Genomic DNA, 144,179 nt, shown 5'->3' with positions numbered 1-144,179 from the left:
CAGCAACGAAGACCCAATGCAGCCAAAAATAAATAAATTTATATATATATTTTTTAAAATACATGTACAGGAGAAATTAGAAAATTACCTGAGAAGACCTTAAGTTTACACCTCAGCCTGATTCTCCATATAGAGGTAGCTATAGCAATCAAAAAAAAAAAAAAAAAAACAAAACAGAAAGTGTCAAACCATTGTGGAGGAGGAGAATCTGATTTCCAGAATTGCTACACTATTAGATTTGAATGTTCAGTTTTCAGCTAAAAAATTGTAAGACCTACACTGAAACAGGAAAAATGGCCCATTCAATGGAAAAGAATAAAAATCAACAGAAACTGCCCCTGAAAAAGACCTGATAGAATATCTACTAGGCAAGGAATTTAAAACAACTGTCTTAAATGCTTAAAGAAATAAAAATGTTGATAAAGTCAGGAAAACAACATATGAACAAAATGGATATATCAATAAAGAGATAAAAAGCCTAAAAAAGAAACCCAAAGGAAATCATTGAGTTGAAAAATAAAGTAACTGCAATCAAAAACACACTAAAGGGACTCAAAGGGAGATTTGAGCTGGTAGAAGAAAGAATCAGTAAACTTGAAGATAGGACAATGAAAATTAGTGAATCTGAAAAAAAAAAAAAAAGAGGGCAAGACCTCAGGGGTGGGCAGAAAACATCAAAAGCACAATTAATAGAAGGAAAGAATGGTAAATTTGACCTTATCAAAATTAAAAGCTTTTGCTCTGCAAAAGACCTCATTAATAGGAAGATCAGACAAGATACAGACTGGAAATAAATATTTCAAATTGCATATCTGACAGAGAATTGTATCTCGAGTATATGAAGAACTCTGAAAACTCAAGAGTAATAAAAACAAATAACCCAATTAGAAAATGGAAAAAAAATCATGAAGAAATATTTCACTGAAGAAGAGATTCAGACGGCAAGTAAACACATAGAAAGATATTCAATATCATTAGCCACTAGGAGAAATGGGATTTAAAAACACAGTGAAGTATCACTACACACCTATCAGCCTGACTAAAATAAAAAAGAATAACGATATCAAATGTTGGAGAAGGTTCAGAGAAACCAGATCATTCACACGTTGCTAGAAAGAATGTAAACATTTTTAGTCACTCTAGAAAACAGTGTAGCAATTTCTCTAAAAAAATTAGAAAAACTAAATATGCAGTTACCACATGACCCAACATTTGTACTCCTGGGCATTTATTGCAGAGAAATGAAAACTTACATTTACACGAAAATCTAAATCTGAACGTTCATAGCTGCTTTATTCACAATAGACCAATAATGGAAAAAACACAGGTATCCTTCAGTGAGTGAATGGTTAAATAAACTCTGGCACATTCATATAACTCAGCAATAAAACAGAAACAGTCAAGACAAAAAAGAACTCTTGATGCATACCACAATCTGAATGAAATGCTGAGTGAAGAAATCCAGTCATCAAAGATTGCATACTGTATAACTGCATTTGTATAACATCCTTGAAGTGTCACAGTTACAAAATAGAGAACAGGTTAATGGTTTCCAGGGATTAACGAGGAGGTGGCAGTGGATGGGAGGTAGGTGTAGCCATAAAAGGGTAATGAGGGATCCTTGTGCTGATGGAAATTTTCTATATCTTGAACATTAATATGCATATCCTGTGTGTAATATTGTACTATAGTTTTGCAAGTTGTTACCACTAGAGAAAGATAGAGAAAGGGTACACAGATCTTTTTGCATTGTTTCTTGCATGTGAATTTACAATTATCTCCAAATAAAATATTAATGCTCTCAGTTTTCATTTTGAATACAGTATTATTTGCGGCAATAACTCACATATAAAGCTCTTTTGTGTGTTCCATAATTTTTAAGAGTGGAAAGGGACTCAAGAACAAAACTCTGGAAAAGTAATATCTGTTAAATGAATGTCTAATTTTAAAATGGCTATATGTAAAATATTCTAAAAATGGAATACACTGACTAACTAAGATAATAATTAAAGAGGAGAAACTGATGTAAAGTCTGAGTCTTGCTACTCAGACTTCTGTAAATTGCAAGAATTTTAACTAATTTCACAGTCTAGTTCTTAGCTTGGAAGTTCAGGAAACTGATTTATCATTTCACCTAATGGATAAGTGAATAATACAATCTTAGGACAATAAACATTTTAGCCACTTTTAAGAACATTTTTTTTCCCAGTATCAAAATGTATCAGTCAGGTTATGCTCGGTTATGCTGTAATAAAAAGTAAGCTAAAAATTTCAGTGACGTAAACATTTCAGGTCTATTTGTCCTTCACATTCAGGGAAACAGACCTGCAGAGCCTGCACTATCTTTAAGGTTGCTCGTCTATGGCAGGAGGAAGGGACATGGCATTCTATGTATTATTTCTTGAAGTTTTGGTCCAGATTCACACATAACTTCTGCTCACATATCATTTGCCAAGATAAGTCATATGACCATTCCTAACTTCAAGAAGGCAGGAAAATACATTCCAATCAAGTGTCCTCTAAAAGAGGATCAAAAGTTTGATAAACTGAACCAGTATTCACAGCATAGCATTCCAGATAAATTAAATTGGCAGCCATCAGATTACTGTTAAATGAGGATCAGCAGAAAATGATTTGAACTACCTTCAGGTATTTTCATGAGGGTGACAGGGTGACAAGATTCTCTCTGTTTCACAGAAGGTTTAATACTGAAATACTGTGGCCAATAAATATTGAAAAGTCATATTCTCCAAACCGACACTGTCTAAATGCTATTTGACCGCCCAATTTACACTATAACAGTTAAAGTTTGGAATCTCCACAGATGACTGAAATCCAGACAGGAGACCTAAGCAAACTGTGTTCTTCCTTCACCTTAAGTTTATTATTTTAGTTTTTATTTCACAGAGCAGTGTTTTCTGGACTACCTGGAGCAGGTAGCATCTATGCAAGACAGAAGATTCATGTGGGGCCTTTTCCAGAGTATTTCTCCAAATAGGTAAGAAAAATTCTTCAATCTGCTCAGAATTATTTAGGAAATGATGCATACCCTGTACCCCACTTAGTCACAATGCACATTAGCATATTAAAAATCTCTGAGAATTTCTTCAGTGGAGAACCTGTTTAATACATAAAATGTGACCATGTCTAGATGCTAAGTTTACATTAATTCATTTTAGCCCCTAAAATGTCATGAGGTAGGTGAATAATTGCCCTCATTTTATAAACCCGATTGTCTTATAAAGCCTATTAAATTCTATAAATTCCTACCGAGGAATTCCTATTTTATTTTGAGGGTGGTTCTTTAAAACTAAGACAGAGTCTGGGTTGTCTGAAATAAGATTGAGCTAAAATAGGGAGAATAAATATTGACTTGTGTTGTAGAGCTTGAAATGGAGTGTTCTGTCCTGAGAGACCTGGAATGTATTATTTGATAGCTTAAAATAAAACATCTGTCCTATGCCTTCTAGTCTGAATTGCCCACCAGTTAATCACTGCATTGGATTATTCCATGGGCAGAAAATTATTCTTTTAAGACACTGGGAACCTAGTCAGAACTGGGAAGGTCCTCTAGTTTATGAGTTTAAAGAATTAGGTAATTGTTGATTGGAGGAAACTCATGATGTTGAATTTAAGGGATGAAGTACCAGGAGTAGATATCAATTGCACAGGAGGCAAAGTAATTGCATTCTAGAAGGCAGTGAGTGATCAGGGATCCTAGGGTGATCCCTGGATACCAAGTTTGGTAAAGGAAAAACAGTAAAGACCAGAGTGTCTAAACAATGGTGCTTAAACTGTGGGATGCTTCAGAGCTGCTTAGTTAAACGTAGTGAAGCTTGCTGCCTCTCCCTCTCCTGCTCCCCAACACACTATTGATTTCAATTCTGTGTGTTTGGGGTAGAGCCCAGACTTCAGGAATTGTAGCGAGCTGTCTGCTTGCTAAATTTTCAAATCATTGTTTTGTAACTGCCAAAATAGTGTCATGAAAGAAAAGTCATAATATAAAGACTACAGAAGACAAATTTTAAAATTTTGCTTTGCATTTGAGAATGGGTGAGGTGAAGTGCCTCCCTGTCCTTTGAGCGATAGAATCTTTGCTCCTAGTTTAAAAATGCTTTCTAGGTGATTTTCTCAGGCTATTCTAGTAGCCTGAAGCAGTTTTAAATTCAAAGTCTCATTTAAAATATCTTGCTTTCATCCACTTTTAGATAAAAGAGTATCTATCTACATATAGTAACTTCTTTAATATCAATAAACACTTTAGAACAATAATACATAGCTAAGAGATTTTGATTGACAGCATACAGCAAGTTGTATATCCTGTTCCACAAATGTCAATGAATATTCAGTAAACAAGGGAAACTATAATGTTCTTGAGAAAAAAAAAATGTATAAAAAAGGTAAAAACCCCACAACCTTTCAATATCACTTTAAGTTTTGAATGAGAGTTATATCCCACTACTGAAATCTACTGTTTAACTCATTATGACTTTCCATTTAATATAAATTTTGGGAAGTGTTTATAATTTACTACATGTGTTTTTATGTGGACAAGAGAGCTTGGACACTTCAAATATATATTCATTTGGAATATTACTTGAGGATGCATAAGAAAATTATTTATATTATTTAAAGTTATGAAGCAAGCACAAACATACTCATAAAAAAATCACCAGAATTGATTTAATCTTGATTAGTATCAATTTCTAAATTTGAATTGCGTGACTAAGATTTCAGAGCATATATATCACTTAAAAGTGTAATTAATGGCAAATGTGTGAAAAAGCTAAATCTAAGTCTTATTTTGCTTATGTAGGAGACATATATTTCATTTTTAGCACAAGGATTGATTTTTAATACTCAGTAAGGATTGCATTCTCATTTCATGTTTTCTCCAAGCTCCAGATTTTGTGAATTTGGCTTTCTTTCTTTATAGTGCCATTCTCCTGAGATCCTCCAAGAGAGGAAAGCATGTCACCAGTCAATAGTTAGACTTGGGCATTCTTCTGATTAATGGAAGGGCCAGAACTATGTCTCTAAAAACACCTTGTGCAAATTTCACAGGCTTATTCATAGCCAGACAATCAAAAATTTCATGAGTAATTGTAACTCTGAATTTTGGCAGCTTTCACTACATTTACTTGTCCATTGTGATACTCACACAAGCGTCTCACAGCCATTAGGTTCTTTAGTTCCTTTTAATAAGCCTTTCATTTTTTTCCTAACGTGAGGTAAGGGATTGCAGATGGTAGCAAATAAAAGGTGTGTGTTCTGTATTGTTAGTCCTTATTTTAGAAAAATAGAATAATACAATTACAGTTTAGACTGCATTGGCTAAGCATCATTTTAATGACCGGAAGGCTTATGGAGCTGATGCTGCTATAGAAATAGATTATGACCTACCACAGACATGGAACATTTGTTTTCCTGGGATAAACAACGATTGATTCATCAGTTGGAGAGAAGCCAAGACAGAAAAAATATTCTAACAAAAGTTAGGACTACAGTGGCATAGTATACTTAAGAAGATTCAATATGTTACCCCTTAACCCAAATCTATTTAGAGGGCCACCATTGCAAGCCTGATACAACCAGGGTTTTATAACATCAACGACTTAGGATTACTGATATTCTTCCATGCCCTTCTAAACTTTATAGTCTCTAGAAAATTCTCTTGTAGACTTGGTCTTGTTGGTTGTGGTAAATGTAAGCAGCTCTATAACAAATCCTCATGACAAAATCCAGTCCTCCTGGTCTAACCTTGTTCTTCAGTGCTGATAGTCATCATTGTTATAAATCTGTAAATGAGTCCTTTTGGGCATTCTCTATTCACATCTATTGGTAGTGTAATGCTATATTTTTGCTTATGATCCTTGGTTATTTGCACTCACATCTCTCTGGCTCTAATTTTTTGTTTTCAAGAATTTTTAGTGCTGTGCCTTAAACATGCATAAGATTGCTCATAAACAGCCTAGCCCCCTGGATCACATTTTTTCTGCAGCTCTGTCCAACCTGCAGGTACTGACCTTCCTATTCTCTTTTGTGTATTGGTACTGCTGCCAAAAGGCTTACACATCCTGGTAAAATTCTCTTGGCTTCAGTTTTTGGAACATCCTTAATTCTACCGTAGATGGTGTTATGGGCTGAATTTTGTTCCCCAAAATTCACAGATTGAAGTCCTGGCCCCCAATCCCTCAGAATGTGATTGTATTTGGAGATAGGATCTTTAAAGAGGAATTAAAGTGAAATGATGTCATTAGGGTTGGCCCTAATCCAATACAAGTTAAGAGAATATTAGGACACAGACATGCACAAAGGGAAGACCATGTAAAGACACAGGGAGGGGAAGACAGTCATCTGCAAGCCAAGGAGTGAGGCCTCAGAAGAAACCAACCCTGATGACACCTTAGTCTTGGACTTCTAGCCTTCAGAACTGTGAGAAAATACATTTATGTTTCTTATGCCACCCGCTCTGTGATGTTTTGTAATGGCAGCCCAGGAAAATGAATACAGATGGGTTCTCCTAGATGCATACGGTGAATTGAGAACACACATTAATCCTTGATCCACTTCCTCTCTCCTCCACTAAATTCCCTCTCAGACATCAGATTAGAGGGAGAAATGATGTACATTCAAGGAGAAGAAGAATAGGAAAGATGGTAACTGATAATGGAGGATAAAAATAAATGTTGCAAGGTAAATGAAGGAGTAGTAAATAACAATATGTAGAAAGCTGAAACTTTCTATGTTGCATAGCAGGAAGTTAATGAGAAGCAAGACATTTTAGGCTGAAGAACCCAGGGACATTCATAAATTACGTTAGAAGAAGGCAGGGGTGTGGAATGTGGTTGAAAAAGGATTGTTTGAAAATCTTCAAATATGCAGTTAAAGTGTACTAGATCCCCTTCCACCCTGGCAAAGTCAGACAAGATATGAGAGGATTAGTCTATGAAAAAAGTGACCAGAAGTTGCCCAAGAATTAGAGATATTAGGTACAAAGGAAATTTAGGAATAATGCTAAAAAGAGGAATATTACGTTAAAAATCTATATTCTTCAGTAAGTGAGATTCTCATCACTTTTTCTCATCTTGGCTCCCAGATAATTAAAGTCAGGCATATTCCATACTGGCCTTCTGGTAGAATTTTGGAGATGGATGATATTACGATTTGAATTTTCTCCAACAAAAAGCCCAGTCAACCTACAGGGAAAAACACTAAAGTATAAACTCCACCCAATGGATGGGATTTCTAAACACATTTTTAAGTGTCTCACTGTCAAATATGAGTGAACATCCAGTAGTCATCTGACAGTTGAGAAAAGCCTTTAACATGAAAAACAATACTCAGAACTAATAAACAAAAACAACAGTTTTTTTAGAAAACAGAAAATGCAGAGAACCAAAAAGTCAAAGAACTTAATATTCATAAAGAAAAACAATGTGAATCCGTTAAAAAAAAGAATTTTCAGAAAACAAGAAAGTATTTTGAAATTAAAAAAAACCATGAAAACAAACTTCTAAGCTTCAAAGATGGTAAGATATGTTTGAAGAAATAATCTAGAAATTGAAACAAAAAGACAGGAACATGTGGGGTGGAGATTGAAGGAAAGAGGCATGAGGGAAGTTTCTGAGGTGACTGAAGGAGTATGAGTTATACAGATGGATTTTTTTTTTTTGCATTTGTCAAAATTCAGCAAATGTACACTTAAGATTTGTGTATTTCATTGCATCTAAATTTGACATCAAAATAAACTCTAAACAAAGAAAATAGAAAAGAAAATTAAAGCATTGATCTTTAAGTCTTAACATTCAATTAGTAGTCTTTCCAAAAAGAAAAGCAAATGTAAGGGAGAAAATGATAAATACAATTTCATAATGAAATTTCCCAGAATCGACAGTAATGAAAAGAAATATTACACATACCAAGGAACTCGGCATTTAGTTTAAAAATATATAAATATAATATATATTTAAAATATATAATATATAAATAATATAATATAAAAAATATTTTAAAATATTATCACTAAGGTGATAAGTGTAAAAGCTTATAGGAAGAGAAATATAAAGAAAGGTAAATAAAAATAACAATTACACTGGCCCTGGAATGTGTGAAGAGCCTAATGGCAAGATTGGAAGTTTGATAAAAAGGAAAGAAACAGTCGCTTCAAATTTCTCAAGAATTATTAATTCTCAAGAATATACTGAAGGATATTAGTAATTCTCAAGGATTATTCTTTTAAATCTAGTAATTCTATACACAGCCAAACTGTTTTATTACAAATTACTATTGAAATTTCGTCAAACACAAAAGAGATGATGCTTATCAAAGTGTGACGTTCAACCAAATTACAGAATTTACGAAGGAAATGACAAAAATTAGTACCACAATTGGTGTGCCTCTCAGCCAGTTCAAATGTAAGGTGCAAGAGATACTGTGAAGAGGTATTTTTGGAGAAATCTCTGTTGCAATCCCCGTCAAGTCCTCTGTCCAGGGAGAGGGATTTGCAGCATCTGCTTCAACTCAAGTCTAGCAAATGAGGGATTCAACTTAACCACAACAGAGATTAATATATGTACTATGTAGTATGGAGGCGATGTAGCATAAACTCTGGCTCCTGCCCAGAAGGTAAAATGTAGACAGAGAACTCATCTGAAGGCTCACCCAGGGCATGATGGATCGTCTATAGCAAACTAGAATTTCTTGGGATCTTCTTCCAACTGCTTTTTACAGATCATGCTGTTGTGAGAAATAAACTAACTTCTGTAATCAACAGGGATGGTTACAGATATCCCACAGAAAAGAACAGGATATTTGTCCCTAAGATAGTCTGTTTCTCCCAGTATACATGACATGTCCTAAAATATGGACAAACCCTCCATAAACAAAATCTGAATATGAAGTTAATTAACAGTAAGTCTATGCTTGAATTACCACCTTCATTCCAATACATAGAATTCACTTATTTCCATTGCAGCATGAGAGATTTGGCTATCTGGTTTACCTTTCTACGAGTTGGTTGTGTGCATGGAGGATCCTTTGTATCACATTTGCAGCCATGTGCTTGGTTTCTTAGGTTATTCTGAAACTTCAGTTACACGCTACTGAGAAAAACCCCTATCCCCTAACCGCATGCAAAGAGTTTTTTTCTATTATGTGAATTATTGTCCATATTTGATTTCCTATTTTTATCTTTACCATCTATTTCAATGTTATTCCTTTTGCTTGCCAGAGAGCCGTTTTTTTCCCTCTGAAGCCTCTCTAAGCAGTCATTCCTCCATCTTCTCATGCTATGACACATTCCTTATTACAGGTGTATGAAACATGAAAACTTATCTATGACTCTAGTAAGGAATTATCGAAATTTGCATTTTACCATTCTAAGTGAAAAAATTCTCTTAGAGATAGTAAGGGATTAAACTAAGTAAATCAGTACTATTTTCTCCTGTCTACTAATTCCTTGGATACCTGGTTAGACGTAATATGTGCCTATTGTCATGGGATTGGTATTTTTGGATGCTCATGGGACTCTAATTATATACACCTTCCTCAACATCATGAAAGCCAGTCTCTGAAGCAGACTTCCTAATGTACAGCATACTGAATATCCTGTCACCCTAGACTACATTTTTTTCCCTTCTACTATTCTCATTGCCATTTCATGCTAAAACATTAGATGAGATGGAGAGAAAATACAGATCTTCTGAGAGCTTTTCTATACCAATGAATTATTTTCTTCTATTTTGGAGTCTTAACCAGTGACTGGTAACTTTTTTAGTCAGCTAATCATACCTATAGATGACAAGCACTTTTCTATCTGTGTGTTTTCTTAAGCATGTTGCTTTCAGGGATATGGAGAAAGTGAGTTGAAAACAAAAAGACCTGGGTAGAAAAGCAAAGTGAAATGTGGAATACTTGTTTTCAAATATTTCGAGACTATAAAAAAATCAAGGAAGATATATTATAAATATTTTACAAGTAGGAAAAATGTAAGTAGCATATTCCTTGAAACTAAACAGTAAAGGCTTTTTATATGGGTGTGTATATGTTCATATATATAAAACTTTGTAGCAAACAGAGGGAATCTATACCTTCATTTTATACTTGCACATTTATTGGCCGAAAGCAAATTCAGAGACACTGAAAGGGGGTTACTAGGATTAACATTTTTAATAAACTTTTAAAAAGTAAGCAACATTTAATTGACTTTCTTGGTATTTAAATAAGTTTATATTAGCGCATATCTGCTTTGTTGTTCTTACCTTAAAATTACTCAACAAATGAAGAGCCTGCACTGCCTTATTTTCTAATTTTCTTTTATATACTGTGATGATGTTCAAATAATTGTACTGCAAAATAGAAAACTATATCAATACCAGTTTTTTGGTTTTGACATTAAACATTTCAACTGAACCACGGCACTACACAAATTCTGGATTCTCCACTTCTTTGTGAATCTTTTCCATTGCCTTATCATATCCTTTTTCCATTCTAGGAAGATTCCTTTGTATTTTTAACCTTCCCACCCATCCTTCCTCTATTCAATAGTTCATAAAAAAATTCAAACAACTATTGAGAAATCCAAAAAGAAAATTGGGAAGATAATGAAGATGGTTCTCAAAACAATGTATAAGATTTTTTTAATGAAATGGATTAAACTGCGAAACAATGCATTTTGATCCTTTGCAAAAGGCTTGAACTATATTTATAAATTCTATACGGAGTCCAGTAGTCACTAAATAGTTCATGTCTATTAACTCAATCTACATCATCTTTTATTGTACCAGGTAGGAGAAAAGGTAGTTTGAAGATAGCTTCTTCTGGAAATATTTATGATGTTGTTTTATCTCTCATATCCCTTTCTGATTTCTCATCACTAACACTGAAGTTATTCATTCCTTTATTCATTTATCTCATACATATACTAATCAGCTACTATGTAATAGTCCCTGCATATATAATTAAGAACAAGTCATCGCATTTGTCCTCATGGAACTTAATTAATGTCCATAGAGGTATACGGACAATGAACAGATGTTTACAATATAGTTGACAAGGGAAAGTGAAGAACATATAAGAACATATAAGAGGTGTACATAACAATCTTGGTAGTTCAGGGAAAGCTTGTGAGGTGAAAGAGTAGGATGTGGCCCTTGAGGGAGAGGAGGTGGGCTGAAGAAAAGGAAGCAGGACTATTCTAAGTAAATTGTTTATGCAAAGACCCTGCCTTGAGGCAGTCAGGAAAGAGGCACCTAGAAGTCTACAGGGAGTGTTAAAACCCTGGTTCTGAGGAAATGCAAATATAGGGGCAGAAAATAGAACAAAGGTAAGGGGATATTGTTGAGAAATAAGCAGGGCCAAATGAGAATGATCCCAATAAAACATATGTAAATGTTGGAGGAGAATGGCATAGGCCAATGTGCTTTTTGCAAAGGTTATTCTTTCTGTAGTATGGAGAACAGATTAAAGAGGTATAAAATTGTCACTGGAGAGACCAGTTAGTGGGTAATTACAATAATCCAGGTGAGAAATTGTTTGAATTGGGGTTTGGCAGAGGGTGGAGTTGAGATGTATTTAAGAGCTCAGGACAGGACTTGGTGACTGGGGAGAATGAAGTGATAGGTAAAATAGAGGAAAAAGTTGAAGATGACACTAGATTTTTAGTTTGATAATCTATGTGGATCTAGTCATATTTATTGGGACTTAGTTGACTGTTGGGAATTCAAGTGAAGATTCCTAATATTTATTATAATAAATGAGTCCAGGCTAAGGTGAGTCAGTGCTGTAGGTGTGAAATTGGCTTAAAGATAGCACTTAAGATGTATTAGAATATGAACTGGGGCTTTTTTTATTGCTGTTTCAGAATTATAGACTAGACCTCAGGCTACATTCCAGGAAGGGACTCCCAAAAGAGTTGCTGGTTAAAACTGGAAGAAGCTGTAGAAGGAGATACTAACATTTCACTTTTGGTCTAGATTCTGGATGAGCTGGAGAAACCTGAAGATCCTCCCTGCTGTCACCATGGAACTGCATGGAGAGTGAGTGCTTGGAAGTACTTGACAGTTTTTTTGTCTGAATGTTTCTCAAACAGTAGTGTTAGTGGAGCAACTCATGTGAAGAAGAGAAGGGATTTAGAGTAACAGGTAAGAAGGTGTCTACTGCTCTTGTGGCGCAGTGGCCTCTTGAGGCCATGAAAGTGAGTCATTGATTCCTGTGGGGTTAGGAAATGAGGGAGGAGCCAAAGCAGCCACTGGCAATTCCAGATGACTTGCAGCTTTGAGAGGGTTGGGGCCATGCATTGCTAAACATTATCCAACAGAGAGAGCATGATTTATATCAGTGTTGCTGTATGTCTTCGAATTCATATATTCAAGACACTGCCCTGGAAGCCATATAAAACAAGGTGATCAGTGATGTCCAGGTCCTAAGGAAACATCCTAACACAGAAAGCTAAATGTTTCCACAACCCTTCTTAGAGAACTGAAAGATGAAGATGGGTAGACAAGGGCACTGTGGAAAGAAGAGACAGCCCAGTTAAATGCATATGGAAGTAAGAAAGCATACAGGAGTAATTTAAAAGACTTTTGGAGAGTTGCAGGAAGTCCAGGATATCTGGAAAGGAGACGAAATAAATGGACAGGGATAAGATCAGGGTGTTACCCCTTCTCTCTCTCTCTGAGTTGAGTTGGTATTTTATTCTCAAGGATAATCCATTCACTAATTCTAAGCATGGATTTACATAATGTTTACAATTTGCAAAACTATCACTGGCCATGTTAAAAAGTAAAAACCGAAGGGGGAGATACTGGACACTGAGAAGCCTCTGCAGAGAGATAAATGAATCAGGGAAATTATTGCAATAGTCAGGGTAGATAAAGTAAATGGTTGGGTTTAGGTGGCAGTGGAGAACAAGAGGAGAGGACAGGAAAAAACAATCAGGCTACAACTACTGAGTTGAGGAGGTGTGGCAACTATAGCCTGCAAAGGCTAAAATATTTACTCTACACTTGAAGAGAAAATTTGTTGGACCCTTGTTTAGACTACTTTTTGTAGAAGCGGAGGTGGTAAGTTATATAGAGAAGCCTAACCTAGGAACGATTTTATGTTTTAGGGTGGGGCGTGCCATGCTTATGAATGGAGGAGAAGGGATATTGAAGATTTTGAAAGGAATAGATAACTATGGGAGGAGGGTCTCAGAAAAAGACAGAGGAGAGAGAGATTAGCTTTGTTAGAAGGAGGGGTCTTTTTCCATAGGTAGAAGTGGAAAGGTTAAGGCTGGATTTGGGTGGAAATACATTTAAACGTAGAAGAAGAGATTAAAGCACTCATGTCCAGTGGCTTTTTTATCCTATGACGTAGGAAGTAAAGTCACTTGCTGAGATTCTGGTGAGGGTGGATGAGAAAGAAGTAGCTTGCAGGAAAAGGTGGGGTTTGAACAACCACTTTGAGGGATTGGCAGAAAGGCAAAAGTATATGAATAACCTCACCTTCCTTGTCAGGCCCTGGGAACAAAGGAGCCTATAGACCAGAGGTTAGCACTGGTACTTACCAGCTCAGCTATGTGATAGCTGTTATTTCTCTTTCCACATACCTAGAGGAATAACCATGAGAGAATCCTACTTTAAACGTGTTAACGTAAGTATTAACTCCAAGCACCTGACTTTGAGACAAATAGGTTTCAACTGGTTATTGAATTTAAGGTGTACTACACTCTTTTGAGAGTATAAAGAAGTGATTATGTCTCTCACAGAGCTCACAATTGATAGGTAAAAGCAAGATATGCATAAATAAGGAAGGTCAGAAAAGACTGAGTAGTGTTATACAGTCAATGTTAAAGTGTTTATAAAAAAAAAGAGAAATACATAATTCTTCACAGAGGTGGAGGTAAGCTACAACTAAGGAAAAAGGGATATGTAAATAATATAAATAGATACCTAAAAAACATAAAGTAACTTTGCTGTGTCTTTGATAAAGGAGTTATTTGTTTTGCTTTATTTTTTTTAACTAAACATGTTGTACCCAATAGAAAACAACCATGGATAGAAGGTGTGTGATCCTGTTTTAAGTTAAAGACAGGAAAATGAAACTGTGCTTAATTGTCATCTCTTTCATACAGATCTAAATAAAAGTTTGCTGTTAATGATTCTAACAAGGATATCACTGAAAGAGTAAGAAGTACATGGCCAAAGCATTTACTTATACTCCACAGATGACCTTATTTTTTGTACATCCAAGTATAAGTTATTATCTCAGATAGGTGAATCTAGTCAAGGGTTTACTGACAAAACGAAAGTCCATATCTAATCAACATGAGACTTTTACATAAAACTTTAAACCTTCAAATATTGCAAGTGTATGAATCCATATATTTCTGATATACTTAAAATCTTAGTGGGCATCCAAAGCTTTGAATGTTTATATTCTAGCTTATAAACTCTTAGAAGTCAATGACTCCTTTCCGCCTCTATAACTCCAAATATTACCTTACATAGTAGAGTTTCAAAAATAACAGTTGATATCATGATGCCTTCTTTTCTATTTTACTTTTTTGTTTTATTTAACTTGTAGTAGAAAATACACAAAATGAGATGTATTAATGTACTACTTTTAAATGCCCGATTTGATGAGCCACCCAGTTGTATAACTACAACCCACATCTAAATATAGGTTTCCTTATGCCCCTTGTCAGTCTGTGTCCCTCTGGGAAGTATTATTTTGATTTCTATCAAAACGGCCTTAGAAGTTTACTTTGAAAGAAAATATTTTCTTTACAATTAATTGGGTAAAATCAAGTATTTATATTCTTAGGCAGCCACAGTCACAAAAATAACAAAGGTTATTCGAATGTAAATTTCCCAGCTTGACTTTCTACAATGACTAAGTTCACTTGATAATTACCACTAGCATCAACTCATCTTGTGTTGTGCTGTGTGGACCAGAGATAAAAAGCCTCTTTAATGGCAACTCTTCAAAAGCATTACTCAAGAGTCATGATCATGTTCTAATGATTATTGGGTGTGTACTGAATCTCAAAGTCAGAGTCTTTGAAGACAAAGAAAGCCTACATTTCATGCCCCTAAGTTAATGAAGATAAAAATTCAATGTTTGTACATTGAGGACAACTACAAAAGCTGTGTTAGGATAATAGCCTTACTCTTCTTCTCACATCACAGTGATGCTTCTGTTAAAGAGCTTCACAGAAGTTCAGCAGATTGAATAAAATTGATGAATAATGGCTTTCAATCAGTGGTGCAAAATAGCAATGCCATTCACTTCTATTCTAGTGTAACTTGTCATATTTTCCAGATGTTTTAAAATCGGAACACAAGGTCTTTATGTGTACTGTGTGATATAGTATTATATCCTCATGGAGCCTTGTACATAAAGGTTATTCTTAATGGTAAATGGCAGATTTGCCATGACATCTACTTCTAGGTTGGGGAAGTTAAAAGAGAGAAGTGGAATGAACTTGATTGGGTATTAGTGAATTATACATAAGTGATGGGCAAGGGGTTAAGATGTTTGTACTAATGAAGTTGAATAGGAGATTCCTCAATTCAGGAAACATTTGTACAGTTTCTACTATGAAGGATTGGATTATACACATTCCTAAGGGAAACAGAAAGAATGAGAATTCCTGCCTTTATAATTATTTAGTTGAGCAGGGAAGGCAAGACACATAGATAACCATGAACAAAGAAGTTTTAACATATACAAAAGGACAGATGTTAAAATCATTGTCAAAAGCTTGAAAGTAGACGATTGAAATAGCAAAGAATGTCCGGATAGCACAGAACCATCCTCATTTTAGAATTCCCATTAACATTTACTGTAACCATCAATACCACCACTACCATCCTCTCCGCCATTCCTAATAACCACACTTCTGAACATATTTGTCACTATTATCACTAGACCCATCTCCTTTTTGAGTATCCTATGTACTCCAGCTTTAGCCGGAATGCTATTTCCCTCCTTGAAACGATTTGTTGTTCTTTTCATTGCTTCCTTGATGAATTCACTCCAAAGTTATCCTCTCCAACTTCCCTAATTATGTGCACCACATGTATATATTCTTCCTCCATTAACATTTCTTCAGTGCTTAGGTGTAAATCTCATATTATGTAGCTGTGACCTGTTTGAGATTGCTTTTGTCCATACGAGAAAGTGCCACAAAGAAGGATAATGCATTGGGCTTAGTATTTATTAGTACCTAATACATAAGCAATATTCAGATGCTTGCTGGATCAGCAAATTGTTGAACAGAGGGATAAATGTTGCTTCTGTGTAGAGGAAGCTTGGCATAGTAGACTGGAGTCAGAATCCAGAGTTTTAGGTGTGAGCCTCAGCTCTTTCACTAAGAAACTGTAATCCTGAGCAAACCAGATTATCTGAAGGCATGCAGATGGAAATGGATAAAGAGTAGTAATTGAGGGAAATGGGGTTTAATTTGCTACCAAGTGATTCTAATTAATAGAAAAGGAATCCTAATACTCTGCATCGTTGTTTAGTGAAGAATAATGAGACACACCAATGTTTCCTATTACTACAAAACAAAGGGAATTGCACCAAAAAGGAGTGTTGAGAAGACATTGGACAGTGGTCAGCAAGGCAAAAGAAGATGAAAATTGTTGTATTTGGCTTTGAGAAGGATATAGTGACTTTAAAACGAGTGATTTCCATGGCTCAGATTATAATCTGTGGAAAGGTTAAGGAAATAGAGACTTTAAATGTAGTTTATGTTTTCAAGAAGGTTGGAACAATGAAGACAGAAAAAGAGTTTCAGTGTGAAGGTTCAAAGGCATGTTTAGTCAAGGTTTTGCTTTGTTTTCATTGTTGATTTTGAGGGGTTGTACTTTGGATAGGACAGATAATATAAATCTCACAAAAACTAAAATATTTTAAAAGAGCTGCGCTGACATCTTTATTTTGCTTGTCCTAAATTTCAAAATAGCACAAATGTGATTTTTCTATGCAATGCTTTTCATATGCAATCTTCTATTCATGCCATGTTCAATAAAAGCAGTTTACACTGTCATTTTCAGTAAGTTTATAAATAACTGCATTCTTCAAGTGACTTTGAACTTTGTTTAGGAAAAATTTTGTCACATAGTGTGTGATGGCAATAGTTTGATTATGTGCGATTGCTTTTTACTTCCTGTGCATATTAAATGGGGCTTCCGTGTCACTAGAAAAAAGTCAAAAACTTCAAACCAGTGCTCAGAACCGTCCAAAAAAGAATGTAATATTCCCCTCTTGGTGTCCAAAAATTGAAATAAAATGTTGTCTGGCTTATTAACTGATTGATTCCAGTAGGTACTGAAAAACTATCTCCAGTTGGCCAAATTGGGTCTGCCACCTCTTTGTGTAAATACAATTTTATAAGAACACAGTCACATGGATTTGTTTATATATTGTCCATGGCTGCTTTCACACTGTATAAGTGCACACTTGAATAGTTGTGACAGAGATTATGTGGCTCGAAAAAACTGTATTTATTATCCCTTACAGAAACAGTTTGCCAACTCCTCTGTTAGAGTTTTATATATATATAATAAAGACGAGTCAATTTCTAAAGCAGATTTTAAAAACTTGCTTTCCCAGATCATATTTATTTATATTAACACTATTAGCTCAATAAGTAACTACAAATTCTTACTGAGCACTTTCTGTAAGACACACTCTTTACAAGGTTCTGGAAATACAACGGTCAAAAGGAACAAAAGTCCTTGTCCTCATAGAACTACAATTCTAGTTGTAATCAATTAGGCAATCAAAAACCAACAAAATAATCAGAATCAACAAATCAACAAAATCAATCGGAAAACACTAAAATAGTGTGCCAGATGATCGGATTATTATATGCTATGGATAATACAAAGAAGAAAAGAGAATAGGCTATATCAGGAATTGGAGAAGTTAATAAACATGTATTTACCACTATATGTTACTTATAGTGTCCTGAGATTGTCCTTGAATAAAATGAAGTTATCCATCAATACATCCAGTAAAGTGACAGCTCCTTGTCTCAAATGCCTGTGTCCTAAGTGTATTGATACTCAGTTCAGGCACTCATTAAAATACCCTCCTGGTCTTCACTTTTAATTTGTACATGTTTCCATGCCCACAATTTACAAAATGAAGCAAAACCAAAAAAAAAAAAAATCATATTATGCAAAGTAATCCCTACGAAACAGTCTATCACATGAAACCAGTCCCTATAATTCTACATAAAGTCAGTCCTTGAATCCAATGTATAATCCTTTAATAATACTGTGTTGGGAAAATTAATTTAGTATAGCAAATAATAATAGGTCAATAGTATCTTAAGACATTTAGAGAGCAGGAGGAAAAAATGTCTAGTAATATTAAAAACAGTACTCCCAAAAGTAGTACTGGAAAGTAGTCATAGTTTAATCATTAAATTAGCCTATGAAATATCATTATAAACAATATGTTACAGCAAGCTACAAACAACTGCAATCCAAAAATAGTTTTATTTTATTTTTATTACATATTGATAGAGAAAATGGTAATCTATACTTTCTGCTAGAACTTTTTTGAATGAACTACACAGGTGATGCACAATTGATTTAATCTCACTTTATGTGGGCCTGACAATATAAAACTGAAATGGGAATAGTGGTTTAGGCTGGAACACTTTGGATTTTCAAGGATTTCTATAGTTTGTCAATATAACCTTATTCTTCTGGGTTTTGATTAACTGTCTTATTCCTTGAATTAGATCTTAGTTTCTTGCGGTTTCTATTTTGGAGAAAATTACTCTTTAAATGTTCAAGACAGCTTTAGAGTTAAATATTAGGATGCAAGGAAAAATATTTTTTCAGTCATTGGCCTTAACTTATCTGAGATGTATGTTTCTTCTTTTTCATTTTTGCAGTAATCTTTCATGGAAAGAAAAATAATTACTCTCATAAAATGTTAATTCAATGGCAACCCTCATTGAAATACCTTACAATACTCATATTTTCTGAACTCACGTTCCAGCAGCTAATAAATAAGACCTGACCTAAAAGTGTTCCTAAATGAAGATGAAATTTTAATTAAAATATAAACTAATATATTTGTCATTATTTCAGTTTTAAGAATATATTTACCATTACTGTAAGTCTCTCACATTCATTCATATATGTGGTATATATATATATATATATATATATATATATATATATATATATAATTTTCTTCAAAGGCATTGCTGGAAGAATGATTCTGCTGGGAGAAATTTATTTTACAAAACACTGTACTAAGTTATACTCTTTATCTAATTCTAAGAAATGTAATTCTCGACCATTTGCTTATTTTCTGAGTTCTATATTAACAACTTTTTAAAGATGTTAACAGTTTTCAGATCCTTGAGAATACTATTTGTTAGTAATTGAAAAGCAAGTCAGACCTCTTAAAAACTTATAAAAATGGGAGTCAGTCCCTATGGTTGGTATAATTTGCATTGCTTGGATGAATAGTAATATTTGCCATGACTCAGTAATATAGAACTTTTCCCAAATACCTAACTGTCTATTCTTTAGTCAAAGCCATAAAAAATGAGTAGGTCCTTGGACTTAATAGTATAACATGAAGATATTCAACAAAAAAAAAAGAACTAAGATACTGCTTCAAGATGAATTACTAGAAGAATCCCAGAATTTCAAGGCTGCCATTGTCATTATTGGTGAGATATCTGTTTACAGTAACCCTAAACATGTCTACTGAAATGCAAACATATAAGCAGGAGGGCAAGTAATAGAAAAGAAAAAATGTAAGGCAGAAGAAATATAAATTCCTTCTATTAAAAAGGCTTTATGTGTTATTGATAATGAACATATTTGTTTCCCACAGCATGACCGACATATAAAAATAAGCTAAAAGATAATGAATTGTAAAGAAAAACAAGGAATTTGTTTCTACTTATGCTGACCATAGCCTTTATTGGGTGGAGAGTGACATTTATGCTTAAGATCCAAACATATTTAACACAAGCTATCAGAAAATACACATGCTCAGAAAATAAGTTTTGAAGAACTAAATTTCTGAAATTACCACTATCAAATGCCATCACATTCAGAGTTTAGACCTAGAAACAGGAATCACTCTTGGGATTCAAGCATAATTCTTATGCCAAAGAGGCACACCTTGGGGTGGCATATTCTGTTACCCTTCGGTAGCAATGAGATTTCTACAAGCGACTTCAAAATATTACGAAGTCTAATATGGTACTTTTCAAAGGGTGGATGATAGATTCATAAACTAACATGCTTTCTGAGCCATCTTCCAGTCTTACTAAGTCCAGCTACCTTAGCAGGAACTGGAAATCTGCATTTTTATTAAGCTCCATGGGTGATACTCATGCACAACATAATTTAAGGGCTATAAATCTGACGGAACCACATAAGTATAAAAATAAGGATGTACATATTTACCAAAATAGTAATTGTTTGTTTTAAATTGAATTATAGTAATTTTGTGTACTAACCTCAAATCATTTTATTTTTAACTGTCTTTTTATTGAGCAAATATGGCCAAATTTTCTAAGTGCTAAGGATATAGAAACTAGTAATACAGAGCTCCTTTGATCGAATAGCTTATAGAATTGTGTGGATAAACAGACAAGTAAATTGACAATTGTAAACTGTGTCATCAGGACTTTAGCAGAAATAGTCCTCAGGTGATATGGGAATTTAGAGGATGGACTCATAACCAGCTCTGTTTAGCAGTTCAGTGGGCCTTTGAATGATAATATAAAACTAATAAAATAAATTTCAAGATTATAGCTTTTTAATAAACCGAACAATCTGTCACTAACAGGAAAATGTAATTAAAAGAAGTGAAAAGAATTCTTAGTGTTAAAACATGTTTTGATATTTAATTGTCTATGTGATGATTGGAAGCGCTTATCAAGATCTAATAGTCAGGGCTTCCCCAGTGACGCAGTGGTTGAGAGTCTGCCTGCCGATGCAGGGGACACGGGTTCGTGCCCCGGTCCGGGAAGATCCCACATGCCGCGGAGCGGCTGGGCCCGTGAGCCATGGCTGCTGAGCCTGCACGTCCGGAGCCTGTACTCCGCAGCGGGAGAGACCACGACAGTGAGAGGTCCGCATACCGCAAAAAAAAAAAAAAAATCTAATAGTCAATAATTCCATGACTTTACATTTGTTCTTGTAGAAGCACATAATCATTCTGTCTCACAGGTAATTGATTTAATGTTTGGTAGATTGGTTAGTTGGTTGGCTGGTTTACAGTTAAGTGATCAGGGGGTACTGGTGACTCAACTAAATCTACCTTATTAAAGCACATAAAAGAGATACGATAGGAACAAATGAAGAGATCTTAAAACATTATCAACCTAATTTTATTTTGGGGGGTGAGAGACCATGTATCTTTTTAACCACCTCTTTTGGGATGTCTTACTTGTAGGTCTGGAGTGTGGAGTGGTTGCCTGACCTGTTCTGACCCCTGGCATTCTGTGAGTCCTAGGTGCAACTGGGCTGAGCAGTTTCAGCATCATAAACAAAGGAAATGACTAACCATTTGCTGTTTCCTCTAACTGCTGGGAGACTCTGCTGGGCTCTGGCATTCCTGCTAGTTTTGAAGCCTTAACACTAGAGTATTCTCCTGACAGATCCCTGAAAGTCTCTAATTTTAGAACTAGAAAGGGCAGTAAAGATCATTAACCTCTCCCTCTTATTACAGATAGGGAAACTGAGGTGCTTAAGATGAAGTGACCTTGCACAAACTTCAAGAGTTGGTTATTTGCAGCACCTGAACTAACACTAAAGTACCCACCCAGAGTCTTTGACTAGCCTTCCCTTCAGCCATGAGGCCTCATTGTAAGCACAGTATTTTCCAGCTGTTTCTAGGACAGTCTGGTTTATAGAGACTAACTTCCAACTGATGATCCCTCCTCCCCTGGCCCCAGAACTCTCAGTCTGATCAAACCAAGCATTGTTGTTAGGTCTTACAGCAATTAAAGAAAAGAAAGATTCTGGTAATTAAAAAAGATACCCAGAGGCCAGAGATATCTCTTTCTCCTGAAACACCTGGGAAACGTTACCTTAGAGACAACTGAGGTTATATAACTAACAAACTGGTTATATAATACCAAATGTGTGTGTGCATAAACTGGTTTTATGCAAAGTATATAAAACAATTTTTTAAAGAGGAAATGATAGATTATAGTTTGTGGTTCATGAAAATTATGATCTGTGGACCCAGAGCATTGCTATATTCTGTAAAGCCTGTTTCAAGGCTGTACCTGAGGGATCTGGACCTAGTTCATGGTTTAAAACAGCTTGTTACTTCCATTAAGGAGCATTTAAGAAATTTAAGGGGACATTTTTTTGTTGCTACAGTAATTAGAGGGATTTTAGTGGGAGGGATGAGGGATGCTCTAAGATCTGTTTTTTAGGAAACAGTCTCTCACAATGAAAACTCATTCTGTGTATTACACAGCTCTTCTTTATGGAGCTGAACTTTAAGTTGATTAAAAATGCGTTTATAATCTCTGCATCTAGAACACAGACACTGAATTTTCCTTTTCACAGCTTTGCGATAGACTGAATTTTCTAGGACTAAAACTACAGTGCAATCAAGGGAAGACTATTGTTTTGTCCAGAAAATGTTGAAGTGTTTATCATCATTTTAGAAAATTTAGCTACTTATGGCAAGCCTGCTTATATTATATGAGTGATCAGTACACAATACTTGTATCAGTTGAATAAACATGTGGATCTTCCTTATAGCTTGATATATGGAGATTAATTCTGTAACTTCCATCACCCAAGAGAAAGTTTCCCAAAAGAAAAATTAACTTTAACTGAAACATATATAATGTCTGGAGCATTAAGGTGAATGATAAGATTATGTGTTTCAAGCTAATAAGAATTTATGTCCAGGAAATAGAAATGATATACCATAAGAAAGATTACATATAAAAAAATAATATTTTAACGTCTCCTTGTTCTCCAAAAATACCACTGACCTACTAGTAAAGATGAAAGGCTCTTATCATGTCCTCAGTAGCTATTTTTTCTCTGCCTTCAACATATCACATATCCTTTATTATTTTTTTTAATATTTATTTATTTATTTTGTCTGTGCTGGGTGTTAGTTGCGGTCTGCAGGATCTTTTTTTTTTTTTTAGTTGCAGCATGCAGACTTCTTAGTTGTGGCATGCAGACTTTCTTGGTTCACATATCCATTATTTGATAAGTAGTATTAGCCTATCAATTACAAGTGGTTAATGTGATGTAAAATGTTCTTATTTCTCAGGAACACCATTTGTATTTTTTTATCCATGGTCTGACTTTGTGGAGTAAGGAGAAACATATTGTCATTCACATAAGTTTCCTGTCAGAATGACACTAATTGTTGATAATTCTTACAGAAATAAAATTTTATAGGCAATCATTGTCAGCCTATTCAATCACAGAGAGGTGGATTCAGGTAAAATTTTTTTTTTTTTTTTTGTCTAAGAATTCAAAATGGTAGGAGTAGATATCCAAATTATAATAATGCTTACTACCCTGGGAATTTTTAAAGAAGTATGATGTGAAAAATGGTACCAAAGTCTGACTAGTTTGGCTTGTCTAGTTTTGGCTTATGGTAACACTTACGACACTTGAAAATTTAGTCCTTCAATTCTGTGTCACTAATTAACTCACATGTACATTCTTTCCAACTATGACATTGGTAATTATATATAGATAGGTCCATCTGAACGTTTGTTTAGAAAAAGAGCCGTCTGGAAAAACATCAATCTTAAAACATCTAAAATTTTCCATAGAACAACTTTGCTTTCTGATACAGTTCCCTTTTTGCAAATTTGCCTAAACTTTGATAAATTTATAACTCATATACATTCTTTCTTACTCAGGAAAAAGAATGATATTAATTTAGCAGTGACATTTTCTCTAGTTATCACTTGAGTAATCAAGCATCACCTCACTATTATTAAGCACTTTCCTTTGTGTCTGTAATTTATAGTGATAACAAGCCTTTCTATGACTAACACAACCTGGCATGCCCTAACACGTTGTTTTCTTCACCCTAGCACACCATGTTAGCTGGAGGTCATTATTTCTATCTCCTTTATCAATTACAGACTTATCATAGGATGATCTGACCCCGTTCCCCTTGTGACCTAGGACAACATTATCTCAGTCATCTTTTTCTGGATTCCAAAATGCACACTTTATTTCAATGTCTTTCATACAATCTGGATAATACATTATGCCAGTTACAGCCACGGAAGGTTAATCTGACAATTTAGTCATGGTGTAGTTGGCCTTACCTGCAATATGATTGATTGAATGTTTGAGTTGATTCAATCAGACATTGAAATTGTGAAAAGGATAAGACTATTCACTTTCCATAAAATTGCACTGTTTTTAAGCCTTTAAAATTGACACACCTTGGAAAGTGCCCTTATGTTATGGATTTTCTTTTGTACCAGTGCCAATGGTAACTTTGTATGCTTAATTCTGAGGAAGAAATTAGAGTAGGTGGAAAAGGATAGCATGCATTTGGCAGTCATGTTGAGTGATTTTTCAGTTCATTAAGCCTCAAAATTTAAGCTGTTGTAAATAAGACAGATGCGTTCCCTTTCTTCCAATATATAAAGCATAATTATTTCAAATTACTTACTTGGCTATTTCATATATATTTTAAGATTATGAAAGGTGAATGAACTAACATTGAATTTAATTGTTAACTGTAATATTCCATCACTTTTGTGGTATAGGAGTGTGTATGTATGCGGTATGTGTGTTTTGGATGTAGGTATGTATGTGTGTATGTGCCCACATACAGGGAAAATATTTCTTGCCCATAACCTCTTAAAATATAACTAATTAGGAAAATACTGTTCATGGAGTTGCTTTTCTGATGTGTAAATTCTATTAAAAAACCTCTGAAAAATAATATCTCTTCAATAAAATAATTTTCACCTATAAAGGATTACCATTATATATATAAATCCATTGCAGGGCAAGTTTTAATGCAAATACTTGTGATATACTCTAAGTGATCAAAATAGTATTTTCATTTTAAAATGCACTGATATCTATAGTGACTCTATCTTTTCCTGCTCAATAGCTCAGTATTTGAGACCACCATAACCAGGTCAATTTCATTAAGTTAAAAAAATTTTAATCTAGTTTTTGCTGTTCCTTTGCCTGAAAATACTCTTCCTCAGATAACAACATGGCTTGATCCCTCGTCTCTCAGTTTTTTTGCTCAGGGAAGCCTTTATATCAACTCTATTTAGATAACAACCTTTCACTCCTTAACCTTCTCTGTTTCATTTTTCTCTACATCAGATACTGATATCTATTTCAAGTCTAATCAGAAAGAATTACCCCAGTTAACTACTTCTTTTGTACTTCTTTGTGTGTGTGTGTGTGTGTGTGTGTGTGTGTGTGTGTGTGTGTGTTTTAAAATCATGTTTTAGAGTTTTTTACCAATTTTCAGATTTGGAGATATATCTTTAGCCTCTATACACATCTGTGTGAGATGTCTGAGAGGAATAAAATAGCAAATAAATGAACATTGAAGCTTATTTTATGTTTTGTGTGAAAAGTCAAGGAAAATGGTGAGCAAATGAATGTCTGTCCATTGATCTTGGTACTTGAAAATAAAAGTCACAATGCACTTAATTCTTCTGTTGGCTAAGGGACCTCTGTATCCAGAGTACAAATATTTGAAACACAAAGCCTGCTATATGTTCTTTTTATTGACCAATTTTCAATTTGAAAACATATAGAAGCTCTGGGAGGGGGTCAAAAACTATGTCTTTATGAAAAACAAAACAGATCAGACTAATCTAATTCCCTCTGTGACAGAGTGACCGACCCTGTGGTTAAGAGGAAAGTAATAGATATAAGATCTTTATTTCAGTCAGGCTTTTAATTCAGTCTTGTGAGATATTAATTAGGGAGCAGGAAAGCAGAGTTGAGATCCTACTATTAGAGCATGGGTGTACAACTGTTTGGAAGGTCACACTGAAAGAGTAGTTATTAATCGCTCCATGCTGCCCCAAAGGATGGAAGTAGATATTGAGTGATGCTTTAGTATCTGTCCTGGGTCCATTACTGTATCTCTGTCAGTGACTGGGATGATTAAGTGGAGCTCTTATTCGTTAAGTTCATGGATAACATCAAGTTGGGAGGGGTAACTGTCCTTAGAATAAACTTGAAATTTTAAATGACCTTCTTAAGATGGAGAAGTGGCTTGTGGAAGCACAAGAAAGGAAAATTATGCCCTAGGAATAAATAGAAGGAAGGCACTCATACAAAAAATTCTCTGCAAACTAAATATGAGACATGTAGGACTATTTTTAGGTAGCTGCAGTGGGAGAGCACAATAAAAGTTGCCCACAAACAGGGTACTTTAAAAATATCTAGTCCTCCCAAATTACTGTACTGAAAATAAGAATGTGAAAATCCTATTTTTGTGTAGAATTTGACACTCTCCATTTCTGTCATTTTAACTACTGACCCACTCACCCTATTTTACAAACCCATTTTCATTGGATACCCTAGGCTAACCACACCCCTGGATTCATTATGCTTCACTAGGAGGCATAGAGAAGACTTTGTGGAAGATAAAGACTTCACCCCTTATTGATATCCCTGGTCTACTTGTTTGCTAAATGGAGTGCATATTTCTTTTCCTTGACCCTATTTTCCCAAACTGTTTATCTTAGTTTCTCTCATATTGCCCTCCCAATTTTTTGCCTGAATGTTGTAATCATTGATTTTCTTTGCCATTCTAGGTCCCATGGTTCATAATCAGTAGGTGAGTTGCTTCAACTTGATTTATGGGGTATGAGTGCTCTGGTTATTTACTAAATTTGACCACAACATTGCTCGCATTCGCATTTAGTAGCACTGTTCTTCCAGACTCCTGGATGTCTGTATGTTTTGACTTCTAACCTCATCTCAGGCAATTACTTGTCAGTTTTGACAGCTTGCCAAGACTTGACCCAGCACCTAGCCTTGATTTCTGGTGTTTATTTGTTTTCCATCTTCAAATTGATCTCCTGGCTGCAGCCCTCTGACATCCTATGGGCCACCACCTTGAGCCTACATATACATGGCTGGTTACTAGCCCCATGACTGCCCCCTTTGTGAACATTTTAAATGATATTTATTGGGGTTATTTTATTTTTTTTTTATTCCAAAAGTATTGCAACACAAAAGCAGAGTAAGATCGAAACTTTACAAAAATCATTTCAGATATAATGAAAATGTCTTACCTTCGCGCTGCCCACCCTGTTGCACGAAGATGTTTTCTGATAACAGTTTGTTATCTAATCTAACAGGTACATATAGCTATAAAATTTTATAAATGATAAGTTTAACAAAATGATATTATAATGTCCTACAACTTGCTTTTTTCGTTTTATATTTAACCATTTCCCTTTTGATGAATAATAGAATATTTCTAAGTTTCTCCTATTATAAAATACTGTATATCCATATCTTCATAAATTTATCTCAGGCATATATATATATATATATATATATATATATTTCTAGAATAAATTTATTGAAATTTAATCGATTTGAATTGAAAGAAATCATGAAGATATCCTGATTACAAAGTTGTTTGATTGCATTGTCTATCCTAAAATGCTCAGGCTTTAGGTTAAGAGCTAAAAAGTAAAATGTGAAGTGTTCAAGTTTTCAAATTTTTTAAATTAAACCAACTATTTAAAAAAGTTAAATATAAGAATATTTCACAGTAATAGTAATACATCTATAATTTATATTTGGAAAAAGTAATCAACAATGTCTGAAACCTTTCTAAAATGGAATTAACTTTTTAAACCAAGGAGAATAATTTTTCACACTAATGTTATTTTAAGAGAAAATTTACTCCAAAATAATCCAACTTTTAATTTTTTTTCAAATATGGTGTACATTTAAATTCAGTATTTTGGGTTACCCTCAAAAAATTTTTATATAGCCTGCCTCAACTAAAGATACATGCTTCTAACCATAGAAAACAACTTTTAAAACATTTCAAAATAAATTATGAACAAAAAAGCTTTAGAGCATAAATATAATTTCTTTTCATTATCGGAGAGCAAGCGTTTAGCAATGTCCTTGAGGTCCTGGTATTATCTATTAGAATGTGACATTTCAGATCACAGACCTAAAATTTCCACTTGGAGCTACTTCTGTTTTGAAATTCAGCTTCCAAAGTACCAGAAGATTTCATTCAAGGCTAAAATGTTAGGAACAACTTTTCTGTGAAAGTAGTGCTTCTGTTATAAAGCTTTGGCTTTTCTGGTTAAATAGAGTTGTTTACCTGAAGTAAACATGATATGTCTGCAAGCCTGGAATGGGCTTAGAATTTTATTAGGTTTCTCCCAAAAGAACCATTTTGAATAAGGTGGCTGCTGTAATCAATATTTTGGGGAGGGATTAGGAATAAAAGGTAAAATGTACTGAAGAATTTTACTTGTACCTCACAACAGTGACAGAAAGAAGAGTGAAATTGATTAGAGATTAAAAACACTGATATTCCAGCAGTCAGAAGAGGAACTGGAAAGAAACAGACAATCATAGGGAAAGGAACAAAAAACGTGTTCAAAGGTATAAAATTATTATTCAGCATTATAGAGCTCTCCATGTTTGTGAAGATATATGTGAACATTGTACTTCATTATTCTTCAGTGACAGGATAAGATAAAACCTCAAGACCAGTCCTATTATATAGACAGAAAAACAAAAGGAGCAAATACAGATGGCTTCCTTTGAATACCAGTGAGCTACTTAGTAGGTGAACAGATACAAAACAAGAACACTTAGAGGATTAAAATAGTTTAGGATCAATTTATTCTTATATCCTGCTGGATTTTGAATTTTCATTATTTAATTTGAAAACTTCTTTGTGGGTACAAATTAGAGCATATGTTCCAATTAGGGTCTATGGTACCTACTTTAGTTATTTGTTATCAGGAGGATAACACACTCTGTAGTGCATCCAAGACACAGGTAAATATCCCCAGAAAGCAGTCTTCTCTTTACTGCTAATAGTACAATGTATAAAAAACCTGGGATACATTTTTTAGGTAGAAGTTACAATATTACCGTGGCTAAGGAAGTAAACTTCATCAAGAAATATAACTGGAGTCAATAGATTCAAGAGTCTTTGCTTCTAGGAAGATTTTCTTGGTCCTCTCCAATTCCCCTGTCTAGTAGCAATCTTTTTTTTCTAAACCCCTAGTGTTTACTATAAATCAATATTTCTGGGTACATGTAACACATTATTGCACTGATTTTTTTACATATCTAACTCCTTGCATCCAGGGCAGGCATCATATTTGACTATCCATGGTACATATCACAGCACTGAACATCTCATAAGCACTAAATAAATACTGCTGGTTATTTGCTGAACCTTAAAAATCTTCAGAATTAACTCAAATCTATCTGTCATTATAATTATTGTCATTAAATTGTGTATCCACAAATGCAACTATTAAATGCCCATTATGTCTAAAGCTTTTAGGGTATGTGGAGGAATATTAGCTGTCATACAAAGCAAGTGAAACAGCTTTTATTTCTTTCCAGTCATTTATATTTGGAATCATAAAATTAATGTAGACATATATAAGCATATGATGTATACATATATGCACGTTATATATATATGTGCATACATACATATATACACAGATATCTATTATAGGACATTAAATATGCATATAAAATGCAGAAGCCTGTACAACGTACTATGCAAAGTTTGGCCCATGGACTGGCTGCCAGTTCTCAAACTGTTAGTTACGGGTCTGAAGTGAGATAAAGTACTTGAGCCAAAAAATAAATCAGATATAGAATGAAGCACAATATTTAGTTGAGCTGACTTTTTTTTTAATAGAAAGACATTCCTGATGAAGAAAGCAGTGACTTGATTTACATACTGGCACAAGTTACTGATCTTGTTGGGGACCGGCATTTTAAGTAGCACTGAAATATAATATTAATGCGTTTAATGTTCAAGCCAAAGGATCTATACTCTGAGAGAACTTTTTCACACCTTAACAATGTTGACTGCACAGCTAATTGCAAGGGAAGATGATTCATTGCACTTGCAATACCCTATGAGTACATCCACCATGAGAGACTACCCCAACTTTGTGAAAACATAAAAGTACTAAAATAAGTATTATATGATAAATGATAGAAAAATATAAAAAACCTCAAAATAAATTGAGGTTTTTATATGTGTCCATAAACAGAATGATGTGTTCAACCTCTTAATAATCAGATAAATGTGAATAGAAGCTATAATAGATGCCATTTTTTTACCTATTGAATTTTCTCCCAGTTTAAAAATTGGATACTATCAAGTGCTGATGAGGATGCGGAACACTAATTATTCTCCCTCATTTTCCCAAGTAGGTTGTAAAATTCTTGAAAGCAGGAAATATGTTTGAAACACATATTTTATACTTCATTGTCTTTAATCCCTCTCAGGATCCAGCCCATTGCTTTTTATATAGTATGTGTGTTAAATTCATATTTGTAAATGAGATTGAAGGATAAAGATTCATTATCAGAAACACAGTAGTGGAGGAAATTGGTTGAGAGCAAAAGAAGGTTTTTACTATCTTTGTGTGCAAAGGTATATATTGCTTGGCTACTCTGAGAATGAGGACCAGTGGTCTATTCACAGATTCAGTTTATTCCTAGAATAGAAAAAACTGAGAATGAAAATATTCTTGTATGTGCCATGGGTGGACAGAAGGGCAGGCAGAGAGTCAGATCACAGAACTAAAGAGATCACAGAACTTCTAGCTTCCTTTTGCCTCCTTTCAGGCAAAAGGAGGTTAGAAGTAAAATGGAGGATCATTTTATCAATGAGAAATCTAAGGCCCAGGTAAGTAAGTGTGAGGTTGCCTGGCTAGTTATTACCAAACTCCTTGTGTCTAACCACTTTACAGAGCAAAGGGGATATTTTTAAAGATAAATAAGAAAAGTAGAGTTTATTAATATATGGGCATAATTAAGATGTTAGCCTTAGAAACGTAAGGGAAAACATGTAGCTTAAATGGGGTGTTTGCGCGATGAGAAACAAAAACCTAGATATTTAAAAATTCTAAGTAAATGACACTGCTGGAAACAGTTGAATCACACCTTTCCTCCACAAGTAGGAGCTAGTTTCATTCTAGAATAGCCAGCCATGCTGGGCAGTATGCCCATTGTGTCACTGATACAGCCTGGTGATAAATTGGTAACTAAGTGCAGTTACTGGTGATACATCCCCACTGACACCATGATTCTGAAATACTCCTTGCTATCACTTTCACTCTTTGAATGGTTGTATTCTGCTGAGTGGCCAAAATGAGATTAAATTGGTGGCAAAGGGCTATCGTGACTTTTCCACAAACATTCTCAGTTGTCAAAGTCAAATGGAGTCAACTAACAGTCATAGTCTATTCTACTATTACACATTCTTTTGTATTGCTTGGTAACAATGAAGATCGGGTCAGTTGGGAAGCTCTTTTAGATCATGTCTTTAAGAGAAACTTGACTTATAATTTTTCTAAAAATAGTAGTTTTGAATGATTAACAACTCAAATTTCTGATAGGATGATTTTGCTAAATATTCATAGTACTTAAATATACCTCACACTTTTTCAAAAATAATATACATCAGATAAATGTAAGGGAAAAACAGAAACCATTTAAACGCAATTATTCTTTAACGTTTTTCTTTATATAAAATTATATGGTCACATTTTGAGAGGCAGATAAAGGGGCTGACTTCATGGCAACCTGTGAACTCAGTATTATTATATTGATATAATAAAGCAAAACTGCCATCTGGATTAAGACATAACCCGTATTGTGATTTAAACATTTGGAAAATTTATGTGTGAAACTCTTTTCGATGGCACTTTTTTTGTGTGTACATGTTGCAGGGTTATTTGCAGACGTGGACTGGGTGGTGCTCAGAGAGCTAACTGTAATGCAAGCCTGGATCTCCCATTTTCTTGTTGTAAGATTACTAGGCAATAGCTGCCCCTTTCTGTGCATTTTATTTTTCTAACTGTAAAATGCTTGTAATCAAAGCATTTGTGAAGCCAAGTTAGATAAGAGACAGCAAGTATTTTCAGATCTTCAGATGATAGATGCTATATAAATACAAGATACAGACATCAGTATGCATTTAATAGAAGATTGCAATGATGGCTATAAATACAGAAATGTTTATTTGGCTACTTGATCATTGGTTGAAACATTTATTTTAGAAATGAGCGATACTTCTGAGATATTATCTACACAGGGTGACAGACTTGACCTTAAACAGGCAACTTTCTGATTATTCCTGTGAAGAATGAGTTGTGTGCACTCTGTTTCTGGATTTGTGTTAAAAATAAGCTTCGGGGCTCGGCGGCCAGGAAGGCAAATGTAGTATGGTAGCATTCCGGGAGTACTCAAGGCTTTGTGTTGCAAATCCAATGCTACCAGTGTGAAGAATTCCAACTGAATAATGACTGCTCCAACCCCGAATTCATCATGAATTGCACGGTGAACGTTCAAGACATGTGTCAGAGAGAAGTGATGGAACACAGCACAGCCGTGTGGCTGACGGAGTCTTGGTGCTCTGGCCAGGTGTCAGGCCTGAGCCTCTGAGGTGGGAGAGCAGAGTTCAGGACATTGGACCACCAGAGACCTCCCAGCCCCACATAATATCAATAGGTGAGACCTCTCCCAGAGATCTCTGTCTCAACGCTAAGACCTAGCTCCACTCAACGACCAGCAAGCTCCAGTGCTGGACACCCCAGGCCAAACAACTAGCAAGACAGGAACACAACCCCATTCATTAGCAGAGAGGATGCCAAAAATCATACTAAGTTCACAGACACCCCAAAACACACCAACAGACACGGTCCTACCACGAGAAATACAAGATCCAGGCTCATCCACCAGAAGACAGGCACCAGTCCTCTCCACCAGGAAGCCTACACAAGCCACTGAACCAACCTTACCCACTGGGGGAAGACACCAAAAACAATGGGAAGTACGAACCTGCAGACTGCGAAAAGGAGACTCCAAACCCAGTAAGTTAAGGAAAATGAGAAGACAGAGAAATAGACAGCAGATGAAGGAGCAAAGTAAAAACCCACCATACCAAACAAATGAACAGGAAATAAGCAGTCCACCTGAAAAACAATTCAGAGTAGTGATAGTAAAGATGATCCAAAATCTTGGAAATAGAACGGAGAAAATACAAGAAACATTTAACAAGGACCAAGAAGAACTAAAGATCAAACAAACAATGATGAACAACACAATAAATGAAATTAAAAATTCTCTAGAAGGGATCAATAGCAGAATAACAGAGGCAAAAGAACACGTAAGTGACCTGGAAGATAAAATAGTGGAAATAACTACTGCAGAACAGAATAAAGAAAAAAAGAATGAAAAGAATTGAGGAGACCCCTGGGACAACATTAAACACAACAACACTCGAATAATAGTGGTCGCAGAAAAGAAGAGAAAAAGAAAGGGACTGAGAAAATATTTGAAGAGATTATAGTTGAAAACTTCCCTAGTATGTGAAAGGAAGTAGTCAATCAAGTCCAGGAAGCTAAGAGAGTCCCATACAGCATAAACCCAAGGAGAAACATGCCAAGACACATACTAATCAAAGTATCAAAAATTAAATACGAAGAAAAAATATTAAAAGCAGCAAGGGAAAAGCAACAAATAGCATACAAGGGAATCACCATAAGGTTAATAGCTGATCTTTCAGCAGAAACTCTGCAAGCCCTGCAAGCCAAATGGGAGTGGCAGGACATATTTAAAGTGATGAAAGGGAAAAACCTACAACAAAGATTACTCTACCCAGCAAGGATCTCATTCAGATTCGAGGGAGAAGTTAAAACCTTTACAGACAAGCAGAAGTTAAGAGAATTCAGCAGCACCAAACCAGCTTTACAAGAAATGCTAAAGGAACTTATCTAGGCAGGAAACACAAGAGTAGTAAGAGATCTACAATAACAAACCCAAAATAATTAAGAAAATGGTAATAGGAAAATACATATCAATAATTACCTTAAATGTAAATGGATTAAATGCTCCAACCAAAAGACATAGACTGGCTGAACAGATATAAAAACAAGACCCGTATATATGCTGTCTAGAGGACACCCACTTCAGACCTAGGGACACATACAGACTGAAAGTGAGGAGATGGAAAAAGATATTCCATGCAAATGGAAATCAAAAGGAGCTGGAGTAGCAATTCTCATATCAGACAAAATAGACTTTAAAGACTATTACAAGAGACAAAGAGGACATTACATAATGATCAAGGGATCAAGCCAGGAAGAAGATATAACATTTGTAAATATTTATACACCCAGCATAGGAGCAACTCAACACATAAGGCAAATGCTAACAGCCATAAAAGGGGAAATCGACAGTAGCACAATCATAGTAGGGGGTTTTAACACCCCACTTTCACCAATGGACAGAGCATCCAAAATGAAAATAAATAAGGAAACACAAGCTTTAAGTGATACATTAAAAAAGGTGGACTTGGGCTTCCCTGGTGGCGCAGTGGTTGAGAGTCTGCCTGCCGATGCAGGGGACGCGGGTTCGTGTCCCGGTCTGGGGGGATCCCACATGCCGCGAAGCGGCTGGGCCCGTGAGCCATGGCCGCTGAGCCTGCGCGTCCGGAGCCTGTGCTCCACAACGGGAGAGGCCACAGCAGTGAGAGGCCCGCGTATCGCAAAAAAAAAAAAAAAAAAAAAAAAGGTGGACTTAATTGACATTTATAGTACATTCCATCCAAAAACAACAGAATACACTTTCTTCTCAAGTGCTCATGGAACATTCTCCAGGATAGAGCACATCTTGGGTCACAAATCAAGCCTTGGTAAATATAAGAAAATTGAAATCATATCAAGTATCCTTTCCGACCACAATGCCATGAGACTAGATATCAATTACAGGAAAAAAGTTGTAAAAAATACAAACACATGGAGGCTAAACAATATGCTACTAAATAACCAAGAGATCACTGAAGAAATCAAAGAGGAAATCAAAACATATCTAGAAACAAATGACAAAACACGACAACCCAAAACCTATGGGATGCAGCAAAAGCAGTTCTAAGAAGGAAGTTTAGAGCAATACAATCCTACCTCAAGAAACAAGAAACATCTCAAATAAACAACTTTACCTTACACCTAAAGCAATTAGATAAAGAAGAAGAAAGAAACCCCAAAGTTAGCAGAAGGAAAGAAATCATAAAGATCAGATCAGAAATAATTGAAAAAGAAATGAAGGAAAAAATAGGAAATATCAATAAAACAAAAAGTGGTTCTTTGAGAAGATAAACAAAATTGATAAACCATTAGCCAGACTCATCAAGAAAAAAGGGAGAAGACTCAATAAAATTAGAAATGAAAAAGGAGAAGTAACAACTGACACTGCAGAAGTACAAAGGATCATGAGAGATTACTACAAGCAAATATATGCCAATAAAATGGACAACCTGGAAGAAATGGAGAAATTCTTAGAAAAGCACAACCTTCTGAGACTGAACCAGGAAGAAATAGCAAATATAAACAGACCAATCACAAGCACTGAAAATGAGACTGTGATTTAAAATATTGCAACAAAAAAAAGCCCAGGACCAGATGGCTTCACAGGCGAATTCTATCAAACATTTAGAAAAGAGCTAACAGCGATCCTTCTCGAACTCTTCCAAAACATAGCAGAAGGTAGAACACTCCCAAACTCATTCTACAAGGCCACCATCACCCTGATACCAAAACCAAAGATGTTACAAAAAAAGCAAACTACAGACCGATATCACCAACGAACATAGATGCAGAAATCCTCAAAAAATACTAGGAAACAGAATCCAGCAGCACATTAAAAGGATCATATACCATGGCCAAGTGGGGTTTATCCCAGGAATGGAAGGATTCTTCAATATATGCAAATCAATCAATGTGATACACCATATTAACAAACTGAAAGAGAAAAACCATATGATCATCTCAATAGATGCAGAAAAATCTTTCAACAAAATTCAACACCAATTTATGATAAAAACTCTCCAGAAAGTAGGCATAAAGGGAACTTACCTCAACATAATAAAGGCCATATGTGACAAACCCACAGCCAACATCATTCTCAATGGTGAAGAACTGAAACCATTTCCACTAAGATCAGGAATAAGACAAGGTTGCCCATTCTCACCACTATTATTCAACATAGTTTTTGAAGTCCTAGCCACAGCAATCAGAGAAGAATAAAAGATAAAAGGATCCAAATCGGAAAAGAAGAAGTAAAACTCCCTGTTTGCAGATGACATGATACTATACATAGAGAATCCTAAAGATACCTCAGAAAACTACTAGAGCTAATCAATGAATTTGGTAAAGTAGCAGAATACAAAATTAATGCACAGAAATCTCTTGCATTCCTATACACTAATGATGAAAAATCTGAAAGAGAAATTAAGGAAACACTCCCATTTACCATTGCAACAAAAAGAATAAAATACCAGGAATAATCCTACCTAATGTGGTAAAAGACCTGTTCTCAGAAAACTATAAGACACTGGTGAAAGAAATTAAAGATGATACAAACAGATGGAGAGATATACCATGTTCTTGTATTGAAAGAATCAACATTGTGAACATGACTGTACTACCCAAAGCAATCTACAGATTCAGTGAAATCCCTATCAAACTATCAATGGCATTTTTCACAGAACTAGAACAAAAATTTTCACAATTTGTATGGAAACACAAAATACTCCGAATAGCCAAAGCAATCTTGATAAAGAAAAACGGAGCTGGAGGTATCAGGCTCCCTGTTTTCAGACTTAACTACAAAGCTACAGTAATCAAGACAGTATGGTACTGGTACAAAAACAAAAATATAGATCAATGGAACAGGATAGAAAGCCAAGAGATAAACCCATGCACATATGGTCACCTTTTCTTTGATAAAGGAGACAAGAGTATACAATGGAGAAAAGACAGCCTCTTCAATAAGTGGTGCTGGGAAGACCCGACAGCTACATGTAGAAGAATGAAATTAGAGCACTCCCTAACACCATACACAAAAAGAAACTCAAAATGGATTAAATGTAAGGCCAGATGCTATAAAACTCTTAGAGGAAACCATAGGCAGAACACTCTATGACATAAATCACAGCAAGGTCCTTTTTGACCCACCTCCTAGAGAAATGGAAATAAAAACAAAAATAAACAAATGGGACCTAATGAAACTTCAAAGCTTTTACACAGCAAAGGAAACCATAAACAAGACCAAAAGACAACCCTCAGAATGGGAGAAAATATTTTCAAATGACGCAACTGACAAAGGATTAATCTCCAAAATTTATAAGCAGCTCATGCAGCTCAATAACAAAAAAACAACTCAATCCAAAAATGGGCAGAAGACCTAAATAGACATTTCTCCAAAGAAGATAAACAGATTGCCAACAAACACATGAGGGGATGCTCAACACCACTAACCATTAGAGAAATGCAAATCAAAACTGCAATGAGGTATCACCTCACACGGGTCAGAATGGCCATAATCAAAAAATCTACAAACAATAAATGTTGGAGAGGGTGAAGAGAAAAGGGAACCCTCTTGCACTGTTGGTGGGAATGTAAATTGATACAGCCACTATGGAGAACAGTATGGAGGTTCCTTAAAAAACTACCATACGACCCAGCACTCTCACTACTGGGCATATGCCCTGAGAAAAACATAATTCAAAAAGGATCACATACCGAAATGTTCATTGAAGCTCTATTTACAATAGCCAGGACATGGAAGCAACCTAAGTGTCCATTGACAGATCAATGGATAGAGAAGATGTGGCACATATATACAATGGAATATTAGCCATAAAAAGAAACAAAATTGAGTTATTTGTAGTGAGGTGGATGGACCTAGAGACTGTCATACAGAGTGAAGTAAGTCAGTAAGAGAAAAACAAATACCATATGCTAACACATATATATGGAGTCTAATAAAGAAAAAAAAAATGGTTCTGAGGAACCCAGAGGTAGGACAGGAGTAAAGACGCAGACGTAGAGAATGGACTTGAGGACACGGAGAGGGGGAAGGGTAAGCTGAGACCAAGTGAGAGAGTGGCATTGACATATATACACTACCAAATGTAAAACTGATAGCTAGTGGGAAGCAGCCACATAGATCAGCTCGGTGCTTTGTGACCCCCTAAAGGGGTGGGATAGGGAGGGTGGGAGGGAGATGCAAGAGGAAGGGGATATGGGGATATATGTATATGTATAGTTGATTAACTTTTTTATACAGCAGCAACTAACACAACAATGTAAAGCAATTATACTCCAATAAGGATGTTAAAAAAACATAAGCTTCTTATTTGCAAGATATTATCTAACCTCATTGGCTGAGGGAAAACAGATAATCAGCCCTATTATTTTCCATTTGAAAATCCCATAATATTGACTTAGACTTTGAGTCAGGGACGTGTTTGCTGTAGTCTTCCTTCCTTTTATTTATTTATTTATTTTTAAACCCCACATTTGTTTATTTATTTATTTTTGGCTGTGTTGAGTCTTCATTTCTGTGCGAGGGCTTTCTCTAGTTGTGGCAAGTGGGGGCCACTCTTTTTTTTATGGATTTTTTTTTTTTTTTTGGTACACGGGTCTCCCACTGTTGTGGCCTCTCCCATTGCAGACAACAAGATCCGGATGTGCAGGCTTAGCGGCCATGGCTCTCGGGCCTAGCTGTTCCACAGCATGTGGGATCTTCCCAGACCTGGGTATGAACCCATGTCCCCTGCATCGGCAGGCAGACTCTCAACCACTGGGCCACCAGGGAAGCCCCCTTCCTTTTATTTTTTAAATTAAAAATCATTTATGTTTTATCTCCAGATCACATATTAAGTTGGATGTAATTGAAGCTGTTTCCTACATTCAGTGGCATCTTCACTAATGGATCTTCTGTGGGAGTGACTGTTACTACTTGAACAAGTAAAGCTTTTTAAAATTATTCAAGAGTCTTACAAATTTTGATGGGCTTTCAAACCTTCTTAGAATTATTTCAAATTGTGTACTTCAAGTAAAACAGGAGACACACTGACCTTAAAGATAGTTCTAAAACAAATAGTTTTGTGATCTGAAAATGTAAGTACGTATATAGGTTTTTTTTAAAAAAATCTTCATAGTCCACATTTTATGGAAGCATGTGGGAAGATAAATCTACAATAAAATTATGGAATGCAAGAAGTAAGTGAATTGCCCAAGATAATTATCAGTATAACTCTATTTTCTATTAACATAGTTCTTTGAATAGAATAGATGCTATTAAATTGTCTTCTTAGTGTCTCTTTACTTCAGTTTTTTTTTTTTTTTTTTTTTTTTTTTTTGCAGTACGCGGGCCTCTCACTGTTGTGGCCTCTCCCGTTGCGGAGCACAGGCTCCGGACGTGCAGGTTCAGCGGCCATGGCTCACGGGCCCAGCTGCTCAGCGGCATGTGGGATCTTCCTGGACCGGGGCACGAACCTGTGTCCCCTGCATCGGCAGGCAGACTCTCAATCACTGTGCCACTCGGGAAGCCCTACTTCAGGTATTTTTTAAATTCTTATTTAGATAGCTTCAAGAGAGAAAGTATAGTATAAATAAATATCTTTTTAGATAACTAGGATTAATCTTGCATTTTGTATCCCACTTTGAACAAAATGAATTGTTTTCAAGTGTTTGCAGTTTATAATTGATCTTTAGTATCTTAAGAAACCTAACTTGTGCAATAATCTTGCAGGGTTTTAAAATCAACTGTATACACAAAGTCTTAGAATCACTGGTTCATACTCACTCGTTGATACATAAGATTCTTGAGTTGTCATTTCAGGCATTAGTAACAAATCAGAATGTGTTGCTGGGTATAGAAATGAAAAATATTATGTCTCTGGGAGTCAAAGATGAATCTAAAATTAGTTTTGCTTAGATAGCATTATAAAGTAGCACCTATCGTTTCTGGAGGTTCCATCATCATCTGGTATTAAAAAGGACAGCAGGGCTTCCCTGGTGGCACAGTGGTTGAGAGTCCGCCTGCTGATGCAGGAGACACGGGTTCGTGCCCCGGTCCAGGAGGATCCCACATGCCGCGGAGCGGCTGGGCCCGTGGGCCATGGCCTCTGGGCCTGCGCGTCCGGAGCCTGTGCTCTGCAACAGGAGAGGCCACAGTAGTGAGAGGCCCACGTACTGCAAAAAAAAAAAAAAGGACAGCAGATCTTTATCTCAAAAGAACATACTAGTGAAATTAAATAGCAATCAAAATACCTCTGATGGTGGAAAACTTACCTTATCTCTATAACTGAGCTTAGGTACACCAGTCAGACCTGCTGTCTCACTCCAGTGGGAAGAGGGCTTGCCAGTCCTCCATTAAAACAACCAGAATAAGCCTGAGGTGTGTGCCTTTGGCAATGTAGAGTTCCACCATTGAATACAATAAGACAATCTTGAACTGGGGATTTGGGCTGTTGTAGTTCAGTAATGCCTCTTTCTAGAGAGGTTGACTGATTTACAGCCTTTGAGTCTTTATATTACAGTTGTATATTTTTTCTTAAAGATTCATAAATGCAGTTCTTATTAACTATATCTTTTTTATTTCAGAAAAATGTCCTCATAGTTAAACCATTGGGAGATGCTCTACTAAGCTCCCACATTTTATTTATAGAAGGAAAAAAATGTATTCCAGGCACTGGGCCAAACTCTTTGTCACCCTTGCTATGCAACCCAGGCCCCAGGCACAGAAACTGGATTTTTCTGTTGTTTTTTTTTTTTTTTTTAATTTTTACTGGAGTATAGTTGCTTTACAATGTTGTGTTAGTTTCTACTATATAGCAAAATGAATCAGCTATACGTTATCATATACCCCCTCTTTTTTGGATTTCTTCCCCATTTAGGTCACCACAGAGCACTGAGTAGAGTTCCCTGTGCTGTACAGTAGGGTCTCATTAGTTATCTATTTTATACATAGTATCAGTAGTCTATACATGTCAATCCCAATCTCCCAATTCCTCCCCTCCCTCCCTGCTTTGTATCCATACATTTGTTCTCTACATCTGTGTCTCTATTTCTGCTTTTGTTTTTTTTTGTTTGTTTGTTTGTTTTTGCTTTTTGTTTTGGGGTTTTTTTGGTTTTATTTTTTTGACCATACAGGCTAGTTGTGTTTCATCAACGGGATGCCACAAAGTCCTGAGATAAAACCAGAATGAACCAGCTAGATCCAAGATGGTGGGCAAAGTAGAGTAAAGTGAACAAGTAGACTTTCCTTGTTCTGATTTATCTCTGTTTGTTTCAAACATACCTGATACTTGGCAGAGATGCTTTGCAGCTGGACTTTGAGAGATTATGTTTTGAGAGATATATAGTGGTCAACCACCCTGAACCGACTCTGACTTGACCACTTGACCTTGCCTACCCAGATGAAACCTGGTGGTATCCAAAAGTTACTTCTGCTTCTTTACCATGCTAAGAATGCTGCCCAAAGGGGGAATTTGTACTCTGCTAGGCACAATTTGTGCCCTGTGCAAAGCCTAGAGCCCTGATAACCTGTCTGCCTCCTAACCCTTAAAATTCCCTTACTCCCTCCCTTTTGGAGAGTAGGTGTCTATTGGCATGTGCTCCCCTTCTCCATTCTCTGGCCTTGAGTAAAAGCCTGGCTTGCTGGCATCAAACTTGTTTCTGTTATTGGCAATGTGAACCTGAGTGGGAAAGAGCTCCCTGACCAAGCCAGGGGTGCTTCAGTTCAGCTAGGGCCCCAAGACGGGGGCCTTGTATCTAATTCGATAACATGTTCAAGTTTGAAATGCGGACCTTCCATGTATCATATGTTTAATTTTGACCTAGAAGTGCTTCAATCTCATCATCTGTAAAATGAGAATGAAAAGAGTACCTACTTAAAAGGATTATTATGAGATTAATTGAGAAAAGACATGTAAAGAACTTGGAACAGTTCCTGGCACTTAATAAGTGCTCAATAAATTCTAGCTGTAATTTTTACTATTATTATTTAAAAACAAGCCATTTGCCCCTTATTGAGTTTCTTCTTTTTATGATTGAGACAATTAAAATAAATGTCTGATATATTTGATTTCACACCCCAAAGCAGACTAGAAAATTCAGACAACCTAATTAGATATACATACAGAGGAGGGGGAGAAAAAAAAGAAAGATGTAGTAGAGTCATGGTTCAAAGGAAGGAATAAGTGATAAGCACTGCCAGATAATAGAGAAAAAATGTTCAAAAATTACAAAGTCTCACATATCTGGATTATCTGAGACCATTTAGTATAAAGGACATGCCACTAGTACAGTATTTCCTATGAGAGTGAAAATATTAAAATAAAGTAAATATTATTTTATGATGAGGCTTCTTGGGTCATTAAAGCAGCTTAAATTACGTTCAGAGCATTATGTTAAGGAATACCAATATGTCTCTAAAATATTTCAGTGAGAGCTTTTTTTTGAAAAGCAGACTTAGCTTATTGAAGAAAATTTCCTATTCAGACATACAGTTTCATTATAAAATCACATATTGCATTTTATACTTAAATAACCTGTCTCTTCCACGCACTTGCATTGCCTGCCTATTCTGGTCTCACACTCAACTGCAAGTCCTCGCAGATATATCTGGGTGGGGTGTCTCCAGGAGCTGTTTCCTGTGCTCCTATGTATGTCCAATCCAGTATCATGGACCGTCTCTGCTCCTGTCTGCTCCAGCACCACTCAGGGAGGTCAGTGCTAAATATTCTCCTCTCTATGAAGCTCCAAGAAAGCACTTAAGCAGTTTCCTGTGACCCAACATTAGGTGAGTTTCCCCAGGGCACAAACATCCCCTCCTCCAACGTCATCACCATTGTTGTCCTAATGCGTCAGAGGCACTGCCCCCTAGAGGTAGCAGTGAACCCAAGCCACATGAAGCCCCATGCCCCTTCATGCTTCTCTCAATATATATTTCAAAATATTATACTTAATTTACTGAGAACTTATTATGTATTATGCATATGATAGATAGGCAGACATTTAGGCATATCTGCTTAAGATTTTATGTAGAATAGCTCATAGGACATAACTATAATTTACATAATTTTTATAAGGCAAACACATTATAATTAATTCTTGAGTCAAGATATCAAATATTTCCAGCATCCCACAGCCTCCTTCATGCTCCTATGCAATGAAAACCTGCTCTCTCTTGATCACCATGTGATACTGTCTCTCAAGGAGAAAGAATTATTAACACTAGCTGATTCTTTTCCCATGTGATTATTCTCCATCCAAAACTTTTACTCATGCAATTACTTTATGTCATAAAATGAGAAAGATTAGTCTCATCCCCTCCAGGTTCATGAATAAAGAGCTAATTTGGGTTTTGTTTGTCTGTTTGTTTTTCTTTTTTCTTCTTTTGTTTGTCTGGGATTTTTTTCTGTAATTTGTTGAGCTGTTGTTCCCCAAGTTTTTCTTTATCTTTAAACTTTCTTTCACTCGAATACTTTCCTAGAGTGCTGACAAACCAGTTCTGCTATCTAAAGATAGTCGAGGTGACGTTATTTATTCCAGTGCAATTCTGGTAATATTTAAACACCTCCACATCCATGAATCCTATAAGGATGCTAAGCACTTAGAAGGGTCTTTTCATTTTCACAGCAGTATTTGGCATGCACAGATGGGTCAGGTATTATATGAAGATAATAAAAATAAAGCAACTTACCATGAGGAAAGAAGCTATTAATTGTTTGAGAGAGGCTCTCCTTGTAATGAAAGAAATGTGAGGCTTCCTGTAGGATTTCAGAGAATCATATTGCTAGGAAGGACCTAAAAAAAAAATCATCTTATCTAATCCCTCAAGGTTTAGGGAGGTGAATTGATCTACTGTTAATCCCTGAATTCATATGTGACTTTACCTTTTCAGGAAAAATAGAAAAACAAAAAATGAGAGGTAGAAATTATGGACAGATAAGGTGTATGTAAGTAGGTTTTCAGTTTAAATTTTTTAATTTGAAAAAATAAACACAGGTGAACAGAAAATGGGGAAGACTGAAAATGAGGAGTTTATGATAAACACTCATGTAACCAACACTTTGATTTGACAGTATTAATTTGTCCTTTTGCATTAATTTTTTTATAATTAATATAATGCCTTTTCTTTCTTTCTCTGAAGTAATAATTAATATAGAGCCAATGTATACCCATCCAGTCCATTTAAAAATATTGTTGCATATAGTTTTTTGTTGTTGTTGTTTTACTTATTTTTGGCTGCATTGAGTCTTTGTTGCTGTGTGCGGGCTTTCTCTAGTTGCAGCGAGCAGGGGCTACTCTTGGTTGCGGCGTGCGGGCCTCTCATTGCGGTGGCTTCTCCTGTTGCGGAGCATGGGGTCCAGGTGCGTGGGCTCTAGGCACATGGGCTCTAGAGCACAGGCTCAGTAGTTGTGGTGCACGGGCCCAGTTGCTCCACGGCATGTGAGGTCTTCCTGGACCAGGGCTCGAACCCGTGTCCCCTGCGTTGGCAGGCAGATTCTTAACCACTGCACCACCAGGGAAGCCCTGCATATAGTTTTATTTTCCCATTTTTTTCAGTGTTTATATGTATGAACATAACCATTTTGTATATACTCTCTAGAGTTTACACTTTCCCCACTTCACAACTGATAGGATGGCTGTTATCAAAAAGACCAGAGATGATAAATTCTAGCAAAGATGAGGAAAAAAGGGAACCCTTGTACACTGTTGGCGGAAATGTAAAGTGGTACAACCATTATGGAAAACAGTATGGAGGTTCTTCAAGAAATTAAGAATATAGAGCTACCATTTGATCCAGCAATCCTACCTCTGGGTAGAGATACAGTCATTACCCCAAAGTGATATCTGTACTCCCATGTTCACTGCAGCATTGTTCACAATAGCCAGAGTATGGAAACAACAAAAGAGTCCATAACTGGATTAATGGATCAAGAAAATGTAGTGTATGTATACAATGGAATAGTATTCAGCCTTACAAAAGAAGGAAATCCTGTCATTTATGACAACATGGATGAAGGCATTCTGCCAAATAAATAAGTCAGACAGAGAAGGACAAATACTGCATGGTATCACTTACATGTGGTCTAAGGAAAAAAAAAGAAAGTTGAACTTCTAGAAACAGAGTGAGTAGAAAAGTGGTTGCCAAAGGCTTAGGGGTAGAGGAAGTAGAGGTTGGTAAAATTCAGTTATGAGATGAATAAGACTTGAGGATCTAATGTATTACATGGTCACTATAGTGTTAACACTGTATTGTGTAATTGAAACTTGCTAAGAGAATAGAACTTAAATGTTCTCACCAAAAAAAAATGTAAAAGGTGAATATGAGAGGTGATGGCTGTGGGGGAATCCTTTCACAATGTACGTGTATGTCAAATTATGTTGTCCAAGTTGATATCTTACAGTTTTATTTGTCAGTTATACCTCAATAAAACTGAAAAAGAAAGAGTTTTAGGATTTTGATATATTCTGGATAAGGATCCTTATTTTATGTATATTGCAAACATATCTTTTTTTTTAAGGTTCTAAACATGTGCTAGTAGGTGGAGTTAACTACTAATTTTGTTTCATTGAGGTAAAAGAACATGTACTTTATTATGAAATGCTTTATGTCCTATTCAGTTTTTATAAATTATCTATGCTTGTTTAAAACAAAATTTCTTCTATTTAAATGGATACAAGCTTTTATATGTACTTATTAGATCAAGCTTATTTTTAGTATTATTCACATCTTCTATCACCTTGATCATTTTTAATCTATTTCATCTATCAGTATCTAAATGGGTATATTTTAGATATGTTGATTTTTATATTTCTATTACATTTACTTTAAATATTATGAGGCTGTGTTGTAAGTGATATGAAATTATAATACTGCTTTACATTCTTAAGGGGTTATTACTTCTTTTATCCTCAGTTAATGTACTTTTGCTTTTCCTGTTAAATGTGTTTTGCCTTAGTTTCCATTTTATCTGATGTTAATATCACAACCCAGATGTTTTCTAATTAGTATCTTCTAGTATAACTTTTTTCCAGTATAACATTTCATTTCTAAATAGTATATGATAAAATTGTTATGCAGTCTCTAGCCTTTATTAGGTGAGCATAATAGATTAGAATTTGAGTGATTATTCAACAAATTCATTTCTACAATTTTACTTTGTGTTTACTACTAGCCAAGGTTTTACTTTGCTTCTTTTCCCTCCTCTTTTCATGCTTTCTATGGAAGTTCCATAATTTTTTCACAACAATAATAAAAATGTAATGGTTGACTTCCAAAGCAATGAAAGAGAAAAAATAGTTTGAACTGCAAGTCCACATGCAATATACCTGAACTGGCATAGGTTTCTTTCTTTTTAAAATGGATATATGCATAATAACTACCAAAAAGGCTATTTAATGTAAATGCGTGTAAGGCACTTAGCTCAGAGTCAGGCACATACTAAGTATTCAGTAAATATTATTTACGATGGTGATGACGACGATGATGATGGTGGTGGTGATGACGATGGTGAGGAGGAGCAGGAGGAATTTTAACGTCTTTTCTAACCTTCGTGATATTTGAAGTTTGATTTCCACTTTGAGTCTGTGAAGTCAAGCAGTATATTCCACCAGTTCTGGCTTAAAGTAGTACAGTAAGAAATGCATATGTACTGGGAGAAGAGAGCATAAAGAAACAGAACTACTCAAGAAGGCAGGGAAATTCAGTGAGAATTTCAAGTGAATTACTTATTGTATCTGCACTTTTCTTCAATCTATTCCCTCCTGGTGGGAGGTTTGGTTTGTTTGTAAATGCAATGAAGGTTGATTATCTCTAGCATATAACATACAATATACCCTGAACATGGTGTGTGGTCCAATGGCCTTGTTTGTTCTAGCCCTGGGAACATAGGGAGAAAGTGCATCTTACTCCAAACCAGCCAGTAGCAGGGTGATGCAGGTTCATGCATTCCTAGATCCTCTCCCTGCATGCCTCAGGCATGCTCCATTCCATTAGGCAGAAGTCATTGTCCAGTATTTGCTTTTACCCAGTACACTGGCCAAAAAAATATATATATATATGTATATATATATATGTATACATATATATATGTATACATATATATATACATATATATATATATATATATATATATATATAAAATTCTGGTGTCCATTGGGCCAAAACTAAACAACAGTGAGACTAAAGGTTGCTAGACTAAGATGTAGCTGTCAGCTTAGTGTGATTAATTCAAATAATTTTTTATTTTTTATTCAATAATTTTTAATACATATATTGTTCCACAATTAATACTTATAATGTTTTATCATGGGGTATTGAGAATATCCTCTTCAATACATTTTTAATAACATGATACATTGTATATGACACCATTTAAAGGTCTACCAGTACATTGAAATGACACTGGATGAAAGCCAGATCACCAATGCATTTCTTTTTTTATGTTAAATCATCATCCTATGACCTTGGGCAAACAAAAGGGTGTTTTACTCTTTCCTTATCTATAGATTTATAGGATAAATTATATGAACCCTAAATTTCTTCCTGGCTTTGGAAGTCAAGGAATATATTTATCAATAATTCCAGTAGATTCTATTATTCTCATTTGCAAACGAGACAAGTGAGGTCAAGAGGATGTAAGTGACTTCTTTAGATCACACCGTGACTAAATAATAAAAATGGGTATTGAACTTGGGCATCTCACTCAGATGAAATGAAAGATCAAACTGGCAGTAATACAGAAGACCAGTTTGAAAGGACTAGCCTGGAAAAAGAAATAGGTAAGATGCTATTTTAGGATTTACGTGAACAATGATGAGTACTTGAAATAAGGTAGAAACAGTAGGTGTAAGTGTAAAGGATGTATACAAAGTATATTTATGACAGAGAATTAACAAACCTTGATTATCCATTTAATCCATTCAACGTGAGTTAAAGGATAGAGAGAAATATAAGATGGTTTCTAGATCTCTGGCTTGGGGATTGCATAAATGGCATTCTCCTTGATAGGAAATATGGGAAACAAAGGATAGGAGATGAAGTGATTAGCTTAGAAAAAATTTCTGTCTTAAAGATGTTGATAGGAATATATATTACAGAGAGAGATAGAGATACTTAGACTATATTTAGACTATTACGGAAACCATCAGGGATATGCAAGCCCATAGATGTGTAAATATTAACAGTAAACTAGGGGACATAATTAGAGTAAAAAGGGAAAAAGGGAAAGAAAAAAAAAAGTCTGAGTATGACCTTCTGGGAAGCTGTAAATGCTGGAAGAAGGAAGGGAACTTAGGGAGAAAGAAGCCGTTACTGATGTAAGAAAATAATTAAGAAAGAGTTTTACAGATGTCAAGGAAGGAAAGAATTTCAAAGACTAAAGGATCAAAAATCTTAAATGTTACAGAGAGATTGAATATAACGTGCTATTTGGGTTTGAAAAATAGAAGGATATTGGTGACTTCAATGAGAGCAATTTCTGTGGTTTGGTAGGGATATAAGTCAGATGGACAAGAGTTGAGAACTGAATATAAGGTTGTAAAATCATGAACAATTTTGGAAATTCTGATAGATCCATTAGACTGACACTGTGGGAATAAATCCCTTTATGATATCAGAATTATATGACAGCTAAAGTCACACTGGTGTCACTGCTCTAATCTTTCCTTGAAGCCATATTGATTATTGCCGATATTTTTGGAGGCTTTTCTTCGCCAGAAAATTATATAGGGCAGACCACAGATTGGATAAGACTGATCTACTCTGTTGGTCCAGAGATTGACCCGTGAGGCCTAATCAAATTGGGATTTCACTGAAAAATCTATAGATGTGGTAAAATAGATATTTTACCAGCATAACCATGACAAGTACAGAATAGGTTTTATCAGATTTAGTGTGAACATATAGCTTTATCAGTGTTACTAAAGACTCCTAGAATTGATTTAGAATAGAGAATGCCTCATTAGCCACTGACACATCATAATTGCCATATACTCTATTTAAATCTAGTTCTTGTTAGGGATGTCTCAGTGCTGTAATAACCCTGTCAGTCAACCTGCCACACATTCTTATGTGTAGGAAGGTCTTTTGAAAACGTCAAGCTATTATTGAATACTGGTGTTTGGACAGTGCCCTCACTAATAGATATTTAATGCTTAATAAGAAGGACATTTTACTGGAACAACTTTCTTTCATTGTCTCTTACATGCATTTACCAGTGGGGAAGTAATGTGGTGTAACAGTAATGTGATGTTGGATTGGAGTATTGGCACAGCATCTAGATTCTTGTGTCAGTTCTGTTACTATCTAGCTATATAAACTTGGAAACTTCCTGTAAAGTCTTGGATATTTATATTTCTTCTTGATAAAATGAAGTGTTCCAAGAGAAAGTCCCTAGGGACCCTTCTAGTTCTAAAATGACTTGTGTCTCTAAATGCTTTTGCATCTTGCCTCATCTAAGTTGGAGACATAGATGTTGCGTTTCCCAGAAAAACCTTGGGCCCCACGCAGTCTGTTAGCACTGACATGGTACTCACCTCAATGTCATTCCCTTGGACTGGACATGTGCAGGAGAGAAGTGGTAGCTGAGCAACTTCCTTAACAGGTTTTGTGTGTGAAACTGAAGGGGATCAACTGTGAGCAAAAGGTACAAAACAGAACATGTCAAGGGAACTCTGAAGTATAATTTCAAATAAGGTGGCACAGCTGTGAGCATGGTGGAAAATAGCAGCAGTGAACACTCTAGCTCAGTACATTGAAAAAGAAAAGAAAACAAAAAAAAACCCAGGTTTTTAAAACAAAATTCTGGCTTACTAGGATTCCTACAGGCAGAGGCACCTGAACTTCAGGCTCTATAAACAGTAGCAACCTCCTCAAGCAAGAAGATAATCTCTACAAGAGCACAGTGAGGTAAACGCTGCCCATAATCATTCTCTGGTGCTGTTCTCAGAACCAGAAATCATTGTCAAGGGCATCCCTCAAACTCTATGGACTGACATGGTGATAGTCACCTAGGCTGTCCTACCAGACCTCAGTTATTAGAGACCATTAATGCGGGATGTGCTAAATAAAAACGCTTTGCATTTCCCTAGAACATATGATGGTGTAATTTAAATCAAGCAGACATAAGCTTACATTGAATCTCTTTGTGTACCATTTCTAGGAGCAATGACTTTCGTGAGGTAATTCACTTTATAAAGTAATTTGCTATCAGTTATTTTCTCTCCCACTTCCTTCTCCCGCCACTTATAGATGTTTTATTTAAAGAGAAATACCTGCAATTTTATTTCTGAATTCTCAGCAGTATCCAAATTTTATCATAATTCTTCCAGCTTCCTGTGTCTTCTTTCCCACCTGAAAATGTGTTCCCCCCCCCCACCTTTTTTCATTATATTTGAGCTTGTATCTTCCGACACTCATTCCATGTTCTCTACGAAGATAACATAGTAGAATCATCCAGACAGCAGCCCACCTTGGAACAGTTTTAGAAACTCTGGGGGCACTAGCAGCTATAGTTTTTTTAAAGTTCCCCAGTAATGTACAGTCATGTTTGAAAACCATCCACAGTCTAGACAGTTATTAATATCTTTTGTTTTTAATGTGGCAGAGCTATATTCTATTTTTTTTAACATCTTTATTGGAGTGTAGCTGCTTTACAATGGTGTCTTAGTTTCTGTAGTATAACAGAGTGAATCAGCTGTATGCATATGTATATCCCCAAATCCCCTCCCTCTTGAGTCTCCCTCCCACCCTCCCTATCCCACCCCTCTAGGTGACACACAGCACTGAGCTGATAATAGATTTTTATGAGGTCCAATGATCTTTTTACATGTGAGATTAATAGGACTCTCCTATTTTGGCATTTTTGGTTAAAGAGGTACCATATCTTGATGTGTCTAGTGATTTTAGATTCAAGAAATATTTCTGGCCCAGAATTCAGCCACATATCAAGTACCATACTATGGGCGTTTATTTTCATTATCTCCTGTAACTATACCAGTAACTCAATCAAATAGATATTATTCTCAGTTCACAGATAGGAACACTGAATATCAAAAGTTTAAATTATCTGTCTGTCATACTACTGGATCTATGGTAAGAAAACAAAACAAAACAAATTTTTGGCTCCTACTCCAGTGCTATCATTAGTGGTATTTCCCGGGTAAATTTCAGGGTCATGACTAAAATGTTAGAGCCCGTTATTCTGTAAATTTTGCTTTGTTTCTTCTGCTCAGTGACTTTGTTCTTCCCATAATCATGTAGATCTGTCCTTTATTGTTTACTTGCACAGTTCTAAAGACCCTGCTCTTATAGTTTCTTTTCACAGTGGGCATTCAACTACCTGAACACTCTTTTTAAAATTTATTTATTTTATTTATTTATTTTTGGTTGCGTTGGGTCTCTGTTGCTGTGCGCAGGCTTTCTCTACTTGTGGTGAGCCGGGTCTACTCTTCGTTGCAGTGCGCGGGCTTCTCGTTGCGGTGGTTTCTCTTGTTGCGGAGAACGGGCTCTAGGCGCCCGGACTTCAGGAGTAGTGGCTCGCGGGCTGTAGAGCGCAGGCTCAGTAGTTGTGGCGCACGGGCTTAATTGCTCCACGGCATGTGGGATCTTCGCGGACCAGGGCTCAAACCGGTGTCCCATGCATTGGCAGGCGGATTCTTAACCACTGTGCCACCGGGGAAGCCCTGAACACTCTTTATATCATCTGAAAATTTGATTCTGGAAGGCTCTGAGATCCAGAGAATGATATTGTTTATCAAATGTGTACTTTTACCATTTTGTCTGTTTCTCCCGGGAGATGGAGAGATAGGCCTTCTTAAAGCCTTGCCGTGACATTTTTAGTTGCCTCTGAATCAAAACACTTAAGGGCCTTTTGAAGGAAACGTTGAGAGAGGAATTACATTAATTTCCCTATTTTTCATGTGTATTTGTTCTTCCAAATATTGAAGCCCATTAATGGGTAGCCATTCCTCATATAAAAACCTACTTGCTTTGCCTCCAATTATTTACTGATTCTATTCAGTAAATTCCGAAATTGAAAATAAATTTATCAGTTCTGTACCCCAAGTTCTGGGACATTTCAGGTTGATAAAATGCCTGCAATCAGGCAATCTTTGGACTGAACTGATAATTGGAACAACAGGTTGCATATGTAGCCAACAGTTGGAATATTCTTAAGGTCTTCCCAATAATGACATAGGACAAAGACATTAATTTAGTTTTCCTACCAATTTCTTTACACCCCTTAATGCAGTTTTTGGACAGTGGCCACATATGATCCCAGTGATTGTCCAATTTGCTTTCTGCCTTTAATATATTTCAAAAACTCCTAAACCCAGCTTTGGAAGCTACAAAGTCCTTTCTATTGTGGTTAGTTTTTGTACCTGACTCTGGTGGGCAGTGCCAATTTTTTTTTTTTTTTTTTAACACAGGAAATTTTTTAAATCATGTGTCCACATAAAGTAGAGAATGCATTGGTATTTATGTGAAAAATCCTATCAATAATTAGAAAATTGTTTGAATAACTTGTACATTGTATTGAAGCTACCTGTATGCTATGCTATACTCTATTTAAAGCAGCTTCTGGAATTTCTATTTGGTTTAACTGGTCTTTCTGTTTATTTCTACATCATTGATACAGTCTTTAATTTGTATAGCTTTATTTTTTCTGTAGTGTTTTCTAGTGCAAATACCATCCTCTCCTTTACTCTTGTTAGTAAACATGCTCTTGGCTTTCTTGTGTATTTATCTTTCCAACTTAATATCAAAATCATTTGGCCAAGTTCCAAATGAAGAAATCGAAATTTAATTTTGGATTGTATTATATTTTGGGTAATTTGGGGAGAAATGACATATTTATTTATAGACATATGAGTTTCCATTCATCAAAATCAAAATGATTTGTACCACATTTCATAAATTTGGCCAAATAAATGTGACTTCAGTAATCTTTCAAAGCTACAAGTCTTTGTTTGACGTGTTTTAATATCTCCTATTTTGATTATTGTTTTACACGTTCTTGCATTTTAAACTATACTGAAAGATATATATGGGGTAATGATTAATTTTTTCTAACTGTTATCAGTATATTGCATCCTCTTTTTATAAATGTGTGCTCTTTCCTTAGAATTCAATTGTTTCTGACATCAGTTTTCTTTCCCTTGATATATTTAGGTTATATTTGCCTATAATTTTTTATCATGGGATATTTCTTTATTTTTCTTTGAAGGAAAGAACTATAAATATCTAGTTAACCCATGAATTCTCAGGTCCTTTTACACTATTTGCTAAATAGAGATGTTAAAACACTCTTTATGAACAAAATTATTTTAAATAAACAACATGTAGTTGGATTTAAAAATTCAATCTGCAAATCAATGAATTTTAATTGGAGTGTTTAATGCATTCACGTTTATTGTGGCAATAGGTACATTTGTTCTTATTTCAGTCATCATCCTTTTTAAAATATATTTCTTTGCCCTCTCCCCTTCATTTCTTTTCCATGTTGTTAGTAAGCAAGCTTTCTTTACTTCTGTCTTCCTAGAAATTTGGAAGTTTTATATACATATGTATATCTGCCAGTATGATTTTTTAAAAGAGTTTACATTTTTAAAACACCAAAAACAAGGCAGCATCTATCAGCTGCCTACCTTTGTGTAGAGTAAGATATTTGACAGACTTTTTTTTCTTTCCAAAATTCCATATCATCTTTTTGTTAAAAATTCCTGCTACACTATAACCAGATTATTTTCATTACCCTGAAAAAGTAGATCAAGTATGATTTTATATATTTATTACAGAAAGAATCTGCAGTCTCTCTATTGTTATAAATATAAGATATATTTTGAGGTTTAACTGAAATTTTAACTCTGACACTTTCCTTTATAACAGCAGCTGTTTTCCAAAGTCCATTGTATTTATCTTTCTACTTTGTACTTCTGATTTTGTAATTCTTATATGCTGCCTTTCATTCCTGGTTATCTTTTCTTAGTGTGTCTGTATCTTATCTCTCCAACTAGATTGATCATCTCCTTTGGGGACAGCAGTGAGTCTTGTAGAATGTGGCTTAATGGACAGTGGATTTGCCTAGAACATGAGCATCATTAAATAGATTGGCCATTAAACAGATCAGTCACATTGCTACAGGCTACCTGAAAAATTCCCATGTGTGGAATACAAGTGAAGGGCCTGGCAGAGTGACAGCAGATGTCAGCATAATCCAGTAATTGTTACCATTGGAGGTCCTGACATTATCTCTAGTCTTCTGAGGTGGACATTATGGTTTGACAAATTTAAGTAGTTGGCACAAATCATTTAGATTGTAAGTGGCAGAATGTAGAAATGAATCTATAAAGTGGGGTAGGCAGCCAGGGAGATTTGGTACTGAATCATTGGATTAACTAGTCTAGCACTCTTTAAATTATTCTTTAATAGATAAAGAATTATTTCTTACAACCTGGGATAGGCTTCTGGAATTTAGGCTGCCTCTGCTATGGGGAATGTAGAAACGCCAGATAAGATTCCAGCAGGTTTATATAGAAATGTGAATGTGATAGGTTCTCCTGTAGTACCATTACATGTTGGATGGATTTATATTTTCTCATTAGACATATAGCTCCGGAAAACAGGGGCCATGGCTTTCCGCTGAAGTAATCCCAGCACCAAGCAACGTGCCTTTCAAATAATAAGCACGCAATAAATACATGAGAGCAGAAGCATGAGAGGAAAGAAAGGAAATGAAGGCTTTCTTTTTACTGCCCACTTACATCATTGCTTCCTTACCACTGGCTGCATCTGCTTCTCATTCAGAAATAAACTAATCCAAAGCAAAATGGTTTTAGCCAAAAACTGTGTTTGTGTGTGTGTTTTTGTCCTAGACTGAAGACATTAATAACATTTTTTGGATCCAAGGACATTACATAGAATATAAATTCAATAGCCTATTTTTAAAAGGCTCTAATTACGGTCTTATCTCTTAAGCGGATTGCTCTGACTATAGCAAAGTCTCAGCCATGGTATTTTTTTCTTTTTTTTAATTAAAATTTTTTTTTGTTTTTTGGCTGCGTTGGGTCTCTGTTGCTGCATACGGGCTTTCTCTAGTTGCAGCGAGCGTGGGCTACTCTTTGTTGTGGTGCATGGGCTTCTCATTGTGGTGGCTTCTCTTTGTTGCAGAGCACGGGCTCTAGGCACACAGACTTCAGTCGTGGCATATGGGCTCAGTAGTTGTGGCACGTGGGCTCAGTAGTTGTGGCTCGCGGGCTCTAAAGCACAGGCTCAGTAGTTGGGGCGCACGGGCTTAGTTGCTCCGCGGCGTGTGAGATCTTCCCAGACCAGGGCTCAAACCCGTGTCCCCGTCATTGGCAGGCAGATTCTTAACCACTGTGCCACCAGGGAAGTCCCCATGGTATGTGTTGAATATATATTTTTAACTAGATAAATGCAGGGTGAATATGATATAGTTAACTGTGGTTAGAATTTTATTTCCCTTCTCGCTATCCACACCTTTCAACCCCAGGCTACAGTACAAATAGAAAAGGCTTATAAAACCCAAGAAATCTCAGGCACCACACACCTGACATCAATCTGACAGGAATAGGAAAGTATATGCTTCCTTTATTTCTATTACATTACTGTTAATAGACGTTAAGTTAATTTAAGGAGTTCTAAGATTCTATTCCCAGCTAGATCAACAATTGGACCTCCTCCCACACAAGGATTATCCTATTTTTATTTTCTAAAACTTACAGCTAATTATAGCTAATTTTATATTTTAAGCAAAATACTTATATCCAAAAAAAACACAAAAAAATTTTAGATGCATATTTTTAAACAAAGTAATTGGTACAATAAATGCAGACATACAATAGAAAAGCAGGTAAATCAGAACTTTAGAGTATGGGGAACTTTTAGCAAAAGCAGATAAACAATTAAGTGATTAAAATGATAATTTGCTTTGGCTTTTTAGATAGGAAGATACAGTGAAAGGAAAATATATCATGGACTGCTTATTTCAAATACATCTATTTTTATCATTTTATTTTTATTTTTTTTTTAAGAACTTTTTGACATGGACCACTTTTAAAGTCATTACTGAAGGTTACAATATTGCTTCTGTTTTATGTTTTGTTTTTTTGGCCGCGAGTTATGTGGGATCTTATCTCCCCAACCAGGGATCGAACCCGCACCCCTGCGTTGGAAGGCAAAGTCTTAACCACTGGACTGCCAGGGAAGTCCCTATTTTTATTTTAAATAAAATTCCATGCAGTAACAATTTTTAAATGCTTACCTAGTTACAGGAAGAAAAATATAAAGAGTATCCTATAGGGGGCACTCAAGTACTATGAATGGAAGAATCTGCTTTTTCTCAGATTTTGTTTAGATGGAAAGGGGTAAACCCTTGGGCACATTTTCCTCTTACTTTTTCTATAAAGAACAAAACTGAGGTGGCTTCCCTGGTGGCGCAGTGGTTGAGAGTCCGCCTGCCGATGCAGGGGACACGGGTTCGTGCCCCGGTCCGGGAAGATTCCACATGCCACGGAGCGGCTGGGTCCGTGAGCCATGGCCGCTGAGCCTGCGCGTCCGGAGCCTGTGCTCCGCAACGGGAGAGGCAACAACAGTGAGAGGCCCGCGTACCAAAGAAAAAAAAGCAAAAAAAAACTGAGTAAAACAAAAATAGTCTTTGTCATGCTTCTACTATTTCCCAGTAAAAGACAAAGGGATATTAAAAGGTGGGATTAAATGGCATTATGAGCCTTATTATTCTAAAAGCATAAAGATATGATAGTGTAGACAGCTGAGTTGGTCTATGCTTTCAAACTTCCAAACAAGGTTTCTTCTACATTATAGTTCAATGCCAGTGACAGTTCTTTTCTGGAGACATTTAGTTGCATAAAACAGTAAAAAACAGTCATTCACCTCATTCTCTCTGGGTTTTAAAGCTGATTAATGTGAGAAGCTATTTAAATTACTTTTGAAATAATATTCCTAAGGAGGAGTTAACCTACCATTTGCACAGAAAAGTCACAACAAATGGTGGTGATATTTATTTTCGGGGGGTTGGGAGTGGAGGAAGATGAGGGGACAACGAAAAGCTACTCCAGCAGCCTGTGTGCCAGATGCTACTTCAACTAAACTCCATTTTGGTACCTAAGACTTAATTTCAACCCAAACCTAAATGAAAATCTGTGGTGGCACCTAATTGAGATCAAAACGTGTTTTCTTTAAAGTGATGGGGAAAATGTTTCATTTAGGCTTTGAAACTGTAGATTAAAAGTTGCTTTTTATTTTAATATGGTCCAAATCATGGTAGCTTAAAAGTTAACATCTAGATGCCCTCAGGATAGTGATGTGAATCCCATCCAGCACAAATACTAATCCCCCATTGAATTTCTCACTGAAGCGCTTCCCAGTGCACTTCACTCAGAGCACGTGTTTTTCACTTCTATTATGTTCATATAAGCAAGCTTAATGTGTGCTTTGATCTTAAAACAGGCATGTATGAGTACTAAGCACCTCCCTTCCTTAGCTTGTTCACCACTATCACAGTTGCAAATAATGAAATCACATGTAGTACCATTTAAGTTGCTAACTTGAAACATCTGCCTGCAGGTATGGTTGTGTCCTACAGCCTGTTCGCATTATCAAACAAGATATTAACTCTCTTTCCCATATGATTACAGCGCCTAAATGTTTGCTTTCATAAAATTGGGATATATGTCAGTAATCCCTAACAATAATTTGAGAAGAATCTCAGGTTCTTGATGTACCTTGAAAGCTTTAAATAAAACTTTAAATAAAAGAAGACAAACAATTTGTAACTAAGATTTCTTGGATTTTTTATACATTTATTATGGCCAAAGAGGATTTCTGTGGAACACCTTGAGTAGAAATATTATGTCCTGTTGCCCAATGATTATATTTATTAGGCAATGTGTTCTGATTTTGGTTTGGAAACTGTGACTTCCATAAATCTAAAGTGTATGGAGGAATTGGGGGCAGAGAGGATCAATTTCAGAGCCTCAAAACCAGCCCGGCACTTGCCTCCATATCATCCTTGAAACTGTAGTTTGCTTTCACTTGCAACGCAAAGCTTGGAGCATGACTGGTTCTCTAAACTCCCCAGTCAAATTCAGACCTGGAGTAAATTGTCCTTTAACATATTTTCTTATATGTGAACAACAGAGTATGTTACTTTTTCTGAGCTGTTTTCATAGTGGTTAGATATACTTTTGTGTAAATGTCCAAATTGACTAATCTCCTTAGTTTTAGATAACAAGTAAAGACTAAAATCAACAATCCTTTTATTAATCTTATAAAATCTCTGAATGTAGGTCAATATGTGGCATATATTTGTATGTATGTATGTATTTTATATATATATATATATTCCTTTTTTCTCATATCATGGTAATATAGTTTTTAGGCAAAGTCCAGTAAAGGGAATAAAAACTATTTCTTTTAGTTTCCACTCATTTTCTTTTGGCAAGAAAATAACTAATTTAAATTGGAATAAATTAGGATTGATATACACCTAAAAGTACAAATTGGTACTTCTTTTAGAAGTAAATGCTTTTAATCACAATGTAAGACTGAATAACCAAAAATATTCTTGGTTATCCTGTATCTAAACATAGCTATTCATCCTCTTCTAACTTTTCTGTTGTGTGCTTGTGAATAACATTGTCTTAACACTCTTTTTGTTGTTGTTGTTATGTAGTATGGTTTAGCATGTGAATGATACCCTTGGTAAAATCTATTTACAATGCAGAATGTAGCAATGGAAAGTCATAAAAGCATTTAATGGTCTTTCAACTATAATTTAACTTTGCCAGTATTCATGCATAAAATCACACATTTTCACAAATCTTGATAAATATATCTAGGTCCAAATGTCACTATTTTTCTTCCCAGAAAAAGAGGCTTGACACAAAATTAGGGCATTCTGTTCTGGACTAGACAGCTCCTTTTTGCATCTGAGTTTTTATTGTATAATTTTCATAACAGAAAAGCACTTTCAGAGGGCAAGAGACATTTCCTATGTGAGAGAAATGAATTTTTCTACTTAGAAAAAATAAAGTTTTGGAAAAGTTAGTTCTGTAACTTTTCTTTAAAGCAAACTTTTTTAAAAATATAAAAACTCAACACAAATGTACTCCGCTTACCACACACCTATTTAGTACTTACCCTGTGACAGGGCACCGTGCCCAAATGGAGCTGCTGACAGCCTCTGAAGAGCCGTTCCCAGTGGGAATTAAGCAAAGCATACTTTGAAGAAAGGTTTGTTTTTCTCTTCTCTCTTCCTTATTTATTTATTTATTTTTGTGGTACGCGGGCCTCTCACTGTTGTGGCCTCTCCTGTTGCAGAGCACAGGCTCCGGACGCGCAGGCTCAGTGGCCATGGCTCACGGGCCCAGCCGCTCCGGGGCATGTGGGATCTTCCCGGACCGGGGCACGAACCCGTGTCCCCTGCATCGGCAGGCGAACTCTCAACCACTGTGCCACCAGGGAAGTCCTCTCTTCCTTTTTTAATTTTTTGTTTCTTTTTACTGTTTTGTGTTTTTTGAATTTATGAGATAAAGGAATAGAAAAAAGTAGATAATTACTCTTCATATTAAAGCCAACAAGACAAAACAAAATAATTACCTGTCTTAAAGTAAAAAACAAACCAAAACCAAAGTCCCCAAAAAACAAACAAAAAACTTGGCCAAAGATACTGTAGCTCCAAAGTACTTTTTACATTTTAACAGTGACTCATTTTATTAAAGTATATATAAAGTGTAATTAATATAATTCTGGTATCCCATCTTCTCAGTCCTCTGTGAATTGCCTACAGCTAACTTCTATCTTTGTCATTGTATTATCCTGTTTACTTCAGATACAGGGATGTATTTCATGGCAGAAAGACCAGGGAACAGCAGATATAAGAAAGATTAAACAAGTTTAAGGGAAAAGCAGATATAAGAAAGATTAAACAAGTTTAAGGGAAAAAGTGGAAAGTCATTATTCAACAGTAAGACAGTCTCTGAGTACCTAATGTAGGGAAAAGCCCATGTAAAAATATCATATGGGAGGTTATAGAAATTGTGCAATGTTAAAGACTCTATAAAAATTAAACAAGAAAAAAACCATTTGGATATTAAGTAGGAAATTACTAAATATAAAGTGAATAAAACACTTGAAAGGGTGCCAAAAGAATAGCTATAATAAAAATAAATAAGTGAATAGAAGTTGAAACAGACTTTTCCACGTTCTCTTTTTGTCCTCTGAGTCTATGTGAATCCACAACACAACAAAATCCACTGACTCTTGACTAATTTGTGTGTTATCACTGACAAAACTTCTGGATGTTCTGAATTCTAAACATTTCTGAATTTCCTCCCAAGTTCTAGATCAAAAGAACAATGTGCTGATTGAATAAATATCCGTATCAACACTCGAGATATTTGAACATAGATTTTATGATTTCTTATTCAGAGTCTAATTCTAATAAAAAGGCTCAGGTTTCTCTGTAAAGGTTTATCCGTAAAGATATTTTCCAAGAAAGACTCAGCCCTGATTTTATTGGGAGGTCTCAGCAGTGGACTTTATGTGTCAATACCTATGGTTCACAACAGCATCCCACAAGATCCTGGTAAAAGGGCAGTTGGGCTGCACCCTACGGGCCCAGCTTCAAGACTGAAGGGAGAGTCCGGAGTCCACGACAGAGACAGCAATTGTTTAATTGAAAGGGAGATCTTACATGTCTGAAGCAAGGTCCTGGAGAGACACCACATTGTGTGGTAGATGCAAGCAGGACAGGAGTCTGCTCTGAGAGGGAGGAGGAGGAGGTTGCCGTTAAAAGGGGAACTGACTTCAGGTTGGCTCATAGGTTACCAGGGAAACCAGCAGAGGGCACGCCCCTCACCCACCTTGGAAAAGCTATCATGGTGGGGATGTTTTGGTCTAAAGATTAGAACAATCACTAGCTGGGTTGCAACAAGTATGTAGGAAGGTCAGTCATGTGAGTAGGGTGTAGGTGAAGCAGGTCAAGCAGGGGAGGTACAGAGAGCAAGAGAACAGCCATCTGGTGGCCTGATCATACAACAGCTCATTAGCACTGAAATGACCTTTGATATAGATTGAAACTCTGCTAGTGCAAGAACCATGTGTGTTTTCTTCATAGCGCTTTGCACAGAGCTGAGTGCAGTGGCTGTTACGTAATATATAGCTATGAAGTGAATGAACGAATTCGAGTGCCCTGGGCTACCAGTCCTCAGAGCTAGAAAAAATCTAAAAGAATATCAACGAGGCTCCCTATATAAGAAAGTACCAGGAACTTCATTCAAGGGCTGTTTCTGACATTAATAAAATATGTGACCTCAGAGAGGCACTTTTCCTTTAAGTATTTTTCATCTGTAAAATGTGGTAGATTGGAAGAGATATTCCTTCCAGTTTCAACAACCTTAGAGTTTCTAACTAAAATTAAGGAGCAGAAAGATGATGACCAAAATGATAGAGATCAGAATCCTCAAAAGCTTGTTCAGACAAAGTGCATCCTGACTATGGACCACTGGCAACCAGCTCCCAGCATGAAACACTAACTTTGTTCTAGTAGACGGAGATGAAGATGCAGAGGTCATCTTGACCACAAGTATGTCAAGGTTAAAAAGCACTAATAGCAACAAGCCTTAACATCAGCAACTGACTTGAAATTCAAGGGCTATTTCTACAAGAGTAGAACGCGCGGAGGATCTGATGAGTTTTGGGTATATCTGTATTCCAACTCCCTCTCCCACTTAAAACACACATGGACTGCATTACTACCGATTGTGCCTTCTGAAGACATATCCAAAAAGCAAAATAAGATTTGTCTCTTGAGTCTATGTTATTATTATGGAAGTCAATTGTTGTCTGATGAGGTTGTCTAAATCCATAAAGAGTCCTTTCCTCCCTACTGTCAAAAGTTTGTCAAACAAGAGTCAGAGAAAATGTAAAACAATCAAATCCGTATTGACCTTTTATTATTTATCCTTTGAAAGTTATAATTGCCTATCATTTGTGGTTTTCACTGTAATATGTATATCTTGAAGCATTTACAGATCACGACAGTAGAGAGAGGTCGAGACATATACAAAGAGAAAAACCTAATTTGCCTGGAAATACTTTTACTTTCCAGGTTTAATTAGATAATTACATCACCCTTCATTTTCTTCACAGGTGTACATACTTCCTAATACTTCGCAAATGGTGGGAATTAAAGTTGTTAATCTCAGTTGTTAATTAAAGTTGTTAATCTCAGCTAAATCCCCATGTCCTCGTTGAAACTGCATGTTACCAAACTGCGTGTTACCAAACACAGCACACTGCTGAAGGAAAGCAGTTAAAAATGTGATATGCATTGAAATGCTGCAGTTGGAGAAATAAAGTGAATCTAAAGTTTTTTGTTTGTTTTTGTTTTTTCCTTAGTGGCTTTGTCCAGCGTAACTCTATTTTAAATCACTGATAATGTTTCTTTAACAATTCTCATTCTCCCCACACCATCCCCTTCCTTTTCCTTCTCATCCTGTGTCTGCTGCTGCCTGGCAACTTTCCTGTGTGGAAAGGCAGGGTAAGAACTCTAACAGCCCTTGGAATGATAGCTACAGAAATTCCTAGCAACCTGACTTTCAGGCCAACTCTCCTTCACACACATCACTTCCATGGGACAGACTGTCCTTCTCGGTTTGTTAGGAGACACAGGTTCTCCTCCAAGTATGGCTTTCAGGTGTGTAGTGCATGAACTGTTACTGTCTGTGGTAAAAGCCCCAACAGCACAAAGAAAATTAAGTTAGCAGAAATGAAATCTGCTGTTTGATCACATATATCCAAACCGTGGCTCTAATTGGGAAATATAAGATTACCACTGACTGATAATTAATATTCGTGTGTTGTTTTAGAGCAGAAAGTAAGAATGATTGGTTCTACTTTGTTTAATTTATCTCAATGGGAGATTTCATAACATTGTATAGTTTGATGAATTAATTTATTTAACTTGTCAGTGTTGATAACTCTGACTAGAAATGAAGAAATTACAATGGGCCATCGGAACACAGAATTTGAACAGTAACTAGCTATTCTCACTTCGCTAATAATATACTTTGTTAATTTCCTTTTTCATTAAAGTATATATGATGGGAAATAAAAGTGTTTCATAGGAAATTATGCTTTCTCTTTTATATGTAATTCATTATATCTGGATAGTCATTCAAAATCTAGAAGTAAATTATTTATTTTTAAAACTCAAATTTGGCCTGGACCTTTATCATTGATGCCCATAAAAACTCTCTCTTTTAATGAATTGGTCATTTTCAATGGATATTTGGAAGAAGAACCACCATATACAAGTGATCTGTGTATGGGGCAATTTTATTGTTTCCTTTTGACACTGGCCTTATTTCAGTTTTAGAGCAAATATGTATCTATTAATATTTACTCTGTTATATATTATTATGGCTTTGTGGTATGAACCAGTGTCCTTATTATAACTTTTGTCTTAAAAATCTGCTTATCATGCATTTAAATCTACATGTTGTGCCCACTTGACAACTGCTCATACTTAAATATCCATTCTGCCATCAAATTGCTATGGAGTGTTTTTATACCATTTAGGTCTTTGTTAATAACATCTATTTGCATTCTTAAAATAAGTCCCAATCTTTGTTTTAAAGATAAGATTGAGAATCATTCATAATTGATGTTAAATGTTATCATCTTCCATTGGCATACTAGCCTATATGATAGTTAACTTCCATGATTGCTACCACTATTTTACACCATAATTTTGAATCATGTGTCATTCACACATGGTGATTTGATTGTTGACTGCTAAAAAGGAATTCTATTTTGCTTTATTATACTGGTCACAATGTGTGGACAATGCATCCTTGATTTTCTTCCATTCAGGGCAGTTAAAAAGTCAACCAGATTATCTAAAAGAGATCAGCTGGTTTTTATTCTGCCTAATTCACTTAATACATTTATTATTAGGAGGCACTACATATTTAAAATGTAACATATTGAGAATATATATTAGAATAAAAATCTGCCAGGAATTTACTTCTCTGATTATCTTTCATAACTTTTCCCTTTAAATAGCTGTGAGTGGAATCCAGGGCTGCTACATATACTGCAGAAGTGAGTCATTGATTTTCAATCACAGCACTTTGGTACACGGTAAGAGTCTTTGGTTGGTTGTACTGTTCCTGGCTGCTTTCCTCTACCTTGCAATTTTTGAGGGGGGGGGGGTAATTGGTAGTAATAATATAGAAGAGGAAGCACCTGAATGTGCTTAGCATGGTTTGTGAGCTCTCCTCGTTTTACTGCCAAGACTTAAGTGGATATGGATTTCCTAATAGCTGACCTCCTAGTTGACTGAATGGGTTCATGTCAGAAAGACACCTACTTACTTTGTTCCAGTGAAAGACTGCATATTTCACAGAATGCAGAGGTCTGTGGACCCTTGAGAAAGAAATATTTATTACTTTGAGCATCATTCAAAATTTACCCTTCTCCCGCTCTTCACTTATTCTTTGAACTCTGCCACTCATTCCAAAGTTTCTGAATTTTTATATGAAGTAAAACAGGAAAACTCTTTGTTTCCTATATGAAATGATAAAATGACTAGGTGAAATTATAAGCATAACAACTTCAAAAGAAAAAAAACATAAACTTTTAAATGTGGAATGAGTCATCTTTTAGGCATGAAATGAGTCAATTTACAAGGGAAAGTAAACTTAATATATAAAATATGGCAAAACTGACCTAAAGAACATATTTTATAATCACAGACTAAGTGGCAATGTCCCTCATAGTCACCTGTGTTCTTTGACCCAGTCTAATTTTAATGGTTTCTAAAGAGCATCCAAAGATGTTTCTGGATGATTTTACTCTAGTAAGCAGCTAGCTCATCGTGCTGGCGTTCATCTAAAATAAGTTTCAACTGGTAAACTGAATAAAGTATTTAAAGCATCTTTCCTTTCCTTTTCAGTCATCCTGTTGCTTAGTTTGGTGCTTTCCTTATAGTTTTCCATTACACTCATCTCAGGTTTTTAAACATTAAATACAAAACATTTTTAACCTTTGCTGTTAGGCAAGAATTACTGATGTCACAAGGGAAAAAAGGTAAGCCTTCAACTATTAAGATTTCTGAGTTTTAACTCAACCATTTTCAAGTAACTAAAATTTTAGGTACTTGGATGATCATATTTAAAAAGTGGTCATACAAACAACTTTTTTTGTTTTTAATTGCACTGATTCATTTTAATGCCTCCGATGGTTTGGGAAAGTTCTTAAACTACCACTATACTATGTGCAAGAAGAAAAGAAAACAAGCAATTAGAAAAAGCATCAAAACATGTTCAAAATGGTTCAAGGTATCCTTTTAAAAAGAGAAATCCACTGTAAAAGTGCCAGTTGTTTGCTTTATGGTTCCCTGCTTAGGGGCCTCTTTCCAACCACCTTCCCTTCTCATGCAACGGGTGATGACTGGGGGTTTGTTTTGTTTTGTTTTTGTTTCTGCTGAGTCACTATATTTTTATCTTTGTCCCTAGGTGCTACTCAGCACAAAAGTTAAAAGTGCAGCTCGGAAAGCATTGCATTTGTGTGGCGAGCAGAGGGAACCATTTCCCTAAGAGAAGCTCAGTTACTTGGCTAGTCGTTCCTTCCCGGGAAGGAAGCTTCCAGGGAGCGAAGAGATCAAATCTGCTTTGCCTAGAGAAGCATCTATCTCAGCGCTGGTGGCTGATAATTCCGAACTGGCTGTTAAGTGCGGAGCTTCCCAGGCGCCTGGCTGGCTCAGCCCAATGCAGAAATCTCCCCTCCTCTCTAAAGACCCGAATCCCTACAGAACCAGCTTGGAGTTACTTTCTCTTCAAGGAGACTGAAATAATTGTGATTTGTGGTGTTCTCAGTTCGCGGTGGTATTTTCCTGTTGTGTTAAATGCCTCTTACTAAGTAATAGATGTGATTTATGTGGACGACGGAGGGTGTGTGGTGGACCGGGTGATTAATCAGTGAATTCCCCTCCGCTGGCATCTCTCACTGCCCCTCTTTGCGTGATGTAAGATCAGACGTACCCTGCGTTGAAAAGTCAAGACACACGAGCGGCTCGCTCGCGCTCACACACACTCTCTCCCCCCACGCGCGCATCCGTACACCTTCCACATCCTGCTCCAGGCGGACTGGCTGGGCTCACTGAGCTGAAGAATTTCGAGTGACATTTGTAAATGACGCTGCTCGCTTCGGGGCTCCGAGCCGCCGCCGCCGCCGCCGCCTGGCCGAGGGTGCAGCCCAGCAGTCTCCGGCGCTGGCTTCCTCCCCGGGCGACCACGATGTCCGAGTTTCTCCTCGCCTTACTCACTCTCTCGGGATTATTGCCTGTCGCCAAGGTGCTGAGCGTGGAAGCCGACCGAGGTAAGGAGAACACCTTACCCCCTTCCTTGCCCCCGGACTTCCTTGGCTTTCCTGCTGGGCGACGCTTGCAGATAAGTGAGTGTGGAAGTTAAGTCCTTGCGGCCCCGCTCCCCGGGACCCTGGGCCACTGTGCGCCGGTCTCGGGGCGGGGGTGGTGGGGGTGGTGGTGAGAAGTGCGGTGAGGGATTTCCGAACCAGCTACCCGAGTCCTTGGCTCTCCCACAGGTTTTTCCTTTGGCCCTTTGCGGGTCCTGATTTCGTTTCCCCCGGGAGCGTTTGCACTTGACTGCGCGCCTCTGCCCGCGCCCCAAGCGCTGCAGATGTTGGGATCAGCGTTCGCGTTTTCAAGACTTCCCTCCGCGCTCACTCTCTTGGCTTCGAGCTTTTGCGGGCTCCGGAGGCTCCGCGTTAAGTGTGTGCTCCCTTAACTTATCTCCAGGGTTAAGTTCCTTACCTGCTGCACGCAGGGTCTGTGGAGAGGGGAAAGCGCCGACTCCAGCCCGTTTCCTCTCTGTAGCCCCTTTCTGGGGCAGACTCCGGAGAGATTCGGGTCATCAAAGGAGAAGCTAACGCTTTCGGGGAGCTTCTGGGCGCAGGCACCTGCTTGAGCTTGACTTTTTTGATTCTGAAGGTCTGTGACACAGCTCTTGGTGCCTGGAGACGCTCACCCACCATTGGTGTTTTGCCCTTGCTTTTTGTCCGAAAAGCTGATGAATGGTACAAGTTTAAATGGGAATGGGTTATGGCGAGCAGAGCAGAAAGGAGAGAGGAGGTGGACATTATAAAATCTGGATTTTGTAAACTTTGATCTGGAAACCCAAGAATCCCTGTGCAAGTTTGATAATCTTTGACAACAGTCGGACGGGTGAAAAAAGAAAAAAAAAATAGATGAATAGTTGGGCCGTTGGCATTGGAATGGTTAACTGCTTAAAGTAAAATCAGAAGTATCATAGATCTAGTTTTTTTGTTTGTTTTTCTAAATCATAGCATGAGTTCATATTAACTGATACATTTTGTTTTTTGGGCTAATTAGAAAAAAAAAGAAGAAAGAAAGATAGAAAATGTACAGATCTCAATGCCAAGCAAGTAGACAAAAGGTTGCATTGGGAGATTTAGTGACTGTGTTAATATGAAGCGAATTATGAATTGACTAAAAATTATTGCTTCATTATAAGAAAGAACAGGGGAATGAATTGTAGTGTTTCTATTCAACCTGCTGTGGGCAACCAGATTATAGTCTTTATAACATACCCACACTTGTCATTTCATTTACCAGTACTGAGACTAATATGAGTTCCTTTAGGAAGTCTTGACATTTACTGATACGTCTTTTAAACATATCATTGCCACCTAACCATTTGGCTTCTGAACTTGCCTTAACTTGCCTTGAAGTTGGTGTGGAATAGTTAAACTATACTGATAAAATGGAAGCACATAGCTCTAACTTGAAATGATGCCTTTGATCTGGAACAATCAGCTCTCAACCTTTCTTAGGAAGAATGTTTGAAGTTGGACCAGAACAGATGAACAGAATGAAGCTTTTCAGTCCTGTGTGCTAGCAAAATAGAATGGCACTGGCAGACTGCTGCTATTGGGCTCTTTCTGAGTGAGTCCCCATTCTCCAGAAATTTGACCTCATGTAGAACTAAGTCCTCAGTGCTTTTGTATGTGTTTGTGAGGAATAGGGCCATTGCTACAATGATTGGAATGAATACCTGAATATAAATATATAGACCCCCAATTTCTTCTGAGATAGAAAACTAAATAATTAAAAGGATTAGAATTTGGTGTCAATTTAGTTCCAATAGGGAGAGGGATATCTAAGATATAAACAGGGTACATGGAAAAGGATTGTTACTTTTTCCTAAAACTGAAATAGTGTCCCATTGTATCATCATGTCAGCATCAGAAGTACTATATTGGATAACACAAGTAAAAATAGTTATAGACCAACACTTTACCACTATTACACATATTTAACACAACTTTTAAAAGAGCTAAAAATGCCACAGCTAGCTATCAAAAGTGAAAAGGGTGGGTCTTATTTGGAAAAAGGGGGGAGAAAAAGAGAGCAATCTTGTTGAAAGTTAAAAAAGAAAGTGCTGCTGCATTATGACAAACTTCTCTTACTGAAATCCTGAAACAGAAAATATGGGAACATAAGCTCAAGAAAGAGGTTAATGAGATGTAGCTTTCTGCCCAGGCTTATGTCAGTTGTCCTTGAAGACTAGAACAGGCTTGTGAATTACACAGGTGTGTTTTGTAGTGCAAGACCTAGCTTCATGCCAGAAAATGAGAAAACACTTTCAGGTTCTCCAAATAAGTATTGAGTAACGGGTAGCTTCTTAAACTGTGTGAACTAGATAGAAATGGTTATATTACCCTCTACCTATGTTTCTCTTCCCTTCGAGTATAAACTCAAAAGAATTTTTAAATAGAAAAATACTTGAACTGTATGCTTGTATTCAATTTATGCACATCCACTTGTCCTTTAAGTCTATGTTGTTTATTTTCTTAGTCTGCACTGATTTTGGTACAGATAAGCTAATGTGCATGTCAGTTCTTATTAGATTTCATCACATTTGAAAAAAGGAAACATCTTTGTAACTCTTAACAGCAGAATGTGGAGGATAAATCATGTTCACTTAGAATCAACCAATGTGTCATATAACAATGTCATATCACATCAAAGTATCGCTTGATAAGGATTAAGACTTAAAAGGAGGTATATTTTAAATTGTCAAGTTTTCTGAGCAGAAAAGGGATTGAGAGAACTAAAGCTAGTCTCTTTTACATTCTTGCGTCTGATAAACTGTGGAAATGTATTTCCAAATAATTAAAGTTCATGATGTTGTAATCATTTAAATGTAGATGTCTATAAAACCATCTAAAGCTGGCAATCATGTGTATTTCAAAATTTTAATCTTTCTCTACTCAAAGAAGAATGAGCTGCAAGCCGTGTCTCCTTATATTCCAGAAATATTAAAGTTTTGTTTTGAAGAGGTCTCTATAATCTTTGAGTTTTCATCTCTCTCTCTCTCTCTCTCTCTCTCTCTCTCCAGCTCAAACTGAAAATGGTACAAAGTAAAGGAGACAATAGAAAAAGAAAAATTTCAATGTGTTGAAAGAAGAAAGAATGTAAATTACAGAAAACAGAATAAGGGAAGGAAAGAGAAGGGGGATGGGGGAGAAGGCCAAATGACACTTTTAGGAAGAGGCTGAATCCAAATTAGTGTTCCTTAAAGAAGAGATTAAAGTAAACCTTTAGACAAAGTAGTTTCTTAAGATAAATGTTTTCCTCTGATATCATAATAAATATCATATGGAAATGTTTACAGTATACAAATAAAGAAACTTCCATCCGTGTGAGGCTGGATATAATTAAACCTAAAGAATGGAGAGACACATGAGAATACTGCAGAAAACTTAAATGTTGTTAACTGTGCTAGAATTGGTAAATGGTAGTGAGTTTTTAAAGTGAATGTAAAAGAAATATTCTTAGAAAGGGTGGTGGATGAGTGATATAGTTAATATATTCTTAAAAATGAGATGACACTTTGTAAATGCTGCTTATCGTTCACGGTAGAGTCATGCAGAGATTTTTAGTTTGCAAGTGTATTGCATCCAGGACATTAGTTTCTTGCTGCTTGTCTTGTCAATCTCTTTTCAGAGCCTAGGGTGTACCATAAAGATAGGCTTTATTTAAAGTCACCTGGACTGAACATGACTTGGTCTTTTATAAGGATTACAATGATGAGGGACCTTTGTATCTTCCCTCCATTCTTTGATAGTTTTTTTCACGATTCTGCTTTTAATTTTTACATCTTCTGTGAAACGTCACCTCCTCTTTCTTCAGTTCCTTCCTAGTTGTAGGGATTGTATGTAGTAAAAGGTACCAAGCAGATGTATTGATACATTTCTCTATCTTCTGAGGCTGTCTGTCAAAACAATTCTTGTGCAAAGGAAACACTTATCTTCATTCTAGATGGCTACATTCAAAGAAGTAGAATTAACACTAAAAGTTAAACATGATTGTCCCAACATGATGTCATTAGTTAAACTAATTTAGCAGTAAGTGGAACCCACCTGTTATATAGATATACCTTCTTTAAAGAAGATATCTCCTTTAAAACGGCTTCCTTGGTGCATAAAAACCTATAAAAACACCACTCTAACCTGAAAATTGGAAATAGATTTTTAAAGATTTTCTTTGGATATAGACCATTTTTAAAGTCTTTATTGAATTTATTACAATATTGCTTCTGTTTTATGTCTTAGTTTTTTGGCCACGAGGCAATGTGGGGTCTTAGCTCCCCGACCAGGGATCAAACCAGCACCCCCCACATGGGAAGGCGAAGTCTTAATCACTGGACTGCCAGGGAAGTCCCAGATAGATTTTTAAATGAAACTTTTATTTTTAAAAAAACCCAGACAGTATATGTCTAGTTTTGTTATGATTGCCTCCTTGAAAAACAAAACTATGAAATGAAAGAACTTTGAGTCATTTTTCAACTCCGAACATGCAGTATTCTAATGAATGAATTTCCATTTAACACATAATTTGTTGTAACAGAATCAAACAGTGGAGGAAATAAATGTCAAAGTGTATTTGCCTTTGAAATGTCTGTAATTATGCCGCACCCAATGTTTATAATTTAAAACAATGTTTTTAGTAGCTGGACTGCTAAAGAAAAGTAGAGCAAAAGGTTGACTACTTTTATAGTGAGTTAGCCAGAATATACTGGACCAAATTTCTATCAGGAAATAGTCATGTTTACTCTAGTTACTTCAAAAAGCCTTCCTTATATTCTCTGAAGAAATCCGAATCTTTGTATTTAATCTAAAAATAGTGACCAAAACCTACCTTGATGCATAGAGAGCACAAATCATTTTTTCCTTTTCTTTCTTTCTTTTTTTTTTTTTTTTGGTGGGAAGGGGAGGGCAAAATAATTCTAACCAATCAAACAACTAAGAGTGATACTTTTATCCTCTTCTGTGGAGTTGCTTTACATCTTCATATGGATTGTTATTCTCCAAATTTTACCTGTAAAACAACCGGTTGACTAAGAGGCATAAAAACAAAATTGCAACAAAGCAATCACAAATCTAAGCCTTGGGGGCACTCTACAGCTGTTTTGTTTAGAAGGAGATATTTTAGCCTTCTTTAGTTCCTTGAAAAAGAAGTTCCATTATTTAAACTTTACAAAAACTTGAAAATATCTCTAAATATTAATTTGAGTTTCTAAAAAGTTACTTTTTGTACTAATTCACATATGTGCCAATGAGTATATTTAATCTCACTTGCTTTTGAAGAGTATTGTGCTTGCAATCATATTTAGTCACTGTTGTCGCTATTCTGCGCGGCCTCATTTGAACAAATTGTTAATCTGTCCAACTACATCTGAACCCTCTATATTGTAGAAAAGGGAATGAAGGCTTCAGAAGATTCTGCAACACATCAGAACAAGTAAGCTTACACCTTCAAAATTTGTATGCTTTTTTTCTATTAGAAGTTTTTCTGCTATAAGCTGGGTTCACAATTTTAGGTCTATGTTTTCTCCTCATAAATGATTTGGTGGCCTCCCTTCCCCCCCCCCCCCCCCCCCCCCCCCCCCCCGGCATAACTACAAGGCCAAGTTAGAAAGTATATATTATTTATTGCTGTGTTTTGAATTCAGTGACACCAAAATATAGTTTCTTTCTCTCTTTCTATCCTATTGATTTAGGCCTTCTCTATACAAACCCAATTATGTTGATTGAGTTTCCTGACTAAACAGACTAGGAACTAAATGAGAATCAAACTGTTAGATAGTAGCCAGTCAGTTCTGGTAAAATAGTAAAACTGATCTTGCATAAAAAGCTTAAAATTAAATGTTATGGAAAAACAACAACAACATATTTCCCTGCAAGACTTATGTATGATACTTCATATCTACACTTTGTAGAGTAAATCAGATGTACCACTGTCATTGTGCCTATCATAACAGGCAAATTAAATATGTTTGGGAGTAATTATATAGTTATATCATGGGATAGCATCAGAGTTTAAAACACTATTAGGATATGAATAAATACATGCTCTGAATTTACTCCTATTCAGACAAATGTTACTTTATTGAAAATTAGTTGAAAATTATTATTTTTCTTTATTGGCTTTATTTATTAACGGAGTTATTTTTTCATTTTGTAAAATATTTTATAACACTAAAATATATTTCAAAGTCAAAGACAAGACACTCTCTCAATACAGAATATATAGTGGAAATCATTGCAGTGATAAAGTGGACAACAGCATTTAGTGTGCTTTTTAATATGACTGTAATAACTTTTTCATGCAGTCACATTAACTTGGTTTTAGTCTGCACTGCAATTAGAAGTCCAATTGCGGTTAAAAAAAAAATGCAATGGCTTGATTAAATAAATGGGCCCACTCATTTGTCGCTGATTTCCCAGTAGGTCAGATTCTTGTAAGTATCATCAGGGCAAACGGCTTGAGTTGGTAATGATGGTGTTACTTAATATTGTTCAGTAACTCCGCCACTCATATTTGTTGAATAAGGATATATTATCTACATTTGGAAGTTCTCAAATATTCCGAAGTAGTTGTAAATATATAAGACTTGTCAAAGGTTTCTTTAACTACAGGAACAATGAAAAATATTCTTACTGTAGAGTCATCTGTTTAACCTGATTTTTCTCAGAAATAAGCTTGAACATAGTCATGTATATGAGTTTCCATTTACATGTGAATAACATTATAACTATGTCTTTTATAGAAGACAAGTTGAGAAAGTACCTTTTCATATGAGATTCCTTCTAACTTTTTTAAGTAAGAGAAAAAAGAAAAAAAAAAAAAACTTCTTGAAGAAGATAGAGTGTGTTGCCTTGCTAAGATACCAGCGTTCCATTTTATCTCACAATGCATTCTTATTAACAGTCAGACATCTCTTCCTGAGATGCATGTACCTCATTGTCCTGGCTGGCTTAGCCTTCAGACCAAAGACAGGTATTGTTGAAACACGACCTCATTTTAGTTGAAAGAATACATTTCTTCTTTAGGTAAGGTCAAGGTATCACAGACTGTCTCTTGTTTTATTCTCACAATCAATAGGACATTCCGTCCTAACTTTTCCACATTGCATTGACATCCTTCAACGTCCAAGCAGGCTTAACTTTAGAAATACAAATACATTAATTCCTTAAGAATTTTGCTACCACTGAGTTTTTCTTTAATGACAATTTGTTCATCTTCGCCCTTTCTTCTTAAAATGAGAAAAGAGAACTAAAAATGGGGAGGGATGGGGGAGAAGAGAGAAGTAAAACTTGGTTCTGGTTGCTTGCTTTGAGTGTTCCTGGGGTATTTTAAGATATTTGTGGAAAAGAAAAACTGTAGGATAAGGCTGATAACAGAAATGAGTTTAGAATGACTGTTTTCTTTAGAAATTAGGATGTATAAGGAGAAGAAGGACAAAGATGCTAAGAGAGAGAACATTGACAGTAAGAATTTTTTGAAGCTTCAATCCACACAGATCAGGTAACTGAGGCAATTAGGAACCTCAAACATTTGCTAAAATATAAATTCTTGAGATTTAAAAAGACTTGGTTTTTAGATTATCTAAGACCTTGCGTGCATTTTCTAAAGCTTTTAATGATATATTTTATTGGTATTACCATGCTAAAATAGGAGGTATGCTTTATTAAAATATTCCACTTTATTCAACTCTATTAATTTTTAAGGCATTTTCTTATAATTAAGCTCTGAAAGTACAGTGATAACGATGCCAGCTCATGGGTGAGATTTTTGCCTTGTCAGGTGAAACTATTATAGATCACACCTTCTGGGCATCCATATTTATGAGATTTTTCATTAAAAAATAACTAAGATTTATAGATAGAATTACTAACTCAGAATTCAGGCCCTTTTGCTGAGTCCTTATATTATTGTCACTCTAACAAAAAGGCTAGCAATTCACCAGCACCCTGCTGATGGCCTGTAATACTAGTGGCGTAAAAATCTTACTTGGGGGAAAAGATAGTGACTTTATCCAACATTGACCAACATTAAAAATAAGTAGAATTTAGAACTGTCCGTCTTTGGATAGAGTTCTCGATCCCATGTTAGGATGTTTACTTCTGTTTTCACTTGCTGGTGATATTGTCAAGTATTTTGAAATTAATCCTGATAGTGTAAGAACCAAAATCTTAGGACTTTTTTCCATTCCCCTTGATGCTCTCATTGCTGGGAGATCATAAGGTTATGAAGGGCATGAGGATTTTATCCTGTATGTATTTTAATCTGAGTCCTGTGAAAACACCACCAGAGGTTTACAGAAAACTGCTCCAACCAACTCTGAAGAGAGAGACCTAGCAGTGTCTTTCACACCTTCCACGAATGCAAGTTAGACAATGTATGTGAAAACGTAGCGTGCATTGGTATCACATTACATAAATATCCATTATTTCATTAATTATAGCATTAACTTAATGTATATTACTAATAGCGGTAGAAATCCCTTACATTTTCAGTACGCTTTAATTTTGTTCTTGGTTTTTTCCTCCTGAAATCATATGATCCCCGAAGCAACCCATGTGGTTGGTGGTCATTCATTCATTTATTCACTCGTTCAACAAATTTAAGCAGAGTTATGCTGGGAGTTGTTCTAGAGGTTGGGAAAGAGGCAAGTGAGCAAGTTAGATAATGTAACTAGTCTGTCAGAGCTTACATTTTAGTGTACATTTCAGTGGAGGAAACAGACAATAAGCAAAGTGACAAATGCATAATATTTTGTGCAAAGAAGAAAGAAAAATACCATCATGTAATCAAGAGCAGGCCTTTTTTTGTGAAGGCTGACATATTTGCTGAATTAAAAGTGATGTGAAGGAACAAGCTCTGAATGGTTCTGAGGGAGGAACTTCCCATGTAAACCCTTGAGAGGAAGTCATGATTTTGACATCTTAGAGAAAAGAAGGTCTGTGTGCCTAAAGTACACTGCGTGTGTTTGAAAGAGAAGAGGAGTGGGGAAAGGGGTATTTATGAGTAGGTCAGTTAGGACTTTGCAGTTCAGAGTGAGGCATTTGGGTTTTGTTCTCATTATAATAGGCTGCGATTGGATGTTTAACCAGAGGTGACGACACAACTTAATTATTTACGAGATCGTGCTTGCTACTGAATAAAAAAGGACCAGAGACACAGTGAATACAGTTAAAGGGTTATTGTAATTGTGCAGGAGAGATGTTGGTAGCTCAAACAAGGGGGTAGCATTGTAGATGAGGGTGAGATAGAGGAGTGACTCACATCTTTAATTGAGGAAGATTTTCTATAACAATGAATGTAGCGCCATTCAATATATCAGAAGGATAAGCCTCAAATTATCATCTTGGGAGAGTTAACATTCTAAGTTCTTTGAAAATGAATGCATTTTGTTTTGTATCACCTCTTGTTGATTTGTACGAAATGTTTCATGATATTAGGCATGTAATGGTCACGTGTGGACCCTGCAATATTGCTTGCCTTTTTATTACCTTTTCCCTTTATTTCAGAATTATTACTACCATCTTCCCTCTTACCCATATTTACCCATACCGTGTCTGCAGAATGGAATTTGTAGAGTGACTCACAGTATTTCTTGAGGGTTTAGATAAAATAATACACTTAGTAACATTTCAAGCACTGGTAAATGTGGCAGCAACTGTTTTGCTGTTATTTCTACCAATATAAGCAGAAGAAATGAGCACTGGCATATGTGAAGACTCATATGAGTTTGTTTTTCTTCCCTTGAGGAAATTCTTATTGTTTTCAAGGAAGAACTCCTTTTTCATTGTCCCCAAATCCTTGACATGATTGAGAAGAATTTGTGCTGTCAGTCACATCACTACTTATGAATATTTGATTAATTGGATGAAATGTTAAGAGAGCTGCTATCGGCTCTACTCATTACCCTCCCTGGAAGTTCCCAGACAACTGTGGAAAGGAAAGGGGTGGTGACAAATGGTGGGGGACCTACTGGGTAAGAGTTTATGACCTAGTGGGTGCTCCTGTTGGTCAATCAGGGCCCCTGGATTATTCTTCTGTACTTATCCACATGCATTCATTGAATAAATGTTATAGTTCCTACTATGTACCCATCACAGTGTGATTTATAGGCTGGAGGCAGAAGCAACTAAACAACAATTCCTACTATGTACCCATCACAGTGTGATTTATAGGCTGGAGGCAGAAGCAACTAAACAACATAAACCAGAACAAGCAATAAAAACACTAGTTTGGGGCTTCCCTGGTGGCGCAGTGGTTGAGAATCCGCCTGCCGATGCAGGGGACACGGGTTCGTGCACCGGTCCGGGAAGATCCCACATGCCACGGAGTGGCCGGGCCCGTGAGCCATGGCCGCTGAGCCTGCGTGTCCCGAGCCCATGCTCCGCAACCGGAGAGGCCACAACAGGGAGAGGCCACAACAGTGAGAGGCCTGCGTAACGCAAAAAAAAAAACAAAACAAAAAAACCCCACTAGTTTGGCAATTGTACAACTTTGGATTTTTCAGGGAAAGGTTGCTTATGGCTACAAAACAAACCCATTTGGGTTTATTGAGTTCTTGTTGGAGTTAAAAAGGAAAGAGGGAGTGAGGGTAGGAGAAAGAACAAGGAGAGAGGTTTTATGAAACTGATGGAAAAGAAAAAATTATTAGAGCCCAGAGGGTCTGTGGGAAAGAAGATAGGTATACAGTGCTTAAAGGAAATCTGTTAATACTAAGTTGAATGAGCTATTTTAGGGCCTAAGTTACTAGGAGATTGTTTCAGGATTTGGTTCCATTAATTTTTTTTCATTGCTCTTTTTTTCTTTTGTCTCTCTTTTATGTTATCTACCTTGAGAAAAAGTCAAAGTTTAGTTTTAAAACTTAATATTCAAATCTGTATTCCAAAGTTAAGCTTAGCCCCAAATATTCTCCACTGAGTTTCTTTTTAAGTTGTACGGGCCATCTAGTGCCAAAAAAGCAACTTGGGATAATCAACCCTTTTAGACACTATTTACTTTATACTGCAGACAACATTGCAGCATTATGGAGGAAATACTTCGCCCCAACCTGAGAAATTACCTTGGAAATGCTACATGATCGTTACAACTAATTTAAAAATATAACCTGTTTTCTTAGTTTTCAAACATGGTATGTCTTTAGATTAAGAAGTGAAGATGTATACTAAACGGACATTAGTTTAAAATAAAAAGAGATCCAGAGCTTGGGCATTTACAATTTCAGAAATGCTTAAACGAGATATTGAAGCAAAAGATCTCAACCAATTTATTTGTTGTGTAAAGAGCTTACCTGCAGGTTTAGTAGACATTTGCTAGATGCATGTGCAGAAATCGAATTTGTGTGTGACTTTAAGTTCAGTCCATTTTTCATTCACATTGTCAAAAGCCCCTTTAATAATTTGGCTCCAAGATTTCAGTACAAAACTCAACATTATGCATAGGAATAAGTTAAATATGAAATAAATACTAACATTTTATTAAATTTTAGAGTGACTGAACCAAATGAAATTTGAGGCTAGAAGATTTTGCATTAATGTTTAATTTGGGACTCACTGTAAATTTGTTTGTTGTGTACTGTAGCAGAGGGGTGCCAAAAGTTTGGAAATAAATTAATCGGAGTAATTGAAAACAGCAGGAAGGGGAGGGGTTACTTGTATATTTGTGAGTACGAGGCACGATTTATGCTCCCTGACTAGAACTCTGCTCACATCACACAGAGGACTGCTAAAGGGCTTTTTTTTTTTTTCTCTTTCATAAGGAAAGGACTTTGGGAAAAGGTTCAAAATGAGTATAAGGGGGTTATTTATGTTTTAGGTAAAGCAAAAAAAAAAAAAATTATTGACTGTATACTCAGAATAAAAGGCATTTGGGCAGGAAATGTTGTGACTGCTTGGTACAGACTTCAACCTGCTATAAGGAGCTAAGGAAAATAAACAAATCTTATTCAGATAACAATTCAGCTGGCGAGACACCTGAAAAATCTAGCAATAGCAAGAAAATCACTTAAGTCAAAAATAAACTTTCAGAGATTGAAGCTACTTGAATTCACCAAGATGTAGAGATGAATGCCAAAGAGGATTAGTCAAACTCTCTTCCGTGTGACATACAGCAGTAATGGCTCTATTGCCATGTTTCAAACTCCTGCTTGAGAGTCACTATGTAAGTGAGAGTTGAGCTCAATATACAGTAAGGATAATAGCATTTCCTTAAAAAGCAGGAAATCATATAAAGAAATCTGAAACAGCAATCCTGCCCTTCTCCCCAACCCCCTTCTGCAAGCAACAGAAAATGATAGGCAGCATTTCCTCTGTAGTTTCACAGAGGGAAGCAGGTTGGCTGTGGCTTCTGAGATCCCTAGACTCAGAGAAAAGCCTGCTTATATATTTTTGCTCATCATGTTAAGTGATGGAACTCAGACATATTTGACTAACCTTTATGAATTAAAGGGCAAGGTATAGGGCAAGTTTTATAAACACAAATGCATATAGCCCCCAGGCTGGTCAGAAGGTGCCCTGGTGACATGTAAATTAGGGGGCACGTTGTCCAAGGGGGCAGCTGATACTCAACTGTAGCGGACTGTAGGCTCCTGTGAATGTGGGCAGAGGATTGCCAGACCTCTGTAATTCAAGAGAGGAGAGGAGTTTTCATTTCTGTGCATAATTCCCTATGATTTAAATATTGTCAATCAAGATTTTTTTTTTTTTTTTTTTAAGAACATTGTAGGGGTCAGACTCACCAGCTGATGGATTTAAGACCCAGGCTGACAGCCGTGGTCCACTCTGGAGCCCCTGAGTTGCAGACATCGACAGAAGGTTGGATGTGGTCACAATGAAAAGACACTTTACTTGGTGCTTTACAGACGAAAGGTGGCCCTGGAGAGCTGAGTGTAATGCCTTGACATTTGTAGTGGATTATTTTTGTAGCTCATGGCTAAGGGAAGAAGGATACCAACGATTAATTTCATCAGTGTCCTGCATCTCTGCCTCCAGACCCTCCTCTCCCCCGTGAGACATAAAGGTAGAACCTGGGGAGAAAAAGTGGACACAGAGAAAACTCTTAATGAGCTGTTAAAGGGTCAGTGATATTAGACCCAGTTGTGACTTAGGCGGGCATATGCCATGGAAAGTTGTCTAAGAAACAAAACTCTCTCGGTAATGGTGAGGAAATGCTATGAGGATGATTTCTGTCTGCCTCAGCACCCCAGGGGCCTCATGGAAAATATTCTACCTGATAAGTAATAGCCACATGGCAAAAACAACATTGCTGTGCCACACACACCACACAGGGATCATTATTGAAAGGTGGAAGGGAAAAAAGAAGACTGAAAGGGAGAAAAACGTATCATGAAGTGAAGATGACAGAGGGCTGATCCTGATGAGTTGACAAATTCTCATGCTGAGACACAAGTGGGATCACATTTAGGTTTGCGTTTCATCTTTTGTTCTCTCGGGAAAGCTGTGACCTAACAAGAGCCAATGGTGTGCTCTATTACTTACACAATGTCTCTAGATTTCTTACCTATGTTTACATAGGCATTAGTATATCCAAACTGATTATTCAAACTAGTTTTTTTTTAAGTGTTTTTCTGAACTTTTTATTTTGAAATAATTTTAGACTTACAGAAAATATATACAACTAGTACAGAGTGTTCTCAGCTTTCCCTGATGTCAACATATTGTATAACTGTAATACAATTATCAAAACAGAAAGTTAACATCCGTGCTGTAAATGTTATTAACTAAACCATAGATTTTATCTAGATTTTACCAGTTTGTCCACTAATGACCTTCTTCTAGCCCAGCAACCAATCTAGGATTCAACATTAAATTGTCATATCTCCTTAGACCTTCAGTCTGTGACAATCTCTGGCTTTACTTTCATTTCTTAAGTTCATTTGAAGAATCCTGGTTATTTATTTTACAGAATATTCCACAATTGGGGTTTGTCTGATATTTTCTCATGGTTATGCATTTTTTTTTTTTTTTTTTTTTTTTTTTTGCGATACACGGGCCTCTCACTCTTGTGGCCTCTCCCATTGCGGAGCACAGGCTCCGGACACGCAGGCTCAGCGGCCATGGCTCACGGGCCTAGCCGCTCTGCGGCACGTGGGATCTTCCTAGACCGGGGCACGAACCCGCGTCCCCTGCATCGGCAGGCGGACTCTCAACCACTGCGCCACCAGGGAAGCCAGGTTATGCATTTTTGACAACAATATCACACAAGAAATGTACCCTCCTTAGTATACCATACATATCGATTTGTTTAATTATTGGTGATGTTAACCTTGATCACTTGGGTGGGGTGATGTTTTCCTCCTTCTTTCTAAGTTCATTACTTAGAATTCTTCTGCAAGAAAAATGTCCCTTTCTGATTTATTACTTATTTATATCATTATAGACAGGTATTTATTTTATTATTTGTATTATCATCCAGTACTATCATGGTTCATTTTCTTGCTCAAAATATTCCACCTATGGTTCTTGGGCGCTCTTTCAGATTGGCTACTCTGCCCTTTTGACATACCGCCATCATTTTTTGAGCACATTGTGAATTTCTAGCACTGCCAGATGAGTACAAGCTCATCTTGTATTTTCCCTGTTTCTGCCCTGGAGTCAACCAGATTTCTAGGGAATTTCATAGGATATTGAAACTTCTGAAAGTTTTAACTGGTTGCATTCTCTCAAGTGACACAAGATTATCCTAAGGGTGATAAACAATTGCAAGAACAGTTGCTCAGTTAATATATTTTAATGTTCCAGAAGAAATCATTTTGCTCAGTACTTCAATTTTAATAAGGTATTAACTACAATGATTGATTATCTGCTGAATAAAATTCTGAATTAGAATTAGGTGATGATGCTTATTATGGAATTTAAAATTCCACTCTCCCCAAAGATTCTAAAGAGAAATAGACAAATTTTATGAAATCAATTTGTATTTATTGATCTTTTCTTAAGAAAACTGTGTTAGGGAATTTTGTTTTCAAAGGCATCTCTGCCTTCAAGAAGTTGATGGTCTAATTCAGATAAGGAACATTATGGAAGCATGGGCAGGTCATATAAGGGATAACTGCAGAGGGTTTGATCAGACCTGGCAGGTGGGGCTGTGGGCCTATAGTGACTCTGTGTCTTGTCTTTTGGATGGGGATTGAACACAGAAGCATATGCCAGAAATAAGGAATGAGTTTGATCTTTTGGATGAATCTTGACTGATTGGTAGTTGTCTAGACTACTATATTGAAGGAGATTCTACAGCTGGGTCCGGGTTCTTTGGTAAGGGGCACAGAGATCAGTTGGTGATTTTCTAATGATCAAAGTCAGAAGACTTTTAGGAGTGTTAGCATCTGGCCTACTTACTATTTCTGGTTTAGTTAGCACAATAAGAGTCTTCATTGATTGCCATTACAAAGGATACTTCCTGCCCATGGCCCAGAATTCCCAATGAACCAATGGGTAAAATCCCAGCTAATGAAACAGTCTTAGTTTTGAAAAAAAAAAGTGTCTAGAATCTTCTTGAAGAGCCTAAAATATCCACTTTTTCAACATACACTACATTTTTATTTTCTTGCTTTTTTGGTGCCTGCCATGAACATCATATTGGTGTCTTTTGGGGGAGGTTTAGAGTTTATTTTTTAACTCTTTCTGGTGGTCAGTGAGATTTTGTTCTTCGTGATCATTTCCAGCTTCTCCTAATTTTGAAGCTGCAATTTATCTCTCACTGTGGAATCCTCCCCCACCTGCTAAGAGATCCAAACACAAATTCACTCTCCAATGACTCCGATTCATCTTAGGTATTTGGATATATCCAGCTTTAATGGCATATTGTCTAAAAATATAGATATGATTTTACTGACCTGACCATCAGTTTAGCTTCTGATAATAGCTCTAGTAAGGTAGTGAGAAACAGGGCTAGTTGGAAAGCAATGCAACACCCATATTGAATTTTTAACAACTTAATACATTTTAGGAAATGATCTATCCGAAAGGCATTATGGCTTGCTGAGAAAGCTGTACACTGGGAAGCGGGAGAAGTGGGCTCAATTCCCAGCTCTGCATCTGACTCACTCTTTGTCCTTGGGCAAGTCACTTAGCCTCTCTCTGTGTCTACTTCCTGCCTGGTAAAATGAGGAGAATAATGCATAAAGACTCCCACCTCACCAAGATGTGTCGAGGCTGCATCCTGTAACCACTGAAGTGACCTTTCTTCCCCCTGCTGGCTAATGACAAACTTATTTTTATCAGCATCGAGTTTGATAAAATTTTGCAGTAAGAGCATGGAGCTACAGCTAACTTCAATGAATCCTTTAATTTACACTGAAGTTTTATTGCAGTACATATTGCTTTGTGTTAATGCCCTCATTTCTGGGAGGAGGACTTGTGGATCTTGTGTATATGGAAATACCCCTTGTCTCGATCTACGTGAGTGCCAACCATGGAGTCTTGTACTGAGCACCACAGAGCCCATTAGAAGAGAAGAAGATCGAATCCTGGGGAGAAGAGGCTTACACATAAGAAACAATTAGTGGTTGTTACTTAGCAATATGTTTTCAAAAGTCCTACTCCTAAGGTTAGAGTTTTGACAATGGGGAAGTCAGTATATGCTGGAAAGTCACAGAGCAATGTCATGGAATAGATTGAACAAATGCCCTTTCTTCTATGATATCTTCCCCGATTCCTCCAGTAAAGATGATCTTCTCCTTCATCTCCCTCCCTTTTCTTTGATCCTCCTGGCTCATTTTTCATTTCTCTAGTTTTCCCTAAGTGTCTTTTAAGTTTCATTAATCTTTATTTTCTTTATAACTAGGAGTTAACCATACATCAGGCATTATTTTTGGTTGTTACACCTCATCCTTCTCCTGTCCTACTGAGAAGTACCCCTCCAGATTGTTTTCATGACGTTGACCTTTTAAAATGATTCTGCCAATTGCAGAGTATCCTATATTCTAAATTTATCTTATTTCCTCATTATTTCATATATCTTGGTCCTATATCACCAGTATTTTCTGTAAATTAGACATTAGCTCTACAGGCTAGACTGGATTCAAATTGAACATTTTTGGACAGAATACTTCCCAGGTGATATTAGGTGTCTGAATACTTAATAACTGTGATGTTAGGGATTTGTATGCAAAATAGAATTAATAATGCAGATACTAGTAGAGACAAAAAGTGCACTGAAGTATAGTTCTCTACAGCTTCTGCTTTGCTGTAGTGCTCAGGGGCAACATGGTGTAACATTTTGAAAGAAAAGACTTTGCCTTTATTAGCTGTATTACCTTTGATCAATTATATTGTCTCTTTAGGACTCAGTTTCCTTATCTATGAAATGGGGATAGTGATACTTACCATAAACTCTCGAGGTTTTGAGAAAACACCTAAGTGTCCTGTTCATAGTAGGCACTCAATTAATGGAAGTTTATTAGAACTAGTATTAGTAATAATGGCTGTATTTGTAGTTCTATTGTGTCATGTAGTCCTATATGAGGAAAATATTTAAGAATGGCATTCAGTCTATGAACAGAAAAGCAATACTATTCATCCCAGAATACCCATTGTAACAGATGGACTTTTCCCATTTGTTGGTTTGCTGGTTTTTTGGTTGTTTGTTTTAATATGCTTCCATGTGATATGATGTAAATGGAGGACACCATTCTTACATACTTTTCAGGATAAAGTAGGTTATAAGTAATCCAATGAACAAAGGTAAAACATTATCCATGGGCAAAAGGCTCTGTCTCTAAAGACCCCAAGAATCCCAGGATCATCTTTTGCTTCCTACCACTCTAATGCAAGGAGAGAAAAGTACACACAAGAACAAGGAACCTACACTTGAGCTGTTCCCAGTTATTTACAAAACACCATTTTGGTTGAGGCTAAGAGATTAAGTTTTGAAGTCAGTGCATTTGGATTCCAGTCCAAGCTTCATCACTTACTAGCTGTGTAACATTGGCCATGATACATAATCTCTCTGAAACTCTGTATACTTATAAGTGAATAAAGCTCAAAAAGATGTTGTTAGAAGAGGGCTATATCAACCTCCAACTCAAAATCACTGCCTTACTACATGCAATAATTGTAATAATTGTATTACTATGTACATATATTCACTGCCTACAGTGGGTAGTTACTCATGCTCAGAAACCAGTGATGTTCTAGTAGGAGAGATCAGGGCTGTTGCAGAGCCTTCAGAAGAATGAGGCAGAGGAATGGTATGGAGGAATGACATCCAGCCCTCACTCTACTTACCAAGCTTTGTGTCCTAGTCTGGGGTTACATTTGCCCAGAGGGGGTTCCTTTTTCTAAACTGCATTGAGATGTAATGTAAGCTGTTGCTGCCCTAGATGGGAACCTTCTAAGCAGAGAGAATTGCAGGTGCAGAGTTAGTAAAGGGCAAGAGAGCTGGCTTATAAGTGGTTCTGTAGTTCAGTATGGTTTACACAATATGAGCTCTTGAACAGTTAAGACGTGCAGAAGATGTGGTTCTTTATAATTCAGTGAATCCAAGGTGGACTTTTTAAAGTTATTGCTAAAAGAAATCACCCAAAGTCTCTAAATATAATTAATGAACTACTTTAGAATAGGAGGAAAGACACTTGTGGAGGAATACATTTCAGTATAGATCCTCCTACTCTCTTCTGAGGTCAGTCACTTGAAATATAATTTATTTTTACTTCTATTAGTTTAAAATGATATTTCAACGCATTAGAACAGAGAGTTTACAAAAAAAAAAAAACAAAACAGAGTTTCTCCCACTACTAACTTACGGTGGTGCTTCAAATCATGATTTTGCCTTCCTGACTTTCTGTGGAGATGCACCACTATGTTGAACCTGAAAATAGAAAGAATAGATTATTGGTGACCTGGAATACTTTTCTGATCTTGATGGTTTTACTAAAGATGGCCTTTTTTTTTTGACTTTTACAAACAAAGATTTTCAAATTTTTATCACTTATTTTTACCCATACAGGGCTTTGGTATTTGCCTTAAAAAATAAGCAGGTGGTGGGGGGGAAGAGGAACATCTGTTGTTTCTTTTGTGATTCACAAGTATTACTATACTTCTTGAAAAATACTAAAAAATTTTTTCCGGGAAGAACTATGTGATTGTATAATAGCAAGTAAATGTTCAATGCTTCTAAGTGATAAATTTACATAAAGGATAGTTTGCTTTCTCATCATAGTCTGTGTGCTAAAGATTTTCTGTCAGAAAAGCAGAATGAAGACTAAAACCAAGGCTTGGTTTGGTGTCTTTTAATACTGCACAGATCATACTGCACAGCTTTTGAAAGTGACTGAACCAGACACTGTACTGTGTTGATACCATTATTCTTCCTTCAGGAGGGGGAGTGTGAGAAATGCCTAGTGGACATGTTTGCCTTCTCAGTAGGAAGAACTATTCTTTACATAAAATAATGTTAAAATTTCCCAAAAAGTCATTATTTTTTCTTTTTAAAACTACACATGTTACATTTTGGTTTCCTGAAAAACAATAAATACAAGTAATTATAGGCAAGATATGTACAATGTTCATCTTGGGCTTCCTTTGCTAAAGGGACATAATTTATTACAGTAGCCAGTATTTTAAAATTCTTTGTGTATGATAAGTTTATAGATATTCTCAATTATTTTTAGAAAATGGAAGATGATTGCTTCCTAAAATGAGCATTACTTATAGTGGCAACACAGAACTGCTATAGAGAATGTCCAAGTTATACTGTTTTAATATTGCTATTATATTTTCTACATGGTGAATTCCAGCCTTGTTCCACTGTCGTAGAAATGGGAGAAAAAGATATTAAAACATTGCTTGGGTGTTAAAGTGAGTTACCATCATAACCACCAACTGTCAGTAGGCTTGGGGAGCCAGCAGGGAGCCATGTTTATACTACATAATGGATGTGTGGTCACGGATCTCATTAGGTAATAACAATCTTTGGGAAACGTTGTTCTCTCCTGAAGTCCACTCTAAATGTACTCTTTCCTAGTCCACTGAGGCTTATGATGCTTCTAAGGCCGTCATGCTCTTTTTTTGTCTCTTTAGTCTGATTTCCAAGTGTCACAGAAGAATACAGTCACATAAAAATTGAGACATTTGTCTCTCAAAAATCCATTGAAAAGAAAGCCACTGCTTTAGACTCAGGAGGAAAGTTCTTGGGTGAGAATAGTTTCTGTGATAAATTGACCTAGATAATGAGACACCCACCACTTGAAATACTCATTTGGCTTCACCTGGAGTCTGTTAGGGGAAATGTACAAATGACCTTGGTGAATAAACTCTACAACTCAATTTTAGCCTAAACCTGGAACTCAAAATAGTCATTAGATCTCAGGTGTACGGAGCAATGTGGGCATTCATAAGGTGCTTTTGTCCCCTTAAAAAAGAATTAATTCTGTTACTGTCTCTTTATATAAAATAATCAAAGGTGAATGGAAGCTGAAGTAAAAATGCACTAATGATAAGTTTAAGGGGATATTTGAAAAAGAAAGAGAAATGTCCCCAACCACTTAGTAGTCAGTGGAAAAGTACTGAATGTCCAAGTGCCCTCATTTGTCAGTTTTCAGTTCTTTAATCTTTTAGTTCTTTAGATTTTCATAAAGCCTGTATTTCAAATAAGAACAATTGTAGGAAATTAGAGTAACAATGAAAGAATCATTGAAATGTCAAGGACTCTAAAAATGTGAATTCTGTTTTCATTCATTGATGGATTTATTTTTCCCATAAGAGAGGCATAGTAATCAGTGGTGTTGGCAACTCATGCTTTAGTGAATTTCTTACTTTTCTTTTTAATTATTGAACATCTATTGGTGAATTACATGTAAATTACACTCCTAGCAGGGGATATGGAAAGATTGGCCAGATGCCTTTTTTTTTCAGCTAGCCTTAAATCAAAGATTACCTTTTCGCATGGAAGTAAAAGCAAAGAGTATTATTTGAGAAAAATAATTTTGGATAATTATAGAGGCCCTAAAACCATAGAAAAATTTTACTTAAGAGAATGTGTCAGCTTTACTGTTTATGGAGAGTTCCCTAATTAATTTTTATATTGAGCCACATCAGATTAATAAAAAAAGAATTGATATTTGATTTTCAGAAAAAACCATGTTAGAAGCCTCTTTGGAGCCATAAAGATATATCTGTAGCCTTATGTCCTTAAAGTGTAAGACTTTTGTCTAAAAATTATATTAGTAGAATAAAGCAAATTTAAGAACATAAGCTAATATAATTTTTTAGAAAAATGTTTATCTTTATTAAATGATTATATGTGCATCTTTTTTTTTTTTTTTTGTCGTACGCGGGCCCCTCACCACTGTGGCCTCTCCCGCCACGGAGCGCAGGCTCAAGACGCGCAGGCCCAGCGGCCATGGCTCACGGGACCAGCCGCTCCGCGGCACGTGGGGTCCTCCCAGATCGGGGCACGAACCCGTGTCCCCCTGCACCGGCAGGTGGACTCTCAACCACTGCGCCACCAGGGAAGCCCTATGTGTGCATCTTATAGCAATCTAATTGAGCAGTATAATTTTATTTAGTCCAGAAAATCTTATTAAAAAAAGAGCAAATTTTTATACTAAGTGTATAAAAATTTCTTTTTCTCCTTTTTTCTTTCTTTCTCATCTTTGCAAAGAGCTAAACAACAGTGCATGTGAAACTTATTCAGAAAAAGACATTTTCTTAATATTTTAAGGCATCTATTTTAATTAAGGCAAAAATATATAACAGTTAAATATAAAGTTTTATGTTAGTTTTATAAGATACTTCTTTATGCTCAAAGTATTTGTTCTGTTAATTCACTATTTTAGCTTAATGAGAGCTAACATATATGTAATTAATTTTTGAAGAAGCCAAATGCAACAATAGCTGTTTAGTAATTAATAGATATTGGATTAATGCAGTTTGGGCCTTTTTAAAGACTTATATTGCTACCAAGTATTTTAAGGGCATCATTATTACCACTGATTATTATACTCTAGAGTTTGTCTTAGCATGATAGAAAATGATCCAGTATTTGGGAGTAAGATGCAGGGAGGTGAAAGAATAATTGTACTGGGCAACGGTATATTCCAAGTGACAAAAATAAAATGTTTTAAAGTCTGGTATATTTTATGTCTTAATGACATAAAAGTTATGATGAATGTGGATTAGCCCTGAAAGCAAAGATTTAGGTTTGTATCCAGGCTCCAAATTCTGCTACTTCCTAGCAGTAATTGTGAACACGTCACTTAATTTCTTTGCAACTGGGCTTTTGTATCTGCAGAATGTAACTAATGACAACTTATTACACGTGGTTGTTTTAAAACCGAGTAAGATAATGAAAGTTTTTAAAATTTTCTACAAATTCTACAGCCCTTTACAGAATTAAAACTTAATTATTCCATAATAGTCCTGATGAAAGTCAGTTCATTTTTGTAATTTTTAAAATTACCGATTTTGGAATTTTTATTTCTTTTGTTTAATTCTCATTTCCTTAACTTATTCCTATGGATGGCAGGAAAATGCATTTTAATAATAATTTATGATTTCAAAAATATTTATTGCAGATATGCTTAATAGAATTGCAATTTGGAAAAAAGTGAGAGTGACAAAGTAATGAAAACCATCATTTGTATGTTATAAAGGAAAAAAAAATTAGGCTGAAGTTCCAACCTGTGTGGCAGTCAGGGTTTCAGAAGGCTGGTAAACATGTATATAAGTAACACAGCAACTCATTTATGTATGTATTTATTTATTTATTGGTGGTAAGTGCCTTAAGAGAAGTGGAAATGAAATACTGTGGAAGTTCAGCTTTCCTCTTTTATAAAGTTAAGTACTTTTAGAAAATAAGGTTAAATGATATTTTATCTAATCTAACTTTAGGTTACCAGAACAGTATATAGCCCCAAGGAACACATGAAATAAGACACTATCATTTAAAATAAGTTTCATGAAAAGAAATAGTCATATTAATAATTGACATATAAACATAGAATAATATAGATATGAGTGATTGCTAGGCATAAGATTGAACCTAAATTCTGGAATTGAAGAAGTTTTCAAAATATAAAATAAATCTCCAGTGTTAATGAATTGTTTCCAGAAATCTATAAGCTTGTACCAGTTCTATCATTTTGATTGATCAGTTTTTGAACCAAATGTTTAACAACTTAAGATTTGTCTCTTATGCTGAAGTAACTACCAAATCACCCACTATATATATAGAATATTTCATAGAAAAATACTTATTTCAATTCTTTACTTGTTTTCTCAAAACTCTACATTTTGCAAACTACACAGCCCCGAGCAAGAGTTAATAATGAGACCTGTGATCCCAGCCATACTGGCCATATTTAATGGAATGCATTGAAAAGGAAATGTCACGTCTTCATTGTTCTCAAAGCTAGAGGTAGATATTTATACAATTTTGTTACTTGAAGAGAACTTGGAATTTCAACCCATTTACCATTCTGCTACTAGAATGATCTCTTAAAAATCCCAAGCAGGGGCTTCCCTGGTGGTGCAGTGGTTGGGAGTCCGCCTGCCGATGCGGGGGACCCGGGTTCGTGTCCCGTTCCGGGAGGATCCCACATGCCGCAGAGCGGCTGGGCCCGTGAGCCATGGCCGCTGGGCCTGCGCGTCCGGAGCCTGTGCTCCGCAATGGGAGAGACCACAACAGTGAGAGGCCCACATAATGCAAAAAAAAAAAAAGAATCCCAAGCAGACCTTCTCTTTAAACCCCTTCAGTGGTTGGTTTAATGGTGGGTAACCTCCACAGCAAGGCCCTGGGACAGAGATGACCTGGAGTTTGTTCTCTCTGGGTTCGTTTCCATTCAGGTGGGGTTGGTGTCCTTTCCCACCTTTGCAAATCATCCTGTGACTATTCCTCTCACAGCACTTGTACCAAGAACTGTTGTGGTTGTGATCCAGTGTTAACATCTTTTTTCTTAGACTGTGAACTCCTTGAGGGCAAGGGATATGTTTTTATTTCTATCTCTAATATGTAGTGTCTGGAACATGGAAGTTTATGACAGATAAATAAAACCAATTATCTCCCGAACTGGTCTTGAAAAAGCTCTATTTGAGACCTTCTTATAAGTGTAGGCACTAACTCTATGAAGCTCTCCTGATGTTTAAACAATGAAGACAATTAATTGTTCATCTCTTGCATTTTAAAAAGATCCTCTGAGTATAAGGCTGAGAAAATGATTGAGAAAGTGTGTGGTCACTATCTCCCAGAATAAGACCCGTGTAGTCCGGGTGAGCTGGGGAGAGGCAGATTTTGAATGCTGCAGGCTACCCTAGGCTCTAGTGCAAATCCAGTACTAATAATTTAAGTGCAAAGCAGAATGTCTTTAAAAATCTTTATGACTCTATTATATCAAACTCATCTCTTAGCCATATAGACACTCACAGGACTCGGTCCAATATTAGGAAAATGCCCAGCTTTAAAGAAACTATTTGGAGCACTGATTTCAGGCCAGACTTTGCTAAATCAAAGAGTGCCAGTTTCCTTCATGCCAAACAGCACAATAAACCCCTCTGCAAAAGGAGTAAAGACTGCTGAGAAATAACTGATGAGGCTTTTAATGTCAATAAATGTCATTTTGTGCATCAGTATTGTGAGAGTTTCCTTTTCACAAATGGAAGAGGGATTTTGTAAACTCTCCTGTGAAAGGATGGGGATTTAGAGTTGGCATTAGCAGACCCTGTAATAAAACAAATCCCTCCTCCAAGTTCTCCTTGAAGTGAAGAACTGCACTTGAACTTTTCATTTGGTAATATGTGGATTAGAGATATCCCTCTTCTGTACAACTAAGGTGTGTGTCATCTTCTTAGCTCTCTTCGTAAATATCCTACCAGGAGAAAAAGGAAGTGGAAAAGAATTAAGTTGCCTTTTAGCTTCATTAGATGTTGCTTGATTAAAGATTTAGAAGGTGCTATGAAAATACATTTAGTTTTCTGACAGTCTTGTAAATGAAACTCAACAAATATGCACCAGAGTATTTATAAGATACTTGGGAGGAAGCTTTTACACAGCTGATATGTCCTATCCATGAATCCTGGATTGGCACAATATTTAAATTGGCTTTTCCTTATATACAGCAGGATCAGCCAATAGCATGAGATCAGAGATGCCATTTATTTGGCCTATTGTGTTCATTAGTTTGTGACATAATCTTAAAATATTTTGGTTTTCAATGTATATTTAAAAAAAAATTATCGGGCCATATCTTGCAGGATTAGAATAGTAAATGGTATTTGTGAAAGAAAAAAAATGTCCTTGTGTCATTTCATTGTTTGGCTAAGGAGTCTTTTTTTTTTTTTTTAACTATAAAATTTGTATACTGCAAATGATTCTAGTTAGTTTCTTAGGTGGCTGCCAAAAACAAATAATCACATTAAACTCAAAGTGCATTCTTTCATATATTCAAAGAACACAAAGAACATAGAGTTGGGTCTCTTTATTAATGAAAACCAAGAATGTCCATAATGAAACTGGTTTATAACTGATAGAAAATAACGATAAATAGTAACTTCTGTATTTAAGAAACAGTTTATACGTGTGCGTATACATTGTTTTAACAGGTTGCTCTTCTGGGTTTCCAGGGACTAAAGCTATACAGAATAACAAAACAATTTCATGCAAATAATTCACCCTATAAATTTACATAATTTAATTAATATGCATAATTTGCATAATTATTTTCATTAGATGAAAATTAAGGCTTATAAAAATCCAACTTAGATAATTTATTAGCAAAGTCATTCAAATATTAAAATATGTGGTGTTTAAAATAGCAAATTAATTAACCCTCCACTCTCTACAGATCTTGAGGGCTGTGAGAGATTGCAGAAAAACTTTGCTCACCAAAGTATGGGATCTGCTTCATACCAGTGGATCATGTGTATTCTTTCTCCATGACTGAGAAAAAAAATGAAATTTACACATTTAAAAAACTTGCACATTTCAGTGTTTGCTAATATTTTTATTTCGGTATAATTATCAGGTTTTGCATTATACCTGACTAAAAATACATAAAATAAAGGAGAGTCTTCTTTTCCATATATGTAAAATATTGTTTTCTATGTTCTATATCTTCCATGGTCCAATTTGTGACATGAGTTTCATAATAAAAGGTGTGTTTTTAAAATTTTACTATCAGTAGCCAGTTTGTGGACCAGCATTTTCTTAGGTGATTGTAAGGATGCAATCAATATGATTAATTTTGGGTGCTTTTGAAATATTTATATTGGCAATTCCATTCTTTCCATCCAGAAGGCAGTAGGAACCTAATCCTGATTTTTGGCTCCATAGGAACGGCTACTAGATCTTGTTAAATTAATTTGTATGGAGCAAATTTAAGTTTAACGAGAAAGAAGTACGCTAGAGCACCCTTCATATTTTCCTTTTAATGCATTTTTTAGGCATTTTAAGGGGAAGTTAGAGGGGATTTGTGACTGAGGTACAAAATGGTTCACAGTGCATGTGGCTCAAAGCATGCAGAGGGCTACTGTCTTGAGACACTGTTTTAGACTTTAAAATTCATTTTCACATACTTTAAATCATTATAAACAACAATCATGTCACCTCTTATTTTACACAGGAGGGACTTTAGACTCACACAAAGTCCAACAACCAGTAAGTGCCAAACCACCACAAAGACTAGAACTCAGATCTTTGAATCTCCAAGCCCTATGTTACTTCATAATATCAGAATATATATTCCCAGAGTAACTGTATTAATAGTCAATAAAATAGTGTTATGACAATAAAGCATTATCAGACTTTTATTTTTTTAACAAATATCTCAGAAGTAAAAGAATCATGAAAGTGTTTGTCTTTTACCACACTAGCTGGAACCCCATGGGAGACTAAAAACTTGTTCTAATAATGGCTTATGCACTCAAAACATTTTTGGAATTCTTATTTTGGGATTGCCTTAAAAGCCTATGCTATTTCCTTTTAAACTCAGTGCTTTCAAACCTTGAATTCTGAGGAAAGTATCAATTTGATTTTTTGACATAATCAGAAACCATATAGAAGTAAGATCTGTGAATGAAGTAATAGATTAGACTTACTTTGGTTTTGACATTCACATTTTGAATCTTATTTTAAGTGGTGGGTTGTGTCTAAAGGTAAGTCTAAAAGAAATATTAAAAATAGTTGTCTTAATAGCATTGATAGAATATTAAGCATCCTATCTGTGCCTAGCCTAAAGGATAGTTTCAGTTTGATTCTTTAGGACTGAAATAATCATCCAGAATTCTATTTTATCTGGATATATATAATATGTTTTATATCCGAATATGTGTAACATACGCAGACTGTGTCTAACATATGCTTTATATCAAAATACCTACAACATATGCAGAGATATAGACACACAAACACATCTTGTATTCCAATTTTATGAAACATGAGTAAGGCCAATTTCAGTCCAAAATCATGCAGATGACCTATATAACTTAGACGTTACCTAGACTTCTCACTCCAAAATGATTTTCATAACTCAAGGAATGATTATGAAGTGGTATTTGAGAGGCTCCAACTGTCAGCCTGCACTGCTGAGGAGGTCCAGAGCGGCTGCACTGATCCTTTATTCCTTGAAATACAAATTCCACAGCCCATGAGCACACTCATCTCTATTTCCCTCCCCAAGTTCACAAGCCAAATGCCCCCCCAGAAGCAATTTAGGTGTAGTTCAATTAGGATCAGAGCAAATTAAAAATAAATTTGCCTATGGAATTTACTTGTACTGGTAATTTCCTTCCTCCTTCCCTCCCTCTCTTTCTAGTTCCCTTCCTTTCTTCCTCTCTCCTTTCATCCTTGAGTCCCACTGCTTTCAACGCAAAAGTAAGCCAGTCTCTCAGTGGCGTGGACATATACACACTACCAAATATAAAATAGATAGTGGGAAGCAGCTGCATAGCACAGGGAGATCAGCAGAGTGCTTTGTGACCACCTAGAGGGGTGGGATAGGGAGGGTGGGAGGGAGGGAGACACAAGAGGGAGGGGATATGGGGATATATGCATATGTATAGCTGATTCATTATGTTATAAAGTAGAGATTAACACACCATTGTAAAGCAATTATACTCCAATAAAGATGTTAAAAATAAATAAATAAAAAAGTAAGCCAGAAATATGTGGGTAGTGGGGCAGTGAGTCGTATAAGAGGAAGGCTAAATTGGAATGAGCTTACAAAGAACCAAAATCAATATCAAACTATCAGTTTAATTTTGTTATCATCTTGAAGAATTATTAAAGCAGCTTGGTTATTATCATCAGGATTTCTTCTCTGGTTTGAGAGGTGAGAGTTTAATGGCTAATTTACTGAGGTATGCAGTTTTCTTTCATTTTTCACTTACAATTATCTTCACTTGTTTTAAAATGCAATGCAGCCTCCAAAATGTATTGTAGTCATTCATTATGTCTGTCAATTAAAGTTTCTAAATCATAGATTTAAAATGAATCACAAATAAGCATTAATTGATTCCAGTCACTGAATGCCCACTTCCTGGAAGAAATGAATGGGGCAGACTTACTTTTGAAAATCTGCTTTCCGTGGCAGCTGGAGCATTGGGACTCAGCAGATGTTAGTTTCTAAAAAGCTGGTATTCATTTCAGAAACTGACTCTGGATGTCGGTGTTGTCTTTCTCCTTGGAATGAAATGTTTGTTGACAGAGCAGTGCAGATGCTAATGGATTTTTAACTGAAGTAGAGGTAACTTCAGTTACCATTTGTGCCCCTAAACACTTCAGTGTGATGCTGAGGGTCACCTGATATCTCAAGAAGTCATCATTTATGAGCAACAGACCCTACACTTCCTTCAAGGTTTTCATAAGTAGATCCAACTTTAGATAGGTAAGACAAAACCAAATGTCCTTAAATTTAACCTAAAACATTACAATGTTCTCATCAGGGGAAAAGTAGTGTTTGCAAATTTAGAAGATCCCCCTTATAATCATTGTAGTAACATTGTACACATTTGCATTGTTGATGAAATTAAAATTAAATTCTTTTATATATGGACTGTGCATTGATTCTCCCATGCACCAAGCTCCATGATATTTGACATCTCTCTAACATTTAGAATCCAGGTTACTATCGCAGGAGTGGTTTTATAATGAGGTTGTTGCCATAGAAACTTTGCAATCATTGACATTCTTTTTACTATTGGAAACTTGAATGCTATAGCAAATTTAGAATTTTAAAATTATTTAGAAACAGAACAAATTCTGTGGAGTAGTATATTATTCTCTTATCTGAAATAAACAACTTGGGGAACTAATTATTTTGAAAATCGAGGAAAGGAGCTTATTAGTAGCACCATTTGTTATCTACAGGCTAAGAGGTAAGGCTAAGAGAAGAATTTGGTCTGGCAAATACAATTTGCCAGTAGAAATCCAGTATTAGAAAATCTGATTGAACATCAGTTTGATTTGGGGTTGTTAATACTTAAAATAGCATGGAACATGTTTTATATACAATAGGGTGAAGTAGCTTGCCAAGGAAATATAGAAAATATAGCTTGCCTATCTTTTTTTTTTTTTTTTTTTTTTATTTTTATTTATTTATTTATTTATTTTTGGTACGCGGGCCTCTCACTGTCGTGGCCTCTCCCGTTGAGGAGCACAGGCTCCGGACGCGCAGGCTCAGCGGCCATGGCTCACGGGCCCAGCCGCTCCGCGGCATGTGGGATCTTCCCGGACCGGGGCACGAACCCGTGTCCCCTGCATCGGCAGGCGGACTCTCAACCACTGCGCCACCAGGGAAGCCCTAGCTTGCCTATCTTTAAACTATCAATTGACTATCACATTTCTCTTTGACATATAAATGGACAATATTTTATCCTCCAAGTCATGTTAAAATATCATTGTATTATCTTCCTATAATCTTAAATATAGGCTTTAGAATAAAATGGGTTTGTAGCTTTATGGGACTGTATTGCCTTGTAGTCATAACTCTAAACTGTTGCCAATTAGATTATAAACTCTTTGAAGGTAAAGTCCACTGGGATGGTAGCCACCAAAGGGAAAATATGGATTGGAATATCTCGATATGATCAAGGAACTGTGTGTAATTTGGTTTTACACATGAATTACTGTTGAATAATGAGTTTTCCACCATTACGGATGTTGCATATCACAGATTAGACTGTGATTACATTATATCCTGGATGTCAACTTGTGTTATTCTTTTTTTTTAATTCTATATGAGTAATGTTTTCAGGTAGAAGTGCACTAAATTATTACCTGAGAGCTAGTTGCCTGTTCATTTATTAAAGAATCACCCATAATGGCAAGGGTCAATACTATATGTTCAGAGAAGAAAAGTGAGTTCTAATTAGGGAAGATCTACTTGAATTAACAAAAGTAAATTCCAATTTTCAGAATTATGTGTGTTTTGAAAATTATCAGTAGTGCTGCTTAGAATACATTTCTTGTTTGTTTTCTCGTTGAGTCATGACTTAGACCATTGAGATTGCTCAGAATGATATGAGTCCTCACGTAAATTAAGGATGATACACATTTGGGTATTTTTATGATAATAGTAAAATATGTTCTTTAAGCTGACAAGAAATTAAAGAGCCATTTTAAGAATCCCCAAATTGGAGAGTTTCTTATGATATCTACTTCCAAATAATTCTTTGAACTATGGCACAGTCTTAGTGTTTCAAATAATCTTTTACTGTCCAGTGTCTGAAAATATTTATTTTATATGTTTTGTCTGGTTTTTCTTTTTTTTTTGTGTGTGTGTGGTACGCTGGCCTCTCGCTGCTGTGGCCTCTCCTATTGTGGAGCACAGGCTCTGGACGTGCAGGCTCAGCGGCCATGGCTCACGGGCCCAGCCGCTCTGTGGCAAGTGGGATCTTCCTGGACCGGGGCACGAACCCATGTTCCCTGCATCGGCAGGCGGACTCTCAACCACTGCGCCACCAGGGAAGCCTTCTATTATTTTTTAACATCTTTATTGGAGTATAATTGCTTTACAGTGGTGTTTTAGTTTCTGCTTTATAACAAAGTGAATCAGCTATACATATACTTATATCCCCATATCTCCTCCCTCTTGTGTTTCCTTCCCACCCTCCCTATCCCACCCCTCTAGGTGGTCACAAAGCACTGAGCTGATCTCCCTGTGCTATGCAGCTGCTTCCCACTAGCTATCTATTTTACATTTGGTAGTGTATATATGTCCATGCCACTCTCTCACTTCGTCCCAGCTTACCCTTCCCACTCACCGTGTCCTCAAGTCCATTCTCTATGTCTGTGTCTTTAGAGTTTGTCATACCGAGTGACGTAAGTCAGAAAGAAAAAAACAAATACCGTATGCTAACACATATCTATGGAATCAAATCTTTTAAAATGCATCATGCACTTACAACTGTTGTAAACATTTTCTTGACTATTTACAAATGCAATTGTTCCATTCCAAAGCGTCAGAGATTTAAGATTCAGTGATGGTTAAATGTATATGGCATTGCTGACGATGTCCTTGAAACTACTGAAAATGTTTACTTAAAGCACATTTTCTGCATCTGCCCTCAAACAAATTTCTTTCTTTCTTTACCTTTGGGTAGGTTAGAGTTAATGTGGGGGGTAGAGGAATATGGGCATGAGAGAATATCTGTGTTCACTGGATTTGCTGATGTTGTTAGGGGACCGTGAAAGAGAACACAATTTTTTCTAGCTTATCCTTGTTCTTCCAAAACATTAAAACATAAAGAATTTAGACAAGAAAAAAAAAAAAAGACTTTGATGCTTCATTTTCAGAGGAGACTTGTAAGAGGAAAAAGTGACACCATGTGATTTATTCTCATGACAAGATTGTAAAGAGAACAAGAAGTACAAAATCTCAATCTATTGTTGTTACATTATTTACATTTGTACATGATGTCTTCTTTATTCTGAATGTCATATTTGAGTGCTTCAAAATGGGAATATAGACTCTTCCTAAAGATTTATGGAGTCAGCTTCAAACAAGTAACTTCTTAATTTAATGGTAATTATATGGTTTTAAAATGTACTTTCTTTTTGCACCATATTTTCTCAATAGATAGCTCTATGTATGCTGACGTTGTCATTTTGTTGTCCTTCAAAATACATACTAACTTACTTAAGTTTTGAAATCTGGAGCTCTATTGAGCTCTACATTTAGTGCCTTTAAGATCGAAAAGAACCAGATCTGATTTTCCAAATAATTTTTCAAATCAGTATTCTATCTTTAAAATGTTAATTGCTAATCCAATAATCTAAACAGTATGTGAAATTAAACTGCTGCTTCCTTTTTTGCACATGTGGTTCATTGTAAACTAAAATGTGATGCTTTCTTTATAATACTAATCAATTTGTTGCCTTGCTCATGTTTGCAATGGGTCAAAAGTATTTGACTGAAACATCATAGACCCACATCGATTTAGAAGGAAGAAAGGAAGAACTTTAAAAAGATAATGAGTTTGCACTGATTATTTTTTTCAAACAGATATGTTTGAAGGTATCCTTATAAAATAGGCTCTGTTTGACTGTATGAGTAAGAGATCATCCCTTCCCTCAAAGTGTTACATTTCTGGTAGAGGAACTGCTAGCATCAGAAAGGCCAGCTTTGTACTAGGCGAAATAGCTACAGCAGGATTCTTGGGAAAAGAAATTTTTTTGCAGTGATAATCACAGCGAACTGTGGACTGGGATAGCCTAATGGTCTGTCTAAGCAAGTAGATAAGCATTTATGAGGATCCATAATTTTATAATTACTTCATCAGATGTTTTTTTAAAAAGGTGGGTTTACTTCTGCTGTCCTATGTGACTTTGTAAGGCCTCTGTAGAACAGGTAACAGAGCTGATGCATTTATGAGTAAATGAGATGATATAAACATTTAGTTTCATAGCCAGGAATCAGGGACTGAATTCTGTGGTCAGGAACTGTTTTCCCCAGTCACAGTATGAGGCTTGTGGTTCATTTACTGGAACAAATGGATTATACCATAAAGGTGAATGGTTACAGGCATAATTAATACCACATTAGAAGATCAGGATTTGTACAAAAGGAACTGTGTAGAGTCCATATTATTTTGAGGTCATGTAAATAATGGAAATGATTGCTTTGCCTTGCTTCCCAGATTTTGTCCCAGGGCATTTTAGTTTCCCTGAGCCTTACTTTAAACTTCCTTTGTGTCTTCACATGTAAAACTGAAGAGATTATTTTTTGGGTGAACACTGTGCTATCTAGTCCTAGTGTGACACAGAAATGAGGTTGGGTTCTTTGATTAGTCCATCACCATCCCACAAAATGGGTAAATTTCTTCCTTAAGTATCTTCTGCGTAAAATATAGTTGACAATATCCCTGCCCTCTGATTCAAGACAGTGTGGCCAGAACTAAATAATACAAGTCTTTAGAATTCTGTGAACTTCCTCAAAAGCAGATGTGAGTATAATATAAGTGTTATTTATTTGGATTTAGAAGGAACGAGCCTGGCACAGAAAAGATAGTTAAGTAGACTAAGATCTGGCACCTACACTGAATTCCAGTTAATACCACCTTGGTTTTTCACGAGTGCTGACATATAGGACTATTCACCAGGCACTGAATGGAGCTACAAACTAATTTCATGTTGGATCCTGAGTGATCTTGACATAGTAATGTCTTTCTCTTTCTTGGGGTTGGATTTTAATTCAGAGAGGTTACCTGCAGCAATTGAGCAACAAACCTCAGAGTTTTCTTTGTTTTGTTTTTTTTTTTTTTTGAGTTTTCTAATCTGCTTGTAAAAATGACCAACCTGTACAAGGTTGAAGATGTAACATTACACGTATTACACATTAAATGTTAGCATTAAATGTCCTTTCCAATTGTAAAAAATACATGTTAAAAGAGAGATTTTCTGATTTCAAAAAGGGTTAATTTGGAAACTGAATAAACTTAAAAGCCGCTGAAGGGCAGTTTAATGCCTAGAGATAGTAATTAACTAAGACCTGTAACTCCTATGAGTAGTCCCAGAATATTTAAGTCACTGGTTACATCTGACTCATTTGTATGACAACTTGTTACTTTCTTCTTAAATATAATGAAACAAAAATTTTAATTAAAAGATATACGCATACACATGCTGCAGCTAAGCGGTTGTTTATATAAACTATACTAGATATTTAAAGTACTTAATGAATATTAGGGAACTATAAACTATGGAGTCTATTGAACTACTTACTCCCTTGAAATCAATTTACCCTACAGTAATGGAATATCACAGGTTCTTATTAAGGGACTTTTTTAAACTACGAGGTGCCAAAGAGTATGCTGTAGCATAATACACATTTGGCAACTTATACTCCTGTGCATTGCTTCCATCTCACTAAAAACATGTACACATCCCCATTGTGAATAGGTTCTAAAATATAGGGGTCCATTTGCTGATTTTAAAAACCTTTTCATATATGCATATTGTATCCATTTTTTTCTGTTCTCTCTGAGCAGAAGAGTATTTTTCCATTTAGCAGTTTGAAATGAACACATTTCTTACCTAACCATAGTACCAAAAGTGCGTCTGATTGGGTCAATTCACATAAAGGCTACAAATAGTCATTGCACTCTAGCAGCATTTAGGTATATATAAGGTGAAAGAACATGACATCTGATGGAATCTTCATTAACTTTTCTCCCTGAACTATCTTCTCTTGTTTTCAACTATCTGTTCAATTATAGAATCACAAAATCTTAATGCTGAAAGAGAACTTACTTATTAAAAAGTATATTATTACAAAATGCTTATTATAACATTATTTAATGTTTAGTTATATCTATATTCAGTTATTAATATATGTCAAGAATTATTCACATTTAGAGATAAAGAGCCTAAAACATAAAGTGAACTATTTTCTAGAAAACAAAATATCAAAAGTCAAGACACAGCTCATCTCTTTTAAGTTTTAATATAGTTTTTTTATAATTTAATTTAAAATAATATCAATATAATAGTCATTAATAACATTATAACCTAAATAAGCATGCTGAATGAGGTATTTTGAACCTACTTTCTATGCCTAGGACTGATTCTTTTTGCAAACAGTCCTGTTGCTTAAGTATGGTTTAAGTGTTTGAGTATTTTACAACCCCACAAGGTCAAGTGCTCGGTTATAATGTTGATCCTGCATAATCTGTGACTACCTTAAACTTCACTTTATCTTTGTGGGTCCCAAATAAAGCTGAGCTGAATGTTGAAGCCAACTTCAAACATGAAGTCATAATCAAGAGAATACCAGCCCAACAGCCAAAAATGATTGAAAAGGAGTTTAAATCATTACCTAAGTCTCTTAAAAATTATGCAAGAAGGATTGCCTTGCATGCACCGTATCTTCTTGAGAGCCACTTTCAAATTCCTCCTGTTCCCTTTCTAGAATTCGGTTACTTGAATGGCACCTGCAGTGTAACTCTCTCTTTATTTATCTTTAATCCAGCCAACATGTAGGTTTAGTCTTTTCCACACACCTCTGTATTCCCAGCACACATCACATGCACACCCCTTTCTGGATATCTGCTTCACTCCATCTGGTAGCTCTCTTTATGTCTATTCTCTTGCTTTTCTGGCTTTTCTCATTCTATGGTTCACACATTCAATGGATATGTGATATGGACAGTGCAAAGGGGAGCAAATTTTCAATACTATATTTTGTTTTGCCTATTACATGTGTTCCCATGGCTTTTTCAAGAGCGTCTTGCTCTTAAGAACGGAATGATCTACACTAACTCCATTCATTGCACCTGATTTGTTATATCAAATTGGGGTGAAGAATGATGTTATGTAATAGCCTATGTAAGGTATTATTTCATAAATTTGGGGGTCAATAAAAGTGATCCTGTGCTCAAGGAACTTAATAAACAACTAAGGATTGAGGAAAGAGGAGAAATTGACCTCGTTTTCATGAAAACATCTTTCCTAGTCTACTAGGAAAGATGTGTAATATGATTAGCAATAATGTGACTTTTAAGTACTCTAGAAAAATGTAGATATAGTGACAAAGAGGACATTAAGAGCAGTTCTGATTAGGATGAGGAAAAATTTGAGTTGTGCTTTATAAGAATTTTCATATTCTTATGAAATCTAAGAGGATTTGGGGATGGTGAGAAAAGTGGAACACAGATTTGTTGATAGGAAAGCACACATGGTCTATGCAACAGTGTCTTTTTTTAAAATGTGACTGTAGCATTATTAGAGTATAGACAGTTTACAACTTTCTTATATTTTCTAAATTTTCAAAATAAATGCAGAAAATTTATAATGATGACTTTAGTGGAAAAATCATTTATGTCCATAAATCCACAAGAAAAACTGAACATATAATTATTCAGATTATAAATTGCTGTTAATACTTGTTTTAAAGTGAAAAACATCATTTTTACCATCTCATATATACAGAACTATGCATATATAGAGGTTTTTTTCACTGAACTGTTATGTTTAAAACTTTTAAACCTATAGCGTATATAAAAATTCCATGTGAAAAAGAGGACTCTATATAAATTTATCCCAACTCAGATTCCATTTTTAAAATCCATTTCACAATTGCTCATGCTTCTATACCTAAAGGTCATTGGACTTCCTGTATTTGTGTCCACCATCTCTATTATTTTCTAAAAGTAATTTCCTTATGGGATATTTTCTCACAAAATTATGGAGCTTTAGGAAAACATTGAGAAAATACCAAAGATGTACCGAAATGTCAGTGTAAGCAAATAGATACTATGCATAACACATATGAGAATACTAAAATGTCCAAAAAAACCAAACGACTAAAACTACAAAAATGAGCATATTTTTCAGTGTTCCAGCTTATTTACCAGTCAGAAAGTATTTATTTTTTTAAATAAACAATTATCTAAGAACGTATTAAGTAACAACTAATATACTGGGCACTTTCTCACAAGGTAAGGGATCTGAAGATCAGCTGCATGTAACAGAAAATCTTATTTGCCATGCCATATGTGAGGGACATTCAATTGTCACTTAAAATAAGACGCTGGGGGAGATCGGTCTAGAGATGGCACTGGGGCTCACTGATGACGTACATTCTTTTTATTCAGAATTCATTTTATTCTCCTTTGCCACCTTCAATATTGGTTTTCATCCTCTTACTTTTCACATGCTGGAGGCACGATAGGTGTCATAGCTCTAGATATCCTCTCAATTCAAAGCAGCAAAGGAGGAAGAAAGGATGGCAGAAGGGAATTTCTGAGAGTCTGCTCTCACTTTTAATCACTGAAGGAAAAAGTTTCTAGCATCTCTCCAACAGTTTTCTGCTAACATTTTATTGGTCAAAATTACGTCACTCGTTGGGCATCCTCAATTAGGATGCTCATTTCTAGCTGCAAGAAAGAGTGGGAAGATTTCTGGAAAGGGGCAGTGTGTTGGTCATGACTTGCTTAGACCAATTACAATGCATCCTTTTGTGCTTAATGCATCGTCTTCTTGAACAAAGACAGACTTCTAATTTGAAGGAAAAGTATCTAAAGTGGACTTTGGTGGCATGGGGTAGGGGCAGTGAATTGGCTAATGGCTAGTGTCTTTCATATATATAGAGAAATGTAGCCATGCTCTCATAATAAAAATGCAGAATTGGGTCCTGAATCCTCGAACCTTTAGACTAGAGTCCAAATTCTCTTTCCATAACAACTAAGAGGTTTTGAAGGAGAGCTTGGGAGTTTTTTTCTTCATGACATTATTTTCAGAACTTGGCTGTACTTTTAAGAAGGGTCATTTTCAGCTCTTAGTTAACTTCCAAACTTTAAATCAAATAAACCCAACCTTATTCTTTATTATGTGAGACATATAAAGAGAGGAGAATCGGATCCAAATGGATCACTGATAGCACCTATCACATTGCAAAATGGTGACAGTGTGTTTTCCAACTTCACAGTGTTCTTTAAACTCTTCAGCTTTAACATGTAAATACTTTGCCAAAGTCTAAAAAATGAGCTTGCTTCCAAAAATAGAAGTGTTAGATAAATATGAAATGACATTTGTACTTCATTTTGTAAATGAACCATTTTCTTATTCAGTTCTTTGCTTAAAGAGCAGGTAATTACAGAAGATACTCCAAGTAATTAAGGCAGATTTTATCTACTTAGTTAATCAAAAAATAAAATATCACCAAATGAGAGAATTTTTCAAGGAAATCCATTTAGAATTTTTGGCCTTATCTATGAAGTTATTGTAATTATATCTTTTCTTTAAGGGAGACCTGTTGGAGTAAAACTAAAATTATTAGTTTTAAAATTTAAAAGGTGTGCTTCATATTAGTTAACATTTAGCATATCCTTGTTATTTCTCTAGCTTCTAATATTAGTGCATTTTGCACATAAATGAACTGTAGTAATAGCCTAGAAACCATATAGCCACTTAAATTCTTGAAAGGTGGAATTTTTATATAATGAAATTCCCCTAGAGGCTATGAATAAGTTAGGAACAAGAATACCAAGTAGATAGTACTTTGTATTGCTAGTTCATTTTTCATTAAGTCAACTTACATATTCTGGTTTCACAATTCCATATGATTCATATAAATAATTCACATGCTTGCTTCAAAATGTGGAAATAATTGCTGGGAATATTTGGAGATTTTTGTTTCCAATGTTGACTACATCTCCTATAAAAGAAAGTCTTGAATATATTTGAAAACATTAGGTTCTCATTATCTTTCCTATGTATAATTATTTCTACAGTACTTTCATGGTTTACAATTGGGGATCAGCGTGATAGAGGGAAAGTATGGGGTTTGAGATGGAAAAGGCTTTGTTTTTGGACACAGATCTTAGCCTATTTTTTCCACCTGTAAAATGGTAGTGATAGTAGCTCAGTTATAAGGTTGTTATGAAGATTAAATATAACACAGGTAAATATACATCTCATCCTCATAACAACCTTGTAACTGAGCTATTATCACTACGATTTCCAGAGGAGAAAACCAGGGCTCAGAACTACATGTATAAATGTTATATGTAAGTAATTACTAGACTTAAGGTATTGGCAAATAAGGTTTCTAACCTTGTCTTGTTTCTGACAAAGATTAATTTTTTGGATAAGTGATTAATGGAAATCATGCCTTAATTGCTCTTAATACAATACAAAAAGAAATTGTTTATATTTTCATATTTTCTCATTATCCATATAGATGGAAAATACATCTACACTCTGCTTTCTTGTGAGAGTAACTCACAAATAAAAACTGTGGATGTAAGATGAAGCTCGTCATGTGATATGCAACTAAGACCATGCCTAACTATGAGAGACACGGGAAAAAACAGGCAAAACCAAGATAACAAAAACCAATCGCCATTCCCAAAACCAAATCATAAAACAAAACCTTCTTTTCTGAAAATAGATCTGTTAGATAAATATGGACCTTAATGTATAATACCGGTATTCATTTGATAAATGACTTAAATCATATATTCTAGAACATAGAGCTTGAACAGACTCTTTTTATTATGCCAGTTAAATTTAAATTTATGTTTCCTTAATCAGGTTAACGTGTCACACTCCTTCTCAAAGACTGTCATTGGTTCCTTACTGCCTCTAGAGTGAAGACTGAATTTCTACTATTACATTTAGGATGCATGATAATCTCCCCCCAACTCATCATTCACTTCCCTCTCTGGAACCATAATTGTCCATGAACCATATGCTCTTATCACATGGTTTCTCCTTCTCTCCAGAGTGTTAGAAATGTAAGGCGTGACCTGTTTGTGCTCATTCCTGAAACACTGAAGCATAGAATGCCCTTTCTTCACATACCAATCCTTCAACACTTATCAAAACATCAAATATTTTTCACAAAGCCCTTTTCAGTCCTTTTAAAATTGTTTAATATTTTGTTTCACTTCAGTTGCAAGACATTTTGGATCCGTGCATTTCATTCTTCCTTAGGTTTTATAGTTATGTGTGTCTTATGTATGAATTTTCAGATACCTTGAGGGCAGCCCATATTTTATAATTTTCTGTATGCTCCACAGCATCAACCAAAGGATACTGCAGATCCTCAATAAATATTTGCAGAAAGGGCTAGAATGTTAATGTAATATTGATTGCATAACTAATGATTATATCTTCCTGGCACAATTAATTTTTCCCTTTAAAAGAATGTAAGCTCTGTGTGTTAAGGATTTTTGTCTGTTGTCACTAATGTACTCCCAGTGTCTACCAAGGCGTCTGGAACATAGAAGGTGCTCCATATTTCTTGATTAATAATACATCTATATGTATAAGTCAAATGACCGTTAAACAAATACACTATTAGAACTATCTCACTAAAAATTGATATTGTAATAATGCTCATAAAATATTATTATTGAGACTCTGTTTGACCATCTGTAACTAACATTTTTTATGGGGGTACAAAGAGTCCTGATTTAAAAGAATATGAAAAGAACTGATGGCTGAAGTGCCATCTAAATCTAAGTATCAATGAGTGTTGTTGCATTATACTGCACTACACCTCAGTTAGTAGAGTTTTCACTTAAATCTATGGTTTACGTTAGCCATTATAATTATTCTGACTCCTCATATACTATTTACAATGCAAAACTCATCACAGACCGGACAATATACTGAAACCAACTAATAGTGTATATAGACTAAACGTAGTTGGGAACGTTTATTTAGGACCTATTACTGAGACAGAAATAGATATTTAACCTATGTGAATTGTAGCTAATGAATCATAGCTAATGGAGGGGCCCCATCCTTACCTGTTAAATATCAAGCAGTATTAACTAATATCCTTGATACAAAATTTGAAAGTGGGCATGTATGAATTTGGTTCTATGAAAGTTATTTTTCAATGGTGATTTTATATATATGTGTATGTATATATTTTTAAAAATATATATAGTCAAATTTTATTAAACTTTTAAGGAACTGGAAGGAAAGCTGTAGTAAATCCTTTGGTGAATTACTTTTGATATATGAATAACTACTTACTAATTTGCATATTCTGTACAATTTGATTTTTGTGTGTATGAACATATTTTATACACACATATATTCTCTACCAGGATGAGAGAAAATAAATTAATATGTGAGTACTTAATTTTGAAACTAGTTTGCAGAAGGTCATTTCAGGCAGGAAGAAATAGTGTTCCTATAAAGTACAGCTTGCTATCTCTGTGCTAATTGAGCTTATCTCTTGCCTGAAACACAATTATCTGTTCTTAGGCTTAAGAAAAGCTGCTGCATTCAGTACAGTGGTATTTACAAAAGATCTAGGTTGGCAGACACTTTATCTTTCTCTATGGTTCCTTGTCTTTTGTTAGGCAGAAAATAATTACATGGCATTCTTAATTTGCTGAAAAGGTGTGATATTTTACTAATGAAATGAAAATGATTGCTGGAATATGTTTACATGCTAATAAGTGACAGAGACTCAGGGAGAGGACACCCTCTGAGCTTTGTTCTTATAATTTTTCTTTGGAGAGCTGTACTGAAATAGCTTGCCCTTTTGTTATAATTCATGTAAATAATCCTAAATATTGCATTTACATTGCCTTCTAAAATTACTGCCAAAGTAAGACATGTCAAGCCTACAGAATCCTAGGTATATATGAATCTCAGATCAAATAAGGGGTATTTTACTGAAAACAACATAGCAAGGAAGATTATTTAAATTGCCTTCTTCCTCCTAGCCTGCCATTTCTTTCCCCCACCCCCAATTCATAAGAAGATGGTATCTGAGATAATGGACCGATTATCATAAACACCTATAATCACCAAGGAATAAACATTCTGGATAGTAGAAACCCAGAATAGAAAGCTACAGGGCTCCATATTACCTTCCCATTCTTGCTATCCTTATTGAAACAAGATCACTCTTATTACCCAATAAGAAAACTGGCTTTGATAGCCAAGCTAGTGAGAGGTGAACACTCTCCTGAAATGTGGAAAATCACAGGAGAGTAATTAATCAGACTGGGCAAAAGAGGAAGAGAAGATACAGAAGAATATTTCATAAAGTCAAAAAAGAAGATACATGGAGTGAAAGGAAATTACCTTCTTGATGACAGTGAGATTTTTAACTTTGTTACTGAGATATGATATTGCACTTGATCTTGTCTACACTGTGTAAAATGTAGGGTTGACAGATAAAATATAGAACGCCCAGTTAAATTTCAATTTTAGATAAAGTATTTGTTGTTTATATGAAGTTCAAATTTAACTAGGAGTCTTGTGTTTTTATTTACTAAGTTTAGCAACCCTATCCGAAGACACTTTCATACATCTTTTTATTTCCTTAGCGTTCAGAACACCTGTAGTAGGTTAACAGGTAACTAATAGTATAGCCACTGAGTGAGAGCTGGCAAGATACACTTGATCAACTTCTGGACACATATGCCCAAAGATCCAGAGGTGGCTTTAGTCCTGTCCTGGATAACTGTTCGATCACAATTTACTCTTAATCTATGCATAGTGCTGTATTTACATATTTAAACCATACTCAAATATAATTTTAGGGGTTGAAGGTATGAGTTAAATTAGAAGTAAAATTTAAATTAAACTGGGCATTGCAATAGCCCCACTTACAGCCCCAATGCATATGGACAAGCTGTCACAAACGCACAGCAACAGACATTTCTACTGGGTACCTTTATCAACGAGAAAGTATATAAATAATAAGATCTACTATGAGAAATAAACATGTAAATATGTAGCATAAGACAGAGAAAATGATTTTTACTTAATATTTGCCTTAAGTTTGTATGTAATAATTATGTGCTTGGAGAGGAAAAAAATACTTGGTTAACATTTTTCTCTAGTACCTAACTCAGTTCCTGGCAGTTTATAGGTAATCAAAAAATTATTTGTTGCATGAATAGATAGATCTCCTACCTTCAATGAGTTCATAGTTTAGTGGAATAGACAGATACAGAAAGGTATAAAAATAACACAATGTTACTGGTGCTATGTTAGAGATTATCACATGCTGATATGAGAGAAGTGAGGAGGTACATATAACCCACGCATGTGGGGAGCAAGAAAGGCGTCCTGAGAAAGTTGACCTTTGAACTGAGTGGAGTTATCCAAGGAAAAGTAGGCAAAAAGATGAAGAGGATGTAGAGAGAGTTTATAAGCACAGGGCTGGATGTGAGAAGCCCTGTAAAGGTTGTAAACTCCACTAAAGTAAATACTTCTGAGATATAAATTTTAAGGCAGAGAGGACAGAAAAATCAAAGGTGAAAACTTGGAGGGCCTCATTTTATGTCAGACTAAAGAGCTTGGGCTTTATTCTGTAAATCACTGGGAACCATGGACATTTTAAGCAGGGCCTGAAAAGGTCAGATGTGCAGTTTGGAGGGAGCACGCTGCCAGCTTTGTGGCGAATGGATCTGAAAGGGGCGAAACTGCAGGCCGGTGAACCAGTTGGGTAACTGTGAGAGTAATGCAAGGAGGAAATGGTAAGGGTGGGAAGGTTATTGGTAAAAGTGCTTTGGGTGGGGAGCGGGGGAACGGTGGGAGGGTTCAGGTTAAAGAAATATTATAGAGGTAAAATTAGAAGGGCTTGCTGATCGGTTACGTGTGTGAACAGGAGTGCAGAAATGTCCAGCAGCAAGTTGGTGATATGAGTGAGACCATGTGGGGAGAAGACCAAATTGGAACAAATACATGCAGGTTCGTCAACTCAGAGGTAAAATCCTTAGTGTGTATGAGATCGCCCTGAAGAGCGCGAACGAGAGTGGAGAGTTAGCAAGAAAACGCAAGCCTAGATGATGTCAAAGTTGAAAGTCCAGGTGGGGGAAGGCGAGGAGGAGGAAAAGGAGGTGATGATCAGAGAAGATAGAGGGGAAACAATAGTGTGAATCAGGAAGAACACGAGAAAATCGAGACAAGAATATTAGTGACAAATACTGCTCAGAGTTTAGCAAGACATATCTCCACCCAAATATTTTTAACAATATCTTTATAACACATAACTCAACATAGATTCGTTTAATTTTCTCACCCCTGTTTGGAGAACAGACTTTAAATTAGAAAGGCACTTACCGCAAACTAGTCATGGCATTTGATAAAGATTTTTCTCCCTGTTTAAATGTACAGTTTTGGAAAATTTCATAATGAGCTGATTATAATTTAAATGATAGCTGTTTTGAGGCTTCCCTGGTGGCGCAGTGGTTGAGAGTTCGCCTGCCGATGCAGGGGACACGGGTTCGTGCCCCGGTCCGGGAAGATCCCACATGCCGCGGAGCGGCTGGGCCCGTGAGCCATGGCCGCTGAGCCTGCGCGTCCGGAGCCTGTGCTCCGCAACGGGAGAGGCCACAGCAGTGAGAGGCCCGTGTACCGCAAAAAAAATAAAATAAATGATACCTGTTTTAAAACATCTTTTCATACTGCATATATTTATAGGAGAAATTATTCAAGATCCTAGGTCTATCAGGAAATTAATTTACAGTTTAAAATGAACTAAATATATACTGTGTCCGCATCTAAATTCCTCAAGAGAGAAATTATATTCTGTCAAGCAAAAAATGCATATTTAAATATTATCTGTTTACAAATACATGATAGCGTTTTCAGAGGCATTATAGGATATTCATTTAATACAGTATAATGTACTGCCTTCCTCTAAAAGAAGATACTTCTTTGTAATTTCTGACTTTAACAGTTGCATTTCAGAGACTGTACATTTAAGGACCAATAGAGGACGAGAAATTCATTGGGATATAAGCTGAGGAAAGGTTAGGAAAGCTGGGTGTGAAGAAGGGTCAGAAAAACCAACAGGGCTAGTACCACAACTGTCACAGGGTTGGAAATAGTGAGGCAAGAAAGAAGATTCTACTTGGATTATTAATTTAGACGCATAAACTCCTTGGCCATTTGTGTCCTCAGAAATTTCTTGCAGGGCATCTCCTTCTTTAAGGCAGAGTTTACTGTCATGCTGCATGGGTTTATGAACCCCTACCTTGAATCTATCCATCCTTACTTCTTCTCACCTCTGCACCATTTGCTGGCCGTTCATCAACCTCACAATCTTTTCTCTGTTGGTAATTCCTAGATTTTTAACTATATGTACAGCAATATAGTGCTGTTTGAGAAACATTCTTCTTACCATGTGCAGATGCCAACGGGGGGCAGCACAAGACACACACACATGTATCTATGCATATAGATACATGTGTGTGTATACACGTAAAATATGTATACATTTCCTTCCTAATATATATACACATGTATACTGATACATATATGTATGTGTATGCGTGTATGTAACAAAACTAGATTTTGATTATTCACTTTTTCCATTTTCTGTGATTTAACATTCCATTTAATGAAAGCAGAAGCTGAGAGAAAACTGATTTAACTTGTGTCACTGGACTTGCACTCAGGTTCATCTGACCCCCTGCCACCCCTGCTCTGGAACACTCTAATGATAGGGCTGTTCTGGCAGGACCACCTGGGACCCTAGTTGGCAGTGGCCAGGCTTGGCGTCCCCAGCAAGGAATTCCAGCTGGGGGCTGATCTCTTTTCATTTTAGGATTGACTTGCCTCCCCCCTCCCCGCCCCAGATTTGCAGTCACTGAATCAAACCACTAAATGCTTATTGCTTCTCAGGAGTCAGTACTCTCTCCTCAGTGATGGTACTTATTATAACATTTCATGGGTTTTTCTGAAAGTTAACTTCCATGTGTGAACAAAGCCAAAGCAATTTTTAAAAAGTCTGATCCATCTTCCCTGTGTTTGGTAGAATGGAGTTTAGTCTACAGATGAGAAAATGTATCATATACTGGCACATGGGCAGAAATACAGGCATTCTTGATGTACTAAATGAACTTCAGTATTGATATTCTCATTTATTTTCTTCAGAAGAGACTGTTGCCCATCGACCATGTAAAAAATCTAAACCTTCAGACATTATACTTCCAAAATGTACTTTGAACAGCTGTAAGATTACTTCACGTGGTAAAAAAGTTTATAAGAAGAGTTGAGCATCAACATGTGATAACTTTTTGAACAAAGCAACATCACATTGTGGTAAACAGCAGGGATCTGAAGCCAAATTGGCCTAAGTCTGAATCCTAGTTCTACCACTGACTAGCTGCACCATTCTGGGCAAGTTACTTAACTTCTCTGGGTCTCAGTTTTTCTCCTTCATAAAATGGGGATAATAATACTGTAAGGAGCGGCACCAAGAAACGGAGGAGAGCTGAAACAAACTTTATTTGGGAACGCTCCCGGGCAAGGCTCACTGGTCCAAGAAAAAGGGGCCAGAGAAACAGCGCCCGGGCGAGGGTTTGGGCAGAATTTATAGGGGAAGAAGGGAAAGGGGTGTGGTGAATCCGGAAGGGCGCAGGGTATTCCTTATTTGGTGGTGTCTTCTGGTATCGTGGCAATATCTGATGCCGGTTGCATCAGTCTTGGGACCGCCCCTCGAAAGGCGGGAAGGCTGGGCCGGGTGGAAAGTCCCCAGGTCAGTTCCTGGAACTGGGTGGTCTGGAAAGTTTCCAGGTCAGTTGCCAGAACTGGGTGGTCCGGAAAGTTTCGGCCTAATGCAACCTGTGAGTCTGATTGCGTTCCCCTGCCTCGGGCCAGTTGGCCTTACAAATACTACCAACTCACAGTAACAAAGATTAAATGTGTTACAAAAATACCATTTATAAAAATCTATCAAATAAAATAAAAGTAGGTAATATCCTGTTATTGGTAACCACAAATTTAAATTGAACTAATTTTTAAGTTATCATCAATTGTACCTCCCAAGGTAGAATGTGTTGTTCTCTCCTTTGTGCTTCATCTGTAATTCCTCTTCTACCTTTCTTCTGGTCCCTATTAAAGTTAATGGCTTGATTTGCTTACATGACGGTGTCCATCACCGGATTACAATACTTTGAAAACATAAATTATGTGGTGATCACATTTTTATCTCCAGGAACTTGTAGTATTTATAGTACAACATGGAGCCATAATGAAGATTTTTGATTGAATTATAATCTTCTCATTTCTAATATAATATGGGAATTATTGTTATTGGCTTATTCCATAAGTATTCTGCAAAATCCTTTCCCCCCATTCTGAGACTATCTGATTATTCTTATTTATTCTTATACTCTCATTTCTTAAGCCCCATTGAGCACTTTTTTTTTTTTTTTTTTTTTTTGCCGTGCGCGGGCCTCTCACTGTTGTGGCCACTCCCATTGCGGAGCACAGGCTCCGGACGTGCAGGCTCAGCGGCCACGGCTGATGGGCCCAGCCGCTCTGCGGCACGTGGGATCCTCCCGGACCGGAGCACGAACCCGTGTCCCCTGCATCGGCAGGCGGACTCTCAACCACTGTGCCACCAGGGAAGCCCTCCCATAGCTTTTTATATTTATTATTTCAATTTAATTCCAAACCCTATGAATTTAGTCAGTGTTGAAAGTGAGGAAATTGAAAAAAGGGGAGGGTATATACTTTTTTGAAGATTTCTCAATTAGAGGGAAAGTCACGTTTCCCACCTCCCATCAAGCCTCCTTTCTTCCTTTCTGGAAGTAGCCATCTGAGAACGAAACCAGAACTTTACTCAGGGAAAGGTAATACAGGTGGCTCAGAAACTGTGGAGTCTTAAAGATGGTATATATTAGATTTGACCAAGAAAGGTGTCATTGTTTTAGCTTTGGTAAATATAGTGTCTAGGAATCTCAGGTGGGTGAAGTCAAACCCAGAAGAAACAAGAGGAGTCAGTCCACCACTGAAAATACAGAATCTAAACGATACATTATCAGGGCATGTTTTTCATGAATCTGATCATGCAAAGCTGGATGGAAGTTTCCGTTGTGGAGTAAACACTGTACTTGAAGCATTCAAAGTAGGTGATTGCTTTTACAAAGTTGGACTGAATCATTTCAACACCCTTAATTTAATTTCAAAATAGATTATTTACAAACTCAACTCTTCTGCCGTTTCCATGTCTTAATGCTTGATTGACAACAAAGTGATCAAAGACAACAACTGAAATATGAATATCTAGAAAATCACAATTTCCACTAGGTTTCCGTAGAAACGTAGAAAACCATGATCCTCAGGCTCAACCATCTTTTCTTTTCTGTTGGATCATTTATAGTGAACTTATGTGTTCCCAAACACACTTGAACACACTCAGAAGAGGCTATTCAGTAAATAGCACCTTTTATTTCCAAAAATGAAAGGACAGATTTAATACTGTAGTTAAACCATAAGTATAATGGAAGATATGTAGCAGTCAGTATTCCCAGACCAAGTCTTTATTTAACACAAGTGGATCTAGTTATGAATTTTATTTGTTGATATTATTTATTTCTGGCTTTTTTGGAGGTAGCAACTCATGATAAAATTAAGCCTAACGTTAAAAAAAAAAAAATTGAGCCTAACGTTCGTTGCTCAGTCCAAAATGTAGGAAATAACACTAAATCTTTTCATTTTATGCAAGTAAATCAAAATTAAGTAAAAATAAATCAAACTGAAACTAATATTATAGTGCTTGTTACTTTTTAATTCTGACTATTCTATATAGAGAAGATAGCTGATTATTTCATATGCTGTTGAAAACTTGTTAATTCTGAACTCTGCTATGAAGGAATGCACATTAAAACAAATGAAATATGCTTGTAACATGTATTAAGAAAAATGAAAAAAATATCAGATATAGGAAAAAAAATCACAGTTTGAGTACATGGCTGTTCCCAAACCTGAGAGTATGTTAGTTGAAATTTGAAATTCCAGGGTAAATAAAGAGGTTTTGCCTTATTAGTAAATTACTTTTCTAATGTATATTTATAGCTGTAGATATTTGCATAACATGGTATTTAGAAAAGTTCAAATTGGGAAAATAATTAAAACACACAAAAGGTAATATTAGATATATGTACCTGTGGAAAAATTAGTGTTGCTCCCCGATGGTTCGTGTAAAAAAATATGTCTCTCTCTCAGATACCTTCAATAATATAGTCTAATAGTTTGCTCTCTGCTCATGGCTATATAATCCAGCATCTAGTGGCAATTTCTATTTTGCAAAAATAAATTATCTGGCTGTTAATTTAAATGTGATGTCACTTTGAATTTAAATCACATTAAATAATTTAATGTTTGGTGGAATGTGTGAATTAAGTTGGAATTAGAAATAAGTATTATTGAAAAGTATTGCAACTTATTTAGGGGTGGGGCTACTTACTATACTATGTAGAGTACAAACCATCAAGAATATTTACCGTATGTTATACTATAGGATCTAGGTGATAACTATACAGATACTATATAAATACTGCTACATAGGCATTATACTGTGCTATTTATTACATATGCTATCTAGATTACAGGAAACTATCATTAAACACTATTTATGACATTATTTATTAAGAATAATTATTATTTATGATGCATGATGTCAAAGCTATGAAGGAGTAGATGCCTAAAGAAGCTTCTAGATCACTGAGAAATAAGATTTCAAAAAGGATAACAGCAATAGAGCACCATCTCTGCCAGGTATTTCTGCAAAGATTTCTCAGTTAAAGCAACAGTCTGATCCTATAGATATTGCTGTGCTATTTTACGGGGAGGAAACTGAGGAAGAGCGAAACAATTCCATAAGATTATACAATTATTCAGTGCCAAACTTGAACCTCAAGTTCAAGTTTTCAGACCTCAAACCTAGTGATGACAGTACCAACATGTTGCACCATTGATCAATGAAAGTAAAACTATTACGGTCTCCAATTGTTAGGAAAGACTTCGTTGAATAAATTTGACATGAAATGAGCTTTGAAAAATAGCTAAGCCTTAAGAAGTCAGGAGGCAGGAGGTATTGTGCAAGAAATACGGTAAAAGTAAAGGCAAGGAGATGTCTAACCCTGAAATGATGGCTAAGACATTTTGATTGTCATGGAGTTTTTGTATGAAGGAGGCAGAGACAGTGTAGGTCTCAGTCATATAGCGGAAGGCCTGGAGCACCAGCTAAATCTGTAATAGAGTCTGATGCCTGCATATCACGTGGCGGATAAGTACACAGTAGAGGGGGAGCAAAGTGCAGGGTATGTTTTGATTACATGTGGTAAAATAAAGCACGTTTAGCACTACTCTTGCAGATGGGAGCACTGGCAGAAGAGAAAAAATGGTGTTATAGGTCACAGTGTACACCATGTGTATCTCTGGGGTGATTTTTCCTCTAAAGTATTACTCAAAGCAGTAGATAATTATGTTATTTAAATATTCAAGTAATATGGTTCTGTAAAGGGGCTTTTGGGCAAACATATTTTAGTTTCATCATTAAACTAATTCAGTTGTTCTAGAATGTATGACCTACCACCAGCAAAGAGAATTCCTGAGGCCTTCTGGGCAGATGTAATAGGCTAGAGGTCACTGAAGACAAATTCCTTGCAGAGAAAGATTTGTGAAATCCTGCAGGGAACCAAGGAAACTATACTCCCAAACACTCTCCCCTGCAGAGAAGGCTTTATCGTCTCTTAGTACTTCAAAAACCAACTTTGAACTTGTAAGTGGTAACTACTGTTGCCTTATACTATAAATCCCCACAGAAAATTATAGAAATATTGATGAATGGAGGCTCTAGTCTTAATGATACTTTTTTAAGCTGAATATACAAGGGATATATGTATTTGCAAGTGGCGATGAATTTTTAAAAATCAATTCGTTCGTATACATTTGCTGAATACATATTCTCCTCCCAACTTCTGCTGGAGTTTAGCAATACAAAGTTAAATAAGACACGGTTCCTTCCTAAGAATATTCATTAATGAATGAATGATTTGTTCAGCTTCTCTATTATTTTCAGAAAATATTTGAATTCTAGCTCCTTGCAAGAATAGGTCCAAGCTGCCTCTAAGTCACTCCTAGATCAAGTTAATTTCATGAAACCTCAGGCTAAAACTCTGAGCGGATTCCCATGTTCTAGGTAAACATGAGGAGATTGCATGATGAACCTGTGTTCTTACCTCAAGTGACTCTGGAGCAGAAACATAAATGATGACATATATTATCTTAGGTTTTTATATGTTTATCTGTGAATGAGGTGTATGCTGGGTAAGCAGTTATAAGAACCCTCTGAATTTTATTCTGTGCCACATCGTATCTTTGTATTTTGTTCTGTTTGTAACATGACACCTCCAGTGCTGTCATATGAACATGCTCAAAAGCTATGTGCACAGATATATATTTAAGAGAAGTTCCTTATACCCAGAAATGTTGCATGTCGTTTACACAGCCTGGTAATTTTCATTTTGGCCTTTAAGAATGCATTTGTAGAGTACTATTATAAATATTAAGAGAAAAAATATTACAGAGACCCTCTAAAAACTCCTCTTTGGGGATTTCTAAGCCCCTTTGATCAGGCATTCGTGTGATGAGGTCCAACAAAAATCCCTACTACTGAATATTCTCTTGTTTTGCTTTAAAGAAGAAGAAGCTATTTAAAAACTAGTTTTGTATAGTTTTCCAAAACTCTTTCTCATCTTCCTTTGATTTGGAACTTTGTGTTCTTCTGTGATTTTAATGCACACTCGAATGTCCCATAAAGCATGAGACAGATGCATTAAAGCAGTAGTGTGAAAGTACAGTCCACTTAAAGGCATTTTTCTTATGTTGCCTTTTCCTCAGAGCACCCCCAGTAAGTAATATTAAGAGTCAAGTATTCCAAATTCATGGATGTTTCTACTGGCATACAGATACTCTGTCTAAATAAGTCTAACTTTCCCTTTGTGGGTGCTGTTGGTGTGAATAGTTCTCTTCCTTAACAAAAAGCATGACCTATTATTATTTTTAGAACATAGATAGGTATAAAAGGAAATTTTCCTCATTTGAAACATATTGTGGTTCAGATCTTCCACAAAAAATTAAATGTTTCCACTATTTTAATTCATCCAGTGAGTGAATATATATCCTTCTATTAAGAAAATGGTTTGTCAGATGTCGTAAAACATTTTTTAACAGTAAAGGTCACACTTTATTGCAAAAAGCTGTCAGTGCTTTATGTCCAACCTGTGAAATGTTATTTCTTCAGGGTGATTATGCGGGAGGGGCTGTAGTTAAGAATGCCTTTCTGTAGCCGGCTATGATTTACAACAGAGAATAGAGAATTAAACCCTTAATTGAAGCCTGCAGAGCAGTACCTAGAGGCTAGATTCAGCCTGAAATTTGATTCAGACAATTTCCTGAGTCAATCCCCTATGGGCTTACCAGTTGATTCTCATGAGTTTTGATTGTGATTGAAAAGACAAGCTGTTTTCTGCTTTGCCCTGAACTTCCCTAAGGTAAACCCCCAGTTTTAGTAAGCTTCTTGATTAACATGAAGGGAGACATTATGGGAGAGAGAGCGTGTGCACACAGGATTTTAACTATTTCTTCAAGTCCCTAAATGAAAGTATCTTAACGTATCAGATATTCTCTAAAGGAAATTCTCATTTGGTAAACTGGTAAATCTACTGTTCCTGAAATTATGATGGAACTATAACTGTGGCTGCGGGTACTTGCCCCTGTGTCTGTGTGAGAGAACGGGTGTGGGTCCTTGGTCACAGGTACCTTATATTTGTTTGGGCCACATCAGGTATCACTAGTGTCACTTAGAGGTGACATAAATGTCAGTCCAGAGGTCACATGATCTTGAATAAACCTCTCCATGCCTCTCTATCCATAAGCATAAGCAATACCCTTGTTTGTTCCATCATATTTTCTACTTATTCTTTGGCACGTCTTACAGGTTACTAAATTATTTATTCTATTGACAAAATATGTTAAATTCTGCCTTTGTCTCACATACTACTTGTTTCCTGATTACTGTGCGTAACATATCCTATGAGTCTTTGGCTCTCTTTAATGTTAATGAATATACAAATTAATTCACGTAGGAACAGACTGATTTAGTCAAAACTGAATATGAATAGGAAAGAGAAAGACACAATCTCAAATAAAGAAGCAGTTACTTTTATTATAGGCAAGAAAATGTGGTGATAGAACGTGAAGGAAAAATTAGAAATTCCGTTGTTGGAGCATTTGGTTTTCAGCTAATAAATATGGACAATTACTGATGTAATTTAATATTTTATTGAAGGACTCCCACTGCATGGGAGGTAGTATTAGATAAGATTTTTATGTAAATTCTTTTGTTATTCCATGCTTCACACTTGATCTCTCCAATTAATAAGACTTGTTATTACCAGTACACTTAGATTCAGATTAGGCATGTACATTTTACCTAATCCCAATAAAAAGGCAATTATACTTTGTTTTCTAAAGATCCATGCTGCTGCCCTTTTATATATAATACTTTACATATAGGAGTATCGTTCTATTAATGCTTATTTTATAAAACCATGATCAAGTATATTAGTCTAATGATAGTGACAGCAAATAAATTATAAGTGGTGCTGAGATTATAGATGTCTCTCAGTTTTAGATGACTTCCTAGGGAAATAATGATATTTTCTGACTGTGACTAACATTATACTTATTATCACTGCTGAATACTCTCAGAGAATTTTCACAGACAAAATAACAGCAAAATAATTTTACCCCACTTTTCTTCTTGAAAGAAATAACTAAAGACATAGAGATTTTGTTTTGTTTTTAAAGATTTATTTTGACTACAATTATTTTGACATATGTGTCAGACTTCCACTCAATTCTATTCAACACATATTCTTTTAATACATATCCTCTATGTGAGAGCTTTTGTAGGTCTGGGAATGCGATGATCAAGTGGCCTTTGCCCCCAAAGGATCATTTATTCCAGTGTGATAGATTACAAAGGAGAATAAGAAACACTTAGGGCACAAAAACGATCATTTAAGTCTTGAAGGGTTAGGGAGTGTTTGGTAGGTTTCTGGATTGGGCATTTGAATAGACTGTGGTACATTTCTTAGAGAAAATTAGTTTTAAGGGAGCATAGCGTGTTCAAAAACCTGAGTTTAAATTAGGGACTAGGAATACATGAAATGATGAGCAGAGTGTAGACTTTATACTAAAGGGGAAATAAGGAATCACTGAAGAGTTATAAGCAAAGTAGTGACATGAAAATAATTGCACTTTGCAAAGACCTGATCAATGGAGAGAATAAAAGTAGATGAAGCAAGGCTGGAGTCAGGAATCTTTATTAGGCAACAGCTGAATTAGTGCAGGCAGTACATGATAGTAGCCTAAACTAGTGCTGATCTGTGCAATGAGAGAATGGATTTGAAGGAGACTTGGGAGTTGAGAGTCTACAGTTCCTGGTACTTATTGGGGGATGAGGGAGGGAGAGGAAAGAATCAAGGGTGCTCAGGTTTCTGGTTTGGGTGATTGAGTAGACTGGTGCTTTGCTCTGAACTTGGAGTCACAGGAAGCAGATCCAGTTTAGGGGCAGAAGAAAATGAGCCCCATTGTGGGCATGTTGGGTTTAGCAATCTTTGAACCAGCCCTGTGGAACTGTCTGATTGCCTATCTGTTCTGTGGGTCTGTGTATCTGGGTCTGAGGCTACCTGTGATCACAGCCTGGCTGGAAGTGGTTCCTCTGAGGATGTGTAGAATGGGAAGAGAACCTCAAACAGCTGTCTGCATACTTTTTGTGTAAGGAGCCAAATGGTAGCTCTTTTAAAGATTGTGGACCGTACAGTTTAGAACTACTCAATGGTGCTGTGGTAGCACTGAAGCAGCCACAGACAACACACAAGTAGGCATGAATGTGATACCCTGAAAGTTAATTATGCATGCTGAAATTTGAATTTCATATAATTATCACATATCACTAAATATTATTCTTCCTTTGATTTTTGTTATTGTTCAACCATTTAAAATTGTACAAGTCCAATCTTACTTTGTGGAACATATGAAAAAAATTGATGAGCCAGATATGTCCTGTGAACCATAGTTTGCAGAATCCTGGCCTAGAACATTACCCTTTGGTTAAGAGAAACCAAAGAGGAAATGGCAGGAACTGGGTCAGAATGGTAGGAGAAAATTAAGAGCATAAAATATCTATATACCATATAATTTTGAGTTAGCTCTGACATTTGTGGTAGCTGGGTGCCAAGAAGTTAAAAATTGCATATATATACAATGGAATATTACTCAGCCATAAAAAGAAACGAAATTGAATTATTTTTAGTGAGGTGGATGGACCTAGAGTCTGTCATACAGAGTGAAGTTAAGTCAGAAAGAGAAAAACAAATACCACATGCTAACACACATATATGGAATCTAAAAAAAAAAAAAAAAGGTTCTGGTGAACCTAGGGGCAGGACAGGAATGAAGACTCAAACGTAGAGGATGGACTTGAGGACGGGGGTGGGGGAGAGTAAGCTGGGGTGAAGTGAGAGAGAGGCATGGACATATATACAGTACCAAATGTAAAATAGATAGCTAGTGGGAAGCAGCTGCCTAGCACAGGGAGATCAGCTCGGTGCTTTTTGACCACCTAGAGGGGTGGGATAGGGAGGGTGGGAGGGAGACGCAAGAGGGAGGGGATATGGGGATATATGTATGCATATAGCTGATTCACTTTGTTATACAGCGGAAACTAACACAACATTGTAAAGCAATTATACTCCAATAAAGATGTTTAAAAAAACTGCAACAATGATTGTGATTTACAGGTGGTAGAAAGGTGGGGTTTTTCAATAAATATATACTTCACCTACTATTATAAAAGAAATAAATAGAGGTACTTGAAGGAAGTCATCCCTTCCCATCCACCGGCACTGCTTCTGCCACCATTCCCAGTGCCCCCAAGCATGAGTTTAATTGTCCTAGAAACCTGAGTTCTATTTTTGGCTATCTCATAATAGCCAGTTAATTAACTTCTCCAGTCTCAGTTTACTTTTCTGTAAAATAATTTGATAGAAAAAGAGAGAACAAGTGAGAAGACATGCATGCATGTGCTAGAGGTTGAGCTCAAAGAGTTTGGGGTAAATTAGAACAGCTATTATATGTGAAAACTTTTAGCAGAATGTATGGAATATATATAAATGCTTCTCAAACATTATTTCTCTCCTTCCTCAAATATTTGCAGTTTGATGTCCCTCATGAATTCCCGTCCTTCTCAGGGAAATGATCTGTTTCCCTGGTTTCAGATAAGAAAAGATGAAGTACTCAATCAATATCAGTTGATTAGGGGATTGAACGATCCTTTTAAAACCGTGAGCATCTGTACATGGGCTATAAACGATGCTGGACTGAAATGGGCTCTCAATAATTGCAAGATTCCTGTGATGCTGCTGCTGCTGACCGTTATAGAGTTGAGTTAAGGTGCTGGATGGGTTTGTATGTGCACATCAAATGACACGAACGTAAGAAAATTTGAGAAGCAGTTTTGGGGAGGGAAGTAAATTATTTGTGTTAGAACCAAACTTTGCCAACTTCGCCATTTATTTGACAAAGACAAGTAAGCTTAGGACAAGTTATTCAACCTTCTCACTAAGCCTCAGTTTCATTTTCATGACCTATAAAATGTGGATAAATTGCGTCTCTGTGGGTTATGGTGTGACAAATGAGAGGACGTAAGATATCAAGCATAGTGGCTGACATGTAGTAGGTGCTCAATAAATATCAGTTCCTCCCTTTCCATTTCCTCTTACAAGAAAATCAATTTTCCCCTTTATTTCTATTTGCTGTGGACTGTTTGCCTTAAAGAACAAACCTAAATGAAAGAGCAGAGTTTTATCGATGTGTTTGCAAATGGGTTGTTGGGAATGTAGAATCAGTTACATGTGAAGTACATAAATTCCATTGTGATATGATCCTCCTGCAAAGCTAAGAAAAGGTCTGTAATTTGTTTTATTTAAAACATTAAATTATGATGGCTCAGTTAATAACTCCAAACTACTAAGCTAAACTACGTTTGTGTTCAGCAGTCATAAAAACCCCTGTTAGACATTTAATTACTGCACAAATTGTTTTATAAAGCACTGTAAAACAAACATGTTGATTAGCAAAAAAGAAATAGCAACATGATTGCGAAAACACTAATCTTTTTAAACATATAAATGTAGCTACAAGCAAGTATTCTATCATATACAAGTCTTTACTCCTTAAAGGCTTGTCATTCTTTTGTAACCCTATCCATTTTTCAAGATAAAACTTCACGTGCAGTTTCTTTTCACAAGTACAAATTGAGAAGGTATTTATTGTGTCCTTATGAAAAATGCTTTGTTGTATTTTTTTTCTTAATGGAGACTTATATTAACATTTGTAAACATGAATTTACGGAATCAGATTTGCAAAGACAGGCCAAAATCAATGCCTGAGTAAATGATGAAGTAAGTGAGTGATCATCAGGGTAAGGAGATGACAACAGTCACTAAGATTCAGGGTAGAGGTGGGGAAGGTGAAATAGTTATTGGATCGCTTCAGAAAAAAAACCAGTTCTGAAGTCATCACTCAAAGTGCTTCATACCTAATGCAGAGCAGCTGTCTTCCCAAGAGTATTAATGTGATCTTCCTCAATGCTTATTTTATGAAGATGTTAGTTCTAAATTCAAATCAGGAAGGCTGCAATAGCCAGGACATGGAAGCAACCTAAATGTTTGTCAACAGAGGAATGGATAAAGAAGATGTGGTACATATATAGAATGGAATAAGCCATAAAAAAGGATGAAATTGGGTCATTTGTAGAGATGTGGATGGACCTAGAGACTGTCGTACAGAATGAAGTAAGTCAGAAAGAGAAAAACAAATATCATATATTAATGCATATATGTGGAATCTAGAAAAATGGTATAGATGATCGTATTTGCAAAACAGAAATAGAGACACAGACATAGAGAACAAATGTATGGACACCAAGGGGGGGAAGGGGAGGGTGGGATGAATTGGGAGATTGGTATTTACATATATACACTATTGATACTGTGTATAAAATAGGTAACTAATGAGACCCTACTGTATAGCGCAGGGAACTCTGCTCAGTGCTCTGTGGTGACCTAAATGGGAAGGAAATCCAAAAATGAGGGGATATATGTATATGTATAGCTGATCCACTTTGCTGTACAGTAGAAATTAACACAACATTGTAGAGCAGCTATACTCCAATAAAAATTAGTTATAAAAAAAATCAGGAGGGCTGCACTATGACTGGAATTCTACCAGAAGAGAATGAACACTGGTAAAAATCCTCTTTTAGCCTCTGGCCATAATCATTTTCGAAATTACAGCATAATTTTGGCAAGATCACTTACAGTTGTAAATAGTAGCCATGCAATAAATTAAATATATTCACATATGTGTGAACACACACACACTCATACACATACCAAACCCCCCCCCCAATTTCACAAAAGTGACACACATCAGACACTCTTATGATTTAGACCTAATAACGAAAAGTGTGAAGGCGAGAGGAAGGGTGGGAAGAAGAAAGAGAGAGAGGGAGAAGGGTGGGACCATTTTCTTATTATCATATTAATTCAACAAACATTTCTTCAGTAGTATTCTATTATTCATGTATTGTAGTTGCAAAGATGAATTCAAATTCTTATAGTTTTGTTGGAAGAGAAAGAAATACAAACACTTTAAATAAATTATAATCAGAGAAAAAATACAACCATTAACAGACCACTGATCCACTATGAAAAGAGGGTTAGGCTTCCAGAATGTGATGACATCATTTAATGCATTTCAGTACTTCTGTGAGCCTAAAACAGCAATGGGCACAGCTCTGTTCTAGCCTGTGTTATAACAGGGAGGAATGGTGTATGGCCCTTATCCTCCATGACCTTGCATATAATATCACATTGAGAAAACCGTTAACTGATGCTAAAAAGAGGAATAAATCAAGGAAAGTTGTGAAAAATTGTATCACCATGACAAGGAAATGGACAAGACAGTGATGGCAAATATAGATGAGCAGACAACGTACACATTGGTTATCACTATCAACATGATTCCTTGGGAATTGAAGGAATTCTGGGTTATAAAAAGTATCCTCTTTAAAGCTGGTAGAACCATGTCTTCCAAGTTCTCCTGGCCTTACTACAGACTCAGTAACTCTCCTATTTGTTACTCTATGCAGGCAAAATTAGTAACTACTCATGGAACAATAAATCCTCCTTTTTCTATTAGATTTACAAAATTCAGACCAAAAGTAAAGTAAATGTAAAAGCATATATGGTATCTCCGATATGAGTGGCACATTACACCAATGTTAAAGTGAACACCATCAAAAAGTAAAAACTTAAATTTTACTAGAGTTCATAAAGTAATCCTTACATAGGGATCAAACTTTGGAGATTCTCTTTCATTAATTCTAGGGAAAGGACTGGAAACTGAATTTTTAAAAAAATCTTCCCACGAGCGGCTAATGATCAGTCAAGAATGGGAACTATTGTCCTAAAGACAGGCTTTGAGGAACCAACTTCTGGGCTGCTAAGAAGCAGAATGTTTCCATTTCCATTGATTTCACGTCTTTCCTCTTCTCTACAGGCGGTACCATATTCTGTGTGTTTTAGAGCTGGCAGGAGAATAACACATTACTAGATTGATCTTTACTAGGTCTAAGTTATAAGTAGACACAGCAAGTTTTTAGTCTTATATACTTAAAAGAGGTGCTATGGTCTGAAGATTTTTACTTGTGAAATGTTTCAGATATCAATATCATGCAGGTGGAAAAAGTGATAAAGTCACTTTGTTTCTCTGTTTTCAGAATTGAGCATTTCAGCCTTAAGAAAGTAAATACAGACCAAAAAAGAGAAAATAACATTTAAATCTCAACAAGGAAAATGTACGGTGCCTTTGTGATATCATGGACAGTAAATAGGGTATGATCTGGATTGAAGCACATAGCATTTTTTTCTTTGTTTTACATTTTACTCTTTTCTCACACTGTTCTCAGAGTGGAACTAAGTGCATAATTGGAAAAATGACTGACTTTGGATAATATAGTCAACCTGTATAACATTAAATATGTTACATTATTTATTGAAACATTTTCTATCTATAGGCAGAATAAAGGGCTCGCCTAAATATGTCCATGTCCTAAAAAAATGTGAAATACATTTTCACTTGGCAAAAAGGACTTTCAAATATTTTTAAGCTAAGGACATCAAGATAGGGAGATTATCCTGAATTATCTGGATGATGTCAATGTAATCACAAAGGTCCTTAAAAGTAGAAGAGGGAGGCAGAAGGAGAGACTCAGACAGGAGGACTGAAGCAGTTTGGATGAGCCAATGTAAGAAAAACTCAGTCCACCATTGCTGCCTTTGGATGAAGGGATTCATGAGGCAAGAAAGGTGGGCAGCTTCCAGAAGCCGGAAAAAGTAAGAAAATGAAAAAGTGGATTTTTCCCTTGAGACTTTCAGAAGGAACACTGCCCTGTCAACACCTTGATCTTAGCCAAGTGAAACCAAGGCCAGACTTCTGACCTACTAAACTGTAAAATAATAAGTGGGTGATTTATAAATTTAAATTTATAAAATAATAAATTTCTAAGCCACCAGTTTTGTGGTAATCTGTTACAGAAGCAATAGAAATCGAATACAGATTTTAGTACTTAGAAGTGGTATATTTCTCTAGCAAATACCTAAGCTGTGGAAGTGACTTGGGAATTGGGCAAAAGGCAGAGGCTGGGAAAATTTTGAGGAGCATGATAAAAACGACCAGATTTCCTTTAAAAGACAGTTAGTAGATACATGAACATTAATGACTCTGCTAGTGAGGACTTGTAAGGAAGTGAAGATCAGCTTAGAGAAAACACATATCACCTTAGAGAATACCTGAATCATTGTAAGTGGCCTGTTAGGAGAAATGTAGACTTTAAAGGCACTGCTTGTGGAGGAACAGAAGGAAATGAAGTATATGTTATTGGGAACTGGAGGAAAGAGAATCCTTGTTACAAAATGGCAGTAACTTTGCAGAATATGTTCTATAAATACATGGAAAGCAGAATTTGTAAGTGATATAACTTGGATATTTAGAAGAGATTTACAAGTAAGGTGTTGAATGTGTGGCCTGGTTTCCTTCTTGCTGCTTACAGTAAAATGTGAAAGAAGAAAGATAAACTAATCAAAGAACTATTAAACAAGTAAACTAAACAGGAAAAAAAAAAGTAAAATTTAATGATTTCTCTAATTCTTAACCTACCCAAATGGTGAAGGATGCAAAGTTAAGAAATTCACTGGAAAGAAACCATAGTCTAGAAAAAAAGCCTATGGTGTGTCTGGACAACCTTTTGCTCAAATATCAGAAAAATTAAAAGGTCACACAAAAAGGTCCTTGAAGAGATTAAGTATGTGACTCATAGGTTCCCTCTATCATCCCAAGAGATGCCAAAAACAGAGATAGAATTATCTAGGAAAAAAAATCTGTGGAGTAGGCTCTTGTTTAATAGATTGAATCCCATGACATACATGGGAGACCCACATGGTCCTTGAGAATTTTATGCCAGTAGAAAAACGTTAGCTTGGATTGGAAAAAGACAGAGAGTGTACAAAATGAAAGAATCCTGTTGACCACAAAAATGCTACAAGTACAAAACAGGCAGATAAAACCACTCAGCTGCAAACGTACTATCTTCCATGAAAAATAAAGATGACTCTGAGGGTGGAGACTAGAGGGTGGAGCTATGAGCCACTGTGGATTATTATTAAGCTTTAAAAGCAAATGATGGGAGAGACCTTCAAGACAGTGGAAGAAGAGTAAGACGTGGAGATCACCTTCCTTCCCACAACTACATCAGAAATACAACTACATGTGGAACACCTCCTACAAAACACCTACTGAACACTGGAAAAAGACCTCAGACCTCCCAAAAGGCAAGAAACTCCCCACGTACCTGGGTAGGGCAAAAGAAAAAAGAAAAAAAGGAGACAAAAGAATAGGGACGGAACCTGCACCAGTGGGAGGGAGCTGTGAAGGAGGAAAGGTTTCCACACACTAGGAAGCCCCTTCGTGAGCGGAGACTGTGGGTGGCGGAGCGGGGGAACTTCGGAGCCACGGAGGAGAGCGCAGCAACAGGGGTGCAGAGGGCAAAGCGGAGAGATTCCCGCACAGAGGATCGGTGCCGACCGGCACTCACCAACCCGAGAGGCTTGTCTGCTCACCCACTGGGGCGGGCGGGGGCTGGGAGCTGAGGCTCGGGCTTTGGTCGGATCCTAGGGAGAGGACTGGGGTTGGCGGCGTGAACACAGTCTGAAGGGGCTAGTGCGCCACGGCTAGCCAGGAGGGAGTCCGGGAAAAAGTCTGGAGCTGCCGAAGAGGCAAGAGACAATTGATTCGGGGTGCGTGAGGAGAGGGGATTCAGAACACTGCCTAAACGAGCTCCAGAGACAGGAGCAAGCTGCGGCTATCAGCGCGGACCCCAGAGACGGGCATGAGACGCTAAGGCTGCTGCTGCCGCCACCAAGAAGCCTGTGTGCGAGCACAGGTCACTATCCACACTCCGCTTCCGGGGAAGCTGTGCAGCCCGCCACTGCCAGGGTCCCGGGATCCAGGGACAGCTTCCCCAGAAGAACGCATGGCGTGCCCCACATTCCATACCCCTACCCCCCCACCCCCCGCCCCAGCCTGAGTGAGCCAGAGTCCCCGAATCAGTGGCTCTTTTAACCCCGTCCTGTCTGTGCGAAGAACAGACGCCCTCCGGCGACCTACACGCAGAGGCAGGGCCAAATCCAAAGCTGAGCCCCTGAGAGCTGTGTGAACAAAGAAGAGAAGGATAATCTCTCCCAGCAGCCTCAGGAGCAGCGGATTAAATCTCCAATCAACATGATGCACCCTGCATCTGTGGAGTACCTGAATAGACAATTAATCATCCCAAATTGAGGCAGTGGACTTGGAGAGTAACTGTAGACTTGGGGTTTGCCTTCTGCCTCCAATTTGTTCCCAGTTTTATGTTTATCCTAGTTTAGTATTTAGAGTTTATTATCATTGGTAGATTTGTTTATTAATTTGGTTGATCTCTTCCTACTTTTTTTTATATGGTATATGTATATTTTTCCTTTTTCTCTTTGTGTGTGTATGCTTCTTTGTGTGATTTTATCTGTATAGCTTTGCTTTTACCATTTGTCCTAGTTTTTAGAACTTGTTATCATTGGTGGACTTGTTTTTTGATTTGGTTGCTCTCTGGTTGTGTGGCTGACAAGGTCTTGGTGCTCCAGATGGGTGTCAGGCCTGTGTCTCTGAGGTGGGAGAGCTGAGTTTAGGACATTGGTCCACCAGAGACCTCCAGGCTCCACATAATATCAAATGGTAAAAGCTCTCCCAGAGATCTCCATCTCAATGCTAAGACCCAGCTCCACTCAACAACCAGCAAGCTACAGTGCTGGAAACCGTATGCCAAACAACTAGCAAGACAGGAACACAACCCCACCCATTAGCAGAGAGGCTGGCAAAATCATAATAAGGTCACAGATACCCCAAAATATACCACCGGATGCAGTCCTGCCCACCAGAGAGACAAGATCCAGACTCATCCACCAGAACACAGGCACTAGTCCCCTCCACCAAGAAGCCTACACAACCCACTGAACCAACCTTAGCCACTGGGGGCAGACACCAAAAACAGGGGGAACCACGAACCTGCAGCCTGAGAAAAGGAGACCCCAAACACAGTAAGATAAGCAAAATGAGAAGACAGAGAAACACACAACAGATGAAGGAGCAAGATAAAAACCCACCAGACCTAACAAATGAAGAGGAAATAGGCAGTCTACCTGAAAAATAATTCAGAATAATGAGAGAAGAGATGATCCAAAATCTTGGAAATAGAATGGAGAAAACACAAGAAACGTTTAGAACTGAAGATCAAACAAACAATAATGAATAACAAAATAAATGAAATTAAAAATTCTCTAGAAGGAATCAACAGCAGAATAACTGAGGCAGAAGAACGGATAAGGAACCTGGGAGATAAAAGAGTGGAAATAACTACAGCAGAGCAGAATAAAGAAAAAAGAACCAGTCTCAGAAACATCTGAGACAACATTAAAGGCACCAACATTCGAATTATAGGGGTCCCAGAAGAGGAAGAGAAAAAAAAGGGACTGAGAAAGTACTTGAAGAGATTATAGCTGAAAACTTCCCTAATATGGGAACGGAAATAATCAAGTCCAGGAAGCACAGAGAGTCCCATACAGGATAAATCCAAGGAGAAACATGCCAAGAAACATATGATTCAAACTACCAAAAATTAAATACAAAGAAAAAATATTAAAAGCAGCAAGGGAAAAACAACAAATAACATACAAGGGAATCCCCATAAGGATAAGAGCTGATCTTTCGGCAGAAACACTGCAAGCCAGAAGGGAGTGACAAGACATATTTAAAGTGATTAAAGGGAAAAACCTACAACCAAGATTACTCTACCCAGCAAGGATCTCATTCAGATCCGATGGAGAAATTAAAACCTTTACAGACAAGCAAAAGCTAAGAGAATTCAGCACCACCAAACCAGCTTTACAACAAGTGGTAAAGGAACTTATCTAGGCAGGAAACAAAAGAGAAGGAAAAGACTTCAAAAACAAACCGAAAACAATAAGAAAATGGTAATAGAAACATACGTATCTATAATTACCTTAAATGTAAAAGGATTAAATGGTCCAGCCAAAGTCATAGACTGGCTGAATGGATGCAAAAACAAGACCCGTACATATGCTATGTAAAAGAGAACCACTTCAGACCTAAGGACAAATACAGAGTGAAAGTGATGGGATGGGAAAAGATATTCCATGCAAATGGAAATCAAAAGAAAGCTGGAGTAGCAATTCTCATATCAGACAAAATAGACTTTAAGATAGACTATTACAAGAGACAAAGAAGGACACTACATAATGATCAAGGGATCAATCCAATAAAAAGATATAACAATTGTAAATATTTCTGCACCCAAAATAGGAGCACCTCAGTACATAAGGCAAATGCTAACAGCCATAAAAGGGGAATTTGACAGTAACACAATCATAGTAGGGGACTTTAACACCCCACTTTCACCAATGGACAGATCATCCAAAATGAAAAGAAATAAGGAAACACAAGCTTTAAATGATACATTACACAAGATGGACTTAATTGGTATTTATAGGACACTCCATCCAAAAACAACACAATACACTTTCTTCTCAAGTGCTCATGGAACATTCTCCAGGATAGATCATATCTTGTGTCACAAATCAAGCCTTAGTAAATTTAAGAAAATTGAAATCATATCAAGTATCATTTCTACCACAATGCTGTGAGACTAGATATCAATTACAGGAAAAATATCTGTAAAAAATACAAACACATAGAGGATAAACAATACAGTACTTAATAACCAAGAGATCACTGAAGAAATCAAAGAGGAAATTAAAAAATACCTAGAAACAAATGACAATGAAAACACGATTACCCAAGACCTATGGGATGCAGCAAAAGCGGTTCTAAGAGGGAAGTTTATTGCAATACAATCCTACCTCAAGAAACAGGAAACATCTCAAATAAACAACCTAACCATTACACCTAAAACAATTAGAGAAAGAAGAACAAAAAAACTCCAAAGTTAGCAGAAGGAAAGAAAGCATAAAGATCAGATCAGAAATAAATGAAAAATGAGGGAAACAATAGCAAATTTCAATAAAACTAAAAGCTGGTTCTTTGAGAAGATAAACATAATTGATAAACCATTCGCCAGACTCATCCAGGAAAAAAAAAAAGAAGACTCAAATCAATAGAATTAGAAATGAAAAAGGAGAAGTAACAATTGACACTGCAGAAATACAAAGGATCATGAGAAATTACTACAAGCAGCTCTATGGCAATAAAATGGACAACCTGGAAGAAATGGACAAATACTTAGAAAAGCACAACCTTCTGAGACTGAACCAGGAAGAAATAGAAAATATAAACAGACCAATCACAAGCATTGAAATTGAGACTGTGATTAAAAATCTTCCAACAAACAAAAGCCCAGGAACAGACTGCTTCACAGGCAAATTCTATTAAACATTTAGAAAAGACCTAACACCTATCCTTCTCAAACTGTTCCAAAATATATCAGAGGGAGGAACAGTCCCCAACTCATTCTATGAGGCCACCATCACCCTGATACCAAAACCAGACAAAGATGTCACAAAGAAAGAACTACAGGCCAATATCACTGATGAACATAGATGCAAAAGTCCTCAACAAAATACTAGCAAACAGAATCCAGCAGCACATTAAAAGGATCATAGACCATGATCAAGTGGTTTTTTCCCTAGGAATGGAAGGATCCTTCAATATATGGAAATCAATCAATGTGATACACCATATTAACAAATTGAAAGAGAAAAACCATATGATCATCTCAGTAGATGGAGAAAAAGCTTTTGACAAAATTCAACACCAATTTATGATAAAAACCCTCCAGAAAGTAGGCATAGAGGGAACTTACCTGAACATAATAAAGGCCATATATGACAAACCCACAGCCAACATCATTCTCAATGGTGAAAAACTGAAACCATTTCCACTAAGATGAGGAAGAAGACAAGGTTTTACACTCTTACCACTATTATTCAACACAGTTTTGTATGTTTTAGCCAAAGTAATCAGAGAAGTAAAGGAAATAAAAGGAATCCAATGAGAAAAGAAGAAGAAAATCTGTCATTCTTTGCAGATGACACGATATTATACATAGAGAATCCTAAAGATGCTACCAGAAAACTACTAGAGCTAATCAATGAATTTGGTAAAGTAGGAGCATACAAAATTAATGCACAGAAACCTCTTGCATTCCTATACACTAATGATGAAAAATCTGAAAGAGAAATCAAGGAAACACTCCATTTACCATTGCTACAAAAAGAATAATATACCTAGGAATAAACCTACCTAAGGAGCCAATGACCTGTGTGCAGAAAACTGTAAGATACTGTTGAAAGAAATTAAAGATGATACAAACAGATGGAGAGATATACCACGTTCTTGGATTGGAAGAATCAGCATTGTGAAAATGAGTGTACTACCCAAAGCAATCTACAGATTCAGTGCAATCCCTATCAAACTACCAATGGCATTTTTCACTGAACTAGAACTAAATTTCACAATTTGTATGGAAACACAAAAGACCCTGAAGAGCCAAAACAATTTTGAGAAAGAAAAAAATGGAGCTGGAGGAATCAGGCTCCCAGACTTCAGACTATAGTACGAAGCTACATTAATCAAGATAGTGTGGTACTGGCACAAAAACAGAAATATAGATCAACGGAACAGGATAGAAAGCCCAGAGATAAACCCACGCACATATGGTCACCTTATTTTTGATAAAGGAGGCAAGAATATATATACAGTGGAGAAAAGACAACCTCTTCAATAAGTGGTGCTGGGAAAACTGGACAGCTACATGTAAAAGAATGAAATTAGAACACTCCCTAACACCATACACAAAAATAAACTCAAAATGGATTCAAGACATAAATGTAAGGCTAGACACTATAAAACTCTTAGAGGAAAACATCGGCAGAATACTCTATGACAAATCACAGCAGCATTGTTTTTGACCCACCTCCTAGAGAAATGGAAATAAAAACAAAAATAAACAAATGGGACTTAATGAAACTTCAAACGTTTTGCACAGCAAAGGAAACCATAAACAAGATGAAAAGACAACCTTGGGAGAATGGGAGAAAATATTTGCAAATACTTGCAAGTAAAGCAACTGACAAGAGACTAACCTCCAAAATTTACAAGCAGCTCATGCAACTCAATATCAAAGAAACAAACCACCCAATCCCCAAATGGGTAGAAGACCTAAACACACGTTTCTCCAAAGAAGATATACAGATTGCCAACAAACACATGAAAGGATGCCGAACATCACTAATCATTAGAGAAATGCAAATCAAAACTACAATGAGGTATCACCTCACACGGGTCAGAATGGCCATCATCAAAAATCTACAGCAATAAATGCTGAAGAGGGTGTGGAGAAAAGGGAACTCTCTTGCACTGTTGGTGGAAATGTAAATTGATACAGCCACTATGGAGAACTCTATATAGGTTCCTTAAAAAATGAAATATAGAAGTACCATATGACCCAGCAATCCCACTACTGGGCATATACCCTGAGAAAACTATAATTCAAAAAGAGTCATGTACCACAATGTTCACTGCAGCTCTATTTACAGTAGCCAGGACATGGAAGCAACCTAAGTGTCCATCGACAGATGAATGGGTAAAGAAGATGTGACATATATATACATTGGCATATTACTCAGCCATAAAAAGAAAAAAAATTGAGTTATTTGTAGTGAGGTAGATGGACCTAGAGTCTGTCATACAGAGTGATGTAAATCAGAAAGAGAAAAACAGATATCGTATGCTAACACATATATATGGAATAAAAAAAAAAAATTGGTTCTGAAGAACCTAGGACCCGGACAGGAATAAAGATGCAGGCGTAGAGAATGGACTTGAGAACATGGGGAGGGCGAAGGGTAAGCTGTGACAAAGTGAGAGAGTGGCATGGACATATATACACTACCAAACGTAAAATAGATAGCTAGTGGGAAGCAGCCGCATAGCACAGGGAGATCAGCTCAGTGCTTTGTGACCACCTAGAGGGGTGGGTTAGGGAGGGTGGGAGGGAGGGAGATGCAAGAGGGAAGAGATATGGGAACATATGTATATGTATAACTGATTCACTTTGTTGTAAAGGAGAAACTAGCACACCATTGTAAAGCAATTATACCCCAATAGATGTTAAAAAATTAAAAAAAGTGAAAAAAAAAAGAAAGAGGAAGATAGGGAATAGAGGAAAGAGGAAATCCAATACTGGAAATACAAAAGGAAATGTCTTAGGATAACAGATGCACTGCCAGTGTAAGAGGCAACAATTCTTATTGGGGAAGGATAGAGGGTCCCAGGGGACATATTTAAAAAAAAAAAAAAGAAATGATGGTTGCCTGGATGGATTTTGAATTTACTTTGGACAAGTGACTGTTTTCCTTCCATTTTCATTCTTTTTGTACCTGAATATCAGTACTTGTTATTCTACATCTGTACCATTATACTTTGAGAACAAATGACTTGCTTTTTGTGTTTCACAGACTCACAGGTGGAGGAAAATTTTGCCCCAGGGTGAATCATACCCAAGGTCTTTCTCATACCTAATTTGGATAATTTTGATGGGACTTTTGAGCTAATGAGATTTAGAAATGATTTTGGACTTCTGTTAATTCTGTAATAGGTTGAAAATGTGGGTGACTTTGGATGAATGAGTGTATTTTACACTTGTAATGAATGTGAATCTTTGTGAGGCCAAAGAGTAGACTGTGCAAGGCAGAATAATCATCTCCTCCCCAGAGTTGTCCACAGCCTAATCCCTAGAACCTATAAATATGATATGTGATAAACACAGGAGAATTAAATTGGAAGATGGAATTATGACTGCTAATTAGCCAATCTTAAAATAGAGAAATTTCCTTGATTGACAGGGTGGACCAAATGTAATCATATCAACGTTTAAAAGTGGAGGATAGAGGGAAGAAAAGAGAGTTAGAGGGAAATGTGACTATGGAAGAGGTCAGCATGATTCTAAGTGTGAAGGAGTCCACTAGTCACTCTTACCTCTGATACTGGAGGAAGGGGGCCATCAGCAAGGGAAAGTGAGCAACTCTCTAGAGCTGGAGATTGCACGGAAACATATTGTCCCCTAGAACCTCCAGAAAGAAATACACCCTGTTAACACCTTGATCTTAGCCCAGTAAGATCCATGTCTGATTTCTCATCTACAGAACGATAGATAATAAATTTGTGTTATAAGCTACTGAGTTTATGGTAATTTGATACAGCAGTGATAGGAAAGTAATACAATGCCATTATGCAATGACTCAAAAGCATTGATGGAAGATAAAACTTAAGTTTGTAATGAATCTCTATCACATACTTACAGTCTTCAACAGATATTTTGTTTAAATGTTTCAGGATTGTTCTTCCTACTGGTGCTGTGATATGCATTCACTGTATTTGTTTGGTTTAGATTTTCACTCTTCTCTATGTTAAGACACAGCCCCAAACTCTGCTATTGTTCCTGTCACTGGTTGAAGAGTCTCTCTAGGTACATGGAGATACACATGTATATGTGTAGACTGCAGTAACAGAAAAATAAGGCAATGCTGCCCCTTTGTCAATTTTTCCTCTTTATATACTTTTGAATAAATACTTTCTTTTATTTCATCAGTCAGCTCAAGCCATTACTTGATCTGAAAACATGAAAGTGGATATAAATAGTCTTTTGGAGTATGTGCGTGCATGTACGTGCACACAGCACAAGTTCTGTTTGCATATGTTTAGAAAATAAGACATATATAATTTGTACGTCTCAACTATAGAAGTCAGATGTTGCACAGAATATTTCTAGAGCGCTATATCAGTCAAGAAAGGACAGAGAGAAATATATATGTTATTTATAGTTCCCAGAATCATATTACACAATTTTCCTTTCCAAGCAGTGCTGAATATTGGAATTAGAGAGTCAAAACACAGATTCACTGTTATGCATTCCAATTAAACAGCTAATGAGTTAGAATAATGACCCTTTCTCCTAACTGGTTGTAAGAATAAATAGATTTAAAAATACTTCACGTGTGAATGAAATCACAGTGTTGCCAGTCAGTGAAAGTGAAGACAGAGCACCGTAAGTAATTTTGCTCACTGTGATAAAAGCCATTTTGGTGTATGGGTGATAAACAGGAGAGCTGCAATATTAATCTTTGTCCAATATCACTAGGATCTTGGAAAACAGGATACAGACAGCTGGAACACTAGTAGGAGTACGTGAAATGTAAAAAATAATAAAATAGTTCAAGGTGTTCTATGCTAGAATAAAATTCCACTTAACCACATTGTTAAAATTTCAGGTTCTAATCATTTAGATACACAGACTTGGGAAGAAAACATTTTTATTTAAAGCATTCTTAACAAAATCTTCTGAAAATATACTAGAATTACATTATTCAATGTCAATCAAAAGTCTGGGAGTGCCTCAAGAATCATCATCCTGAATATATATTTCATTTACACACTTTTGGTCTTAAGGAAATTGCTAAGAAGTAGGTATGCCTGTGAAATGATTCTAGGAAATACCTATAGGTTAGAAATAGGATGCAAGACTACATCTTGTGTTTTCTTCCAAAGACTATATACTTTGCTGTGATGATTCCTACCTTGATATTATGATTAATTGAAATCCTTGAAATTTTAGTAGTATTTCTTGAATTTTAGAGAGTTGAAGTATTAATGTTTATTTCATGTTATCTAGAAATGCTGGTTTCCTCAAAGGTTAGGTTTTGAATTCGTATTTATTAGCAAGTGTTTTAAAGATATTCAAGACCAGAGGAATACATTTTTGTTTCACGTTTTAGTTTAGCTTACTTTACAATTATTTGTGGAATCAGGAAGGTTCTATTATAACTTAGAAGTCCCTGGTGTAGTCATGTTAAGGCCAGGTAAAGGAAGACATGTTTATGATTAAACAGGACTTCTTTTTGTTACTTCTTAAAAACAAATATAAAAATAAACAAACCAAAAAGCCAAGGCTCGATACTAATTGTGCCCATCGGGTGGTTTCAAAGTCACTCATTAATACCCTCAATGTTGAGAATTTAACTTTCTAAGAGCATCTTCAATATAAAAGCTGTCATTCAGTTTGTTTGGGTATTCCCTGCCTTAGAGCTTTGTTGGCTTTCAGATCACTTCCTCCTGTCTCAAAGACAATTAAGGTGAAGAGTATATAACTCTATCCATTGCAAATTCATGGCAATTAATTACTTTAAATAAATTTTATACTGAAAAATGTGGAAAATCAACTTTAACAAATTTCCTGATTTGTTATTATCTAAGAAATGAGGACAATAATAACACATGACAATTAAATACATATAAACAGGCAATAAATAGAATTTGTGAGAGGAATATTTGTTGTTTTATTGTTATTAGTTGGAACTAATCTTTTCTAATATTTATTGAATATAATGCTTTTTGGTCCCTCAAAATATCAACAAAATGAAATTGGAAAATATTGAGCAGTTCTCATAATTTTCTAAAAGCAAAGTCTTACTTAAATTAAAAATATCTGGGTATAAAATACTTTTAAATCATAATTTTTTCATACCCTTGTAAAGATTGTCAAAGCGCAAAAATAATATTGACAAGTGATGTCTTATTCTCATTAAAGACCCTTATTGTTGGATTATTATATATCAAGGAGTTTGTTTTATTCAATACACTCTTAGTTTGCTTCAAATTTAGTTGTCAAAATTTCGATGTAGTAATTGTCATCACTTTAGTTCACAGGGGCCCAAGTGCCGTGACGTCCCTGATAAATTGTGCTGCCATAAAGTACCATTAATTATTTCTGTCGACATCAACATCAAAATTTTCCTCAGCTTTCATCTTATGGTTGAAGTAAGCCCATTCATCATCTTTTTAGAAATGAATGGTATTGGATTATGAAGTATTTTATGATTGGCAGGCTTCACGGTGGATGCGAATAGGCTGTGGTCAGCAAAGACGTTGCAAGATTATTTTCTTCGTCATGCTCTTGCCTCCAGTAACTCACTGTTTCTTCATGCTGCAACTTTTAGAGGTCAGAGAGGTGACAGTCTGTGAGCAGCAGCAAACATGATTTCTTAAATCATCTTCTCCATATTACTTTTGTTTTTTTCTCTGAGCATAGAAAGGACACCTAGAACATAAAGCAATAGAAACCACTTCACCATCTCAGTTCTCTGGAGCCACTGAAATTTGCCCAAGGTCATAACTGGGGTGTAATGGAACTTGTTAGAAGTTTACACCTGAAGAGATAGCTACTAGAGCAGAAACTATCTGTGGGACTCGCCCCAGCAGATCCTTAACTAATCTCTGATGACCAACTTCTGGACAGTAGAAGCAGCCCGTTCCATTCCTCCACCCCACACCCCCATCGAAGGTTCCTCAGTGACAATTGCAGTGCAAGAGGCAGCCATCAGAGTAAAAGTAGGTTAAAGTAGGGAGTAAATCCTGAACTTTATGAGTGTCCACCACAAATTTATTAACCTGAAATTCCCTGTTTTGAAACTACAAGAATGAAATCAAAAATTTCATTAAATGAAATAAAAAAAATTTCACAAAGCAAGCATTGTGGATATCAGCCTAATGAAATTTAGTGTTGTAGGTGCTTCTGTTCTGAAATCTACTTACCATTAAGGTCATAAGAGTCACTATCTCTGGCCCTCAAAGTTCAAGTAAATACTGAAGGATATCTTATCAGTGCTGAACTATTGAATTGATTAAATTTTGATGCCTATCCTAATATAATAGTCATTTAACTTGATTATGTTAAAGCAAACTATATCCCAGAGAGAATCCTGAAATGTTCTGAATGAATTGTTTCCCAGTGAATTTTACTAATATTTCATGATATTTTAAACCTATAGGCTTGTCCATGTTTTTTCCCCTGCTTACTAAACAATACCTTGTTTTATATTCTTTGGTGAACATTAAATAAAATATATGGTTTATTATAGACAAAATGCTTTATCATATGCTCTAGAAATAATTTTTCACTGCATTTCTAATAAACTGTTTTTAAGAGAAGTGAACTTAGGAAGAGACCTGAAGGAGTATCCACATTTCCAGAGTAAGAATGAAAACCAAGTGGGATTTGTTCAACTCCTCACCTGATGGCATCCTTTCATTCCAAAACTTAAAATACTAATTGTCATCACAAATTTTCCAGACATTTTTGGTATACATTTACCCACACAGGCATTCTGAACATTGCTATGCTTGTTCTGAGCTTCTCTTCAACTCATTTATTTTTCAAAGTAATATCAAAAAAATAAATAATTTCTTGGAAAATATACATTGAGTCTGTAAGAGAAATTAATAATGATTCCTGCTGGACAGAATCTAATTTCTTTCCATACCTGTGTTGTGTTGTTATTCTCCTTTGATATAGTTCTTTCATTTATCTGAATCCTTTTATACCTCAAATTTTAGATTCATTCCTGTTTCCTTAAAAGTTACTCTAGGGCAGCGCCTCTCTATTCATCTATAAACTCTAACTTTAGTTTCATTAGGATCCTGTCATTCTTTTATGTCTTACATTCCTCAAAGTGCTCCTCTGAGTTGGTGCTCATAAATATTTATTGACAAAATAGTTTCTTTTTTTTTAGATTTAAAATTTTTTATTTATTCATTTTTGGCTGTGTTGGGTCTTCATTGTTGTGCATGGGCTTTCTCTAGTCGTGGCGAGCGGGGGGCTACTCTTCGTTGAGGTGCGGTGGCTTCTCTTGTTGCAGAGCACGGGCTCTAGGCACGTGGGCTTCAGTAGTTGTGGCACACAGGCTTAGTAGTTGTGGCTCATGGGCTCAGTAGTTGTGGCTAGAGGGCTCTAGAGCACAGGCTCAGTAGTTGTGGCACATGGGTTTAGTTGCTCCGTAGCATGTGGGATCTTCCCAGACCAGGGATCAAACCCGTGTCCCCTGCATTGGCAGGTGGATTCTTAACCACTGCGCCACCAGGGAAGCCTGACAAAGAGTTTCTTTTTTATTATTTTTTAAATTAAAGTATAGTTGATTTATAATGTGTTAATTTCTACCGTACAGCAAAGTGATTCAGTTATGTATATATTCAGTTGTGTGTGTGTGTATATATATATACACACACACACACGTATATATGTATATACACACATATATATGTATATACATTCTTTTTTATATTCTTTTCCATTATGGTTTATCATAAGATATTGACTATGGTTCCCTGTGCTAAACAGTAGGACCTTGTAGTTTATACATTCCATATATAATATATATATACACACACACGTATATATGTATATACACACATATATATGTATATACATCCTTTTTTATATTCTTTTCCATTATGGTTTATCATAAGATATTGACTATGGTTCCCTGTGCTAAACAGTGGGACCTTGTTTATGCATTCCATATATAATAGCTCACATCTGCTAACCCCAACCTCCCAATCCATCCCTCCCCCAAGCCCCTCCTCCTTGGCAACCACAAGTCTGTTCGCTATGTCAGTGTTTCTGTTTTGTAGGTAGGTTCATTTGTGTCATATTTTATTTATTTATTTGTTTTTGCAGTATGTGGGCCTCTCACTGTTGTGGCCTCTCCCGTTGCAGGGCACAGGCTCCGGACGCGCAGGCTCAGCGGCCATGGCTCACGGGCCCAGCCGCTCCGCGGCATGTGGGATCCTCCCGGAGCGGGGCACGAACCCACGTCCCCTGCATCAGCAGGCGGACTCTCAACCACTGCGCCACCAGGGAATCCCCTGTGTCATATTTTAGATTCCACATATAAGTGATATCATACGGCATTTGTTTTTCTCTGTCTGACTTAACTTCACTTAGTATGATCATCTCTAGTTGTATCCATGTTGCTGCAAATGGCATTATTTCATTCTTAGAAATAGTTTATTAACCCAGTTACCATAATTTAAACGGATTTTACACACTCAAAATTGTTGTACATGTTATTGTGTAATTGTTGTCTGAGGGACAATAATTCTATCTAAATATGCCTTATATTAAAATGTAGAGACTTTCTCATGAAATAACCACACAAATACAAATTTTCCAAAGGCTAACGTTCATTGCAGTATGTCTTGCCAAAGCTATATTACCACCCTCAAGAAGATATGACAGCAACGTTACTATTTTCCCTTTGTTAGGCAATGAAAAATAAGCCAGGATAATTCAAAAATAAACCCAACCTATACCAGGTTTCAAAATCTTTCACATACCCCTCCACCTTTTATGGATTTTCTAACTTTCAAAATTAGAGAGAGGACCAGCTGAGACAAACCCTCCTGAGCTGGTAGATATAATAATCCTTGACAACAAATTTTCTGCAGTGCTTTTTTTGAAAGCCTTTGAGATTCTTGCATTTAACCTTTTTCAGAGGCAACACAACCCTGATGGAGCCCCTCTGACACTCAGCAACTCACAAAAGCACGCAGGCTTAACCTCCATTCCCAGATCTGGCACTGTGAGACACAACTCAGGCTGTGGAGTGGAGTCTTCTATCACAAAGAGGGAAGAAACACTATTTATCTCAAGCACATGCAGCCAAAACCATCATTTCTCTTTCTTAATCTCTTTGTAGAAAATGTCTTCTTCAGGAGTTTACATTTAGATACTGAATTTAAAAAGTTAGATTTTAAAAGCTTTCTGAAATTCTATTCTGGCAAGAACTCCTGAGGTTTTCATCTTCTGTTTAAATTACCTGTTTCTTTAATTTTTCTCAGAAAAGATAAAATGTTTTCAAAAGCATGATATAAAACAGTGAATACTTTTTATAGGTATGTACCCATTCAGCATTCTGTAGATGATTTCTTTCAATACTATTTAACACATAAAGAAATATTTTGATGATTTCAAGAAAAAGGTAAAATGATATCAGTACTTTTATTTCAGGGATCTCTCCCCTTAGCTCGTAAGGGATATGCTTCCTCCAAAATGTTGTCCATCAGTTATGGAGAAAATTGATCTCTAACCTGCAATCAGCCTCTCTGGTTCAGAAATACAATTTTTCAAAAGCAGCCATATGGAAGGAGGGAAGGATGGAAAGACAGAAGGAAGGAAGAAAAGAGCTATGTTTTAGCAAGGAAAGAAAAAATGTATTTTCAGTGTGTATAATTTGATAATGGTTTCTTTTTATCCACAGGCAGAGGATAACTGTTAAATTAGATTACCCCTAACAACTTTTTAATAACAATTTTTGTTTACTTTCTCAAAAGCAAACAACTAAACTGTTTACTTTGCTCAATTAGATAAGAGTTGTAACTCCATAGATTCCCTCCATATCATCTATATTAAGCACCTCCCTAGACAGAAATTCTTTATCAGTAAGCATGATCACTTAAATATAAACTTCTCATTTTCATAGCGTGAGGTGGTGAGGATAGAATAAGTATAGAAAAAAGGTATGTACTTCGACTTCAGACGGACTTGATTTGAATCCTGGTATTATTATTATTATTGTAACTAACAGCTTTATTTAGGTATAATTTCCATACCATAAAATTCACCCACTTTCAGAGTACAATTTAATGGCTTTTAGGATGTTTACAAAGTGTCGCAGCTATCCCCCAAATCTAATTTTAGAACATCTTCATCATCCCCAGGAGAAACCTCATGCCCAGTTATACTCACTCCCCATTCCCACCCTAATCCAGAGCAACCACTCATCTACTTTTTGCTTCTATAAATCCCACTATTAATAACACTCTGTCAAAGGCATTGACATATTGTCATTCAGAGAAGTGAGGCATTCATCCCAAAAATAAATAGCTGGTAAATCCATATTTTGCATGTAGATTATGCTTGTGGAAAGCTATAAAAACCAATCCCTGCTATTTTCTCTATTTTATAATTGAAAAAAGTGTAGTACACTTCTAGATGTACACTTTTAAATGTAGTTACACATTTAGGGAATTATGAGCGAGAGAGAGATTTAAAGATAGAGTTCCTGTATTCCTAATCACTATGCTGGATGTTAAAACCATCAGTGTAAGAGAATATGGTAGAGGGGAGTGATTTCAAGTTGTGAGAATCTTATTGTCTAATAATTATTTTTTTAAATAAAAATGGACTGAGTGCTAATTATATGCAAAGATTATGCTAGGCATTGGTGAGAAATAGTAAAATGTTCTAAGGTAGTTCTCAACAGAGAAAGAACAGCAGGATAACTACTGAACCAATGGAATGGATGGAGATAAGAGTCAAAAAT

The sequence above is a fragment of the Phocoena phocoena genome, chromosome 7 (genome assembly GCF_963924675.1).
Source record: "Phocoena phocoena chromosome 7, mPhoPho1.1, whole genome shotgun sequence".
Taxonomy (NCBI): Eukaryota; Metazoa; Chordata; class Mammalia; order Artiodactyla; family Phocoenidae; genus Phocoena; species Phocoena phocoena.
This window is presented reverse-complemented; position numbering follows the sequence as displayed.